This window comes from Oncorhynchus tshawytscha, linkage group LG04, assembly GCF_018296145.1.
Source record: "Oncorhynchus tshawytscha isolate Ot180627B linkage group LG04, Otsh_v2.0, whole genome shotgun sequence".
In the NCBI taxonomy this organism is placed as follows: Eukaryota; Metazoa; Chordata; class Actinopteri; order Salmoniformes; family Salmonidae; genus Oncorhynchus; species Oncorhynchus tshawytscha.
The window spans coordinates 68398382-68542265 of NC_056432.1; the positions used below are offsets into that span (position 1 = coordinate 68398382).

General features: G+C 42.2%; 7 protein-coding genes across 14 annotated transcripts; 4 read left to right on the plus strand and 3 right to left on the minus strand.

Annotated features, from left to right (window-relative positions):
• Window positions 1-3753: 3753 nt before the first annotated feature.
• LOC112249288 (plakophilin-3) lies at window positions 3754-23074 on the plus strand. 3 transcript variants are annotated; one of them, XM_024419096.2, is made up of 14 exons: window positions 3754-3868; window positions 4728-4905; window positions 11988-12076; window positions 12723-13399; window positions 13543-13666; window positions 13869-14073; window positions 18736-18910; window positions 19012-19129; window positions 19519-19683; window positions 19843-20022; window positions 20165-20318; window positions 20475-20670; window positions 20786-20873; window positions 22338-23074. In XM_024419096.2, exons 1-14 carry the CDS (start codon window positions 3863-3865, stop codon window positions 22377-22379), a joined length of 2397 nt encoding a protein of 798 aa, XP_024274864.2. In that variant the 5' UTR covers window positions 3754-3862; the 3' UTR covers window positions 22380-23074. The 3 variants fall into 3 exon arrangements, with proteins under 3 accessions (XP_024274864.2, XP_024274865.2, XP_024274863.2); XM_024419097.2 differs by lacking the exon at window positions 3754-3868 and adding an exon at window positions 4504-4633; XM_024419095.2 differs by lacking the exon at window positions 3754-3868 and having other exon boundaries at window positions 4504-4905.
• Window positions 23075-24205: 1131 nt separating this feature from the next.
• Window positions 24206-35885, minus strand: LOC112249289 (anoctamin-9). The gene is made up of 24 exons (XM_024419098.2): window positions 35572-35885; window positions 34281-34352; window positions 34011-34133; window positions 33656-33798; window positions 33513-33562; window positions 33353-33411; window positions 33099-33178; window positions 31863-31997; window positions 31620-31713; window positions 31462-31522; window positions 31279-31361; window positions 30931-31035; window positions 30634-30798; window positions 30520-30556; window positions 30259-30370; window positions 29752-29809; window positions 29524-29621; window positions 29081-29280; window positions 28715-28867; window positions 28468-28612; window positions 27335-27457; window positions 26978-27071; window positions 26295-26407; window positions 24206-26133 (listed from the first exon to the last, which is right to left on the minus strand). The coding sequence occupies exons 1-24, from the start codon at window positions 35593-35595 to the stop codon at window positions 26100-26102; spliced, it is 2361 nt and encodes a 786-aa protein (XP_024274866.1). The 5' UTR covers window positions 35596-35885; the 3' UTR covers window positions 24206-26099.
• Window positions 35886-36197: 312 nt separating this feature from the next.
• Window positions 36198-39881, minus strand: LOC112249290 (protein TSSC4). 4 transcript variants are annotated; one of them, XM_024419101.2, is made up of 4 exons: window positions 39659-39881; window positions 38122-38246; window positions 37695-37769; window positions 36198-37595 (listed from the first exon to the last, which is right to left on the minus strand). In XM_024419101.2, the coding sequence occupies exon 4, from the start codon at window positions 37519-37521 to the stop codon at window positions 36586-36588; it is 936 nt and encodes a 311-aa protein (XP_024274869.1). In that variant the 5' UTR covers window positions 37522-37595; window positions 37695-37769; window positions 38122-38246; window positions 39659-39881; the 3' UTR covers window positions 36198-36585. The 4 variants fall into 4 exon arrangements, with proteins under 4 accessions (XP_024274869.1, XP_024274867.1, XP_024274870.1 ...); XM_024419099.2 differs by having other exon boundaries at window positions 38105-38246; XM_024419102.2 differs by having other exon boundaries at window positions 38075-38246.
• Window positions 39882-42492: 2611 nt separating this feature from the next.
• LOC112249291 (anoctamin-5) lies at window positions 42493-69165 on the plus strand. Of its 2 annotated transcripts, XM_024419103.2 has the most exons (21): window positions 42493-42789; window positions 49536-49583; window positions 53488-53558; window positions 58729-58836; window positions 59511-59579; window positions 60929-61213; window positions 61346-61465; window positions 61587-61702; window positions 62235-62369; window positions 64312-64417; window positions 64724-64784; window positions 64902-65053; window positions 65161-65235; window positions 65355-65583; window positions 65845-66023; window positions 66162-66259; window positions 66457-66578; window positions 66697-66902; window positions 67081-67283; window positions 67477-67582; window positions 67783-69165. In XM_024419103.2, the coding sequence occupies exons 1-21, from the start codon at window positions 42714-42716 to the stop codon at window positions 68005-68007; spliced, it is 2790 nt and encodes a 929-aa protein (XP_024274871.1). In that variant the 5' UTR covers window positions 42493-42713; the 3' UTR covers window positions 68008-69165. The 2 variants fall into 2 exon arrangements, with proteins under 2 accessions (XP_024274871.1, XP_024274872.1); XM_024419104.2 differs by lacking the exon at window positions 49536-49583 and having other exon boundaries at window positions 42494-42789.
• Window positions 69166-72862: 3697 nt separating this feature from the next.
• Window positions 72863-96276, plus strand: LOC112249293 (vesicular glutamate transporter 2.1). The gene is made up of 12 exons (XM_024419105.2): window positions 72863-73376; window positions 75144-75399; window positions 76002-76120; window positions 77953-78067; window positions 83558-83645; window positions 83773-83859; window positions 84480-84622; window positions 90789-90938; window positions 91121-91253; window positions 91455-91565; window positions 92556-92683; window positions 92813-96276. The coding sequence occupies exons 1-12, from the start codon at window positions 73303-73305 to the stop codon at window positions 93152-93154; spliced, it is 1746 nt and encodes a 581-aa protein (XP_024274873.1). The 5' UTR covers window positions 72863-73302; the 3' UTR covers window positions 93155-96276.
• Window positions 96277-109837: 13561 nt separating this feature from the next.
• LOC112249294 (growth arrest-specific protein 2) lies at window positions 109838-132667 on the plus strand. Of its 2 annotated transcripts, none has more exons than XM_024419108.2 (8): window positions 109838-110083; window positions 115913-116141; window positions 117099-117208; window positions 119060-119201; window positions 123643-123706; window positions 123833-124337; window positions 124604-124711; window positions 129001-132667. In XM_024419108.2, exons 2-8 carry the CDS (start codon window positions 115931-115933, stop codon window positions 129211-129213), a joined length of 1353 nt encoding a protein of 450 aa, XP_024274876.1. In that variant the 5' UTR covers window positions 109838-110083; window positions 115913-115930; the 3' UTR covers window positions 129214-132667. The 2 variants fall into 2 exon arrangements, with proteins under 2 accessions (XP_024274876.1, XP_024274874.1); XM_024419106.2 differs by having other exon boundaries at window positions 109840-110181.
• Window positions 132668-132993: 326 nt separating this feature from the next.
• LOC112249295 (transmembrane protein 178B) lies at window positions 132994-140041 on the minus strand. Its single transcript, XM_024419109.2, has 4 exons — window positions 139350-140041; window positions 135499-135612; window positions 134811-134948; window positions 132994-134314 (listed from the first exon to the last, which is right to left on the minus strand). Exons 1-4 carry the CDS (start codon window positions 139750-139752, stop codon window positions 134067-134069), a joined length of 903 nt encoding a protein of 300 aa, XP_024274877.2. The 5' UTR covers window positions 139753-140041; the 3' UTR covers window positions 132994-134066.
• Window positions 140042-143884: the final 3843 nt, after the last annotated feature.

Consider the following 143884-nt stretch of genomic DNA (forward strand, 5'->3'; position numbering starts at 1 on the left):
TTTATCTGCATGAGCCCTTACTGGGACTCCCAAAAATCCCCCAATGTCAGAAAGATAGAAACCCAGTGAAAGTTATTGAACAGTCCACCATGCCTTAGACAATGAAACCACAGGATTTGATTTCAATGAAACTACAGGCTTTTGACCCCTTTCTAAGGGTTCAAAAGCCTTCGCTTCTTATTTTTCAAAACCTGATTCAGTTGCTATTTGAAATGAAAAATAATGATTTTGCGGTTGTTCAACCTGTCTTGAAGCTATTTACTCAGATCGGCTAGATTACTGTTTGTCTTTGATGAGCTATGATATCCAAGAGCTTAGCTGAGTTGTTATTGTCTTATTTCACAACATCCTGTGGTTTCATTGTCTAAGGCATGGTGGACTGTTCAATAACTTTCCCTGGGTTTCTATCTTTCTGATATGTGAGTTATTTCTCAGCCTTGTCCTCCCAGACCCCAACCTGGTCTCTCTGGATTGGTCATGTTGTGATTTAGGGAACACAGCTATAGGACAATAACATACCGTGCCTACAAAGTATTCACACGCCTTGATTTTTTTCACATTTTGTTGTGCTACAAGGTGGGATTCAAAATTAATTTGTTTTCATTTTTTGTCAACGATCTACACAAAATATTTAATAATGTCAAAGTGGAAGAAAAATGTGTTAAAAATATTTTAAAAATAAAACACAAATATATCTTGATCACATAAGTATTCAACCCCCTGAGTCAATACAGTATAGAATCAGAGTAAATATATTTTTTCCTCGCCCATCTACACAATACCCCATAATTACAAAGTGAAAATATGTTTTTAGACATGTTTGCAAATCTATTGAAAATTAAATACAGAAATATTTAATTGAAATAATTATTCACACTCCTGAGTCAATACTTTGTAGAAGCAGCTTTGACAGCCATGAGTCTCTAAGGTAAGTCTCTAAGAGCTTTGCATACCTTGTGACAATAATGCTTGTACAAACTCGGACCCAGGCATAGAGAAATACAGCAGGCAGAGGTAAGGGTAAATCCAGAACATTTACTAAGGTCCTCACAGAGAAAACAAAGCAATAGCACACGAGCACACTAATCAAAACATGAGACCTATCTGAAGATCGCTGCCCATAGAGGAACCTAAATAGCTAGGCAACAGGTGAACCGAGAGGGCAATCAACCACAAGTAAAACCAATAATAACAATCAGGGTAACCTGGACACTAGAAACAATGTAAGGGTGCCCTCCAGCAGTAACCTAAGGGATCACACTCAAAACACCTGGAATGGTGACAGGCCGGTGGAAGAACACTGGAGAGTTTTGTGTGGGTACCCAGGGAAGGTGCTGACTCCAAGTGTCGGGGTTGGTGGACACACAGCACCGTAAGGCGGTCTCCAGATCCTGGTTCACCCGCTCCGTTTGACCATTGGACTGAGGGTGATATTCCCGGCAAACTGGGGGCTCTGGTCGGAGACGATGTCCAGAGGAAGTCCGTGAAGGCGGAGAAGATGCTGAATGACTTAATGAGCAGTCTCAGTTGCTGACGAGGAATCTTGTTCCGGGAGCAGGTCGGACAAGCTGCCACGGAGGTCCGAGTGTCAGCCTCCGCCGAGGACCACCAAAACCTCATCTTCAAAAATTCTAGCATTCGCTGCCCTCCCGGAGGAGAGGGAAGACGCGACAAGTGAGCCCACTTAAGTACCTTGAACCGTGCCCCAATAGGGACAAAAAGTCTGTTAGGTGGACAGCCATCTGGAACTGTCTCCCTACCATGCGCCTCCCTCACTACAGTCTCTATACCCCAGGACACCTGCGCGAGGATGAGCGACCTGGGGATGATGGATCCTATGCTGCCGATCCTCACTGGATCTGGGAAACTGGTGAGAAAGGGTGTCCTGCTTCACGTTCTTAGACCCCGGACGATAAGATAATGTGAATCTGAACCGAGTGAGGAAGAGAGCCCAACGAGCCTGCTGGGGACTGAGGCGTTTGGTTTTTAGTTGAGCGCTGAGACAGAACCGCACCCACGCCAACGTCAGAGGCGTCCACCTCTACCATAAAGGGAAGAGAAGGATCCGCATGAACAAGAATGAAACCATCGTTTCAGGTCCTGGAACGCCTTCTGAGCAGCAGAGGTCCAGCATACATGCCCAGCCGAGCCCTTGGTGAGCGCTGTCAATGGCGCAGCCACAGAACTAAAGTATCTCACAAATCTCCCTTAGAAATGAGCAAAACCCCCAAAAACACTGGACTTGCTTGACAGTGCTTTGCCGTGACCAGTTAACCATCGCTTCTACCTTTTGGGAGTCCATCCTTACACTGCCTTGAGACACAATGTACCCCAGGAAGGATATCTGGATAAGGGCTGATTTCAAGGTTTTACTGCTAACCTACAAAGCATTACATGGGCTTGCTCCTACCTATCTCTCTGATTTGGTCCTGGCGTACATACCTACACGTACGCTACAGTCACAAGACACAGGCCTCCTAATTGTCCCTAGAATTTCTAAGCGAACAGCTGGAGGCAGGGCTTTCTCCTATAGAGCTCCATTTTTATGGAACGGTCTGCCTACGCATGTCAGAGACGCAAACTTGGTCTCAACCTTTAAGTCTTTACTGAAGACTCATCTCTTCAGTGGGTCATATGATTGAGTGTAGTCTGGCCCAGGAGTGTGAAGGTGAACGGAAAGGCACTGGAGCAACAAACCGCCCTTATTGTCTCTGCCTGGTCGGTTGCCCTCTCTCCACTGGGATTCTCTGCCTCTAACCCTATTACAGGGGTTTACTGGTGCTCTTCCATGCCGTCCCTAGGAGGGGTGCGTCACTTGAGTGGGTTGAGTCACTGACGTGATCTTCCTGTCTGGGTTGGCGCCCCCCATTGGGTTTGTGGCGTGGCAGAGATCTTCGTGGGCTATACTCTGCCTTGTCTCAGGATGGTAAGTTGCACCAGACGTGCTACCTGTCTCCAGACCTGCTGTTTACAACTCTCTAGAGACAGCATGAGTGGTAGAGGTACTCTGAATGATTGGCTATGAAAAGCCAACTGACATTTACTCCTGAGGTGCTGACCTGTTCCACTCTCTACAACCACTGTTATTATTTGACCCTGTTGGTTTGAACATCTTGGCCATGTTCTGTTATAATCTCCACCCGGCACAGCCAGAAGAGGACTGGCCACCCCTCATAGCCTGGTTCCTCTAGGTTTCTTCCTAGGTTCTGGCCTTCTAGGCAGTTTTTCCTAGCCACTGTGCTTCTACACCTGCATTGCTTGCTGTTTGGGGTTTTAGGCTGGGTTTCTGTACAGCACTTTGAGATATCAGCTGATGTAAGAAGGGCTTTATAAATACATCTGATTGATTGATTGACTACATAATCAATGACAGCAGCCTGTTCATGAGAGAAAGTTAATGACATACAGTGCAGGCTATGCTAAGGTCAACACTTTTAACCCTCTGGTCCAACCCAACCACACATTCATACAAAATCTTCACCAAACAGAACCAGTACACTGACATGAAACCCATTGATATCACTATAACAATTTTGGGCCCTGACAGTTTGTGATTCATTTAGACACATTTGGTTAAAATATGTTCTCACATCTTCACTTCTAACCCAGCCTCTCCTCTTTGACTCATCTTTCTCTCTGTCTTCATCCCAAACCCATACTCCCATCTTCATCTAAAATCGGGCCAGGACGTGGAGTATAAGGGAAGGGTTAAATAGGGGTGAGCCCTCAGAGCTCAGCACTCAGTCTAAAACCACCACCTCCCTAAAAGAGAACAGACAGACTAGAGCTAACTGTAGGTAGAAGGAATACGGAAAGACAGAAAATATTTTAAACACTCTGGCAAAGGCTCCTTAAACCTATTATGATGGTGAGTCCCTTAATCTGACTATGTTGTGATTTTGGATTATCTGATGGGATAATGATACATGTAAGCCTTGTGAGTGTCTTATTGTATCTTGCACCACGGCTACATTAGGTACCTAAAACTGGGCATGGGTCAAAGATGGTAAGGTATGCAATGTTGGTTCAGAAGGAGATGACATGGTCTCAAATGTCCTGTCGTTTCATAGCTAATTCATAGGCTAATTATTAACTTCAATTCAATTCACATCAATTCAGTAGCGAGGGAAAAACAAGACCAGAATATTGTGGGCATATACCAGTCATTAAAAATAATCATGCCAGTAGACCGCTTATAGCCTACAAGTTTGAGGTGGGTTTTTTGAAGTGTTTTATGCTTTGGCCACAAATACGAGTATATATGAGGATAGAATAAGTCAACATATGAGTTAACAGAATGTGAACTTTTACCATTTCGATTCTCACTGGAACAGTTCCTTTAATTTATATCCAAAAATGTATGTTGAAACTAAAGATTCCAGCTTTAATTGAAACATTCTCCTAGTATATTATGCTACAGCTGCTGCAGTAGCCTATGTGTTGCCAATGTAAGACTGCGTGACATCAAATAACTCCTCCTAGCGTTTGGCTGGAGGAGGCAAGCATACATTCAGAAAGAAGTGTGGCAGGGTGGTCTGCGTGCCTTTGGGAATTATTGAGTGCATGAGCCTGCCACTTTATACATAGGAGTTGGGCGTCATTTACACATAATAACTAGGGACTCTATTTGAAGGTCCTCTGTCAATTTTAAATGATTGTTTCAATTTGTGGTTATCGCAATGAGTGCGACCGTTGCTTCAGAGAGCTGTTTTCTGTCCGCCCTACAGCCCATCACCGCGGTCACCACTTATGCAGTCCCGTCCGATGTGCAGCTGGGACCGAGGGGTTCCATAATGGACGAGGTGGAAAGGGCTAAGAGGGTTCAACAACAAGTCAATTTGCGCCTCGCCGAAAAGAAGTATTCTACCCTCACACGGCTGAACGTCTCGAACTGCATTTCCCCAGGTGGGCAACTTATTTTACGTTTTAGCCTGTGTCCCATTTTAGAAATGTGAGGCATTTGTTTTTCAATTTAAAAGCACACGAATTACCAGCGGTGTGTAGACCAGACACTAATTTTAAAAAATTGGAATTCTTTAAGGGTTTATAGTGTGGTGTAACTAGTCATATTAAGGTATAGCGGCATGAAAATGCAGGCCTGCAGGTATTTCATAACATGCAGGGGTGTTACGAATCCCTTTTGGCCCGACAGTCTAGGGGGTGGTAATGAGACCCGTAACATAAGTCATGCAAATTATTATTGTGACAAAGTAAAAGTGTGAACGAAATAACGACAACAGAAATCTACCGTCAAACTCCAGGTTTATTTATAAACACACGGTAATGGGGGGAGGCAGGAAAAGGGGCTGAGCTGGACCCAAGGAAAGAAAATAATAAATATACAAAAACACCCCTAAGCTAGACTAGCCTACTTTAACAACAGCTAACTAACCAAAAATACAGTGGGTGGTCCGCCCAGTTCTAACTAGTGTATTTAACAAAGTTCACCTAAGGGTAGTGTATGCCCATGGGCGACTTGTCTTGGTTTCCCCCTTTTCCCACCAGCAACAAACAAACACCATAACCAAAAACAATACTCACAGGTGATGACAAAGTGCTATGGAGGTGCTCAAACAAAAGAGAGGTTAAGACACAAAGCGAGAGTGAAACACAGAGACCTACAGACATGGCATTTACAGAGAGATTGAGCTCTAGAGCAAACAAATGATGGGGTTTTTAAACCATGGGGAAGGAACTGTGATTGGGTAGGAAACAGGAGGAGGTGTGTCTTCTGATTGATGATTGATTGTTGACTGATTGGGGAGTGATGATTTTCGCCTGTGAGGGGAGATGGAGAGAAAAGAAACACACACACAGGATACACACACACACACAGGATAACTGTATCCATAACAAGGGGCAAGGTAACACATCGGAGTGATCTGACCAATGGTCCTCACATCTGCAGTCATGGTGTCAACAGATGCTATGGCAAACCAGTAAAGCATTCAATCTGTCTTGCCAGATGCCAAACAGTAATTCTGTATATAAAAAGTTACTTATACACAGAAGATGTGATATTCTGAAAAAGCATACATGTTTTATTTATTTAACCTTTATTTAACCAGGTAGGCAAGTTGAGAACAAGTTCTCATTTACAATTGCGGCCTGGCCAAGATAAAGCAAAGCAGTTCGACAGGTACAACAACACAGAGTTACACATGGAGTAAAACAAACATAGTCAATAATACAGTAGAAAAATAAGTCTATATACAATGTGAGCAAATGAGGTGAGATAAGGGAGGTAAAGGCAAAAAAGTCCATGGTGGCAAAGTAAATAAAATATAGCAAGTAAAAAATAAACACTGGAGTGGTACATTTGCAGTGGAAGAATGTGCAAAGTAGAGATAGAAATAATAGGGGTGCGAAGGAGCTAAATAAATACAGTAGGGGGAGAGGTAGTTGTTTGGGCTGAATTATAGATGGGCTATGTACAGGTGCAGTAATATGTGAGCTGCTCTGACAGCTGGTGCTTAAAGCTAGTGAGGGGGCTGTGTTTCCAGTTTCAGAGATTTTTGCAGTTCGTTCCAGTCATTGGCAGCAGAGAACTGGAAGGAGAGGCGGCCAAAGTAAGAATTGGTTTTGGGGGTGATCAGAGAGATATACCTGCTGGAGCGCGTGCTACAGGTGGGTGCTGCTATGGTGACCAGCGAGGTGAGATAAGGGGGGACTTTAAATCAAATCAAATTTGATTTGTCACATACACATGGTTAGCAGATGTTAATGCGAGTGTAGCGAAATGCTTGTGCTTCTAGTTCCGACAATGCAGTAATAACCAACAAGTAATCTAACTAACAATTCCAAAACTACTGTCTTATACACAGTGTAAGGGGATAAAGAATATGTACATAAGGATATATGAATGAGTGATGGTACAGAGCAGCATAGGCAAGATACAGTAGATGGTATCGAGTACAGTATATACATATGAGATGAGTATGTAAACAAAGTGGCATAGTTAAAGTGGCTAGTGATACATGTATTACATAAGGATACAGTCGATGATATAGAGTACAGTATATACGTATGCATATGAGATGAATAATGTAGGGTAAGTAACATTATATAAGGTAGCATTGTTTAAAGTGGCTAGTGATATATTTACATCATTTCCCATCAATTCCCATTATTAAAGTGGCTGGAGTTGAGTCAGTGTCAGTGTGTTGGCAGCAGCCACTCAATGTTAGTGGTGGCTGTTTAACAGTCTGATGGCCTTGAGATAGAAGCTGTTTTTCAGTCTCTCGGTCCCAGCTTTGATGCACCTGTACTGACCTCGCCTTCTGGATGATAGCGGGGTGAACAGGCAGTGTCTCGGGTGGTTGATGTCCTTGATGATCTTTATGGCCTTCCTGTAACATCGGGTGGTGTAGGTGTCCTGGAGGGCAGGTAGTTTGCCCCCGGTGATGCGTTGTGCAGACCTCACTACCCTCTGGAGAGCCTTACGGTTGAGGGCGGAGCAGTTGCCGTACCAGGCGGTGATACAGCCCGCCAGGATGCTCTCGATTGTGCATCTGTAGAAGTTTGTGAGTGCTTTTGGTGACAAGCCGAATTTCTTCAGCCTCCTGAGGTTGAAGAGGAGCTGCTTTGCCTTCTTCACGATGCTGTCTGTGTGAGTGGACCAATTCAGTTTGTCTGTGATGTATATGCCGAGGAACTTAAAACTTGCTACCCTCTCCACTACTGTTCCATCGATGTGGATAGGGGGGTGTTCCCTCTGCTGTTTCCTGAAGTCCACAATCATCTCCTTAGTTTTGTTGACGTTGAGTGTGAGGTTATTTTCCTGACACCACACTTTACCTAGCAGGGTCTTGTAAGATGACCTGGAGCCAGTGGGTTTGGCGACGAGAATTAAGCGAGGGCCAGCTAACGAGAGCGTACAGGTCACAGTGGTGGGTATTATATGGGGCTTTGGTGACAAAACGGATGGCACTGTGATAGACTGCATCCAATTTATTGAATAGGGTATTGGAGGCTGTTTTGTAGATGACGTCGCCGAAGTCGAGGATCGGTAGGATGGTCAGTTTTACAAGGGTATGTTTGGCAGCATGAGTGAAGGAGGCTTTTTTGCGAAATAGGAAGCCAATTCTAGATTTAACTTGGGATTGGAGATGTTTGATGTGAGTCTGGAAGGAGAGTTTACAGTCTAACCAGACACCTAGGAATTTGTAGTTGTCCACATATTCTAAGTCAGAACCATCCAGAGTAGTGATGTTGGACGGGCGGACAGGTGCAGGCAGCGATCGGTTGAAGAGCATGCATTTAGTTTTACTTGTATTTAAGAGCAATTGGAGGCCACGGAAGGAGAGTTGTATGTCATTGAAGCTTGTCTGGAGGGTTGTTAACACAGAGTCCAAAGAAGGGCCAGAAGTATACAGAATGGTGTCATCTGTGTAGAGATGGATCAGAGACTCACCAGCAGCAAGAGCGACATCATTGATATATACAAAGAAGATAGTCGGTCCAAGAAATGAACCCTGTGTGCGACCGTTGCTTAGACCCCCATAGAAACTGCCAGAGGCCCGGACAACAGGCCCTCCGATTTGACACACTGAACTCTATCAGAGAAATAGTTGGTGAACCAGGCGAGGCAATCATTTGAGAAACCAAGGCTATCGAGTCTGCCGATGAGGATGTGGTGATTGACAGAGTCGAAAGCCTTGGCCAGGTCAATGAATACGCCTGCACGGTATTGTTTCTTATCGATGGCGGTTAAGATATCGTTTAGGACCTTGAGAGTGGCTGAGGTGCACCCATGACCAGCTCTGAAACCAGATTGCATAGCGGAGAAGGTATGGTGGGATTCGAAATGGTCGGTAATCTGTTTGTTGACTTGGCTTTCGAAGACCTTAGAAAGGCAGGGTAGGATAGATATAGGTCTGTAGCAGTTTGGGTCAAGAGTGTCCCCCCCTTTGAAGAGGGGGATGACCACAGCTGCTTTCCAATCTTTGGGAATCTCAGACGACACGAAAGAGAGGTTGAACAGGCTAGTAATAGGGGTTACAACAAATTCGGCAGATAATTTTAGAAAGAAAGGGTCCAGATCGTCTAGCCCGGCTGATTTGTAGGGGTCCAGATTTTGCAGCTCTTTCAGAACATCAGCTGACTGGATTTGGGAGAAGGAGAAATGGGGAAGACGTGGGCGAGTTGCTGTGGGGGGTGCAGTGCTGTTGACCGGGGTAGGGGTAGCGAGGTGGAAAGCATGGCCAGCTGTAGAAAAATGCTTATTGAAATTCTCAATTATAGTGGATTTATCGGTGGTGACAGTGTTTCCTATCCTCAGTGCAGTGGGCAGCTGGGAGGAGGTGTTCTTATTCTCCATGGACTTTACAGTGTCCCAGATCTTTTGAGTTTGTGTTGCAGGAAGCAAATTTCTGCTTGAAAAAGCTAGCCTTGGCTTTTCTAACTGCCTGTGTGTATTGGTTTCTAGCTTCCCTGAAAAGTTGCATATCACAGGGGCTATTCGATGCTAATGCAGAACGCCATAGGATGTTTTTGTGTTGGTTAAGGGCAGTCAGGTCTGGAGAGAACCAGGGGCTATATCTGTTCCTGGTTCTAAATTTCTTGAAAGGGGCATGCTTATTTAAGATGGTGAGGAAGGCATTTAAAAAAAATAACCAGGCAACCTCTACTGACGGGATGAAGTCAATGTCCTTCCAGGATACCCCAGCCAGGTCGATAAGAAAAGCCTGCTCGCTGAAGTGTTTCAGGGAGCGTTTGACAGTGATGAGTGGAGGTTGTTTGACCGCTGACCCATTACAGATGCAGGCAATGAGGCAGTGATTGCTGAGATCTTGGTTGAAAAAAGTAGAGGTGTATTTAGAGGGCAAGTTGGTTAGGATGATATCTATGAGGGTGCCCGTGTTTACGGCTTTGGGGTGGTACCAGGTAGGTTCATTGGTCATTTATGTGAGATGGAGGGCATCAAGCTTAGATTGTAGGATGGCTGGGGTGTTAAGCATGTTCCAGTTTAGGTCGCCTAGCAGCACGAGCTCTGAAGATAGATGGGGGGCAATCAGTTCACATATGGTGTCCAGAGCACAGCTGGGGGCGGAGAGTGGTCTATAGCAGGTGGCAACAGTGAGAGACTTGTTTTTAGAGAGGTGGATTTTTAAAAGTAGAAGTTCAAATTGTTTGGGTACAGACCTGGATAGTAGGACAGAACTCTGTAGGACAGAACTCTGCAGGCTATCTCTGCAGTAGATTGCAACACCGCCCCCTTTGGTTGTTCTATCTTGTCTGAAAATATTGTAGTTTGGAATGGAGATTTCAGAATTTTTGGTGGTCTTCCTAAGCCAGGATTCAGACACGGCTAGAACATCTGGGTTTGCAGAGTGTGCTAAAGCAGTAAATAAAACATTTAGTCACAGCCAGGAAATATCACTGCATGTGGCAATGAGCCATATTATGTGAGTGATACATTCCTTTTCATGGGTTTGTCATTCACATCTTACAAGGCTATGGCACCCGAGGCTTGATGCCTATACAGTATGAACAAGTAACAGTCACATGGCTCATAAGGCTCACAGAGGATCAACTCAGCTAATTATTGAAGAAAAGGGTAGTATTTAGTCTCTGAGCTTTTAATCCTTGTGCTGACTGATTTAACACTTTTAAAGATTATTTCATGCCCAATACTAATAGAAGGAATATTTAGCTGGATTCCTCAAAATGGTTACACAGTTGGAGAATGTTTATTTTTTTTAACATTAGAATGATATCCTCAGGTAGCTAGTTTAGTGGGCAATGTTTTGAGCATGTCAATTTCAGATAGTTGACACTTTATGACATTGTTTTTTTTACAGGATTAGGGAGGGAAATGATGCACAATACAGCATAATATGATAAAGTATAATGGTAGTTTTGAACTGCTAGTCATGGTGGATATTGATAACATAATGCTCTGATTAAAAAAAGTGGGACCCTCTGATGGTTGGACACGAATGTTCCATACATTCAGCTCTTCAGAATGGGTTATCAGTAGCACCAAGCTGCTCAGCTCATGTTCTATTTTGGACAGGGTTGAGTGGGTCGGGTTGGATATTGTGGTCAGATGGCGTCTCAAAAAGAACTACGTGAAACCAACACATAAATCAGTCAGCTGCCTGTGTTTTGCAATGAGAAGGCAAACAACTTGGGTTGGGAAAACTATACTGTTAATTATAGTGCTGTTATAAACTAATTAAGAACGTTTTTTGGATTGAAAACATACAGTGATAGTAGGCCTATTCCACTCAGCAGTAAAGTACATTCCCAACAATTGATCATATTCGTGTGTGTGTGTGTGTATGTGTGTGTAAGTAAAACTCATAATGGAGGGGATATTGGGAATATAATGCATAGTTTATTTGACAAAAGCTTATGTTATGGCAACTCCTATTCAAACTCAACAGGGGGCTATAGATAATACTGTAGATAGATAATACGGTCTCAAATGACTTACAACATCATATTATCACACTGTTGCCATGGTTATACAGTCAAAACATACAGTGCTTGTATACACAGTAAGAAAATTAGATTTTTATGTCCTGTTAGGCACTCTCTCTCACAAAACAAAGAGTCTCCCAAAGGTATACTACCCTGCTTGCTTAGTCCAACATGATCTTGATTCTTCCCTCAATGTTTCTATATCTCAGTACAGTGCAGCTCCAGTTTTAGGCTAATCCCCTCTCAAACATGAGGTATTGTGCAATATCTCCCTGGGTGTGTGTTTACATTTCTACATGTTTGCTGCTTGTCTTGGTGTACAACTGAGGCTGATATTGTTGTTGTTTTTCATGCACAAACATAGTAACCATGAGTCCAAATAGCAAAGAAAGTGTCAAGAAGCTAATCAGTCATCATTGGTCACACTTTGTGGTAACAAGAACAAGACACGTTATAACTTCATTAAAATGTAATTAGACTAATTACAAAGTGGTAATCTCAGGAGAATGTGGTGGTTGCATTCTCTGTCTAAGACAAAGTCTTTCTCTATCCACATGTAGACCATGGTGGCACAATGAGATATAACACGTACAACCCCGGATTCAGCTCTAAGTCAATGGTGTATAACACAGGGAGCTGGACCATGAAGGTGAGTACGGTAGGACTTCATATTTTCTAATGTTCAGTTGTGTTTATTTTTGCCTTCATGATAAACCCTAATCCAACAGCCCCAAAGTCCTACTTTTCTAGCTGATTGCCATGCCACCTTTGTCCCTTCTAAACCAGGAGAGATGTGTTAAAAAATAAACTCCACAGTCCTACCATAGTGACACACTTCACAGCTGCACCCTCACAGCACATACATGCAGTATTTCACAGGATCCTACCATAACTATGTTTAGATGAGACACAGGAACAAACATCTCTGTACAGGATTCTACTGCCCAAAGAGTCTAAAAACATCTTAACCATGACCTCATTTTTAAACTAGACAGTTAGGCCAATGATTCAAAAACATCTTAACCATGACCTAATTTTTAAACTAGACAGTTTGGCCAATGTTTTAAAAACATCTTAACCATGACCTAATTTTTAAACTAGACAGTTTGGCCAATGTTTTAAAAACATCTTACCCATTACCTCATTTTTAAACTAGACAGTTTGGCCAATGTTTTAAAAACATCTTAACCATGACCTAATTTTTAAACTAGACAGTTTGGCCAATGTTTGCTTTTTCTGGATTTTTATAGTGTAGATAGTTAAGTGTAACAGTGTTCTCTCTGTATGTCCTCGAGATGCCCCCGGTATCCCAGCAGTACTTGGGAGGTGGGTACTCGTCTCGCTCAGCGGTGGAGTTAGGACCCAGATATAGAATCAGCCAGCCTCCAGTCAACATTGGCTACCTCCACCATGACGACATCCAGCTGGGTGGCTACCAGACCAGCCGGACGAGGACCGCCAGGTCCAGATCAGTTTGTCAGGCTGACCAAGAGGCGGTGGTCCAAGGTGTAGGAGGCCTGTTCACCCTGCCCCACCAGCAGCCCAACCCAGTGGCCAGCTGGGTGGCCCGGGATGGCATGGAAATAGAGTTCCACTCCTATCATGGTGGAGGTATACCTGCACCAGCAACGATGAGGCGCACCCTCAGTGGAACCCTGGCGGGAGATGGTAGCGGTGGGTGGAGAGAGGCGGAGCTAGTTTACCAGCCCTCCTACAGAGGCCCCGCCCACCGTACCATTAGTCGCATCAACAACAGACAACAGCAGCAGCAACAATTGAGCTCAGCGTCTGGGCTGCAACAGTGGCAGCAGGTGTCTGGCGGGGGCAGTGGCAGTGTGTACGGAGGCTGGGGGCAGTACCAGAACTCCCTGCCCCGACTGGCCTCCTTTCACAGCATGAAGAGTGTGGAGAAAGGCATGGATGTGCCTGATGGAGGCAGCGATTCAGCTAACAGCAATCAGAAACTCAGAGGGTGAGAGATGCATGGACTGTTCAAATCTCTTGAAATATCAGACGGACCAACTTAGCCCTAGGGACATTCTGTTCTTCTTACATAACTGTGATAGGTTTCTGATTAACCTCACTCTCCTTTTCCTCCCTGGTGTTTGTGGACAGAATGCACAGTTTAGACATGCCCACCGCGGTCAACTATCTCTTCATGTCCAACACAGCCATGCAGATGCTGGGAGCAGCCTACATCCAGCACCAATGTTACCATAGCAGTGATGCCAAGAACCAGGTAACAGATCCTTCTCAATAATAATAGCCATTTACAGTAACATACTTCATTGCCCAAAATTGAATTTACAGCCCTACTGTTTAAACTAAATTGAGATCTCCATGCTCTTATCAAAAATCCATTGTAATATATAATTGATTGTCTTGTTATTGCTTAGTAAGTCACCCTGATAGTCATATAGACTGGCCCACCCTGTTTACAGGTGCGTCTGCTGAAGGGTGTCCCAGCCCTGGTGCAGCTCTTCAGCAGTGACAGCCAGGAGGTCCAGTGCTACGCTACAGGCGCTACACGCAACCTCATCTATGAGAACATGGACAACAAGGCGGCCCTCATTGAGGCCGAGGGAATAACCAAGCTCATCAGTGTCCTAAACGAACCAGATGAGGAGCTTCGCAAGAACATCACTGGTAATATCATCTATATTCTTTAACAATCAGTTTGGATCTCAAACTAAGTTACCATTTTAAAGTTCAAGGAAATACTGTGTCAGTATGAGAGCAAGAAAAGCAAAACAGTCAAAGTGACATGTCCCCAATCAGAGATTCAAATAAACACTTTCTTTCAATTAGAGTCCAGCATAAAGTTAATAAAGTTTAAATCCCAAATAGAATATATTTTTAGTAGTGATGGACACCGATATGGAAAATCTATATCAATATCATCTGCCTTTTTCTAACCAATATCAATATCCTATCAGTTTTATGAATAACATTGCTACTGTGTGAATGTTTTATTTTCTGTTTACTTCTACAGCTTTGAGAAGTCCAGACAAATAACATTTTGGGGGAAAAAAGCCAACCCGGCTTCTTCATTTATTGAATCAGATGGCTCATTGATCACAAAGCTCACTGATATTGCAAACTACTTTAATGACTTTTTCATTGGCAAGATAAGCAAACTTAGGGATGACATGCCAGCAACAAACGCTGACACTACATATCCAAGTATATCGGACCAAATTATGAAAGACAGGAATTGTACTTTTGAATTCCGTAAAGTCAGTGTGGAAGAGGTGAAAAAATGATTGTTGTCTATCAACAATGACAAGCCACTGGGGTCTGACAATCTAGATGGAAAATTACTGAGGATAATAGCAGACAATATTGCCACTCCTATTTGCCACATCTTCAATTTAAGCCTACTAGAGAGCATGTGCCCTCAGGCCTGGAGGGAAGCTAAAGTATTTCCGCTACCCAAGAATAGTAAAGCCCCCTTTACTGGCTCAAATAGCCAGATACAATGACCAGATACAATGCAATTTCACAGTAAATAAATTGACTACAGAATTTCAGCATGCTTATAGGGAAGGACACTCAACAAGCATAGCACTTACACAAATGACTGATGATTGGCTGAGAGAAATTGATGATAAAATGACTGTGGGGGCTGTCTTGTTAGACTTCAATGCAGCTTTTGACATTATTGATTATAGTCTGCTGCTGGAAAAACATATGTGTTATGGCTTTACACCCCCTGCTATAATATGGATAAAGAGTTACTTGTCTAACAGAACACAGAGGGTGTTCTTTAATGGATGCCACTCAAATATAATCCAGTTAGAATCAGGAATTCCCCAAGGTAGCTGTTTAGGCCCCTTGCTTTTTTCAATTTTTAATAACGACATGCCACTGACTTTGAGTAAAGCCAGAGTGTCTATGTATGCGGATGACTCAACTTTATACACGTTAGCTACGACAGCAACTGAAATGACTGCAACACTCAACAAAGAGCTGCAGTTAGTTTCAGAGTGGGTGGCAAGGAATAAGTTAGCCCTAAATATTTCTAAAACTAAAAGCATTGTATTTGGAACAAAACACTCACTAAACCCTAAACCTCAACTAAATCTTGTGTAAATTGAGCACGTTGAGATGACTAAAACTGCTTGGAGTAACAACACTATTAACAAGGCAGGTCCTACAGGCCCTAGTTTTGTCGCACCTTGACTACTGTTCAGTCGTATGGTCAGGTGCCACGAAAAAGGACTTAGGAAAATTGCAATTGGCTCAGAAAAGGGCAGCACGGCTGGTCCTTGGACGTACACAGAGAGCTAATATTAACAATATGCATGTCAATTTCTCCTGGCTGAAAGTGGAGGAGAGATTGACTTCTTCACTACTTTTATTTATGAGAGGTATTGACAAGTTGAATGACCCGAGCTGTCTGTCTAAACTACTGGCACATAGCTCGGACACCCATGCATACCCCACAAGACATGCCACAGGAGGTCTCTTCACAGTCTCCAAGTCCAGAACAGACTATGGGAGGCACACAGTACTACATAGAGCCATGACTACATGGAACTCTATTCCACATCAAATACCTGACGCAAGCAGTAAAATTAGATTTAAAAATCAGATTAAAAAAACACCTTATGGAACAGCGGGGCCTGTGAAGCAACACAAATATTGGCGCACACACACACATACACAATACATACACATGGATTTAGTACTGAAGATATGTGGTGGAGTAGGGGCCTGAGGACACACAGTGTGTTGTGAAATCTGTGAATGTATTGTAATGTTTTTAAAATTGTATAAACTGCCTTAATTTAGCTCGACATCAGGAAGAGTAGCTGCTGCTTTGGCAGCAATAAATACAAATACAAACTGCTTGCTGTGTGAATATTAAACGGGTTTAACCTACCCAACCACTTTGGATACAATGAAAAGCCAGTTGATGCCCCATCAGCAGGAAGTTAAGTTGAGAGAGTTTTGTGCTTGCAGAAATAGTAATGTATGTTTGTTTTTGGCTGCCCAGGGAACAGACTACTCTCAGGAATGGTGCTTGTTTAATAAAGTTAGATCAAGGCTGAATCAATTTCTGCAACATCACATAATTATAGTATTCTACATAACTGAATATAATGGCATAGTATAACGTTACTGTAAAAAAAAAACATTCATATGAGATTTTAGGATGATTGTGCAAATGGTTGCATTTTTCTCTCATGTGGCTATAAGGGCACAAGACGTGACCCAGATGCAGACACAGGAGGCAGATGGTTAGAGTCCAAGATGTTTATTAACAATCCAAAAGGGGTAGCCAAGGTCAGGCAGGCGAGAATGGAGTCCAGAAAAAACAGGCAAAGGCAGGAAACATAGGGATAAATACACCAGGGAAAATAAGCGACACCTGGAGGGGGTAGAGACAATCACAAGGACAGGTGAAACAGATCAGGGCGTGACAGTGACCAAAACTCAGCAATGCGCACCACTAGGCAAAATATGTGCTTTGATGATAACTAAACACAGGTAAGCTACAGTTTGTTAACACCATCTGCTAAAGTTTTTGCTAACTGTATATAATTGAAACCAACAGTGTAGATTACTTCACTGTTTAAAGAAGATATACATGCATATCCCCATGAATTGGATTGAGATCAAATGGTTGGCATGCAGACGCTGCATGGCATTTCACATGTAAACTTCACCTGTAAAATAATCATAATTCAAGACTGACAGTGAGAAATGTGAAGGGAGGGTGACCACAAAAACTGGTGAGTAAAGTAGAGGTAAAGAAACACACAAGCAGAACGTGATTGGGATCTTCCGCTCTGGCGAAAAGGGAAAAACACCAAAAGAAAGATGCCTAGGGTCCCTGCTCATCTATGTGAACATGCCTTAGGCATGCTGCAAGGAGGCATGAGGACTGCAGATGTGTCCAGGGCAATAAATTGCAATGTCCGTACTGTGAGATGCCTAAGACAGTGCTACAGGGAGTCAGGACGGACAGCTGATCGTCCTCACAGTGGCAGACCACATGTACCGATCCTGTGCAGGTGTCGTTACATCTAAACATCACACCTGCGGGACAGGTACAGGATGGCAACAACTGCCCGAGTTACACCAGGAACGCACAATCCCCCCATCAGTGCTCAGACTGTCCGCAATAGGCTGAGAGAGGCTGGACTGAGGGCTTGTAGGGCAGGTCCTCACCAGGTCCTCACCGTCGCTGGACCAGACAGGACTGGAAAAAGTGCTTTTCACTGACGAGTCACGGTTTTGTCTCACCAGGGGTGATGGTTGTCCCATTGAGACCTGTTGGATCGGAGGGTGAGGGCTAGGGGCCATTCCCCCCAGAAATGTCCGGGAACTTGCAGGTACCTTGATGGAAGAGTGGGGTAACATCTCACAGCAAGAACTTGCAAATCTGGTGCAGTCCATAAGCAGGAGATGCACTGCAGTACTTAATGCAGCTGGCGATTGTTAGTCACATGTCTGTGGAACTTGTTCAGTTCATGTCTCAGTTGTTGAATCTTGTTATGTTGATACAAATATTTACACATGTTAAGTTTGCTGAAAATAAAAGCAGTTGATAGTGAGAAGACGTTTCTTTTTTTTGCTGAGTTTAGAAATAATATTTCCCATTACAGATCCGTAGAAGGTCCAAAAGGCTTCTAACAGCTTCTGCCCCCAAGCCATTAGACTCCTGAACAGCTAATCAAATGGCTACCCGGACTATTAGCATTGCCCCCCTTCATTTTTACACTGATGCTCTCTGTTTATTATCCATGCATAGTCACTTTACCTCTATCTACATGTACATATTACCTCAATTACCTCGACTAACCACTACCCCCGCAGATTGACTCTGGACCGGTACCCCCTGTATATAGCCTTGCTACTGTTACTTTTTTGTTGCTCCTTAATTATTTGTTATTTTCTCAATTTGTCTTATTTTTTATTTCAATTATTAATTTTTTATTTCAAGTTTATTTTAGTAAATACTGTCCTAACACTTTTATTTTCTTAAAACTGCATTGTTGGTTAAGAGCTTCTAAGTAAGCATTTCACTGTTGTATTTGGCACATGTGACAAAATAACAATACATTTGATATTGATACATCAGATATTATTGGCCACATAGAAAATAGGCTCCCAAGGGTTTACTTTGGCATCAAATGACATGAATCCCACTGTGTTAATAGTGATTATTTAGACCTATTGAAGTTAAATCATTTGGATGTCAGGTAATCAGCACACACTCTATCCTGGTCATAGAGGCCGTTTTAGTGTATGCGACGGAGTGGTTCAATAGACCCTCTCTCTCCTCTGTCTGTCCTGCAGGTATTCTGTGGAACATGTCCTCTAAGGAGAGTCTGAAGGAGAAGTTGGCCAGAGAGACATTGAGTGAGCTCACAGAGAGGGTGCTGGTGCCCCTGTGCAGTGGTGGAGATTCAGAGCTGATCCGTCAGAGTCCATCTGAGGCAGACATCTTCTACAACATCTCAGGCTGCCTGAGGTAGCTATACATATCTGCCTACATGTTGTATGCATACACACTGTACACAGACTGATACATGTACTGTATACAACTTCTCTGTAATCTCTTCCTCTGTTCAGGAACCTGAGCTCAGTGAATGAGAGGACGAGGCAGCAGATGAGAGACATGCGAGGGCTGGTGGACTCGCTGGTGGCCTACATCCAGAACTCCCTTCAGGATGAGAAATCAGAGGACAAAGTACACCTCAACTGCTCTACCTATGTCACATTGTTTGTTTCAAAACTTGATTATTTTTCTGGGCATGTTCTTTCAGGTCAAACCCTTTTCCCTGATTTAATATCTCATTTGATTTGATCTTAAATACGATAGGCTTCAGCAACTCATTGGTTCAGCTGGGGTAGAGTGAGCGCCAATCAAAGTATCTGTACAGTTCATCATTAGTGGTACTGTTTGTGCTATCTACCAGACAGCCAGACTGATCATGCTGTGGCCTATCTGCTATGCCTTATGTAACGCAGGCTGCTCTGAGAGACACAATGGCCACCAGTGTTTCTATCTCACCCTCTCGCTCTCTTTCTCTCGCTCCCTCCTTCTCTCCCCCCCTCCTTCTTTGTATGTGCCTGCAGGGTGTAGAGAATGCAGTGTGTGTCCTGAGGAACCTGTCTTATCAGCTGTACAGTGAGATACCTCCCTCAACCCTACTGCGACTGGAGGGGCCTACGTGGGCCAGAGCCACTACTGGGACTGAGTCCATTGGCTGTTTCACCCCACAGAGCAAGAAGGCAAAAGAGGTAGGTGTCATTTACACAAGGCAAACCCAAAGGAAATATCAAGTTACGGCTAAACATCAAGACACTGAAACATGTACAGTATGTCGTCATGCAATCCTGATGGATATGGAACCATGATATATTTTTTCTGTAATGAATCTCTCCCCCTGATCTCTATAGCGACGGAACCAGGAACTGTCCACCTCAGAGGTGGCTAAGCAGCCGAAGGGGGCGGAGTGGCTGTGGCACCCCCAGGTGGTGGGGCTGTATAACCGCGTGCTTCAGCACTATGAGGCCAACACGGCAACACGAGAGGCTGCAGCAGGGGCCCTGCAGAACATCACAGCCAGAGAGACCAGGGTAGGTCCCACTCCTCTCCCCCACTGGCTGACCTAGCCATCACTTTCACCATGACAGGCTACTTATGCTTCATTCAGATTTACAGTTCAATGAAAATGTACTCAACACTAGCGTTGAATTCCTCTTCCTCCTTGTGTATCAGTGGGCGTCAGTGCTGAGTTGGGTGGCTTTAGAGCAGGAGCGGATGCTGCCTGTGGTCCTGGACCTCCTGCAGACACAAAGTGACCAGGAGATGTGTTCCCTCACTGGCCTCCTGTGGAACCTGTCCCGACACAGCAGAAACAAGAACGACATGGGTGAGACACAACCCCCAGTACCCACATTGTTCCTTTCTACCTCTGTCTCTCCTGCCCACAACCTTGTATCCATCCATTCCATTCATATTAATCACAGTAATTCCCCTTATAAGGAGACTTTAAAGAATGGCTACATCTCACCCTTCTGACCTCCAGCTACGAAGGTAGTGAACGTTCTGGTGACCAAGCTCCCCAGTGATGGCCACCAGAAGGAACCTTCAGGTGAAGTGGTGGTCAACATATGTGGGATCCTCAACAACCTGGTTGCAGGCAGCTCACTAGCAGCGAGAGACATCACCTTCTTTGATGGACTCCCCAAACTTGTTGCAATCAAGTCTTCCCACAATAGCAGGTTAGTGAATCTTGTCTCTCAGTGATCTTGGTTTTTGTTATTCATTGTGTCTGCTTTTTATTTCCAATTTCCTGTCTGGCTCATGTTGTTTGACTATGTTTTTCTCCTACTATAGCTCAGGGAAGCTGAAGGCTGCCAAGGCTGCTTCCACGGTACTCCTCAACATGTTCCAGTACAACAAGCTGCATAAAGATTATAAACAGGTGAGGCTAACACCATTTAACATAGACATTGTGCTAGATGGGATTGGAGAGCAGGAACGGGGTGGGGGGCTCTTTGGCCTCTTCCATTGTGCATGGCCCTCTGGTTCTTTATTTTCTTTGTGGCCTCTAATGGTTAGTCTAACTTTTTTTATTCTTCTTTTTTTTTTGTTCTCAGCATTCTCCCCTCCCCTGGATCCACTGATATCCCCCATAGTTCTTTGGCACATATTTTCACTAAAGTTAATTATTACATTTTAATGGAAGTTAATTTTTCTTGTGGCCCTTAGGAATCCTCATTCTGTGCAGGTACTACAGTTATCAGTTCAAGTTTATACAATCTAGTTATCTGTTATCAGTTATATATTTAGACTAGCTTTTATATCATGGTTTTCTTTGCTTGAGTTGTTTTGGGGTTTATTGAACAGGACCAGTAAAACACCTTGGCTTGGTGGTTGGCAGCTGGACAGTCCTCTCATTTGTGCTATAGTGCTACTTGAGTTTGTAGTGCAGTGTCTAATCCCTTGTTTCCTTGGATGGTCAGTTAAATGGTATGTTTGGAATCTGGCAGTGGAATGCTGGGAGCAGCCATTGATTGTCTCTTGCAAGATAATGGCTGTCTGATATTTTGCACAGAGAAAAAAACAATCTTCAGTTGACACTTGTAAACACTGTTTGGGACGATACCAGAATCGTGAAAAATTGTCATAGACTGTTCTCTCTACCTCATAGCAGGTGGTACAAGAGCGTCTGTGACCAAAAGGCTCCTGAACATCTTCTACCCCCAAACCATAAGATTGCTGAACAGTTAATATACTGGCTACCTGGATTATTTACATTGACACCTTATTATTTATTTATTCACTTTTACCCCTACCTACATCAGTGGAAGCTGCTGAGGGGAGGATGGCTCATTATAATGGTTGAAATGGATCCAATGGAATGATATCAACCATATGGAAACCACGTTTGATGTGTTTGACACCATTCCATTGACTCCATTCCAGCCATTATTAATAGCAGTCCTCCCCTCAGCAGCCTCCACTGGCCTTTTCGTTCTTTTTAACTCTGCATTGTTGGGGAAGGGCTCGTAAGTAAGCATTTCACTGTAAAGTCTACACCTGTTGTATTCGGCGCATGGGACAAATACCATTGGATTAGATTTATTTGATACTATTTAGTATCGTGGCAAGGAAACAAGTGGATTTAACTTCTTTAGCCCTAATGTTGGAAACAAACATCAGGATGTTGTCATGCAGTCACATGTATTGATTTTCCCAGCTATAGCACAACACTATTTCACAGAAAGCAGGTTTTTAAAGGAGCAAAGTGTTTGATCTGCTTTGTGTTTTCATTTTTGCCATGGAACAAAAATATTGTGATACTGGTATCGTCCTGGGCCTACTATTTACCCTTTCTAAAAACAGACTGCTCTATCTAAGTGGCCTTCTCCCTTGTGTTTTACAGAAAGGGTTCACGAAGTGTGACTTCACCGACACGGCCATTTAGAACAGAAGGCTTGGCCCGTTGACTGGATTCATATTCTGGACCTGTTGGTAGAGCCAGCAGGAGGACCCCCACAATGAACCTGACACCTCTGGTCTCAAATGATGCATTGATGGAACCTGAATTATTCTGAATGTATTTACCGGCCGCCATGGACTGAGGAGAAGCAGCTTTTCTTTACTCAATATTTTTTTTTAATTATCACATTTTATTGGTCTTTCAAAATGGACTGCTTTACCAGCTTAATATTTGTATTGTCATGAGAGTGTGTTGGATGACTGAGGAATCTTCACTTCAGGACGGTGTGTGTGCGTGTGCGTGGTGCATGCCTGTGTGCATGCATATGTGTGAATGTTTGCTTAGTGGACTCATCCCGTAAAAGGCATTGGATGCCTCTTTTCATCTCTGGTACCATATGGGCTCAACCTGCATTCCTACAGACATACTGTGAATACAACCCTCTAGATGTTATTAGTTCTACAGTACATGGATGCTTCACTGAAAGACAAGATACAGGATGGGTGACCTCCAAACTCCCATTTGACCTAATAATCACCAGAGCATTTTAAAGAGCCCCTGCTTTTAATCACCCCAGTCTCCACTTCATGGTGAAACAATGTTTACCGGCTCCATCCAAGGAGCCTCTTCTGTGTTTATTTCCACCCCAAATAACTAACAATAAACAGCATCTGACATGACCAGGCAGTTGTTCCCAGTGTATCCTTTGCAAATTAAAATAAAATTATCATTATCTTACCCTTCTTTCACAGATCTGTGCTAAATTGTTTCATAATGGTTAGTAATCGTAAACGTTCCCTGCCTCTTAAATTCCCTCACCCTTGTCATTTATGACTAAGAAATAATTTGTAATAATGACACCTAAATAAAGTGCTGATTATGAAAGCAGACTTTACAGTACTACCCAGTATGACCTCTGACACATTGATGTATGTCTGAGTGAAGCATAGACGAGTTGGAGGTGTCTGATACAGGGAGTTAACCCAACTCTGAGACCACTGCACACACAGGTCATTACTTCTCTGCATTATTCATCTACGTTGGCTAGCTCACACTGTGTTATGTTACAGTATGTGAGGTGAATTGCTTCTCATAAGTAATAGTTTAATTGAATTGATTTGGCATGATACATGATTGCATTGAAAAGATACAATCAAACTCAAGGGAACTTCTGTTTTCTTTTTTACTGGTAAGTTGAATTATATGCACATAGTATGGAGTTTCCTCTGAAGCGTTTGTACTGCCTTCTCTTGTGGGAGGAATTGTTCTCATTGGCGGCAGGCCAAACAGGGCGTGTTTAGGTTTACAGATACCGTTCCTCAGTCTGGCCGCACACTATGAGGTATGAGCTGTGGTGAGAGGGTAAGGTTCTACAGGAAGTCATGGGAAATGGTGGTGGAGTAAAAGGACCAGATGAAGAGCAAAGACACAGGCTAACAGCCCTCTTTATAGAGTGGAGAAAGCCTTGGAATGCAGACAGTAGGATCTGGCTTGGTTTTATCTCCTCTGAGATCAACAGAGTCAGGTTAGAGAACTTCTGTGAAAAACAAAAGTTAAGAATGGAGAAAGGAAGATTGATGAACTGTTCTACCGTGAGTTAGTCTGATTTGTCCACACAAACATGCTGTTTTTAAAGTAAGAACAACAGTCTATTTTATATGCTTAGTGTGACCTTAGTATTTCTGCAACCTCACTGAATGCATTCCAGATATGAAGTGAACCCACTAAGAGGATTTATGTTATTGGAACACTGAGAATATGTTTTGGTTTAACTCTAATAGGAACTCTCAATGAAATGACAGGCCAGGGGACATGGATAGAATAGTTTTATCTACAGTAAGATGACATGTAGTTAGAGACTGCTTTTAGCAAACCATGTAGATGAGCCCTTTCATTTCCCTTCACTTTGCCAAATCTATTTTCACAAGGTAGTTTAGTGCTGTATATACCTTTGGGCTGTAGAAGAGAAGACCACTCTGCCCTCTTGTGGTATACAGACACTATGTTCATAGAAACCTTCTATTGGACCACTTTCTCTATAATTATCTCTTCTGTTTTATTTACCTGACCTAATGTGAAAATTGTTTTTTGGGTGTTGATCAGGCTCAACTTGTTAGGGAATTACACAGGGTGTGGTCCACCAAATGGTAGTTAATTGTGTCTACTTAGCTTACCCCCCCCAAAATCCTCAAGTACACATTCAGCTGAGGCTTTAATCTTTGTCCTGTCAGTCCATCAAAAGTGAGAAGCAAATGAACAAAATTATAGTGCACTTTCACTCAGGTGACTGAGACTGATGAGCAAAACCCTGTCACATACTGTATGTACAATATACAGTAAAAAAAAAAAGAATACAGCAACTCAAAATGTACACCATTCCAACAACAATACAATGTCAATTTTTGGCTCAAATCATTTCTGAATTATACTTTACAAAAACTCTTGCTCATACAGAACATAAAGCAACGCTGAATTTAAATTTCAAATAAAGAAATGCAGTGGATTAAAAGGAAAGTCAAGAGATGCATAATTATATAACAAAGAAATGACATTCACACTTTGTGATTCTATGTGTTGAGAGCACATATGTTACTAAAAGCATGTAAACATCAGTACAGTATTTGCAAAACAGGATGTTTTGTGTACCCAAAATAAAACTACCGCAGTTCTTTGTAAAACGTGATTGGCCAGAGTACGGTATTCAATACATTTCAACTCAGGTTTTCCATTTGTATGTCATGTACAGTTTGTGAAACAAAATTAACCCCAACTCTGTTACTGTATACGCATCCCTGCTAGGTTAACCTAATGGAGCAGGCATAAAATAAATCTACATACTGAAGGTTGAAAAGTTGAAAGGTTTGTATGCTATCCCTGCAGTGAAAATATGTGTTTATTTTAATTTTAATTAAGTCATCTTTATGCAACATTTTTGTGTACGGACCCATCACACCTTTTCATTTATCTGATTTCACACGTTTTACACACCAACCGAACTTCTGGAAGACTGCGATGGTCCCCTTTTGATTAGAAAAAATAAATGCCTGAAACTAGATCCCCTACATACTGGTCTTGACGAGAAGAAAAAAAACGTTATCTTCTGCACTGTTCAGCCAATCCGGTAAATGTGGAGGAGGAGTTAAGATGGAGTGTCGCCTTGTTAACGTCCAAAAGCGGAAGTCGCGTCACAGGCTCTCTTTCCATATCCCCTGAAAACCGGAACATCTGGTTGTTGGGGACTTGGCTGAGGCTACTACTGGGTCATCAGTCATTTAAGAAAATACAATGCTATATGGACCTCTTCTTATGAACCTCAGTTGTGGTTTGGCGTCTGGTATCTGAGGTTAGTCTGTCAGTATATTGGTTCATTTATATTGGGGTACCCGTACTTATATGTGAAATAGAGTTTGGAGCAGTCTAATCCTCGTAGAAACTTGTCACCCCGATCGGCTATTAAGATACGTTTGCATGCACCATGGGTAGCCATTAATCACACCGGTATAAACAGTGTTGACCATGTGGGGGAAAACTCAGAGGTGTTGGGAGAGGAGGCTGTCCTACCTCTCATAACCAGGCGCTAGCTATGCTGTAAGATGCTGATCTCAGGACAGTGCAGAGAGCATAATTTTTTATGTGTCTTTTTTCAAATCTTCAAAGTCATGTGTCATGCTGGTCATGTCTCAGGATGTCCCTCTGTTGCAGGCATCACACATCTGTGGACTGGCTGCACTTCATATCCCTGTCAACACAGACAACATTCCTTTTAATCAGATCATAGAAATCACTATGGGGATAATACGTTCCATGCAGAAGAAGTAGGCAACACCAAAGGTAACACTTTATAATACATGTTCATACAAGGAATATTGTGGTAGTCTATAACCATATGTTTTAACTCACTGCAGTTCCTCTTTGAGTCTACTGAATTTGTCCTTCAGTCTGTCGTTCTTCACCAGCATGGGGGAGTCAGGCACAAACCAGGCAGCAATGAATTTAAAGATGACCACTACATGCTACAGATAGAGGTGAAAGGCAGAGAGGCTTGTTCAATCATATCCATGATATTTGGCATTGCTCAATGGCCATTTGGAGTTGCAAGGATAAGGTTGACAAAACCCTAAACTCACCTTTTTAGCTTGACAATTAACAAGTGATTTTATTGTTTTAGACATCCTTTGTGTTTGCTTTTACATCTTTAGTTTTATTGTAAAGTGTCACAATTTTAAATGCCCTTTAAATAACATCTGATTTGATCATGGGTGCAGAGCTTAATTTTTGTTTTTTATTTTTTTTATTTTACCTTTATTTTACTAGGCAAGTCAGTTAAGAACAAATTCTTATTTTCAATGACGGCCTAGGAACAGTGGGTTAACTGCCTGTTCAGGGGCAGAAGGACAGATTTGTACCTTGTCAGCTCGGGGATTCGAACTTGCAACCTTTCGGTTACTAGTCCAACGCTCTAACCACTAGGCTACCCTGCCGCCCCGGAATTCAGTGATTCCTGATGTGCCAAAACTATACTGAAAATAATCTAAGTAGTTTGACGCAAATACACATATTCATGGATGCAAAGAAAGACATACCTCAAATAGGACGACGAAGGCAAAGCGTACAGCCATGATGAGCCAGAACTGGGAGGTGAGGCTGTAGTCAACATCATTTCTGTAGTCTTTATAGCTGGGATAACACACCAGTTTCACCATCAACAATCTCTCTCAACAATTACTGTTATCACTGGACTGGGTTTCTTTCTGTTTGTGACTGCATAGACTCTAGCTACATGTATGCATGCCTGAGGAGAATTGTTTGCTTTGGTTTCTGATTATTCAAACACTCAGTTAATATAAACAGTGAAATTAAGAGATGGGCAGTAAGGTTGAGACAGGCTTTGGTAAATAGTAGCTTCCGTAGTGATCTAGTTGTACCTTACAGATGCCCACCTGCATTGTGTAACATTGAAGCCGCTCTCTGTGATCAGTTGACTGGGGAAAAAATCATTCCGCACGCTCAGGTCTGTTATATGAGCAGTGGATAGGGTGTCGTTGATGTAGCCCTTCATACAGCTATAAGGGGGGGGGGAAAGGGATTATGGTCATATAAAAACAAACCTGCAGTACCCTTCTCCAACTCATGAGGTTTTATGCAGCTAACTGTTAAGAGAACCCCCAAAATAATGCCCAGCACAAAACATACATTTAAAAACATAACTTAGTTTGCTTATACAAAATCATAATTCCATATCCAATTGTCTGGGAATTTGGAAACAGTCACATGGTAACATGGCGAGTCAGTATTATTACAACTTTAGGATGTCCTTGACATCTGCCACCAGTGTTTACCCACAGTGCTTTGTTTCATATGCAAATATACCCATTTGTCCACAGCATGGCAGCATGGTTACTTACGCCAATAAAGACTAAACTAGGGAACTGTTGAACTCTGCCTTACAAAGCCTTTGGACCAGTTTCAATAAAGAATGTATTATTTAATTTATCTCCCCAAGATAATTCGTGATATCAATTTTCGTGATATCCAAATCTTGTTCCATCCCTGCAACTCCCATATGAACTCGGGAGAGGCGAAGGTCAGGAGCCATGCATCCTCTGAAAGACGACCCTGCCAAGCCGCTCTGCTTCTTGACACACTACTCGCATAACCCGGAAGCCAGCCACACCAATGTGTCGGAGGAAACACTGTACAACTGGCAACCGTGTCATCGTCCATGCGCATGGCCCGCCACAGAAGTCGCTAGAGCGCGATGGGACAAGGACATCCTGGCCGGCCAAACCCTTCCGTAACCCGGTCTCCCGGTCGTGGCTGGCTGCAACACAGCCCGGGATCGAACCAGGGTCTGTAGTGGCCCCGCAATCACTGCAATGCAGTGCAATGCAGTGCCTTAGACCGCTGCGCCACTCAGGAGGCTCGAATGTAGTCTTATCAGATGACATTATCTACATTATTACTATGGCATTCATTGCTTTAAGAGTCCAGACGATGCTCTGTGAAAGGTCTAAACTACTGTAGGTGCAACCCATGCACCAGTCACTGCACAAGGTGCTACAGTAGAACTTACTGTACATCAGCTTCTCCGTTGGCACAGGGTCCGTAGTGGTAGCGATAGACCAGCCGAGGGATGAAGTCTGAGGACACCCCAATGACTAGCCCATTGGCAATGACAGCCAGAACACCAATAGCTTCCAGAACTTTGGTCCATATACCTGAGGAATCATATTAAGGGATGAGCATACAAGCCCCAACAAAAACATGGCAAGGAGTTTACCAGAGACGCACAAGCTTTTACATATACTGTTTTAACTCACCAATGTCATTGGTTTTCTTGGGGACTAATCTGCGTTCCAAGCTGACCATCTTGATGGCATCCAGACGGATCTCAAAGATATTGTTGATGAGGGCCAGTAGAGGGGCCAGAGGGAAGGCCGCCACAAAGATGGTGGTGAAACTGAACTGAACAACTGCATGAGGAGAAGAGTGTAATAACACAACAGAGATTTAACATTCAAGACGGGAATGGGAAGTCAATAAAAACAACTGGGCAGAATCATTGAACATAAAAGAGACCATGAATCACAGTGTAAGAGAGAGAGATAGACAATCGTATGGGTGAAATAAATAAAAACGTTGGACTTGGAGAGACAATGAGACATTCATGGAAGGTAGTGACGTACCCATTTCCAGAAACTCATTGAAGAGACTGAAAGAGTTGACGTCATTCAGATCGTAGTTGCGGAGCCAATCACGCAGCTTGCAGATATCACATGGGTCATGGCCCATCTTCTCCTCTTCGCGACATGCATTTTTGTAGCAGTGGCCACACTTCCTCTCCAGCCTCTTAGTTGTAGTCCTTCTGAAGTAACTCTTGAACCAGCTGCACAACAACATAGGACAACCCAAAGTGAGAAAGTATGATGCTCCACTTTGGATGTCTAATTCGGTTAGTTAGAATTCATTCAATTCATTAACTACAATTCATATTTACATGGGGTTTTATCATCTGACTGACAGTCAAACGTTTATTTGCATTACCAAAAGCTTATTCAACACATCAAAGGGCTTATTCAACCTATCTATGTTAAGCAGTTAGATAACCAAAGCTATATACTGTACTTACGGCACAGTAAACTCAAAGATGTTATTCAGTGTCTGTTTGAGCAACATGATGACGGCCATTTGAATGAAGAGGTCAGTGAGGCAGCCACTGGGATGACACTGGCAAGGACAGGAAAAGGCAGATATGGTAACAGTCTGGTAACAGTCTAAAGACAATCCAAACCGTTCAACCATGTCATAATCCCATGTGAAGTAATACGTTTTTTTTTTAAAGTGATGAGCTACCCACCTCCTCCAATCTCCATTTACCAGAAATACGAACATAGCTGCCTGGGCGACCATTTATCCTATGCACAAGAACAGTGTGTTTAGATTCATTAAATGTAAACATTTCAAATACTTACACCTTTATGGTTCAGGATTCAAACATTTCAAGGATCACAGATACAGAAAGCAGCTTCTCCATACAGCTAGGCTGCCCGTGACAGCTGACACAGAGCAGTACCTTACCAACAGTTTTTCCCTTGGTTTTAACTAGGCAAGTCAGTTAAGAACAAATTATTATTTACAATGACGGCCTACCCCGGGTAAAACCCTAACCCGGACGATGCTGGCCGCCGCCCTATGGGACTCCCAATCATGGCCAGTTGTGATACAGCCTGGAATCGAACCAGGTTCTGTAGTGGCGCCTCTAGCACTGAGATGCAGTGCCTTAGACCGCTGCACCACTCGGGAGCCCCATGTACTGTCAGCCCGATCAAATATTAACACAACACACACATGTTGCACTCAGTACCTGCCCAGGAAAAATGCCACATATATGAGTGAGGAGAAGAGGGTGAAGAACTGGAAGGTAAACATCTTAACAGTGAAGCTCCTCTCAGTGGCCGCAAATGACTGTGTCTTCTCTGCAGGCAAGAGCAGAAACATTAATTTAATTCATTGACTCACTTAGGTAAGTACAATTCCATCTGATGGAATTACAGAGATGAACATGTACATGTTTGATTGTAAATTAAATTGTTCAATGCAAACATATGTGCCTCTTCAGACTCACCTATCTCACACAGCTTGAAGGCCACCGCCTTGTTGACCTTTCCGGGTAAGAGTGGAGAGGAGTTAGGGATTGTGCAGGTCTGCATGACTTAGAGGGGTTACTGGTTAAACTTACTCTGGTCATAACTTGCATGGTGAAGTAGTGTAGTACAGCACCCAACATTACTGCTACAGTGTTGGCATGGTCCCTTACAAACTCCCATGTTCCCTCTGACAGCTGCACGGCAGCAACCACACGGAACACCACCAGAGCCTGGGTTAGCCCGATGATCAGAACCAACTGGTAAAAGAACACACACACACAGTGAGGGGACAACTTTGACTGAACCGGAGCTAAACACTGGTATAGCCCAGGATGAAAACTGCTACGTCTGTGATGCAATATAGCACTGAGTGACTGACTGGGACTGACCATGAGAGTGACCAGCACCAGAACTAGAGTGCTGCGCAGATAAGAATGGCGAAACTCTTTGGGATGGAAGTCTGGATCATTCACTACTCCCAGGATGAGCTCCTCCTGCAGGCCAAATGGAACAATATTCAGGATTATACCACAGCATGAGTCTGAGGTCATATCAATCACAAAATGGGTCCCTACCATAAGATGACAGTAATCAACGGGACATTATTTTTGTTATTTGAAAGACTATATGATTGGGTAATATCAATGAGTAACATACAACCTAAACCATGCTAAAACCATCCTATAGTATACAGTAAATCCAGACATATAATTACTTAGGCCTAAGTGAAGCCATACCTCTTCCTCACACCAGTCAAAGACTTTCCATTTGGACACAAACGTTGCTTTGTGTCTCTTCCACAGCTCGAGAAAAATGGTAGCTGGAAAAATAAAAAGGACAAGTCATGACAGTCAAGATTTATCTGAATTAAAAATGTATTGGATGGAAAGAATCAGTTTTATCCTGTGTGAGAGACTTACCCCAGACTGCCATGAACATAGCAAAGGCCACCGTCCCCTCATTGTCAAACAGATGACTCACCTGCACACAAGACACATTTTGAACATACAAACTTTATTAACTATTTTTTTTAAATAGTAACATTTGCAATGCAGTATGGTAGAATGACATGAGTTACCTTGGCATAGGTACAGGTGTCACGCAGCTGCCATACTTGACACCACTTGTCACACCTCGGGCACATTACGGTGTCAGACTCACAGACCTCCTTTCTGTAATATGAAGACACACAATGCACCTTCAGAAACACATGAGAGTTTTAAAGAGGAGCAACTCCATGTAACCTATTTTTTCTTCCAACTAAAACGTCAGCACCAATCAGCTTAATAAAGAGTTTGGCTCAGTGGGTCTGTCAACTCACATGAGGGGGCTGGTGTTGAAGAAAGCCAGTGCATACAGGAACACAATCACACCCAGAATGGCTGCAGGGACCAGCAGGATGGTGTACCAGCCCAACCACAGGTAATACAGAGCCACCTTCTCTCCAAAGTAACTCCTGACAGACATAGATACATTTCAGTTTGCATGTTCAAATTCAATCCAGGAAAAGGACATTCCTAATCAGTTAACACCCCTTACTAGGTTTCCAGGGGGATTAAAATAATATTGAATTAATTAATTAGTTTCACAGTTTAGTTTAGTGTCATCTTGATAATTTCTCTTTCACACCACTGAGGTAAAAGACATGTTGTATTACTATTTGCATGCTATATATTTAAGCAATAAGGCATGAGGGAGTGTGGTACATGGCCAATATACCACAGCTAAGGGTTGTTCTTAGTTGGTTCAAACTAAGCTTGATGATGAGTTGGTTATTTGAATCAGCTGTGTGGTGTTAGGGGAAAAACCAAAACATGCACCCAGGGGCGGCCCCAGGACCGAGTTTGGGAAATCCTGCTTTAGGTAAGCACATCACATTTAGCTGCATCGGCAAACCCAAAAAGTTCTGTGTGGATATAACCACTAGCTAACATACTTCCTGGAAACAGAGTTAATTGCTTTGAAAGTGAGAGAGATAGACCTTTTCTTATTTGGGCAAAAGTCTGTTCTCCACCCTCTCTCCCCAGTCCTCCTACCTCGTTGACCCTGAAACCGATAAATGGTCAAGGAGAGTGACAATGTTTTGTAGGAAACGAAAGATGGTCCTCCCTTCCTCGATAGCCTCCTTTTGGCATGGAAGCAGAAGTGAATCCTACATGATTCCTTCGAGGAAGAGTTTTAATCTTCCACACCCACTTTGAAATCAGCTATTGTTTTCTTGAAGGAGAAAAGCATGCAAACATTTAAAAACAATATTCTATTGATCATTTATCTACATTTGTTTTTAATCACTGTATACATTTACTTGGGGATTCCACCCTGCAAACGTCATTTACGTCCATGTGCTATTGCACAAGGAGTCTTATTCCATACAAGCACAATTTTGTTCACATTCCCCCTTCTCGACGCCTCTCCTTGATCACCTATGACCTTTTTCAAAAGGAGGCCAGAGAGGACGGAGGTGAGAGGATGCAGGAGTTGAGCAAATCCAATTGAGGAAAGGCCACTGTGAAACCAAAAGACACAGAAACACAGCAGGATATATAGAAGGTCTTACCTGACATCATCGACAGGCTGGGTCGTACAGAGAGCAGACCATCGTGCCCACTTTTGTTTCAACACCTTTTGCTTGTTCCTCTATAAAAACAGAAAGCGGCTCATACTGTAGATGTATTTCACATCAATGAATTTCATATGGGCTACTTACGATCATACAAGGCATAAACAGCTACAATGCCCCTCAAAATTGAACAAGTAATCAGGTATACTAATCAGATATATTCATTATTATTAAGGAGAAGTTTTTTTAACCTCATGCAGGCAGAACGTGGCCTCAAAGACACCCTTCTTCTGGAGCTCTTCGAGGTTCTCTGTTGTGTTGAAATGAAAAAGAGAGTTAGGAGTGACGAACAATTGAAGTCAGGGACAAATATGTTGCTAAAGAGATCAATGGAGGGAGCACTTCACATACCCCCTGTGTTGATATGGGTGTGGTGTAGGATGTAATGCACTACTCTGATCCTGAAAAAAAACAAGAAAAAGGTAAGAGAACATGTTGGAAGTTAATGTGTTTTGCGTATGGAATGGCAAGAGTGAGAGTTCAATGCATCTCACCTGGTTGAGTGAGGGATGATGACACACTTGCGGTCGCCGCTCCAGTTGCAAGCATCAGACACCTTTAGTAGGTACCTGTACTTGTCAAAGATCTCCTTTGGGGCCCGGACACCATAAAACACCTTGTCATCATGAACGATTTTCTGACACAAAAACAGGCAAAGTACAAGATGAGCATTGAACCAGGTGAAATTGGATCATTTTGGGAGGATTGGCCATACAGTATAACTTCCACACATTCTCTACAGTTGTACACATCCCAATAAAATATTGTACACATCCCAATAAAAGGAACCTTGCATCAACAACGCTCCATATATAATTTAAACGTGATTCAATCAAGTAACAAACTCACTGTCACTTTCATGTTTTTCTTCCTCAGGTGGTCAATAAAAGCCACCTGCTTCAGAAACTTTGGGTGATCTTGGTCCTCAACTTTGTCAGCAACTAGAACATAATCATATGTCCTCTGCTGGTGCTGTGGGAAACACACACAAGCTTTTCTGTATTCTAGGGACTGTGTCATACAAACAGGTTGAATAATTATCACCTGTATGACTATGTGTGTCTCGAAGTTATGAATGCGGTGAAATTAATAGATGGTGTGTGTTGTGTTGTCGCTTACCAGAGTTGGGAGTAATGCCTCCATGGTATTGTCAAAGCCATCCGTGTTTCTCTCCTGCAGCTCATTACCATCCTAAAACACAGGGTAACAAAGAGGAACAATGTGACATCTCTCTTGTGATACAAAGGCTGGCCCTTCTCCCCACCTCACTGCAGTGGTCTGCCAGGCATGTGCCAGTCAGCATGGACCACAAGGAACCTCTCAGCTAACATAATGGTCAATGATGTGCCTTCATTCACTACAGCTTAATTGTCATTGTGGCTTCACTATCCTGTCGAAAAAAGGGACACTAGGCAAATTCCTTTTTACAGTTGGTCCATGAGATGTCAATAACACACATCTCTAATCAGAGGGGTAAAACAAATAAAGGCAACTGGGCCATCCCTCTTGCCATCTCTGTTGTTATGCAGGTTTCTCTCTAAAGCCTGTCAGTCTTTCACTTTCAGTCTTCCAGACTTGAGGCAAAGATGAACAGAGCAAAGTACTGTGAGATCCTTGATGAAAACTGTCTCCAGAGTGCTCAGGACCTCAGACTGGGGCGAAGGTTCACCTTCCAACATGACAACGACCCTATGCACACAGTCAAGACAACACAGGAGTGGTTTGGGGAAAGTTTCTATGTCCTTGAGTGGCCCTGCCAGAGCCCGGACTTGAACCCGATCTAACATCTCTGGAGAGACCTGAAAATAGCTGTGCAGCAACGCACCCCATCCAACCTGTAGGAGCTTGAGAGGATCTACAGAGAAGAATGGGAGAAACTACCCAAATACAGGTGTGCCAAGCTTGTAGCGTCATACCCAACAAGACTCGATGCCGTAACATAATGTGGAAAAACGTCAAGGGGTCTGAATACTTTGACGGCACTGTACACGGTCATACTACAAGGCAGGAAAGTTACAGGAAACCTCAGCTACAATGAGCCACAGTCAATGTGTTCGCAGTCCAAATAAAACATCTGTAAAATGAGGGTGTATGTGACGTTTGACCCACATCTAGTCCATAGATAAGGCACTGTATACCACTTTTGTTACAGTAACATAACACAACTCAGCATACTCACACACAAACGTATTGATTTCTGCACAGGCTATAGCAAGATGGCAATAGATTTTAACCTGCTATGAGGTCACCTCTAAAAAGCAGTTTCATTGCCATAATCCATGAGTGAGTATAACATTTTTAAAATACATTATTCAGTCCAACTGATTTTATAATTATTCAAAATACTGTACATGAAAACATGTTTCCTAAGTGGTTTGCAGGTGAGTTGTTAATAAATAATTTTCCTCACCTGCTCTGGATTCTTGAAGTACATGTTGCAATACGCTCGTAATCCAAATTGAGCGAAAAATGATCACATACTCTGTCGTTGGAGCGCCGTTTCCTTCATTACTCACGAAACGTTTACCCTTACTTCAGACATGGAGCTCTAATTATACTAAAAGTACAATATTAAAAACTTCTGTACTGAGCTAAAGATAAGTTGACTTCACTTCCGCGTTTCTGAGTCAATTGCTTTCAGGTAGGTAGCGTCACTGCTTCTCAAAAGGTGAGGCGCTGATATTGAGCGCTTCTCTTGGAATAGCAATGCGGCCATCCGGTCATAGTAGGACAGTCGCAGTCGTTTAAAAGGTTTACAGTTAGTGACAAAAACGGAGTCTCTTTGTATCTCTCTACCTTTGAAAGTGCATGCAAATGATTGTGCTTTGGTTATCTGTGAAACCAACGAATGCATTTAATTATTTGACGTTGATATGAATGTAGCAATGCATATTAACTCAAACACATTCTTCAAATAGTATAATATAATGATAACACGTCGGATAACTTCTAGATTAATCACAAATTAAACACTATTGGCTTCACATCAACCATGGAAAATACGGGAACAAATATTCATAAGTGACAAAGAAACGATTTAGTTGTGGGAAGACTTTACTGCGCCAAAAATCAATAATAGTTATAGCAATAGGAAAACTAATGCCACTTACAAGGGTCTACTACAAATACAATTGTTTACATTACACTTCCACCAGTATACTTGACAGCTAAATTCAATATTCTTTGGACTTCAAAACAGCCACTTACATTAGCATTACTGACAAGTACTTTTCATGTCTGAAGTTAATATTCAAAATACACATTTTACATTGATTCTGATAAAGTCAAGAGGCAGAAACCATTCCCTTGATTCAGAAAAAAACTCCACTGGTTGAGGTTCTACAGGGAAGCACTAAAATACTGTCCATATTTAGGGTCCTCCATTATTTCCAGAGGACTTCAATTGATTGATGCATGTGTACTCTCAGTCCTCCTCTTTCTCTGACACCTTGCGGAAGTTCTTCCTTTTGACGTTCCTACTAATGACGAAGCCAATAGGCGGCTGATCCTTCCTATCAATCAGCACGCCCTCTGCGTCCCCCACCGGTGTCCACTTCCTCTTCCGCTCACTCTCTTTTGGGCGTTGGGGGGCGATTGCTTGGCCTATACCCTCCTCTTCTTCATCATCTAAGTGACAGAGACCCATCCCTGCCTTAGTTCGATCAGGCTTGTTAACTTCTGCAGATTCATCTTTCTGTGGCCGGCTAGGTCTGGAAAACACGATCTTATGCTCTGAGCTACTACTCTGGCCTTGGTTGAAAGTAGGTGTAAAAGGCTCTTCAGGATCATCTTCCATCGTGTTCTCCTTCTCCTTCTGCTGCAGGCTTTGTATGTACTGCTGAGCCACCATGCTATTCTTGCTGTCACTGGTCTCTGGCACATCCTCCAGGTCGTAGCGAGTCCAGCGCTCAGGATTCACCAGGTAATCTGGCACTCCTCTCTTCTGAGGAGGCTTGCTGACCAATTCCCCCACCTTCTCCCCATACTTCTTTCCACTCGGCAGCAGTGGGGGTGGAGGGGGACGTGCAAAGACCCCATCAATGACATTGTCCTGGCCCAGATGGGACGAGGACAGCTTAGCGGCACTCTCCAGGCAATCAAAGATGCTTCGGCTGCGGTTGGAGAAGCTTGAGCTGCCACCTGTTAGACTGAATGCAGGTTTCTTGGGACCGGGACCAGGGCAAGAGTTCTGGTGCTCTTCATCATCAGATGAGGACAAGTCTTCCACCTCTGGGTCTATGGACTCATTACACTCTTCAGGGTCGGAGTCACTCAGAGAGAGGTTATCTGTCAGCTTGATTGCGTCACTGTTGGACAGCTTGTTACGGCCACCGTCTCCGTGGTCCTCTTGCTCACACATTGCTCTCAAGTGCCTGGGTCTGATGCCACAGGAAAAAAAAAAAACTACTTTCAAACAGTCAAGGGGTCAAGAGCCTGGAAGAGTATGAGAGGGTTGTTTTGAGTGGTAATTGAAACATATATGGTAATATAGCATGCATTATAATATTTTCACTTTGTCAAGAAATGACTGACCTTAGCCTAGTAGAGCTGCAACACCGACCACTTTCTGTATCCGTGAGGTTCAAGGGTGGCGGGAGTCCTTCCACCCTTAACAGACACACAGAAAGATATACATTAAAAACAGCCATACGGATCTAGTCATTTAAAGCTTAGGCCTATACTGTAAATAATAAGTACATTGCCAGGTAAAAACAATGAAACTATCATTTCAGAGCAATTGCACAACATCAACACAAGATGTCAAGTGTGACATCAGGTGTGGTGAGTCAACTGCAGATGAGTAGGCCTATAAGTCCTCTGCAGCGTTGTGTGAACATTAAGTACTGTAAGTGGGTGCATCTGTACCGAGGGCTTTCAAATAATTTAATGTTTGACATCCTACGTAATGTTACCGTTTGTGTTAGTGTGAGGACGTATCTTACTGGAGTTGCAGACTCACAGGTTGCGGGAGCTGGTTGGGATGCTGCTCAGCTCAGATAAGACAACAAATGTGTGGGGATTGATGACAGCTCCAACTTTTGCCATGGTGTGACCAATACCAGACTAAAATGGTGTAGCGACAAGCTGTAAAAAAATATATATATATATTTTTTTAAATACACGCAGATCAGTCTTTTACCCACTCACTGCATATATGTCAATTGTGATTACATTGCATACATACAACCAGACTCATATACTTAGATGGATCTGCATACAACACAGTAGCTCTGGTCCATCACGCAACGACAATGAGTTGCCTTGTATACCACCCATAGAGATATTGTAGTTAGAGGACACAACATTGTATCTGTCCCATTATGATGTCTGCTAGAGCATGGGCAAAGCAACTGAAGCCATCTCAATTTTGAAGTAGTCAATTTTCTCCTTCTACTATGGGATTTGTAAACAAACTGAAAGGGTGCATACTGCCACCTGAAGTGTTGTTTGAACAGGTATAAAGCTAAGGTTGGCAATTTACTACCACCTGCAGTTATGGGATGTTTGCTCATGAGTATAATTAATTGGGGCGGCAGGGTAGCCTAGTGGTTAGAGCGTTGGACTAGTAACCGGAAGGTTGCAAGTTCAAACTCCTGAGCTGACAAGGTACAAATCTGTCGTTCTGCCCCTGAACAAGGCAGTTAACCCACTGTTCCTAGGCTGTCATTGTAAATTTGTTCTTAACTGACTTGCCTGGTTAAATAAAGGTACATTTAAAAAATTGTCTGCTCCCTTCATCAACCTGGATGGAATTATGTGATCCTTCCTTAACCTATAGGATGTCCCACCTTGTTGACTGACTACTTAAGCATGTTTAAAGTCCTCAATGGCTCTGCCCATCCTAAAACGGGCCTGATTCCTACATCTAGCTCAATGATACTGCCAGAGAAGCTCTGGTCCACGATTGTGCAAGCAGCTAGTAGTGCAGATCAGGATCTTTTGACGATAATGAAAGTACTCCTAAACGTCTTTTGGGAGAAAGTACACCCTGTACATACAGAGAAAAGTAATCCCGCAAATTACAAATATGTTTAATTTGATGAGTTACGATGAAAGGATATGGAAAACGACAAAGGGGCATCTCGTCGTTGTGCGATGGACAAGAGCTAAAACAGCGACCACGCCCCCTAACATTAGTAGCTACTTCGTGCGTATCTCAGGCCTCCTAGCTAGCTTTTGTTTGTCATGGTATTTGACGGGAAGACAGCATAACAACATGGAGGGTTGAGTAATTCACCACGAAGTAAACCAATTATGGAAATCGACATTGGATATCTATTAGCTAACGTCAAATAGTAGCCTCGTTGGCTAGCTAACTTTAGCTGTAGCTGACTTTGAATAAAGGGAGGGTGGAACATAAGACAACCACACACAAGCATTCTATATCTTACAATACTTCATCGATACGTTGGAATGTGTTCAGTAAACTACCTAGCTACTACATAAAGCATTCAAAGCTGATTTGTGTTGCTAGCTAGCTGCATCTCCCGCTTTACCTTCTTCACGCTGGCGCTGCAACTTCGGTTTGTATGCTGCAATGTACGCTGGGTAGGGTAGTTTTCCCCCGCTCCTGCCTTTAGTGGGCAAATAACCCAATCGTCATACCTTACCGCCACCTACAGTAGTCTAATGGATTGTAAATGTAATGCCAGTGTAGGCCTACATCAGAGTTTCTAAACATACATCTAATTCGCTGAGATTTAACGGTGGTTGGCATCCAATTTCTGTTGCATTACTGCCACCAAGACTGGGGTATAAATTCGCACTGAGCTAAAGGCTAGAGCTGCCGCTTTAAAGGAGCGGGACTATAACCCAAAATCCCGATATGCCCTCCGAAGAACAATCAAACAGGCAAAGCGTCATACAGGACTAACATTGAATCGTACGACATCGACTCTGGCGCTCATCAGATGTGGCATGGCTTGCAAACCATTACAGACAACAAAAGGAAGCACAGCCGAGAACTGCCCAGTGACACGAGTCTACCAGAGGAGCTAAACTACTTCTATGTTGCTTCGAGGCAAATAACACTGAAACATGCATGAGAGCACCAGCTGTCCCGGAAGACTGTGTGATCACGCTCTCCGCAGCCGATGTGAGTAAGACCTTTAAACAGGTCAACATTCACAAGCCCGCAGGGCCAGACAGATTAGCAGGATGTGTACTGTGAGCATGCGCTGACCAACTGGCAAGTGTCTTCACTGACATGTTCAACCTCTCCCTGTCCGAGTCTGTAATACCAACATGTTTTAAGCAGATCACCACACTAAGGTTTCCTGCCTAAAAGGAACACCTATGTTAGAATGCTATTCATTGACTACAACTCAGCGTTCAACACCACTGCCCTCAAAGCTCATCAATTAGCTAAGGACCCTTGGACTTAACACCTCCCTCTGCAACTGGATCCTGGACTTCCTGATGGGCCGCCCCCAGGTGATAAGGGTAGGTAACAATACATCCGCCACGCTGATCCTCAACACAGGGGCCCCTCAGGGGTGCATGCTCAGTCCCCTCCTGTACTACCTGTTCACTCATGACTGCACGGCCAGGCACAACTCCAACACCATCATTAAGTTTGCCGATGACACAACAGTGGTAGGCCTGATCACTGACAACGACGAGACAGCCTATAGGGAGGAGGTCAGAGACCTGGCCATGTGGTACCAGGACAACAACCTCTCCCTCAACGTGATCAAGACAAAGGAGATGATTGTGGACTACAGGAAAAAGAGGACAGAGCACGCCCCCATTCTCGTCGACAGGGCTGTAGTGGAGCAGGTTGTGAGCTTCAATTTCCTTGGTGTCCAAATCACCAACAAACTAACATAGTCCAAGCACACCAAGACAGTCATGAAGAGGGCACGACAAACCTATTCCCCCCAAGGAGACTGAAAAGATTTGGCATTGGTCCTCAGATCCTCAAAAGGTTCTACAGCTGCACCATTTAGAACTTTCTGACTGGTTGCATCACTGCCTGGTATGGCAACTGCTCGGCCTCCGACCGCAAGGCACTACAGAGAATAGTGCGTACGGCCCAGTACATCACTGAGGCCAAGCTTCCTGCCATCCAGGACCTCTATACCAGGCAATGTCAGAGGAAGACCCTAAAAATTATCAAAGACTCCAGCCACCCTAGTCATAGACTGTCTTCTCTGCTACCGCACGGCAAGCAGTAGAGCGCCAAGTCTAGATCCAAGAGGCTTCTAAACAGCTTCTACCCCCAAGCCATAAGACTCCTGAACGTCTAATCAAATGGCCACCCAGACTATTTACATTGTTGTTATCATCTATGCATAGTCACTTTAATAACTCTACCTACATGTACATATTACCTTAACTAACCGGTGCCCCCGCACATTGACTCTGTACCGGTACCCCCCTGTATATAGTCTCAATATTGTTATTTTACTGCTGCTCTTTACTTACTTGTTACTCTTATTTCTTATTCTTATTCATATTTTTTTAAACTGCATTGTTGGTTAGGGGCTCGTAAGTACGCATTTCACTGTAAGGCTGTTGTATTCGGCGCATGTGACTAATACAATTTGATTTGATTTGAAATCATTATACATTATACTGATCCACAAAATGGAAAAAATGGCGAAAGTAAAAACATTTAAATGACCCTGCCATCTAACCCTACACTCATTAAGACTATCGGTATGAACGCTAAACCAACCTTTCTGAAGCATACATCACTCATTGACCTATCCCTCTGTACTGTCACAGATCTACTAGGCCTACTCACAGGGATTCTCTCAGGATCCCTCACTGCCTCAGCATAAGACACCTTCTGTACGACTTACTCTGACTCTGGCCAACTCAACCTGTCACTCTTGCATGCACTCTTTCGATCCCTAGCAAACATGGGCACCCCACAGTTGACACACACAACCTTTTCCACCAAAACTTCCAGTGTTTCCCCTACTAATACCCAATCGTTTTTTTTTCTCAACAAAAAATAAATTTGAATAAATTTGAAATATACTATATCATTTAGGCCTAATTCTAAGAGAAAATAAATATATGTATATGTATATATATATATATGTATGTATATGTATGCAGTTTGCTTGGTGGACTGTGTTTCTTCACATAGCCCAAATTGAAATAATTTAGTAGGATAGTCAGTTAGGCTCATATGATTAGGCTGTACAAAATATTGATTCATTTGGTGAGAATTGAAGGGTTTTCAAAACCGTACAAAATTACCAAACATCCAGTTTGAGGCCATTCACATGGTAAAATGCATGATGCACTAATTCCCAAGAATAATGATTTGCCGACAGAATGTGCGTGGTTTTGCCACTCCCCTTTAATATGTATCGTGGATAGAGAAACAGTATGAGTGCAATCATAATATGATAGGATATGTCAAGACAATGTTGGGATATTATTTCAGCCAATGAATGCCAGAATCGTTGATTTTTGGTGTGAAACCCAAGCCTCAAACTCAAATACAGTCGGTCGAGGATCGAGTCGTGGGGTGGCATCCTCTCTCTCCGTCCTCACTTCCCAGAAAAAGCAACTCCTTTCTCATAGTCGGTGGAGATGAGAAGAATAACGGGAAAGGCAAGGGATGACATTTTGATCGAAATGAAGAGCGCAATGGACTCCCAGATTGGAGGTAAAAAGCACATTCAGAGATTAGCCTACTTTGGTAATATACACGGTAAATGTAGACTATACCATAATCGTTGTTTTCATTGGCTATTAAGAAGTTTACTATAGCGCTTTCAGAAAATGCTCAAGGAAACCCATCCAACCAAAGGCTACTTCAATCAGTTTTGTGACTAGAAATTCCACTGTCTATCATTTGTGTTCGGAATAATGTTTGGCTAATGGCTATTACTTCTGTCTGTGCCATATGTCACTGTACGTTAGTGGGCTACCTGGATGAGAGGCACATACAATGGTTTGCCTAAAGATTCGCAAATGTTATGGAATGTACATGTTATTTATAACAGAATATGTTTCGGGAAACAGTTTCATGTGTTTCACAGTTGTACAACTAAATGGTAAATGTTTGAAAAATAGTTCTGAAATAACTGAAAATGCATGCAATGACGTCATTCACATGCTGACAGGTCTACTGGGAGAGAGAAGGACAAACTTGAAGTTTGAGAAACTAACAAATTAAAGTAACTGTCCAGTGTTTCCAGATGTATATAAAATAGGATCAATAATTAATTACAATATGAGTGAAGTCGTTCTCATTCCAAAAAATTGCAATTAAGTATGTTATGTTTTCTGCGTTGGAATGGTGTGGGCATATATGGGCCCAAAAAAATATTTAGCTAGTAGACTGCTGATTGGCCATCTAGAGGATGACATCATCCTCTATAAGGAAATCGCAATCATTTTTTTTAAACAACTGTTTGAGATAAAAGTTTGAAGCGGGGTTTAAAAAAAAAAAAATCTCTAATTTATGCTTTGGCGGCATGAGTCAGCCACATTACTTGGGTATGAGTTATCAGAATATTAACTTTTGAAAGAGATTTTTACTGGACAGGTACTTAAAGCTCATTCCAGAAGTCTGTAAAATGGCATGTATTTGGCTATTTCTTTGTTGATTTACACATCAGCATTAAAAGTGATTAGTATTGAGTCCAAATAAGTTAAATATTATTCATAATGATGTAATTATAATAATTTCCAAGCAGGTTTGTGATAAAATAATTATTGCAGATTGATGTCTTCTTCAATGCAAGGTTGATCTGTTGTGCTAATGTATAGGCCTAGTAAAGCTGATGCAAGCGGCACTCTGCTTATCTATATCCCTCTATTGAGAACTTATTAGTCACTCCACACTGCACAAGGAATGCCGCTTGAAATTGGCCATTGTTGTGGCCATGCCCGCCCTTTTAAACACCATTAACTGCCCCATAACTTCAGTATTGCTCTCAGTATTGCTCCCCTACGTCTCCCCTTAATGTGCTCCTGTGTGAATAAGCTGTGTCATATGTTCATGTTTTCCATGAAATTTCATGGCGAAAAGGAAACAAGTTATAGGTAGACATCTGCAATGATGTGCTAAGACAGACATTTCCACTCCATTGCATGTGGTTGTCCTTAACTGTCTAATCATGGATTTGTAAAATCCAACACAAATTGGATTGCTAATTGTTTTCAGTTATTTCCTAGTTTCAGGATGTGTCAAAGGGCTTCAGTAGGCCTCTAATCCATATCTATAACCTTTGCTTTGTGTGGTGCCACACTGTCCCAAGGTAATACTCCCATAATTACACGCTGGAGAACAGATAGTTGTTAACATTGAGTGCATGAACACTTAAACACAATTATCTGCTGATAGTCTCTCTACCTTGAGTGCCAATTTATACTGGGAATACACCATGATGCTATGGACTGACTGAGCAGTCACTCACTGAAGAGATCTGTAGGGAGGAGTTGGACTGTAACAGTACTACTGTTTTTCCAATTGTGCTTAGTGACAAATAGGCCGTAAAGGTCAGAATATATGCAGAATATATTACTAGATCACATTTGTTAAAACAAAAATGTCACAATTTGTCAGAATGTGGCAGTGTGCCTATACAGAGTTGCCCACAGAGATGACTTTTTCTCCAAATACAGCCATCCACTGCATAATGTGTTAAGCTGTCATGGTAGCAAGGGTCCCTCTGAAATGTTGCTGGTTGAGAAGTAGCTCAGAAAATGTAGAGCTGCTGTGGGTAATAAACAGATTTGAACAATTACAAATGTTCCTTTTGTTAAAAATACTTTGTAGGCTGCAATGTATTATGTATGGCTTCACAGAAAATAGTATTTGACCATTAATAATGTCGACAGTAAAATGGTTTCAATAATGCCGCAGTAATTATGGTTTTGAGATATTGTTACACCCGTCTCTCTGCTGGGAAATGAAGTGAGTTGGTGCAAGTTCACTGATGGATGGAAACAGTCCGGCTTTCCTCCAACCTGTCTAACACTGTTTACTCTCAGCATCTCACCCCTGTAGGGCTGCAGGTCGCCTAGTGGTTAAGAGCGTTGGGCCAGTAACTGAAAGGTTGCTGGTTTGAATCCTCAAGTTGATTAGGTGAAAATTCTGTTGACTCTGCTGTCCATTTGACTTATTTTGGTATTACAGAAACAGGGCCAAGTGATGAGGTTCCACTATCTCTGAACAATAGGTATTTCTGTTCTCAATGTGTAGTGAGTTGAATGAGCAGGTTAATTTAAGGACAATCTGTCACTTGCCCTTTTGTGTTAAGGCTCCTTGTTGGTAAATATCCACAGTATGGCTGACTACCCACACTGGGTCTAGATGGTGTGGACTTCTGTGTTGATAGACTGCCCTTTCACACCAACGGCTTTGTGTTGGCTGTTATCAGGGAAAACCTTCCTGCACAATAACAAAGATCTATTTATATGTGCGTCTGTGTTGTGGATCACCATGTTGACAGTTTTATATAGGGACTGAACGTGAATAGACTTCAGGTTCATCTGCATCTATATAATACAGTTCTATTGCAGAATAATTTATTTTCATAGTTATATTACCCACATGCTCACACTGGCTGCCTTGTTATGGGTCTAAATCAGTTACCTATCCAAAATAGTTTTGTTGAAAGGTTACGATAAGGCACTGTAGTATTATCAAATATTAGTAAACAACATCTCTCACTATCGCAGTAAAACCTCTATTCATTTCATAGCGTGTTTCCAATTCTGCATGCCTAATTCTGCATGCCTAATTCTGCATGCCTAATTGGTCTTGATCAGGGGCAGTCGGGCACAAACTAGGTCTAAATAATCATCTTTGCATTACAGCACTCACCCTTAATCATTGATGATCTAATAAGAAACGTATTAGACAGTTGTGCACCGCTTCCATTTAAGGTGTTTTATATCTGGCTACGGGAGGGCAAGCCAGTGAATTCATCTTGGCTCACAGACGAGTGTGAGCCCCAGTGTTGCCATGGAAACTGGCTGAGTAATTATATTTTCTCTTTGATAGCTGAGCTAGACAGACTGTGAGCAGTATCTGAATATCTGAATATATGCGAGAGTGTTAACTCACTTCTCATATAAATACTTCTCTGATAAAAACACTACACGCCTGGACTTTTCTTATTTCACCTCCAATTGGTTATTATCCCTTCTTTGGTCTTCCACAATTACATTTCAGTGGCCATGAGCAGATTTAATATATACATCTTGAGTAACATTGGTCGATGCACTTGATCACAGTGGGCTTTGTGATTGTGTTGCTTTGTGGGTTTAGGAAGCTCTGTGCCAAAGCATTCCATGTTCTATCTGTGGGTTAACCTGGGCATCACATCTGAACAGGCAACAAGCTACGAAGAACAAAGAACAAAAGTTTGTTTTCATGTACTCTGCCATATCCTCAGTGGCGATTATGCAGTACGCAACAAGGCCAAAGGGTGCAGATGAGAAAAATTAGGGGAATAATTCTGATGGACAAAATCTGTAATATTCTAACATTTCTGCTTTTCCTCCTTATGCAAGAATGCCTCATTCAAACAGTATAGTATTAGAAGAATTACATTTCATGTCTGTTTTAGAGAAGATAAAGTATGAATTCTGCTATCTGCTCTGCCCACGACCCCTCGCTGGGAGGGGCACCGGGGTATTGCTCCACTCTCCTGATCTAACTTTCAGGGTTTTGTCAAGGCAAAGTTCCCTTCTGGGACAAGGCCAGTTGTATCCTGGAGATAAGAAGGGAGATTCTGCTTGTTCCACGTGCAGAAAGTCATCAACAGACGATGTGAGAATAGGGATTCAAAACAGCTTTCCAACTGTGCAAAAACTGGTTGACTCATTGTTTCCACGTCATTTCAATAACAAAATGTAACGTGATGACGCTGAATCAACGTGGAGAACTGATTGGATTGGAAAAAAGTCATCAACAAAAGGGAATTGAATCTTTTTTTCACAGAATTTACAACCTAATTACAATTGCATGGTGTTTTGTTGATTTCACGTTTGAATTCACATTAGTTGACAACTCAACCAAATGTAAATCAAAACTAGAATGGCCTCCCTCTAAACATAGACCCTATGCTGCTCAATTTAAAACATGCTAAATAAAATGTATTTAAAAATCCTCAAGTTAGCATTTGGTTACTTCAGCAAGGTAAACAAAAGCAAAACATGGATTGGTCTTTCTTCCTACAGGGTAAGGAAACCAATGTAATTACAGTGAGGTATCCTGTGTGTTGTCTTTCCCCTGAGAAAATGAACTTGGGGATGATGTCAGTAGTTAGGCTATTGGAGCCATGAGTCATGTATGTTTGAGTCAGTCAAAAGAAGCCAGTCTGATATGTCATGGTGCTATTTTTAGCTGGAGCTACATGGATGATAAGAGTTTAGACATAATAGGTCACATGACCTACAGTATATACAGACATATTGTAATGCTTTAACTTTTAGTCTAGATATCCATCTAATTAAATAGGGTACAGCGTCACTGTGCAGCATCACAATGCCTATTATAAACTGTATTTTTATCTATTATAAACTGTATTTTTTTATCTATTATAAATTGTCTTTCTATCTATTATAAACTGTGAGAATCCCTGGCCTAACATGAGATGAGATTGACGCACTTTTGTAGTTCATCAGAGAACAATTTCTCCTTCATCAATAAGCTTTCTCTGGTAGAGCCACCTGTGATATGATGATGATGCTCAGAGCCCTGGGTCTGGACACCACCCTCTGCAACTGGATCCTGGACTTCCTGATGGGCAGACGACAGGCTGTGGGGATAGGCAACAACACCCCGTCCTCACTTACTCTTAACCCGGGGCCCCCCAGGGGTGTCCTCAGCCCTCTGCTGTACTCCCTGTTCACCAACGGCTGTGTGGCTAAGCACGACACCAACTCCAACATCAAGTTTGCTGACGACACCACGGTCGTAGGCCTGATAACCAACAGCGATGAGTCAGCCTATAGGGACGAGGTAAGTGAACTGGCATTGTGGTGCAAGGACAGCAACCTCTCTGTCAACGTCAGAAAAACAAAGGAGTTCATTCTTGACTTCAGGAAGGGAGGGAACATTCCCCGATCCACATCAACGGGACTGCAGTAGAGAGAGTCACTAGTTTTATGTCCCTCAGCATCCACATTATAGAGGACTTGACATGGACCAACAAAACCACCATTCTTGTCAAGAGGGCGCAACAGTGTCTCTACTTCCTGAGGCAGCTGAAGAAATTTGACATGCCACCCTGGGTCCTCTCCAAATATTACAGTTGCACCATCGAGAGCGTCCTGACCCGGTTGCATTACGGCCTGGTACGGTCGGGAATTTCTCCGGACAGACCGCAAGTCCTTCAGAGGGAGGTGAAGACAGCCCAGCACATCACTGGAACCGTGCTGTCACCCTTCCAGGACATCTACTCAAAACGGTGCCTGAGGAAGGCCTGCAGCATCTTCAAGGACCAAACACGCCCCAGCCATCAGCTCTTCGCTTCATTACCATTGGGAAGACAGAATTGGAGCATGAGGTATGATACCTACAGTCTCAGAGACAGTTTCTATCTAAAAAGCCATCAGACTTCTGAACACTTAAACTGGACTGACCACCTGCACTGACTTTCCTCACCTTAGCACACATGCACTCACACACACACACACACACACACACACACACACACACACACACACATATAAATGCATGCTACACACACATCACAACTGCTGTTGATAAATTGTGCCTTCTTGTATTATACTTATGCAAAACATTTTATTCTACTTAGCCATTTACTTTATGTTCATATTTTTACATTTCCTTATTGTTGTTGCATTGTCGAGAAGGAACCTGTAAACATTTTGTTGGACATGGTATGCGATGTGTATCCTGTACAAACAACTAATAAAACTTGAAACATAAATAACAGTGGAACCCCAGTAGCTCAGGCCTCGTATTACCATTTAAATCACTAACCAAATTGGCTTGGTCTGATGAAATACATCATTTACCAGGCTGTCTAAAGGTTTATCTGGCTGAAACAATAAACAATCAGGAAGACTCTGTGACAGTCACTGGAAAGTAGACAGGTGCAGCCGGTGGGAGCAGGTGACGCAGGTGCTGTTAGGTCCTCACCAGCATCAAGGTGACAACTTCTTTATACCACAAATAAACATTGAATAATGTATTCCTGTCCTCACACTGCCACTTACTGTGATTGAGCCAAACAGAGAATATATCAAACATATTTAACACATGGTCTTTTTGTTTGAGGCTAGTGTGTCTGTGTCTGGTGGGTGCTACTCTAGATATTCTAATTCAGAATTTGTGTATCTATGATATCATAAAAGCATCTATCAATGTCCAGCAGCACTTTGTTAAGCAGACTAACCCCTTTGTCCTGTGTCTCTCCTCTGAAGAAGATGGCCCTGCTGTGCTGACAGCATTCAGGATGAAACTATTAACAGGTACTGGCAGACGAAAGGCTTAATGTGACACCTGTCTGTCCATCCATCCTTTCATCCTCTCCTAACCTCACCTCATAGTCAGTGGCTGTGTCTGTGTGTACTGCTGTCGGTTAGGCCAACACTCCTAGCAGATGCTGAAAGAACACCTGCTGACATCTTTATGCATTTATCCAGCACCTAAGAAATAATATGAACTGGGTGGTTTAAGCCTTGAAGGATGATTGGCTGAAAGCTGTGGTATATCAGACTGTATATGACCTCTCGGGGGGGGTTGTATATGGCCAATATACCACAGCTAGGGGCTGTATCCAGGCACTCTGCGTTGCTTCATGCATAAGAACAGCCCACACCACCTCGGACCTTATTGCTTAAATGGATGCGCAAGACAATGTGAGATATTCATCACTCCAGACTACCCACTGAAGGTACTTGTAGGTCAGCTACAGTAGGATGAGATGTTCTCTAGGACTTCGGTGGGGTTATCAATGTCGGTTTAATTTAGCGTGTGCTGGAGAATACAGACGTGTTTACAGTAAGTTGGTGTTCTGCAGACAGTGGGTGTTATTTTGATGTACATCTTCACTAGTGGATCTTCTACTATCTGAATGTGGGTCTAGTTCTAGGAGGTGGTACACTACGTGACCAAAAGTATGTGGACACGTGCTCATCAAACATCGCACTCCAAAATCATGGGTATTAATATGGAGTCGGTCCCCACCTTTGGTGCTATAACAGCCTCCACTCTGCTGGGACGGCTTTCCATTAGATGTTGGATCATTGCTGGGGGACTTTCTTCCATTCAGCCACAAGAGGATTATTGAGGTCGGGGACTGATGTTGGACGATTAGGTCTGGCTCGCAATCGGCTTTCCAATGCATCCCAAAGGTGTTCGATGGGGTTGAGGTCAGAGCTCTGTGCAGGCCAGAGAAGTTCTTCCACACCGATCTCGACAAACCATTTCTGTATGGACCTCGCTTTGTGCACGGGGGCATTGTCATGCTGAAACAGGCAAGGGCCTTCCTCAAATGGCTGCCACAAAGTTGGAAGCACAGAATCGTCTAGAATGTCATTGTATGATGTAGCATTTAAGATTTCCCTTCACTGGAACTAAGGGGCCTATCCTGGACCATGAAAACCAGCCCCAAACCATTATTCCTCATCCACCAAACTGTACAGTTGGCACTATGCATTGATGCAGGTAGCGTTCTCCTAGCATCCGCAAAATTCGTCCGTCGGACTGCCAGATGGTGAAGCATGATTCATCCCTCCAGAGAACGTGTTTTCAATGGTGGCAAGCTTTAAATCACTCCATCCAACGCTTGGCATTGCGCATGGTGGTCTTAGACTTGTGTGCGGCTGCTCGGCCTTGGAAACCCATTTTATGAAGCTCCCGACAAACAGTTCTTGTGCTGACATTGCTTCCAGAGGCAGTTTGGAACTCGGGAGTGAGTGTTGCCACCGAGGACAGACCATTTTTACGCGCTTCAGCACTCGACGGTCCCGTTCTATGAGCTTGTGTGGCCTACCACTTCGCGGCTGAGCCGTTGTTGCTCCTAGACGTTTTCACTTCACAGCACTTACAGTTGACCGGGGCAGCTTTAGCAGAGCAGAAATTTTAAAAGGTGGCCTCCTATGACAGTGCCACTTTGAAAGTCACTGAGCTCTTCAGTAAGGCCATTCTACTGCCAATGTTTGTCTATGGAGATTGTATGGCTGTGTGCTCGATTTTACACACTTATACAACGGGTGTGGCTGAAATAATAGCCGAATCCACTAATTTGAAGGGGTGTTCACATACTTTTAAATATATGGGATATATACAAACAATAGTGTATTTATGTGTTTAACCATACTGTATTTGAGGATATGTGTCTCCCATTGTATTCATTTTTGAAAACATTGAAAAATGTGTGTTGCTTGGGTGCTGAGGTGTATGTGAACGTATGTATACTATGCGTATACTATACTGTGTGTTTCTGCATGTGTGTGGATGTGCTGCTATCTATAAATGTCTAATAAAAGTGGCCTTGTCCCTGTTTGGTAACACACTCCCTCTCTCTCTGTGTTTACTCAGCTCTGGACTGATAATAACTGTTAGCAGTACAATCATCACAGCTTGGCACATCCCTCTGCTAGTTTGTCCTTCATAGGGGTTAGGGATGCTTGTGCTCAGACTCATCTGGCTGGCAGTCTCAACATCATTCCTACCTCATGAGTTGTCTCTTTAATTTACCTCTCAGCTGTACAGAGCGGCTCCCTCGAGCCTCTCATTGGCTTGCAAGGCACTCAGTCAAACCTCTGGTTCTTTAAAAATATCCTACTCATCCAATGAAAGAAAGGCTTAGGGCAGAAGGAATCCTTCCTGTGGTAAGCTAGATTGTGTTACGTCTGAGGGAACTACAGGGCCTCTGACTGGGCTGCTGCCCCCTCCCCCATCCCTCCGTGTACGTAGAGGCCTAACCTCCCCACAGGAAGTGCTTGTTTCCCAGCATTCAGAAATAACCAGGCGGCAGGCAGCGCTGCAACATGAGCACATTCCCTCCTAGCGCTTTCTGCCAGGCTGGGGGAGTGCTCTGCTCTGCTGCTGGAATGCTGTGTGTCTCTGTCTGTGTCTCCAGATGGAAAGTGTGCTTTTGTGAAAGTTGGTCTTTTATAGGTATATGTGTTTAGTTCTTTCCCCTGGTTTTATCTCTGAGAGCTCTTGTGTCTTCATGTCTATTTCACCATGCTGTTGCCCTGAGGGCAGTCCATGTCAACACAGTGTTGTGTTGGGCTGTTCTGACATCTGACCACAACACAGTTCCACTGACAGACTAATGCTGTTTTCTTCACATCAGCAATCCCTGCTCTCAATATAGAACTATTGTGTAATAGGAGGGAGACCGACTCGATCATCTGCAAAATCATTGGCAAATCTGTAGAAAAGGAATGTCGGTGGAAACAGAGGGATGGGTCATGGGATGTCATGGGCTTTAAGTAGTGTATCTGATGACATTACACAATCATTTGAGGTAAATAACACAGCTTTATTTTTCTAGGATTCATTTAGCCAATTGACTGTATGTAGTGAAGGTATCATACATGACCACAGGGAACAAGTTTGACATTTCCATATCAAGTGTATGTTGTATCTCATATGAACTATTAGGCTAGTTGGTGTGATGAGGCTGGAATAATTACGTAAAATATATAAACAAATAACCCATTGCTTTCGCTCAAGTAAATGAGTGGTTACACATTTCTGTACACATATCACTATGTCATTTGTACATTGTAAATAGTTTTCTGTTAAAGGGGCAATCCTTAGACCTATACCTCAGTGCAACATCATTTTTTAAATTTACATTTGTTTGAGTTGTCAATTAACGTGAATTCACCATGACATTGGATTTAGGTTCAAAGTTGGGTGAAATAGAGATGAAATTCCCTGATGTTGATGACTTTTTACAAATCCAATCAGTTTTCCACGATGATTCAATGTCATCACATTTGATATTTTTATTGAAATGATGTGGAAACAACATTGATTCAACCAGTTTTTCCCCAGTGGGCTAGATGCAAGGACTGACCTTCCAAGATACCAAAATTATAGTTTTAAACGTGTTTTGAGGCTATACTGTGTTTGTTTACATTTACAATATTTACCAACATTTGATTACTAGTTTATATTTTTTATATATATATATATATATATATATATACTAGTTTATATTTTGTGTTCTGACGGGGTGTGACAGTTAAACTAAGCTCATGAGGCATGTATAAGTTATATTATTCAAGAATCAATGGACTCATATGCAGTATATCATTATACTATATATCCTAAGTCCAAAAATGTATGTAGCAACTGCAGATTGCCCTTTATGGGAACTAATCTCTGCTCGTGTTTCTTTTCTCTACACAGAGGAATGTAATGGCCACAGTCTTAATAACTTTGTAGAGGATGGAGGTACACAGCTACCTGGACACACAGAGGTGAGTCCCATGACCCCATGTTGACCTGCCTGGACACTCTCCTCTCCCTCTGCATTAACTATCCCTGCCCTAGATGACTTCCCGAGCTCTCTGTGCTGTAAGGTAGCAGTGTTCTGACATGCAACGGGCAAATGAATTGAACGCTGCAACAAACAAAAAACACATCAAATTATTTACATGATAAAGGTTAACAAAATGTTGAAGGTATACTGGATTAGTAGATACATTTTTCTGCACTTATGTGCGTATTCGGCTGTAAGAAATGTATGATTATGTGTTTTTGTTTTTAGTCTTCCTCCACATGCTTGATTGATCCTCATCCGTGATCAATATTCTTGATCAATAGTGAGTGTGTATTGAAAATAGGTTGTTTTGCATGCCTTTGTGCACCTTGCCTAAGTTGGAAACAACTGACCTCTTTCTACTACAGTTCTCCTTGTTCAGTCGCAAGACCTCAGTGTCTCTCAGAGAGCTCCTCACTTTATCAGATCAGCTCTCCCCAGGCAATAAGCACAAACTAAAATACTGCCTACAGAGAGAATATTACTGTGTCTGTTATGTGTCTGTGTCCGTGTTCTCTATCCAGCATTAATCTGTTGTTCAAGAACGAGGGAATTTGAACACTTTCTCTCTCACTCATATTCAAGCGTGCTTTGACACATGAAGGGGAAGGCCATACATTTCACATTGTTCTAATATGCTTTTCACAACCTAACTCTGTTGATGATCTTTGGAGTTATATGCTGTATCCACACCCTGTTTCCTTCCTCCCTGTTTGTGGGTGTTGGGGCTGATAAACAAAAAGGGGAGGGGCTCTGTTTCTCTTCCCGTCCTCCAGATGCCAGGATACCTCTGTATTATAGGGACCCGCCTCTGTTTCTCTTCCCGTCCTCCAGAGTCAGGATACCTCTGTATTATAGGGACCCGCCTCTGTTTCTCTTCCCTTCCTCCAGAGCCAGGATACCTCTGTATTATAGGGACCCGCCTCTGTTTCTCTTCCCGTCCTCCAGAGTCAGGATACCTCTGTATTATAGGGACCCGCCTCTGTTTCTCTTCCCGTCCTCCAGAGTCAGGATACCTCTGTATTATAGGGACCCGCCTCTGTTTTCTCTTCCCGTCCTCCAGAGTCAGGATACCTCTGTATTATAGGGACCCGCCTCTGTTTCTCTTCCCTTCCTCCAGAGCCAGGATACCTCTGTATTATAGGGACCCGCCTCTGTTTCTCTTCCCGTCCTCCAGAGTCAGGATACCTCTGTATTATAGGGACCCGCCTCTGTTTCTCTTCCCGTCCTCCAGAGTCAGGATACCTCTGTATTATAGGGACCCGCCTCTGTTTCTCTTCCCGTCCTCCAGAGTCAGGATACCTCTGTATTATAGGGACCCGCCTCTGTTTCTCTCCGTCCTCCAGAGCCAGGATACCTCTGTATTATAGGGACCCGCCTCTGTTTCTCTTCCCGTCCTCCAGAGCCAGGATACCTCTGTATTATAGGGACCCGCCTCTGTTTCTCTTCCCGTCCTCCAGAGCCAGGATACCTCTGTATTATAGGGACCCGCCTCTGTTTCTCTTCCCTTCCTCCAGAGCCAGGATACCTCTGTATTATAGAGACCCGCCTCTGTTTCTCTTCCCGTCCTCCAGATGCCAGGATACCTCTGTATTATAGGGACCCGCCTCTGTTTCTCTTCCCGTCCTCCAGATGCCAGGATACCTCTGTATTATAGGGACCCGCCTCTGTTTCTCTTCCCTTCCTCCAGAGCCAGGATACCTCTGTATTATAGAGACCCGCCTCTGTTTCTCTTCCCTTCCTCCAGAGCCAGGATACCTCTGTATTATAGAGACCCGCCTCTGTTTCTCTTCCCGTCCTCCAGAGTCAGGATACCTCTGTATTATAGGGACCCGCCTCTGTTTCTCTTCCCTTCCTCCAGAGCCAGGATACCTCTGTATTATAGAGACCCGCCTCTGTTTCTCTTCCCTTCCTCCAGAGTCAGGATACCTCTGTATTATAGGGACCCGCCTCTGTTTCTCTTCCCGTCCTCCAGAGTCAGGATACCTCTGTATTATAGAGACCCGCCTCTGTTTCTCTTCCCTTCCTCCAGAGCCAGGATACCTCTGTATTATAGAGACCCGCCTCTGTTTTCTTCTTCCTCCTTCCTCCAGAGTCAGGATACCTCTGTATTATAGGGACCCGCCTCTGTTTCTCTTCCCTTCCTCCAGAGCCAGGATACCTCTGTATTATAGAGACCCGCCTCTGTTTCTCTTCCCTTCCTCCAGAGCCAGGATACCTCTGTATTATAGAGACCCGCCTCTGTTTCTCTTCCCGTCCTCCAGAGTCAGGATACCTCTGTATTATAGGGACCCGCCTCTGTTTCTCTTCCCGTCCTCCAGTGTCAGGATACCTCTGTATTATAGAGACCCGCCTCTGTTTCTCTTCCCTTCCTCCAGAGCCAGGATACCTCTGTATTATAGGGACCCGCCTCTGTTTCTCTTCCCTTCCTCCAGAGCCAGGATACCTCTGTATTATAGGGACCCGCCTCTGTTTCTCTTCCCTTCCTCCAGAGCCAGGATACCTCTGTATTATAGGGACCCGCCTCTGTTTCTCTTCCCTTCCTCCAGAGCCAGGATACCTCTGTATTATAGAGACCCGCCTCTGTTTCTCTTCCCGTCCTCCAGAGTCAGGATACCTCTGTATTATAGAGACCCGCCTCTGTTTCTCTTCCCTTCCTCCAGAGCCAGGATACCTCTGTATTATAGAGACCCGCCTCTGTTTCTCTTCCCTTCCTCCAGAGCCAGGATACCTCTGTATTATAGGGACCCGCCTCTGTTTCTCTTCCCGTCCTCCAGAGTCAGGATACCTCTGTATTATAGGGACCCGCCTCTGTTTCTCTTCCCGTCCTCCAGAGTCAGGATACCTCTGTATTATAGGGACCCGCCTCTGTTTCTCTTCCCGTCCTCCAGAGTCAGGATACCTCTGTATTATAGGGACCCGCCTCTGTTTCTCTTCCCGTCCTCCAGAGCCAGGATACCTCTGTATTATAGGGACCCGCCTCTGTTTCTCTTCCCTTCCTCCAGAGCCAGGATACCTCTGTATTATAGAGACCCGCCTCTGTTTCTCTTCCCTTCCTCCAGAGTCAGGATACCTCTGTATTATAGGGACCCGCCTCTGTTTCTCTTCCCGTCCTCCAGAGTCAGGATACCTCTGTATTATAGGGACCCGCCTCTGTTTCTCTTCCCTTCCTCCAGAGCCAGGATACCTCTGTATTATAGAGACCCGCCTCTGTTTCTCTTCCCTTCCTCCAGAGCCAGGATACCTCTGTATTATAGAGACCCGCCTCTGTTTCTCTTCCCGTCCTCCAGAGTCAGGATACCTCTGTATTATAGGGACCCGCCTCTGTTTCTCTTCCCGTCCTCCAGTGTCAGGATACCTCTGTATTATAGAGACCCGCCTCTGTTTCTCTTCCCTTCCTCCAGAGCCAGGATACCTCTGTATTATAGGGACCCGCCTCTGTTTCTCTTCCCTTCCTCCAGAGCCAGGATACCTCTGTATTATAGGGACCCGCCTCTGTTTCTCTTCCCTTCCTCCAGAGCCAGGATACCTCTGTATTATAGAGACCCGCCTCTGTTTCTCTTCCCGTCCTCCAGAGTCAGGATACCTCTGTATTATAGAGACCCGCCTCTGTTTCTCTTCCCTTCCTCCAGAGCCAGGATACCTCTGTATTATAGAGACCCGCCTCTGTTTCTCTTCCCTTCCTCCAGAGCCAGGATACCTCTGTATTATAGGGACCCGCCTCTGTTTCTCTTCCCGTCCTCCAGAGTCAGGATACCTCTGTATTATAGGGACCCGCCTCTGTTTCTCTTCCCGTCCTCCAGAGTCAGGATACCTCTGTATTATAGGGACCCGCCTCTGTTTCTCTTCCCGTCCTCCAGAGTCAGGATACCTCTGTATTATAGGGACCCGCCTCTGTTTCTCTTCCCGTCCTCCAGAGCCAGGATACCTCTGTATTATAGGGACCCGCCTCTGTTTCTCTTCCCTTCCTCCAGAGCCAGGATACCTCTGTATTATAGGGACCCGCCTCTGTTTCTCTTCCCGTCCTCCAGAGCCAGGATACCTCTGTATTATAGGGACCCGCCTCTGTTTCTCTTCCCTTCCTCCAGAGTCAGGATACCTCTGTATTATAGAGACCCGCCTCTGTTTCTCTTCCCGTCCTCCAGAGCCAGGATACCTCTGTATTATAGGGACCCGCCTCTGTTTTGTCGCACACTAAGCTAATTGGACTGAAGCACTTTTCCTCCTAGTCACACGGTGAAACAGACCCCACACAGGCAATCCTTCTTCACAATTGAGGTTCAAAAGATGATGTAAGACCTGGAATTGGTGAACATAATCTTAGCCGATTGGACCAAGAAAAGCCATTTTCCTCCACTCCAGGTCCAAGGCTGTGTCGATAAGGTTTTTTTCCCTCTGTCGTCCTGACTGCAGAGCATAGCACTGTAAATACTTCGCTGTACCCCTCAGGTAAAACCGGGAGTAAGCAAACCTATTTGAGAAACAGCCTTTAACCCACTGCATGTACAATCTCCTGAATTTCACAAACATTTTACTTTTTGACAAGGGTGCTTTCTCCTGCACATGCTTAATATGCTTATAAATAAACTGACGTGTGGAGTGTTGAACTGAGAAACTGGACCCTGGCCAACTGGAGTGTGGAGCATTGTGATTGAAGAGTATTGTCTGTGCCAGGTTTGGGGCTTGGATCAAGAAGTGGCTGTATACTGGTCTGGGATGATCTGAGAATATCAAGATTAGGTTTAACGTTATTATAAAAACCAAAAGGTTAATTTCAGGCCCTAGTACAGTATGTGCCACTTTGCTTGCCATAGTTGAGGGCTACGTTTAGCATAATGATAGGCATGCCTTCACTGGAAAATGTCCAGGATCCACTGCATCCTAACTCCTATTCAAGTTACATAAGACAAACCACACAAAAGAAAGTCCACACTCATTACAAAATAAATGTGTCCTAAATGATATACTAAACTACAACCATGTACTTTTAATGTGCTTTTAACATGCATCGTCACATTCAGTAAACAGATGTTCTCTGTTCATAGGAGGAGGAGAGAAATAGTTTGTGTGGGTTAGTGTTCTGACACTCTTCTCTGTCTGCCCTCCAGACGGACAGACTACAGCAGAACAAAGACACCGTGTTCTTCAGGGACGGGGTTCGCAGGATTGACTTTATACTGTCATACCTAGATGACAAGGATGGAGAGAAGAAGCAGGTGGGCAGCATAACGCACCATCATCAACACCGTGACAGAGAGCATTGTGTGGTAACAGAGAGACACATGGCAGTTTATCAACACGGACATGACAGCACAGAGCATTAACCTTGGAGTGGTCAGGTTTGCTTTGAGCCTGACTGGCTTCAGTAAGAACACAGCTATTTTAGTTTTCCGTTGCAAAACGTTTTGTCACAGTAAAGACAGAGTCTGGGGTCAACTGGCCACGTGACCATGACTCATAATCAGCCTGAATCAGGGCGGTAAAGAGGAGAAGGTGGCTAAAAGGAAGTGGCTGACAAGTTCCCAGTGGTTGAAACTTTGTTGTTGGGGTAATTGCATCACCTCTTTCTTGACCGAGAAGCAAAGATTTCATGCCACAGACAGACCATAGACAGACCAAATGTCATTATTACCAGGCCCTCTAGCTTCTGATTTTTGGACTTTGAGAATGCTGTGACTGGTGCCAGGCAGTCTTTCAACAGAACTTCTACAAGAACAAAAATGGATCCTCCCAAGGAAAGATTATGAGAATGAATGGGGAAGTTAGAATACCAGGAAGGATAAAGTGATAGCAGAGATGATAGAGGGGGAGATACAAGGATAAATGCTTTTCTGCCCTGATCCTTGCTATTGCGTAAAGTGCATGTGTGTTTGTCTCTGTATTTGTACAGGAGAGGAGGAGGGAGTTTGAGGCCAACCTTAAGAAGGCTGGACTGGAGCTTGAGACTGAGGACAAATCGGTGAGTTACCCATCCGTGGCACGCTGTCGTCCTCTAGTGGTCATCATGCTGCAGCACATCACATTACTGCAATGTGGGGAATATCTCAGCAGAGCTTTCTTAAAGGGGAATTTCACTCCACAGTCTTCTTTCCTCAGTGGTAGAAGGGTTTTTCACATATACTGAGTGTACAAAACTTTAGGAACACCTGCTCTTTCCACAACAGACTGACCAGATGAATCCAGGTGAAAGCTTACCTTATATGATTCCTTCAACCAGTGTAGATGGAGGCGACAGGTTAAAGAAGGATATTTAAGCCTTGAGACAATTGAGACATGGATTGTGTATGTGTGCCATTCAGAGGGTGAACAGGCAAGATAAAAGATGTAAGTGCCTTTGAACAGGGTACGGTAGAACATGCCAGGCGCACAGGTTGGTGTGTGTCAAGAACTACAACGCATCTGGGGTTTTCACGCTCAACACTTTCAAATCAAATGTTATTTGTCACATACACATGGTTAGCAGATGTTAATGCGAGTGTAGCGAAATGCTTGTGCTTCTAGTTCCGACAATGCAGTAATAACCAACGAGTAATCTACCTAACAATTCCAAAACTACTACATTATACACACAAGTGTAAAGGGATAAAGAATATTCACATGAAGATATATGAATGAGTGATGGTACAGAACGGCATAGGCAAGATGCAGTAGATGGTATCGAGTACAGTATATGAGATGATGAGATGAGTCATGTAGGGTATGTAAACAAAGTGGCATAGTTTAAATTGGCTAGTGATACATGTATTACATAAAGATGCAGTAGATGATATAGAGTACAGTATATACATATACATATGAGATGAGTAATGTAGGGTATGTAAACATTATATTAAGTAGCATTGTTTAAAGTGGCTAGTGATATATTTTTACATCAATGTCCATTATTAAAGTGGCTGGAGTTGAGTCAGTATGTTGGCAGCAGCCACTCAATGTTAGTGGTGGCTGTTTAACAGTCTGATGGTTTCCTGTGTGTATCAAGAATGTTCCACCACCCGAAGGACATCCAGCCAACTTGACACAACTGTGGGAAGCATTTGCGTCACCTTGCTGTCCATGCCCCGATGAATTGAGGCTGTTCTGAAATTAACTCAATATTAGGAAGCTGTTCCTAATATTTTGTACAGTGTGTGTTTGTTTCTATGTTTTCTTTACAAACTTCTAGGTGAAAATGTGTACTATATTCAAATGGATTATTTTTTAAATATCATAAATGTACTCAATATTTTAAATGATTCCTCTGTTTTGTGCTTAAATTGTATGGTCAGTCAAATTGCCTCGCTCTGTCCTCTCTCAACTCCTTCCTCTTAGGACTCGGATGATCTGAAAACATACTTCCTGAAGATCCACGCCCCGTGGGAGGTGTTGGCCACCTACGCTGACGTGCTGAAGATCAAGGTTCCCTTTAAGGAAAGCGACATCCCCCACGGACAGGACGTTCCACTGGAGTGGCTCTCCCGACCGTTCCGCCTGCCAGGGAAGGTGATGCGCCCACAGCCTGACTACTTCACCTCTCCATTTGATAAGGACAAGATAGACTTCTTCCTCATCAAAAACCAAGACACCTTCTTCCCCCCCTCCACACGCAACAGAATAGTGAGTACAGTATCTTAACACAGAATCCAGAGAGACGCGCGCGCGCGCACACACACACACACACACACACACACACACACACACACACACACACACACATACACACAGAGATCTGATGTCCCTTCCTGTCAGGTGTACTACATCCTGTCTCGCTGTCCGTACCATAAAGAAGACCGCAAGGAGACAGACAAGAAAGGTATCAAGCGGTTGCTGAACAACGGGACCTACACCTCAGCCTTCCCACTTCATGATGTAAGAATCATGTGACGCCCCACCTACATCACATCAACATACTCACAGTAGATTTCATGTGAAGATGTCAGATTTATTTCTAAACTAGAGCTGATTATTCTCCTGTCCTCTATGCTGTCAGTGTCGATACTGGGAGAGGAACACAAATGAGCAGTGTGAGAGCGAACGCTACCACCTCTATAAGAATTGGGCTAGATTCCTCTGTTTCTACAAGGAGCAGCCCCTCAACCTCATCAGGTAAGATAAAATCGGCTGGACATCGGTTACATTTCCCCCATGCATGGACACAAAGATCTACATCTATAACAGGGGGAGGGGAGGGAGGGAGGGAAGTGGGCGAACTCAGTCCGGCTCTAAACTTACACTTGAAAGTTGTAATAGTAGAATGCACAAGGTGCAATTTCGAAATTGGGTCATCAGTTCCTCTTGTCATGTCAGTCATTGTATATCTTAGAGAGATATTTGTAACTTGTCAGAAATGTCAGCTAATGTTTTTTTACTTAGGTTTTTTAGACCATAGATATTGTTGTAACAATTTGTCACTCAAATGTCACATGAATACACATTAGACATGACAAAATGTATAGAATTGCATGAAAATGTGCTTTAAACCTGCAACCTTCTCTCCACCAACAAGAGCAGTGTGAACAGTTTGTGTCATCAACAGCTTGTGCACATGGGGGGGGGGTGATCTATAACACCATGCAAATACTAAGTGTCCCTACTCCCTAATGCCAAATAAGTTGAATTATGTCTGTGTTGTTAACAGGAAGTATTATGGGGAGAAGATTGGGATCTACTTTGCCTGGCTGGGCTTCTACACAGAGATGTTGTTCTTTGCTGCGGTCATGGGCGTCATATGTTTTACCTATGGTGTGCTAAGCTACGATGACAATTTAACAAGGTTAGTACCACCAGGGGGCAGAAAGGTGCCTTATTTGAAAAATAGGTAAACAATTAATTGTCTGCATTTAAACAGGCAGCCCAATTCTAATATTTCGCCCAATTATTGGCAGATGATCAATCAAATGTATTTATAAAGCCCTTTTTACATCAGCCGATGTCACAAAGTGATGTACAGAAACCCAGTCTAAAGCCCCAAACAGCAAGCAATGCAAATGTAGAAGCACGGTAGCTAGGAAAAACTCCCTAGAAAGGCCAGAACCTAGGAAGAAACCTAGAGAGGAACCAGGTTCTGAGTGGTGGCCAGTCCTCTTCTGGCTGTGCTGGGTGGAGATTATAACAGAACATGGCCAAGATGTTCAAAAGTTCATAGAGGGAGCATACTTAAAGTCACACAGGACACCGGATAAGACAGAAGAAATACTCCAGATATAACAGACCGACCCTAGCCCCCCGACACATTAACCTTCGCAGCATAAATACTGGAGGCTAAGACAGGAGGGGTCGGGAGACACTGTGGCCCTGTCCGACGATACCCCCGGACAGGGCCAACAGGCAGGATATAACCCCACCCACTTTGCCAAAGCACAGCCCCCACACCACTAGAGGGATATCTTCAACCACCAACCTATTACCCTGAGACAAGGCCGAGTTTAGCCCATGAAGATCAACCGGAGGGGGGCGTCAACCCGGACAGGAAGATCACGTCAGGGACTCAACCCACTCGACGCACCCCTCCTAGGGACAGCATGGAAGACCACCAGTAAGCCAGTGACTCAGCCCCAGTAATAGGGTTAGAGGCAGAGAATCCCAGTGGAAAGAGGGGAACCGACCAGGCAGAGACAACAAGGGTGGTTCGTCGCTCCAGTGCCTTTCCGTTCACCTTCACACTCCTGGGCCAGACTACACTCAATCATAGGACCTACTGAAGAGATGAGTCTTCAATAAAGACTTAAAGGTCGAGACCGAATCTGCGTCTCTCACATGGGTAGGCAGACCATTCAATGAAAATGGAGCTCTATAGGAGAAAGCCCTGCCTCCAGCTATTTGCTTAGAAATTCTAGGGACAGTAAGGAGGCCTGCATCTTGTGACAATAGCGTATGTTCGGCAGGACCAAATCGGAAAGGTAGGTAGGAGCAAGCCCATGTAATGCTTTGTAGGTTAGCAGTAACACCTTGAAATTCAGCCCTAGCCTTAACAGGAAGCCAGTGTAGAGAGGCTAGCACTGGAGTAATATGATCGAGTCTAGTCAAGATTCTCGCAGCCGTGTTTAGCACTAACTGAAGTTTATTTAGTGCTTTATCCGGGTAGCCGGAAAGTAGAGCATTGCAGTAGTCTAATCTAGAAGTGACAAAAGCATGGATACATTTTTCTGCATCATTTTAGGATAGAAAGTTTCTGATTTTTGCAATGTTATGAAGATGAAAAAGCTGTCCTCAAAATATTCTTGATATGTTCGTCAAAAGAGAGATCAGGGTCCAGAGTAACACCGAGGTTCTTCACAGTTTTGTTTGAGACGACTGTACAACCATCAAGATTAATTGTCAGATTCAACAGAAGATCTCTTTGTTTCTTGGGACCTAGAACAAGCATCTCTGTTTTGTCTGAGTTTAAAAAGTACAAATGGTTTTAAAAAAGTAACAACAAATAAGATCTGATCTCAATGTTCAAAATACAAATTATTGGGCTGCCTGTTTAAACATAGCCTTTGAATCATGCCCAAGTGGGCTCTCATACACACACACACACCTAATGGTGTGTATTCAGTATATTAATAATAATTGTGTAAAAAAAAAAAAAAAAAAAAACATCTTTGTTGTTGCACATTCAACAGTACACTAAATCACGCAACTCCGTCAGTCTATACAAGACATGTAAAGTCATATCAAATGTATTCATGTTCTTTCCCACTTTCTATTCTTCCTATTTATCTCTCCCACAGTAAGGAGATCTGTGACCCCAGCATTGGAGGGAGTATTGTGATGTGTCCGCTGTGTGATAAGAAGTGTAGTTACTGGAAGCTCAACTCCACGTGCCTCTCATCCTGGGTAAAGGAACATACACATTTGATTCTGTCATTCAGTCACAATGTAATCTTTCCTCAAATGGCTAATCATAATCTCTTGATGATTGGCCATTACATCTAATTATTGATGGCTCTTCACACTTTAAAAAATAATGGCTGTGTAAATATTCTGCATGCTTAGCTTATTGTTTAAACCAGCCTGTCAATCAAAGCCAGTGAAATCTTCCATGCTGAGTGTGCAGTATGTCATCTTGCTGTGGCCAAAGCACAGCATGTCATTTCCTCTGGGTGGTTAGGAGCTCATCCTGTCCCATGTTCCCTCTTCCAGCAATCCCATCTGTTTGATAATGAGGGGACAGTGTTCTTTGCCATGTTTATGGGGATCTGGGGTAAGTGTCTGTCTACTCTGTTGTTACTGTATTACCCTGTTGGAGAATTACAGTACATCCCCTGTGAGGGAGACAGACTGTTACTGTTAGAGTGTAATGACCCTGTTGGTTCTGCAGTGACTCTGTTCCTGGAGTTCTGGAAGCGGCGCCAGGCCCAGTTGGAGTATGAGTGGGACCTGGTGGATTTCGAGGAGGAGCAGCAGCAGCTCCAGATCCGCCCGGAGTTTGAGACCAAGTGCACTGACCAGAGACTCAACCGGATCACCCAGGTACGGGCTGCCAGCTGGTTATTACACACTACTTGTAATACTGTGCAAATTCTAAAGTATTCAATGTAAACTACTGACTGGGCTTTCCATTATTTGTTATTGTGCAGGAAATGGAGCCATACCTACCCCTCCCCAAAAAGTGTGGTCGCTTTTGCCTCTCCGGGGTTACTGTTCTGTTCTGGGTAAGCCAACATACTACACCAACTCTGTGTGTCTGCAAGAATTTGTTCGCCAGTGTACAGTATACTGTATGTGCGCTGTATGTGTGCACTGTAGCATGTGGATTTTGTATTCTCCACAGATGCTTCTGATTGTGGCCTGTATCACTGGGGTGATAGTCTACAGGCTGGCTGTGTATGCAGCCTTCGCCAGCATCATGAAGGACAGCCCCACTAAGAAGATCCATCTGGTGGGCTCTCTCATCACCCCGCAGCTCGCTACCTCTGTCACCGCCTCCTTTATCAACTTTGTCATCATTATGATCCTTAACTTCTTCTATGAGCGAGTGGCCATCTGGATCACAGATATGGGTGAGGAGGAGTAGCTCGCTTATCATGACGATTTTCTCAGGAGGAGCAGGAAATGCAGGGGGATGGAACACTGATGGCATATCAAGTTAAAGTGATGTTTTCCCCAGATCACATTAACTATACATTTCCTACTCATTTATTTTTTTAAACATTTTTTCTCCTATAAAGATTCACTCATACCTCAGCAGTACTTTGCACCCATTAGTTTAGGTAGCTGGTGTGCCTTGAATGGCTTTGACCTCTAACTACTTGCTCCAACAGAAATTCCCAAGACACATCTGGAGTATGAAAACAAGTTGACGATGAAGATGTTCCTCTTCCAGTTTGTCAACTACTATTCTTCATGTTTCTACGTGGCCTTCTTCAAGGGCAAGTTTGTGGGTTACCCAGGCAACTACACGTACATGTTTGGCAAATACAGCAGGCTGAGGAATGAAGAGGTGAGCTTTGTCACACACCATCTACAGTATATGAACATATTCTACTATATGAAACTCGCACCTTTTGAAGAATAAACTACAGTATTTATGTTTTGATCTCAAACCTAACTGTTAAACACCCACTGCAATTTGTCCCAGTGTGACCCAGGAGGCTGTCTGATTGAGCTGACCACCCAGCTGGTGATTGTCATGACAGGGAAGCAGGTGTGTGGGAACATCCAGGAGGCCCTACTGCCGTGAGTTTCACTGACCTCTGACCTACTTCTGATAGACTGCGAAATGTACCTCGATGACCTTTCAGTTGCATATTTACTCCACCATGGGGTGTGAACCAGCTTGAACTTGTTAAAGATGTCTGACATTCAGTATGTAATTTGTACACGTGCCCTCCTCAGAGTTCAGTATTCTCTTGATCTATATTATATCCTGTCAGGCTGCTGAGGAACTGGTGGTGCAGCAGGAAGGCCCGGAAAGACCAGTACAGCCGCTGGGAGCAGGACCACGACCTGCAGAACTTCAGCCAGCTGGGCCTGTTCTATGAGTACCTGGAGATGGGTAAGAAGGCCCTTAACCCACTTCACTCTCTTCCCACATAGACAGGAGACGATGTAGGGCTGTTCATCAACATTCTCTCTCTCTCTCTTTCTTTCCCTCTCTCTCTCTCTCTCTGCAGTAATCCAGTTTGGCTTCATCACTCTGTTTGTGGCCTCTTTCCCCCTGGCTCCCCTGCTGGCCCTCTGTAACAACATCCTGGAGGTCAGAGTGGACTCCTGGAAGTTCACCACCCAGTTCCGCCGGCCTGTGGCAGCCAAGGCCCACAACATCGGAGCATGGCAGGAGATCCTCAATGTGGTGGCCATCTTGTCCGTTGTCACCAATGTGAGTAGGATTAAATGTTATTAAGCTGTAGCCACGTTGTTGTTATCAAGTGTTCAAATCTATGTCTTTATTGTTGAACAGCCCCATTTTATAATTCATATATACTGTATAATCAAAATACAGTAATTCAATAGTTCAATGTGTCTCGGATCCCCTCTCATACTCTCTCATCTCCCAGGCATTCATCATGGCCTTTACTTCAGACATGATCCCCCGCCTGGTCTACCTGTATGCCTACCACCCTGGCTCTGAAGCCACCATGAGTGGCTACATCAACAACAGCCTGTCAGTGTATGACATCTCCCAGATCCCTCTCCTCAGTACGCCCGAGGAGGGGGCGATTCCTGCCTGGTTCAACAGCTCCTTCATCACCACCTGCAGGTGGGAAGCGACTGCAATGCCAGGCCACTCACTTGCATATTTAAATACCCTTTGTCTTGACTTCACTTGACGTCTTGACTATGAAGCTGTGATTGTATTAATCCAGATGTTTACAGAGGACAGGTCAATGCTTGGGGTTTAGCACGATTGTATGTAGTTGTTGTCTTGACATTGGCCCTATATATTGTCTCAGGTACCGTGACTACCGCTACCCTCCAGGCCACCAGAGGCAGTACTCCCACACTATGCAATTCTGGCACATCCTGGCAGCCAAACTGGCCTTCATCATTATCATGGAGGTAAGACATCCAAAATATGTGTATGGAACACAGCACATCTCTCCACTCTAAACCAGCAGGTGCTCTAACCATTATATACAGTATGCAGCAGAGCCCAATCGTTGCTATCACTGTCTTTCAACATGTTATCATCTGTACTTCATAAGGTGAGTGTGTGATAATGGCATGCTCTGTAAAGAAATGTCTTCCTTTCCCATCAGCACGTGGTGTTTGTGGTGAAGTTCTTTGTGGCCTGGCTGATCCCAGATGTGCCATCCGAGGTGAAGGCTCGGATCAAACGGGAACGTTACCTCATCCAGGAATACCTGCACAACTACGAGGTTGAGAAGCTCAAGATCCAGCTGAGTCAGAGTTTTATCATTGAACCCAAACCTGAGGTCTACACTGCCACCGACAAGCATGACGTGTTATCAGAGTGCCTGTAGGCCCCAAATCAATAAACTCACACCCACCTGGTTAACCTAACTGGGAGGGTGTTGCTGTGAAGTCTCCTCCACTGAAGGCAAACAGAAGTACAGTAAAGGGCTTCTGGCAATGGGGCAATCCTATCAACTGTTTCTCTTTGTTTTGTTGTTTGTTCATTTTCTAATGATTTCATTAGATTTCAATCTTTTCGCCTATATTAGGACTTTCATTGGAGGCAGGGACGGATTCATTTGATCGATGGCCACATCTCGTCCTCTTTTCTCAGCCTCCAATGCTGTTGCAATGCAAGCTCCTATTGTTCAGCTTGCTTCATATCTTCTGTGCAATGATGTTTCTTGCAACTGATTCAGTCATTCAGTGCCAGTGTTGATCGTGATGGGATATTATGGAATCCTACAAAAGTATGTGCCAACTTGTTAAATGCTATTGGGATTCATGATATTGTACCAGACAGTGTACAGCTTCTTGAAAAAAATGTAATCTAATGCTCACCTTATCTACAATGTCATAATATGTTACTTACAAATGTCCAGCAAAGACTGCCAAAGATATCCCATGGCTTTTATCAGCAGCTATCTAATAAATTACCTTTAACGAAATTTGCATGTTTGATAGAGTGTAACATATAAAAATCTAATTTATTTGCCTTCAAATGTTGGCATGTTATCTGCTTCAATTTTGCTGTAGCTGGGCTACATTGAATGTGATATGTTTTCTTTGCGTTACTGACATGAATGAGATTTTTTCATGGGAGTCAATGCAAAAACTGTAAATTAAAGGCCCAATGCAGCCATTTGTATATCAATATCAAATCATTTCTGGGTAACAATTAAGTACCTTACCGTAAAAATTGGCTAAAACAGCTAAACTATTTTTTCAAGCAAGAGTTTTGCTAGGACTGTCTGGGAGTGGTCTGAGTGGGGAGGGGAAAACTCAAAACTAGCTGTTATTGGCAGAGAGGTTTGGAACTTTATTTGTATCTGGTCTATCAACCAATTTACTACATGGTGATGTCACCATGGAAAGCTGAAACTCCCATCCATGCAAACTTGATGATTAGGAGGTACTGTGTATATTGTATGTTCAACCAGCAAATAACTGATCACTTTTTTTTCATCAGCTGTTGTACAATTGCGATATAAAACACAGGAAAAACAGCCTTTTGACTGCAGTGGCACTTTTAAAAATGGCTTCTCTCAGCTGGGTAATGCTAGATAGATGGTCCAAGAGGGCAATACACCCATACGTCTACTGTACATACACTACCATTCAAAAGTTTGGGGTCACTTAGAAATGTCATTGTTTTTTAAAGAAAATCATATTTTTTTGTCCATTAATATAACATCAAATTGATCAGAAATACAGTGTAGGCATTGTTAATGTTGTAAAAGACTACTGTAGCTGGAAACGGCAGATTTTTTATGGAATATCTATATAGGTGTACAGAGGCCCATTCTCAGCAACCATCACTCCTGTGTTCCAATGACACGTTGTGTTAGCTAATCCAAGTGTATCATTTTAAAAGGCTAATTGATCATCAGAAAACCCTTTTGCAATTATATTAACACAGCTGAAAAATGTTGACCTGATTAAAGAAGCAATAAAACTGGCCTTCTTTAGACTAGTTGAGTATCTGGAGCATCAGCACTTGTGGGTTTGATTACAAGCTCAAAATGGCCAGAAACAAAGCACTTTCTTCTGAAACTTGTCAGTCTATTCTTGTTCTGAGAGATGAAGGCTATTCCATGTGAGAAATTGCCAAGAAACTGAAGATCTCGTACATCGCTGTGTACTACTCTCTTCACAAAACAGCGCAAACTAGCTCTAACCAGAAAAGAAAGAGGAGTGGGAGGCCCTGGTGCACAACTGAGCAAGAAGACAAGTACTTTAGAGTGTCTAATTTGAGAAACAGATGCCTCACAAGTCCTTAACTGGCAGCTTCATTAAATAGTACCCGCAAAACACCAGCCTCAACGTCAACAAACAATGAAGAGGCGACTCCGGGAAGCTGGATTAGCTAACACAACGTGCCATTGGAACACAGGAGTGATGGTTGCTGATAATTGGCCTCTGTACGCCTATGTAGATATTCTATTAAAAATCAGCTGTTTCCAGCTACAATAGTCATTTGCAACATTAACAATGTCTGCACTGTATTTCTGATCATTTTGATGTTATTTTAATGGACAAAAAATGTTTTTTCTTTCAAAAACAAGGACATTCCTACGTGACCCCAAACTTTTGAACTGTAGTGTATGTTTGGTCTGATACAGCCCTTTCCAGTGGATATAATCTACACTCCATTTGAAATGTTTTGAGTGGCATATTAAGTCATACCAGACAAAATATTAGCCCTGTTTTTGGGGTTGCATTCCTCTTTCTTGTTTAGATTTATGGTGAGATATGCAACTGTATATATGATTTATTCTAGTGTGGGAGGCAAATGTGATTTTGCCTGTGTTAATCACACAGTCTGCTCTTTATTTTGACACTTTTCAAACTCATTGTAAGCAGGAAAATCACCTTTCTCAGCCCTGTTAGTCATTACTTACTTAAGTTAAGTTGATCATTGCTGTCTGCTTTTTCTGTCATACTCTGTGTCTGTACTCCGTTGCACAATGGATGGCCTTCTCTTTTTAATTTTGTTTTAGCACAGAGCACTTATATGGGACTGATTTCATTTAGCCAATGAGTCTTTCAGACGGAAAACTCCACTACATTATTACTGTTTAATGTCAATCATTCCAACATGCCTAGATGGTCTCATATTAAAAAGAAAGTTGACTTTAGATTACATGTTTCAAAGCAATTTTTATGAAATTCAACTTCAAAAGGGACTGTAGCTTATTGAATCGATTTCAAGTTACTGCAATGTGATTTGTGCAAATAGAGGTGTTAGCTATAGAGTATATAGACTCAGAGTATGCATCACAATCTCTTGTGTCCCATAGACATTCAATGTAAGGAAACATGCATATTTTAACAACATGAGTGAACTGTCCCCTTTACAGCAATAAATTCACAATATTTTATCACAGCCAGTATACACATGAAAAATGTTGGGATATGTACAGTAGTTGCAACATTAATTTCAGTAAACAACCCAATTATTACTTAGATTGTTGTACAGATTACATTTGTAAAGTATAGTTTACTCAATGTAAGATTAGGTATTTCTGTCGTTTATTGATCAGATTATATTCTGTAGGCTTTTTCTAGGTTCATCTGTTTTGTAAATAGCCTTTCATGGTGATGGTGGAAACTATGCCATTGGATGATTTGACTTGGTATAACTTCTACTTCAAAGTCACGTGCTACATCACTATCTCAGGCTTGTCAATATTCCAGTGCTTGACTAACACCACTCTCAGCCATACAGACACAATCCCTTGGGAGACTCTTGACTCCTCATGTCCTTCTTGCATGCAGGGTGGAAGCCACAGTACATGACCAGTAGATCAATGCCTTAAATGTCTATGTTTACTTTTTGGGATGTTCTTCAAAAACAATAACTTTCTATTGTTCTTTTCCTATGATGTTTCACAAATCATATGTTTTAAAATCAGTCTGTGTTGTCTGAATATGTTATCTTGCTTGTTTTGCATGAAAGGCTATTGACCTTATCAACAACATTTTGATAATGTAATTCCTTTAAATAAAATATTTCAGGATTTTAAATGTGTGCACTCTACAATTTACTGTTTAACTAAGAAATCTCAAATTCACATTTATTTCCAGTTGTTCAAAAATATTGTCAAACAAACATGTATAGAATAGGATAATACAGGCATGACAATAGTAGCCTATTCATATGAGAAATACTTCAAATATTTGACAAATAACAGTCAATATCATGTTTTTTTTAAATAAAGTTGATCGTCACGATTTCACACCCAGCCAGTACTGCATGTAAAACGTAGTGTACTTCGAGGATGTCTCATTGGCCTAATGCAAAAACCTGATAGGAATTATACTAAGTGCCCGGCAGATGGCGTCAGTGCCTCAATCCATTTATATTGTATTAGCATTAGGTACGTGCCAGTTTATTTCAGAATCCCCATGTGTCTCTCATAGGTGTCTGGCTCTCACATTTTAATATTTCACAATGACCCAACTTCAGAAAGAATTGTGGGGGAACCGCAAGTCTTTCGAAATAGTCAAAAACGTGGATTAATGATTTATTATTTGCAACATTGCTTCAATGAATATGCATGGAGTAGCCTCCATATTATACCATTCTACCCTTTGATGTTATAGTTACAGTGGTGTGTGTGTGTGCGCGCGCGTGTGTGTGTGTGTGTGTGTGTGTGTGTGTGTGTGTGTGTGTGTGTGTGTGTGTGTGTGTGTGTGTGTGTGTGTGTGAGCAAGCGAGAGAGAGGTGGGTGAAAGTGTATGTGTGGGGGATGCCTAAATTATTGATGGATTCCTGTTTTCACCGGAGCTCATAAGAAGGGAATCCAGCCCTCATCTGGTTTCCATAGCACCGCCCTCGGGAGGCTAAGACAGTATTGTATGTAGGCTACACGTAGACTTCATGCCTGATATAAAAACAAACATTGGGAAAGGTTGTAAAACTGGAAATGACTTGCGTTTGTATGTCATAGCCCTCGCACTTTGTAAGGTTATGATTTCCAAATGCAATCAAACCATCCTTTCTTATTCCAGCCTGAACCACTCCCTAAATCAGTCGATTACAGTATAACAACAATAGCTTTCAGGACAGTAGGCTATATTGAATATCGCTCTGGTGATCAGTTATGGGGACGCGGCGTGCACCACGCGCAGATAGTGTGCACGAGGCTGTCGCTGACCTTGGTGCTGAACAGCCAGAGGTTCTCGCGACGTCAGAAAAGCTGGCTGTCTCCACATGAGACGCGCAAGCCCAGCTCTGTGGTTTATAGAAGCAACTCCACACACCGCCAGTTCCCGCTTTTGCTGATTGTTTTATTTGTTTGTTTAAAATGATATGGTTATCACCGTAAACGCTTCTAACGTTTTTCTCTTTCGTTCGCTTTAGGAATTATCTGTAGATTTTCATAACGATGGCATTGCGTGCACTTGTACGTGAGGCGAACGATGAGTATGTAATGGTGAATGGGGAATCAGAGCTCATCTGATTTCTCTCATATGTAGGCGTTTTACAGCGATCGACGCGTGATAGGCTACAGATCTTGTCTGCTTTTCTTATCAAATAATCATATACATCGCTTGCTTCACCGGTTTGTTCGGTCACATTGTACCGTAACATGAAGCTTAAACAATAGACATTTTTGAGAAAAACATTAAATTTGGATATGGAGTCCGTCAAGATGAGAGCCAAAGAGGGGATAAAGGAATTTGGGGCGAAGACCCTGGGGCAAATGTACAAGTAGGTGTTGAAATTCTGTTTTATATGCAGGCTAGCCCATGTTTAAACATAGGGCTGGTTATGATTTCTGTATTTTCAAGTGATAGGCCTACAATATGGTGGTGTCATATGGTGGTGTAATGGTAGTAGACTACTGTACGTTCCTAGCCTATGCCCGAGAAGTGTGTTACTTTTATCTCAAACAGCTTGCAGTCATGGTCACGCCTCTAAAAGACGTAGTGGGAAAATTATGCAATTCTGTATAACCTCGTGAAAGCACAGGAAGGACCTTGGTGTATGTGGAAAAAGTCACTAATTACATTCACACATTGAACAGATAGCTAGGAAAAGCATTTGCCCTGAACTAGCCTAGTATGTGTGCGATTAGATCATTTTAAAAATCCACTGAGCGGTATCTTCGTTTGCAACTGCGTCCCTGTTATATTTTAAATATTTGACTGAAAACCTCCTGTAGTTGTGGGAGGGTATCTATTTCATTATTTACGGGATGGGTATCGATGTATTACTAGTCTAAACGTCGAACTGATTTGTCTTGCTAAGTGACAAGGGCTTTCATTCAGACATATATTCTGATGCTTGTAGTTGCAGCATACTGTCAATAAATGTATTGTTGAAGCTCTAAATGAATATATTTCGTTTTGGTTAGAATATTTTTTCGATTCATTGGTGCTTCCTTCGATAGGCCTATTTTGATTCCAAATCCCACTTTAAACTTAGGCTGTATGAAATAACAGTTACATGTTATTGCGTAAAAAATATGTATTTTTCGTTGGGCATAACGAAATGATCATCTTACTGTAGTTCATGTAAATTACACATTATGTGCAGTAGTTTTGATATTCCAAATGTATATTCTAAACAGGAGTGCTTAATTAGATATCTTCATTGTTACAGTGCCGTTGTGAATAAGAAAGAGTTCTTATAATTTTTTCCTCATGTCGATTTCACTTTTTTTTTTAGGTATAGGCCTAATACTGTAACTGTAGGCTAAGCTTTATTTGGGTTTATTTTGGGCAAACAAATTAATTGTGCATATGGTCATAAATGCATTTGAAACCGCAGCGTGAATGTTTGCCTGGAGAGATGAGCAACTGCCCAATCCGTGAATGCAAATGAGGGTGAAGGTGAGCGGTTGCTGCAATGCGGTGGACTCATCTTCATTCGCTTCTTGCTCCAATGTACGATGCTTTTTTGTCATTCGATAAAATTGAACCTGGTGCCGCTAACATACAGCGCTATTTTCTATTAATAGTTGTTCAATTACCTTGCTAAAGTAGACTTTTCGTTTAATGAAAAAAACAAAAACATTTTCTGGTTCATGTTAGTTATCATGTTCTGAATCATGTTGGTTATCATTCATCAAATAGCGCCCCCAGTCGTTGGGGCGAATACACTATCCTCATAAAACAACGGATTGAATAGGCATATATATGTAATGTAGACCTAGATAACCTAATAAAATTATGTTTCAGTACGCTACCCAAAGACGATGGTTTTAAAATATAAATCAGTCGTCTTCCTTATTTTCAAAAACTTCTACATTTTAAAGACTATTTTTGGACATGATGCAAGCCATATTTTGAAGGCTGCAGGCTATAAAATATAGGCATGTAGGTCTATCATTTAACTTAATTGTAGGCCTGAATTGTTGCTACACTAAAATACCTTTATTTTTCATAACATTCAAATATCAAACGTAGGCGGATCTATTAATTTGATGCTGATTAACCGAGGAAATTGGATGACTTTTTATCTGGCTGTTTGAAGGGTGATGGAGAAGCGACAGGGAACTGGTGAAGTTATCGAACTAACAGAGGACGGCAGGCCCTCTGAGGCCCAGGAGAAGAAAGCACCCCTGTGCGACTGCACGTGTTTTGGGCTGCCCCGCCGATATATCATCGCCATCATGAGCGGTCTAGGCTTCTGTATATCCTTCGGCATCCGATGTAATCTGGGCGTGGCCATCGTGGGAATGGTCAACAACAGCACTATTCACAAAGATGGGAAGATCATCATCACAGAGGTGTGTATGGTGCACACTTTACTGACGTCAACATCGTGTCACCGCCTTCCTGCTCCATAATTTGCCGTCCCTAAAAATAGTCCAGATGTTGGAGGTCTCCTAATCTTCTCACACTTGACCTGACCTTATATTGAAAATAAAAAATAGGCAAAGGCAGATACAGGATATTTCCCTTATTGTATTGGTTTTATAGCGAGATTATCTCATTATTTTTCAGTGCAGCCATAATAGGTATGCCACAACCATAAACTATGGTATCCCATAATAACACAGCATTTAGCCTGTGTATCCTACACATCGGAATTGTGTACCGTATATGATAGTAGTGATTATTGCTCACATTTCTGCTACTCACTATATCCTTATTTACTGTTATGATATGAGAGCCTTATGATTTGGTTATTAAGGTTATTATACGGTATTATACGTTTTGTGAATTATTGTATTGAATTATAATGAAATTATACATGTGAAGAGGATTTATTATGATGTTTATTATTTTGTTTTATTGTCTTTTTTTATTGTCTATTATTGTCTATTATTTATGTTTATTATTTTGTTTTATTGTCTTTTTTTATTGTCTTTTTTATTTCACTGGAAAGAAAGCGAAGTTCAACTGGGACCCAGAGACAGTCGGTATGATCCATGGTTCGTTTTTCTGGGGCTATATAGTGACGCAGATCCCGGGAGGGTACATATGCTCGAGACTGGCAGCTAACAGGTAGGCAGGCCTACATTATTACTATTTGTATTTTTTTACAAAAGTTCTCATTCCCTCTCACAGTCTGAAATGTGATTTATTCGTTATTATTCAATTGGTTACTAAATCCATCACTATGAAATGAACGACCCTCAAGAAAAAAATGAAAATATGTCTGATTTATTTTAGTCATGAAGAGATGTACCCGAGCAACTGTGATGATGACGTGGATGTTGGCTACTGAAGCCTGGATATACTATCGGTTTTCAACGTATTATTATCACACCTTTTCCCGTCAGAATACATTTTGTGATAAGCAATTTTCTAACAGAATAAACATTTTAATGGTCTGAAAATGTTGCAGACACAATGGCATACAAGGGTTTGCTTGGACGTTTCAAATCTTTACGACAATTCGGCCTTTATTGTAAATGAGAGGGAGGATTTGTAGGCCTGTATTGTGACCCAAGTTTAACAGACAGTAGGCATAGTAACCAGTGTGACACTGTGACTGCAATGGAGAAGGCCATTAATGGGGAATTAATTTGGGAGGGAGCGACTCAGCCGCTGACGCTGGCAGTACTATTGAGATTTGACGGTGTCGCTCCGGTCCACAGGGCTTTCTGCCACCTGTTAATGAGGTCTACGGGGGGAGCCGTGTCTAATGTGCTGCATTCTGGGGGCATGGCGACAAGCCCGGTCCTCGTCGCCGAAGGCTTACTCACGCTCATATGCACTGTGCACACTAAACATGGCTTATAAATAAGGTTAAGGCCTAGCCTGCATGAGGCCTGAGCAGCATTAAATATAGGAGATGACAATAGGAAATCTTGGTTTAATTACTTTATATTTAGTGGGTCTTTGGACCTCAGTTCATCATAGTAGTGCCCATAATAATTTGGTGATGGCAATTTATACCCTGAATATACATGAAGAAAAACTATCAATTTGGTTGAGTATATACAATATTACTATTTGTTGAGCGGGCTATTTAAATATATACGATGTGTGACATGTGTATAATCTAGTTTAATGTATAACATGTTTATTGTCTATATGCTTTCTTGATTGACATTGAGATGTAATCTAATCAACCTGTCTCGTGCCAGAGTGTCGCCTCAATCGGATTAGAGTTGCCCCCCGCGTGCGGGTGGGAGGGGCGGGGTCTCCGGGTGTGTACAAGACGTGACAAAAAAAAATTAAAATACCATGTTTCGTGTTATTCATTAGCGATTGCCTCCACTGGCTCAGCTGCGCTGAAAGCAATGTCGTCTGCTGTCGGCACTCCCTGTCATCACGCTTTCATGTCTTTCTCCAATTGAATTATTGCAATCAAACGTAAATTGAAAAGTTAAAGGTGCACTAGCTAATGCTTGTCATGAAAAAATCCAAGTCTTAAATATTTTAATTATGCAAGAAAATTATATATATATATATATAATTATAATATATAATATATATAATTGAACGTAAGATTGGCCATTTGATTAGAATAAGAACAGCAGGCCGAATATAGGCCATATATAATAACCATTAGAAAATGGGATAGAGAAATTACATTAAATAGCCTATTTGAAAAGCACTAACTCCATTTCGATAGTAAGCCAGTAAATGAGTGTGGAATGTGATATGTTCGATGGGTCCCTGATGAATTTAGCCCCGATGGCCATAAAAAAAATCTGAGATTAATAAATGAAAAATCAAGTCAATGAGAGGCCTAGGCCTTTGAAGAATAAATTGGCCAATACATAAATGCAGCTTAAATAAATCACTAGGCCTACTGGATATATTGTTTATCAAAAGGATAAACGACATACGATATGTGCAAATGTATATATTTCTGTTTCATTTAGGGTTTTCGGTCTAGCCATTTTCCTTACCTCGACGCTCAATATGTTAATCCCCTCCGCGGCACGGACCCATTATGGACTGGTAATCTTTGTGAGGATATTGCAAGGGCTGGTGGAGGTAAGGAGTTATTTAATTCAAAAGTCACATTTCTGGAGAGCTATTTTTTTCTATGCACATTTTAATTGAGATTGCATTGGCCTATCCTGTCAATACCACAGCTTTTGAAAATGGCCAATTTTCCTTTGTGGCATTTCAATTATGATTAGGCTACAGTATACCAGAGGCAATGGAATAGAGGCAGTACAACAGCCAGAATTCACTCTGGAGAAATGTGAGACTGTTGTATTGATCTGCAGCTGGGTATTTGTTGTGGGAGAGTCCTCTCCCCTGTCTGTTCTAAAAATATGTTCTGCGTTTTTTACACAAAAATTAACTGTAGTTGTTCTGGTTTTGTCCCATCTTGATTACTGTCTGGTAATATGGTCACGTGCAGCAAAGAAAGACATAGAAAAGCTGCATCTGACTCAAAACAGAGCAGCACGCCTTTCCCTTAACTACACATCAGTCTTTCCTGGTTGACGGTTGATGAGAGATTAACTGCTTGTCTTGTAGTTTTTATGAAAAATATTACTGTGATGAAAATTCCAGATTGTCTGCATAATCAAATAACATACAGCTCAGACACCCATACATACCCCACAAGACATGCCACCAGGGGTCTCTTCACAGTCCCCAAGTCCAAACGAAATGACGGCAAAGCACAGTATTTTACAGAGCCATGATCGCTTCCATCTCCAATTACTCAAGCAAACAGCAAAATGACACACACACACGCACGCACACACACACACACACACACACGCACATGCACACACACACTATCACACTATCACACTCTAACACACACACTCTAACACACACAATCTACACACACATTATTCTTTAGTTGTATTGTTGGTATATCTTTATACACTTATTTTACATTTGTGTAACTGTTCTTGTCTTTCAGTGTATCAGTGTTTTCCCACTGGGCACAGACGGCAAATTAACATTGATTCCACGTTGGTTCAGTGTAATTCCATTGAAATAATGATGTGGAAACAACGTTGATTCAACCAGTGTGTGCCCAGTGGGTTGTTACTTGACATGTTTTATGTTTTTGTGTGGGCCCCAGGAAGAATAGCTGCTGCTTCGGCAAATGCTAATAGGGAGGCAAATAAACCAATAAACCTGATGAAACATATCTGCTCTACTCTCTGGTAGCAACACCACAGTTAGAAAAATGCTGGTCTAGCCAGAATCATATTCCCAAAGACAATGTGCTGAAACATCAGCAGCTCATGAATCCACTGTCCAGTAGGCATATTGAAACATGAGATGTTGGCAGTGGCTGCCTTGTACAGTAAAACATGATGCCATGTTGATACTGAAGGGCAGGCTACATTCACAGTGTCATAATAAAACACATCCAGCTAAACGAGTCAGATGTGGAAAAAGTACTCAAATGTCATACTTGAGTAAAAGTAAAGATACCTTAATATAAAACGACTCAAGTAAAACTGAAAGTAGATAAGTAAAAGTAAAAGTTGTCAAAAATATAAATAGTAAAGTAAAGTACAGATACCCCAAAACAATGACTTAAAAGTAGTACTTGAAAGTATTTTTACTTATTTACTTTACACCACTGAAACAGATACACAATCCTGGCAGCAGAGACAACCATTGAGAATCATTTTGAACACCATTGGAATTTTAGAATAATACTTTATTGTCCATTATCTTGCAGAGATTGGAAATGTATATTTATTCTCACAGGCCTGACTAACTACTTTCAGTGCAATAATTCTATTAAAATAATTGGCTATAGGCTGCGTTGGCTGTGAGTGATAGACATAGGGTTCAAATTAATGTCTTGTGACAATGAATGGTGTAATTCAATAACAACAGCACATCTACGTGTTTGGCATTGATGGCTGAGGTGAGACTGGGCCAGTAGCTCCCATCTGGGCACACACTGGTTGAATCAACGTTGTTTCCACGTCATTTCAATGAAATTACGTTGAACCAATGTAGAATAGACGTTGAATTGACGTCAGTGCCCAATGGGTCCTTGATTTGAATGAGCCATCATGTGACAAAGGCTAATCTGGTTATGTCTTGTTTTTGTCTCTGTAAGGAAAGGCTTCAGTGTTTTGAGTAAATTCAGTAAATAGCGCAACATGAATTAAGTTGGGTGTGGCATACATTCCACGAGCTTACAGGAGGATCTAAAAGTGATTCATATATAGTGATCTCAGATCAGTCCAGTGGATAGCTAGGATAAATCTCCTCCTAGCATGTCCATGCAGATTGCATTTTCAAATAGCACACTCTGTTCCAATTAGCAGCTAATGAACATTTAATGGCAGCAGCATTGTCAGTGTAATGAGAGGCTCATCAGTTAGCTCAGAGCACTGCGTCTCTTATTAATGTTAATCAAAAAGGCAATGAAGAGAGGTATGTTGGTTTTGGTTTGTGATCATATTTACAACCATGGCAGCTCATATCTAGTAGTATCATATCTTGTGATTGTCAGCTCAGTGCAGGCAAATCTATTATCAGTATGTCTTGTGTTTACAATTTCTCCCATTATTCTGTGAAACCATCTATTTGAATTTTACAGTTTCCTACATTTAGTCTTTAAGATGGTTGTGTGCAATCTCATGTTTTTAATGAGATTTTTTAATATATATTAATCAGTTGGGCCAAAATGGGTGAAGTATTTGAAGGACATGTGAAACATGATTAGAAGACAAGGTTAAGATGACAAATGAATGTTGCATTTTACCAAATGAATCCAATCGCAGGTGGTACTGTAACACGTTACACTATATCTCAGCTAACTCGTTAAGGGCGATAGACTGTAACAAGGCTCAAGATTCAAGGCCTGCCCACTGGGCACACACTGGTTGAAACAACTTTGAATTGGTGGTTATTTCATGTTCATAAATGTTTCATTTTACCCAATGAAACCCACAGGGGTGGTAATTGTAACAAAATGCCTACAAGTTTAAGAGATTACATGTTACCCCAGGATAGGTAGCCTATTGGTTAGAGCTTTGGGCCAGTAACTGATTGGTCGCTGGTTCAAATACCTGAGCTTACAAGGTGTCAATGTGCCCTTGAGTCAGGCACTTAACCCTAATTTGCTCCAGGGACGTCATATTACTGGATGACCCTGTAAAACTGCACCTATCAGGTATATGTGACAAATAAAACATACAGTACCAGTCAAACGTTTGGACACACCTACTCATTCATGGCTTTTTCTTTATTTGTACTATTTTCTACATTGCAGAATAATAGTGAAGACATCAAAATGATGAAATAACACATGTGGAATCATGTAGTAACAAAAAAAGTGTTCAACAAATCAAAATATATTTTAGATTCTTCAAAGTCGCCACTCTTTGCCTTGATGTTGACACTCGGATATAAATGATGAAGGGCGGTAACTATAGAAACAAGATACAGTGCCTTGCGAAAGTATTCGGCCCCCTTGAACTTTGCGACCTTTTGCCACATTTCAGGCTTCGAACATAAAGATATAAAACTGTATTTTTTGTGAAGAATCAACAACAAGTGGGACACAATCATGAAGTGGAACAACATTCATTGGATATTTCAAACTTTTTTAACAAATCAAAAACTGAAAAATTGGGCGTGCAAAATTATTCAGCCCCTTTACTTTCAGTGCAGCAAACTCTCTCCAGAAGTTCAGTGAGGATCTCTGAATGATCCAATGTTGACCTAAATGACTAATGATGATAAATACAATCCACCTGTGTGTAATCAAGTCTCCGTATAAATGCACCTGCACTGTGATAGTCTCAGAGGTCCGTTAAAAGCGCAGAGAGCATCATGAAGAACAAGGAACACACCAGGCAGGTCCGAGATACTGTTGTGAAGAAGTTTAAAGCCGGATTTGGATACAAAAAGATTTCCCAAGCTTTAAACATCCCAAGGAGCACTGTGCAAGCGATAATATTGAAATGGAAGGAGTATCAGACCACTGCAAATCTACCAAGACCTGGCCGTCCCTCTAAACTTTCAGCTCATACAAGGAGAAGACTGATCAGAGATGCAGCTAAGAGGCCCATGATCACTCTGGATGAACTGCAGAGATCTACAGCTGAGGTGGGAGACTCTGTCCATAGGACAACAATCAGTCGTATATTGCACAAATCTGGCCTTTATGGAAGAGTGGCAAGAAGAAAGCCATTTCTTAAAGATATCCATACAAAGTGTTGTTTAAAGTTTGCCACAAGCCACCTGGGAGACACACCAAACATGTGGAAGAAGGTGCTCTGGTCAGATGAAACCAAAATTGAACTTTTTGGCAACAACGCAAAACGTTATGTTTGGCGTAAAAGCAACACAGCTCATGACCCTGAACACACCATCCCTACTGTCAAACATGGTGGTGGCAGCATCATGGTTTGGGCCTGCTTTTCTTCAGCAGGGACAGGGAAGATGGTTAAAATTGATGGGAAGATGGATGGAGCCAAATACAGGACCATTCTGGAAGAAAACCTGATGGAGTCTGCAAAAGACCTGAGACTGGGACGGAGATTTGTCTTCCAACAAGACAATGATCCAAAACATAAAGCAAAATCTACAATGGAATGGTTCAAAAATAAACATATCCAGGTGTTAGAATGGCCAAGTCAAAGTCCAGACCTGAATCCAATTGAGAATCTGTGGAAAGAACAGAAAACTGCTGTTCACAAATGCTCTCCATCCAACCTCACTGAGCTCGAGCTGTTTTGCAAGGAGGAATGGGAAAAAAATTCAGTCTCTCGATGTGCAAAACTTATAGAGACATACCCCAAGCGACTTACAGCTGTAATCACAGCAAAAGGTGGCGCTACAAAGTATTATCTTAAGGGGGCTGAATAATTTTGCATGCCCAATTTTTCAGTTTTTGATTTGTTAAAAAAGTTTGAAATATCCAATAAATGTCGTTCCACTTCATGATTGTGTCCCACTTGTTGTTGATTCTTCACAAAAAAAGTACAGTTTTATATCTTTATGTTTGAAGCCTGAAATGTGGCAAAAGGTCGCAAAGTTCAAGGGGGCCGAATACTTTCGCAAGGCACTGTAGCTTTATTCACGTCAGGGGAATTTAGTAAAAAGTGTCAGCCTATTTGCAACACACCTCCTTGTTGTTATATTTCCATTGTTTTGTGTTTCACCTGCATTCAGTAGTCTATGAATTGCATGATTATGAAGGCATACGTATGAAAGCATGTAGACATATTTACAGTGTATGTAGTTCTGTCTTGTGATGTACATGTATTATGTCATGGTTGATGTTTTGTGTGGACTCCAGGAAGAGTAGCTGCTGCTTTAGCAGTAGCTAATGGGGATCCTAATAAAATGCTGAATACTAAATGTTAAGCAGTATTGCTAGAATCCATTGCTATTGTCCAAAGGAGCAGTATGATCAGAATTTTCTGGCCATCTTATTCATTATAATTTAATGATAATAGTAGCAGTATGATTTACTTTAAACCAGTTACTTAATCTTAGTTGCTCATGGTTCTGTGGTGTGTGTGACCTACCCAGGGAGTGACCTACCCAGCCTGCCATGGGATCTGGAGTAAGTGGGCTCCTCCTCTGGAGAGGAGTCGCCTGGCCACCACCTCATTCTGTGGTAAATACTCTTTTCAAAGTATCTTATCTGTCACACTATGGTAGTGAAGCAAGAGGTACAGTAGTTCCTTTGTCTATTTAGATTTCCTTTTTCTTCTCTTCTGCCTCTCTACCATTTCCTCTTACAGGTTCATATGCTGGTGCTGTCATAGCCATGCCTCTAGCAGGGATCCTGGTGCAGTACTCAGGCTGGTCCTCTGTGTTCTATCTCTATGGTAAGATAGAGTTCCATGGCGATGTTATAGCTTCCAAATATAAAAGCATGAGCTGATGCACACCCATCCCGACGAAGGCACTGCGTGACAAAACGTTGGTTACGTTTACCCACTCAATTGTTGGAAGCATATATAGAGTTTTCAACTGTTATTCTTTTTATATAGCTATCAAATTTGTTTTTTAAATAATTTTTTCACATTCTAACCAACAACCCATTTGAAAATATGTTGCGTATAGTACATCATCTTCAGGACATTTTAAAGCTGGTTGCTGATGCTTTCAGACCTCCAGACCATTGATTTCTTCCCATTGTTTTTGTGGGACTGTTCTCCAATAATTTTCCATCTCACCCTGGACTAGATGAATTTGACCTTTCTGCCTGGGGTTTAGACTATGGGGGATTTCTGAAAGATCAGACTGCCTTTTATGAATTTGATGTTATCGTATAGGCCAATCTAAGCTTTTCACATGTTCACATACAATAATGACACAATTAAAACACATTTACAATAGGGTTTCTGTAGCTTTGCTGCATGGTTCCATAATGACTAGAAGATATACATAATCCACCACCCATATTTTATTTATCCTGTGTAACAATCCCAATATCATTGTGCAGGGTGCTTTGGGATCTTCTGGTATATGTTCTGGATCCTTGTGTCGTATGAAAGTCCTGCTGTGCACCCTACCATCACCCAGGAGGAACGAGTCTACATAGAGGAGAGCATCGGGGAGAGTGCCAAGCTCATGGGCCCTGCTGAGGTGAGGGACAGGGCTTGAGGTTGGTTGAATAAAAGTTGTTTGAAGGGTTTCAAACAACTTTCACTCAACTAACCTCATGCCCTGCTTCTCTGTTTCAGTTAAATAATCCAAATCTGTGTGAAAGTTTGACAAAAGTGTTTTAGTAGGCCATTACGTTTTCTGAGTGATATTAGGCCAGAGTTTTCAAAGTCTTCAAAGTCCACTTCTCCTCAAATCGATTCCTATGATATTAAATTGGGAGATGATGCTATGCCCCACTTTCTATTCAGGCTTGTTTTGATCTCTGCTCCCCTGAGGCCTCATGCGTAAACTGCGAGTACGTCCAAAATATACCACAAAATGTGCATGCGCCAAAAAAATTAGAACAAAAATATAACTTGTGACAATGTGCTAACCGATCTGTAAATTTAGACCATGCGGATGCACATCTCTGCTAGTGGATGGAAAATCTATGTGTTTAATTTTTTGGTCTAACATATAGGAATCTCTTCTTTTCCTGTCTATTTTATTTTCAGAACCATTGCAGAATAAATTCATCACCATTTCTAGCCGTGACGGGTTCATATTCTTACAATGCCTTTCTCTCATTTAAGTGGACCTTGTAACCCAGTAAATAGATAGGCTATATATATTTCAAGTATAAGCAGCACGTTCTATAATATATAGTCAAATTTAACAGGTAAACATTTGATCTTTGACATTGAAGTAGGCCTATGTTGGCTACTGTAAGTACACAACGTAGTCTCGAGGCAATCTCTGACACTCTGACACTCTATTTAGTATGGTATGTTACGTTAAGTTAGCCTCCTGTGATGCGGAAAAAAATGTTTGTGGTCAGAAAATATGGTTATTTATATTTCATTGTATGTGCAGAATTGTCCTCTGTATCTGTCATTAGGATATAAATATTACAAAAGTCAATGGGTACAGTAGATGAATAACATAGATGCGGCATGTGGGTGTCCACTACAGAGCACATTTTTTATAAACTCTTATTTAGCTCTTATTTAATGTGAAAAAAAATATTACAAGTCCTGACAACTCACTTAACTATTCCTGTGAAATCCACATACTAGAAACAATTTGAATATCAAACTCACAAAAGTTATTTTTAATATTACACACACTTCTTTTCAAATTACCATAAAATGTGCACATTTCGGACTGCAGCCATTTTTTTAAAGAACCAGGAAGATAAAGTTGTCAAAGTCACACCCCCACATGTGATATCACTGGAAAGCCCATCATGTCCTCTCAAAAGGACAACAGGACTTAATACAGTGGCTTGTATGGCCTTAGAGATACGGACCAAGAACTGATGTCCACTAAAAAGGACAAAAATGAATTGATGGGTCTCAGGAGTTTAGGTTACATTATGAATGAATAGCAGTCGTGCAATATTCTATGAATTACAGGATGTATAATATCATACATTTTACCCAGTCGTACAATAGCATACCAATTGGATGACGTAACTTATTATATATCTTGGATGACGCATAGTATTGTACGTCTTGATCTGAGACAAGGTTGCTTGTTGCACCATAACAACAAAGGAGAATTATAGAGAGAATTTATGTTGGCGGTTAGGGGAACTAACATCAAAAAGTTAGGAGAACTAAAATGACAAAGTTTACGTGAATTTATGTAGCAGGTTAGGTGGATTGGGTTAAGTTTAGAATAAGGGTTAGCTAAAATACAAGAGTTGTCCCTGATGCGATTTGAACATGCAATTTTTGGATTGTTAGTCTGTCACGGATTAAGGAAACAGCGTGCTTCCAAACTCAGCTAGGCTAACCGAACGAGTGTGCTCACATACTCCTTTAATAGTCCTTCGTTTGAAAAACGAGAAAAAGCAACAATAGTAATATTTGTCCATTTGGAGATACAGTGCCTTGCGAAAGTATTCGGCCCCCTTGAACTTTGCGACCTTTTGCCACATTTCAGGCTTCAAACATAAAGATATAAAACTGTATTTTTTGTGAAGAATCAACAACAAGTGGGACACAATCATGAAGTGGAACGACATTTATTGGATATTTCAAACTTTTTTAACAAATCAAAAACTGAAAAATTGGGCGTGCAAAATTATTCAGCCCCTTTACTTTCAGTGCAGCAAACTCTCTCCAGAAGTTCAGTGAGGATCTCTGAATGATCCAATGTTGACCTAAATGACTAATGATGATAAATACAATCCACCTGTGTGTAATCAAGTCTCCGTATAAATGCACCTGCACTGTGATAGTCTCAGAGGTCCGTTAAAAGCGCAGAGAGCATGATGAGGAACAAGGAACACACCAGGCAGGTCCGAGATACTGTTGTGAAGAAGTTTAAAGCCGGATTTGGATACAAAAAGATTTCCCAAGCTTTAAACATCCCAAGGAGCACTGTGCAAGCGATAATATTGAAATGGAAGGAGTATCAGACCACTGCAAATCTACCAAGACCTGGCCGTCCCTCTAAACTTTCAGCTCATACAAGGAGAAGACTGATCAGAGATGCAGCCAAGAGGCCCATGATCACTCTGGATGAACTGCAGAGATCTACAGCTGAGGTGGGAGACTCTGTCCATAGGACAACAATCAGTCGTATATTGCACAAATCTGGCCTTTATGGAAGAGTGGCAAGAAGAAAGCCATTTCTTAAAGATATCCATAAAAAGTGTTGTTTAAAGTTTGCCACAAGCCACCTGGGAGACACACCAAACATGTGGAAGAAGGTGCTCTGGTCAGATGAAACCAAAATTGAACTTTTTGGCAACAACGCAAAACGTTATGTTTGGCGTAAAAGCAACACAGCTCATGACCCTGAACACACCATCCCTACTGTCAAACATGGTGGTGGCAGCATCATGGTTTGGGCCTGCTTTTCTTCAGCAGGGACAGGGAAGATGGTTAAAATTGATGGGAAGATGGATGGAGCCAAATACAGGACCATTCTGGAAGAAAACCTGATGGAGTCTGCAAAAGACCTGAGACTGGGACGGAGATTTGTCTTCCAACAAGACAATGATCCAAAACATAAAGCAAAATCTACAATGGAATGGTTCAAAAATAAACATATCCAGGTGTTAGAATGGCCAAGTCAAAGTCCAGACCTGAATCCAATCGAGAATCTGTGGAAAGAACAGAAAACTGCTGTTCACAAATGCTCTCCATCCAACCTCACTGAGCTCGAGCTGTTTTGCAAGGAGGAATGGGAAAAAATTCAGTCTCTCGATGTGCAAACTGATAGAGACATACCCCAAGCGACTTACAGCTGTAATCGCAGCAAAAGGTGGCGCTACAAAGTATTAACTTAAGGGGGCTGAATAATTTTGCACGCCCAATTTTTCAGTTTTTGATTTGTTAAAAAAGTTTGAAATATCCAATAAATGTCGTTCCACTTCATGATTGTGTCCCACTTGTTGTTGATTCTTCACAAAAAAGTACAGTTTTATATCTTTATGTTTGAAGCCTGAAATGTGGCAAAAGGTCGCAAAGTTCAAGGGGGCCGAATACTTTCGCAAGGCACTGTATCATAGCCAGTATACGCGTCCTCAAAATAATCAGAATTGATTTAAAATAACTAAAATCTGTCATTTATTTTCATAGCTGTGCAATTTTGCATCTGACAAGGATGTTTGGTGTAGTATTTTTTTGCATGAGGACCAGTCGTCTCTCGATGAATGACAACAGGCACTTCGGCTTCCAACTTTGGCTTGCCTGGAGAAAATGTTTAGTGTGCCTGAATAGCCGAAAAAACCCTTGCCAGTCCACAACAAAGAAAATGTCACAACATGTCATCATAATATACAGTTGAAGTCGGAGGTTTACATACACCTTAGCCAAATACATTTAAACTCAATTTTTCACAATTCCTGACATTTAATCCTAGTAAAACATTCCTTGTCTTAGGTCAATTAGGATCACCACTTTATTTTAAGAATGTGAAAAGTCAGAATAATAGTAGAGAAAATGATTTATTTCAGCATTTATTTATTTCATCACATTCCCAGCGGGTCAGAAGTTTACATACACTCAATTAGTATTTGGTGGCATTGCTTTTAAATTGTTGAACTTGGGTCAAATGTTTCGGGTAGCCTTCCAAAAGCTTCCCAAAATAAGTTGGGTGAATTTTGGCCCATTCCTCCTGACAGAGCTGGTGTAACTGAGTCAGGTTTCTAGGCCTCCTTGCTCACACATGCTTTTTCAGTTCTGCCCACACATTTTCTATAGGATTGAGGTCAGGGCTTTGTGATGGCCACTCCAAGCCATTTTTCCACAACTTTGGAAGGATACTTGGGGTCATTCTCCATTTTGAAGACCCATTTGCGACCAAGCTTAAACTTCCTGCCAGATGTCTTTAGATGTTGCTTCAATATATCCTCGTCATTTTGTTCCTCATGATGCCATCTATTTTGTGAAGTGCACCAGTCCCTCCTGCAGCAAAGCACCCCCATAACATGATGCTGCCACCCCCGTGCTTCACGGTTGGGATGGTGTTCTTCAGCATTCAAGCCTCCCCTTTCTTCCTCCAATCATAACAATGGTCATTATGGCCAAACAGTTCTATTTTTGTTTCATCAGACCAGAGGACATTGCTCCAAAAAGTACGATCTTTGTCCCCATGTGCAGTTGCAAACTGTAGTTTGGCTTTTTTTATGGCAGTTTTGGAGCAGTGGCTTCTTGCTTGCTGAACGGCCTTTCAGGTTATGTCAATATAGCACTCGTTTTACTGTGGATATAGATACTTTTGTACTTGTTTCCTCCAGCATCTTCACAAGGTCCTTTGCTGTTGTTCTGGGATTGATTTGCACTGTTTGCACCAAAATACGTTAATCTCTAGGAGACAGAACGCGTCTCCTTCCTCAGCGGTATGACGGCTGCGTGGTCCTATGGTGTGTATACTTGCGTACTATTGTTTGTACAGATGAATGTGGTACCTTCAGGCGTTTGGAAATTGCTTCCAAGGATGAACCAGACTTGTGGAGGTCTACAATTTTTTTCTGAGGTTTTGGCTGATTTTTTTTATTTTCCAATGATGTCAAGCAAAGAGGCACTGAGTTTGAAGGTGGTCCTTGAAATACATCCACAGGTACACCTCCAATTGACTCAAATGATGTCAAATAGCCTATCAAAAGCTTCCAAAGCCATGACATCATTTTCTGGATTTTTCCAAGCAGTTTAAAGGCACAGTCAACTTAGTGTATGTAAACTTCTGATCCACTGTAATTGTGATACAGTGAATTATAAGTGAAATAATCTGTCTGTAAACAATTGTTGTGAAAATTACTTGTGTCATGCACAAAGTAGATGTCCTAACCGACTTGCCAAAACTATAGTTTGTTAACAAGACATTTGTGGAGTGGTTGAAAAACGAGTTTTAATGACTCCAACCTCAGTGTATGTAAACATCTGACTTCAACTGTATACACAAACTGTTCCAAACTGTTTTGGCCCATCATTCCTCCCTGACCAACCTTCCTACTTTCGCTTATGTCTGAAGTAACTAGACCATTAGTAGGTATGATACAGTACTTCTTGGAGGTGCTCAGAAATACGTGAAGTATATTCCATATGGCTCAGAGGCCAGGCTGATGTACTGTAATAGATGTTTTATTTATTTAGAGTAGACAATGTTTCAGAATTTGCGGGTAGACCATCGTAAATAGGATTGTGGAAAAGTCGATGCAAAACATTGTTGAATGCAAATGTTCTGCTGACAGGTCAACAGCAATTTCCATTGTTTTCTCTTTCAGAAACGGACAGTTCTTTTGCCAGCTACAGCATAAATTACTGCAAAAGATTAAAAGATTCTGCCAACACAGTAAATAGACCAGTAGCTTATGTAAAATATTTGACAGTATGGGTAGCTACAGTATTGCTGTGTGATAGGAGCATAACATCATAGCCTATTTCATCTCAGAGCCTATAGGAAGGCAAGCCATAGAAGCCCAATGATCTAATGATAAACTACATATTGAACAACAATTCATATTTTGCATAGAAGTGTGATGGCTGTAGCATTTAGCCTACTTTTAAATGGTTTAAAATATACAATAAATCTATCAGAATGTGCGGACAGGCACTCTCTATAGGCTGCATGTATGTGTTTCTCTCTTTCTCACCACTACTAGCCTTTCACCGGTAACTCATGTATTTTCCTCCCTTTTGCTCCATTGTAGAAATTTAAGACCCCTTGGAAAAAGTTCTTCACCTCCATGCCTGTCTATGCAATCATCGTGGCCAACTTCTGCAGAAGCTGGACCTTCTACCTACTGCTTATCAGTCAGCCGGCCTACTTTGAGGAGGTGTTTGGGTTTGAGATAAGCAAGGTGAGACCAGTGGAGCGTTCCCAGGATAGGGCACCAGCCTAGCCAAACAGTCTTTCTGGGGTATGGTACTCGAGGCCTAGGTGAGGGAGGGATGTGTGAAAATGTTGTGCTAGGCTCTAACTGACTTTAATACCTTTTAATACCTCTATGTTGATGTTGATTTCAACTGTTCCTGTCCTCAGGTTGGCATGGTGTCTGCCCTGCCCCACTTGGTGATGACGATCATTGTGCCCATTGGAGGGCAGTTGGCTGACTACCTACGCAGCAGGAACATCCTGTCTACCACTACAGTTAGGAAGATCATGAACTGTGGAGGTGAGAGAACCCCTTCGGCACACTATGCACAATTATATCAAATGTGTTTAATAGAATAGTACTGCTTTTACACTATCTGTATGATAGTGATACAATGACTGTAGCAAAGCAATTCTGTTTGGGACTGTAATTAAATTGCAAGTGTGATGGCCCATAGCCCCTGGGTTACTGTAGCATGTGTGTGACTGTCTGTCTCTGCAGGGTTTGGCATGGAGGCTACGCTGCTGCTGGTAGTGGGATTTTCCCACACAAAAGGGGTGGCTATTTCCTTCCTGGTCCTTGCTGTGGGCTTCAGTGGATTTGCCATATCAGGTCAGTGTCTGTTAAACATGTGGTATCAGAGAGTCTGCCAGTATAGATCACAGCTGCCTATACTACTTTACTATTTGTAGACAGGGAACAAATCTACCAACTACACCGTAGATTCTGTCTAGAATGGCCACTATTTATTGCCGGTTGATGTTTATTGTCATGAATCTTGCCATGGAAGCAGCACTGAGTGATTTCCTCTAGATGGGCCGGCTGAAAAATCTAAGTAGGCTACATCGTCAAAATTCAAGAAAAGAAAACGTAACTTTTTGGTCTTAATTTAAGGTTAGGCATTAGGGTTAGCAGTGTGGCTAGGGTTAGGTTTAAGATCAGATTTTATGACTTTGTGGCCTTGCCAGCTAGTGACCACTCTGCAGAGCTGCCTCCAGAACAAGATTAATGATGAAAAACTAACTTGCCTACTTATTGTTCCACAGCCACCGATGTGGTCTAAAAAGGACTTGCAATCAGCAATATCCAGCTACAAAGGGAACAGGGTCGATTTCTCACATTTCTCAAACATCTATTCCAGCTGATGCTTGTGGCTGCAAGGCAGACCTTGGTTTTACTACTACTCATTTTTCTTGGGCTTTCTCCTGGAGTATTTAATAATTCAGCACAAGTCCCAGAGGAGCTGCCATACAGCCTGGCTGTGTGCAGCTACAGAGGACACTCAGTGTGGGGGAGGAGATTCACTGGCTAGCTACTCCCTTTGCAACAAGATGGCTGCACGGTGCTTTGTTTTCATCGCAATTTAATTTCCATTACATTTATATTATGTTTGGGATATTTCAGTAGTTTTGATACATCCACATACTAGTACTCCATTAAGGGGGATGTGATCTTAATGAAAGAAAAAAAGGTCATTACTAATGGTGGTTTTTATTACCTACCTAGAATGAGCTCTAGAGACCATAAGGGCTAGATCTGTCATGTAGAGAGTAACTTCACACTGAAAACCTTGTATTTCATTCTGAACGTTCTTTCCATCAGGATTCAATGTCAATCACTTAGACATTGCTCCACGCTATGCCAGTATCCTTATGGGCATATCCAATGGTGTGGGCACCCTGTCTGGCATGGTATGCCCATTGATCGTAGGTGCCATGACAAAAAACAAGGTAAGACATTCTGTTACCCTTGGAAAGTCCATAAAACATTATGGTTAAACGTAGATTCATTATCAGATAGAACTACAATTCTCTGTGACTTTGTATAAAACACTTTATATTCCATCTGTACACATGAAGACTCGAGAAGAGTGGCAGTGGGTATTCCTCATCGCTGCTCTGGTTCACTACGGGGGAGTCATCTTCTATGGCATCTTTGCCTCTGGAGAGAAGCAGCCGTGGGCCGACCCAGAGCTGACCAGCGATGAGAAGTGTGGCTTCATCGATGAGGATGAGCTGGCAGAGGAGACGGGCGACATCACCCAGAGTTACGGTGCCCTGGGCGGCGGTCCGGCCAAAACATATGGTGCCACTACGCAGAACGGGGGCTGGGCTGACAGCTGGGATAAGAAGGAGGAGTTTGTCCAGGAAGAGGCAGAGGGAGGGCCGTATGGCTACAGGCAGGACCAGGACTACTCCTAGAGACAGCAGACACAATGACCATCAAAGGGTAGACGTATTTTGTAGTGTTTACCAGTTTAGACAGAAACAAGTCAAAAACCAAACAAAAAAGATAACAATCCATTGTTGTATGTTTGCACAAATTCAAATCATTATTTCAAAATATAAAATTAGTTCAAAACAGGATTTTATTGTGCAAATAAAAATATTACTATAGAGATGTAACACATATCAAATTGGCAGATCTATTTGTAAACGTAGTATGCATATAAATTATAGATATATTTATTTGGAGTGCAATTGTGTGTAAGTGTGAACCATTTCCACCTCATCAATCTGAGCTTTTTCATTCTGGAGAAGCCTGTTATGTACGATCAGACAAGATTTAACTGGCTTCCTGGATCATCATGCCTAACTGGTTCTTATTACAACTCCTCATGAGCCAGCCATTGCAGTGTAAAAGAAACATGTCACTGTAAAAAGGGGACTTAACCAGGAATGAGACTGTATGTCTTAGGTTATACAGTATCTCTTCTGAATGCACTGAAAGTAGTGTGTCCTTTTAATGCACAATATCATTTTCTTTTCTTATTATTATTGGTTTGTAAAACTGTGTCTTTAACACAAAAAGGCATAAAAATACAATAATGTTTTGAAGAACGACATAACACTTTCGCCAGCTGATGTAAAAGTCTTAAGATGCATGAAAGAAAAAAATGACGAAGCGTTGCTCACGTGTTTACTGTGCCATTTTGAGAGCTTGGGACTATACGGTTCTATCTGCATTTATTTCTAAATGGAGTTAGTGACATAGCCTTGTTCTGTTCAATGTTCTCTACCTATATACCCCAATTGAAGTTGTTAAGTTCAAAAGAATACAAGATAAAAATAGCTGACACCGTTCAAACCAATGAGGGTTTGGAACTTTGAAGCCAATTATCTCAGAATCATCTTCTTGCAGATAGAACCTTATAGTCCCAAGCTCTCTATTTCATGCCTATCACAATGTTACATCTGTTGTTAAAAGTGTACGTTTGGAGGATACAAACATTCATAACTCAGTTATGTCATTATTATGATCATTATGTCAGTTTTATTGTCTGGTCAATTCAAGTCATTTCAAGGCATTTCAATGAGCTTTGTTGTTGTTTAAAGGTAAATGTTTTGTCTGAGGTGACTAAAGAAAAATAACTATGATGTATAAGAGCACATGGACAATATAACCAAATGCTGCCCGGCACTATCAAGGGCCTGTGCAATGCAGAGAAAGACCAGCCAGCCAATCCAGAAGTAGCCAATCAGTATATCTACTGTACAGACAGTCCGTCAGCAGGAGATATGTTTTGCTAATGAAAAGGAAACATTTTTAGACTGGGACAGTGACCCAGATAGACAATGTTGTTAAAGAAAACTATACCTTACCAGTCCAGGAGGACAATTAGCCAAGTTGGGGATTGAGATTCATATTACATATACTTGTAAAAACATTAGAGCATTACTGAATAAAAAAACATGACAGTATAGCTGTGACTGCCTATGTAATGTATGTCACATTGAATGTTTACCATTCCTTAAAGAGTAGGTAGACAATCAAAAGAGCAGCAAGACATGATTTAGCCAGTGTGTATAGAGTGGGAATGACCCATGTAGAGATACTGGGTTCCAGTCAATGATTTATATATACACTAGATGACTGACAGGGGCCTTGTTTAGAAACCGCCGCGCCTCCATCTTGGCACTCCCCAACATTGTAAATAAATATTTTGGAAGCTATAAAAATGCATTTATTAATGTACACATTTGTTTTTGCCCTGTTTATTCTATTACAGAAACATTAACGCATACTGTTAAATGATATTATGTGAGCTAAACATTCCAAAAAATACATGTAAAATGTTTGCCTTAAAAGTATAAGTTACTATCCCCATTACAAAAAAAATAAATAAATTCATGTAATTTTGGCCAAACATTTAATTGTAATACTATAGAATTCCATTATTCCAATGGAGGATTGCTCCTACTGGGAAGTGCCAATATGGCTGACCGGTGGCTTCAAAGCCTCTCATTGGCCAGTAGATAGCATCAGCAATCCAGGGTTTATATACATCATTGGTTTCAGTAGCGTGTCAGGGACCTAAACCTGCTTTTCACTGTCTGTCTGTGGAGACCTAAAGTCAGCACTTCACAATGTATTTATGGAAATGTATTTATGCATGGAACAAAGCCGTAGTCTGAATGTTCTTACTTTTCATTTCTTTCACAAAATGTATTTTGTCTCTCAAACTGTTACTAATGTGTCAATTTCTTTGCACAATTTACCAAAGGTAACGTGTCAAGCTGGGTTTGAACAGGAGAGCTATATACTAAAGGAATTGCTGGACATTGCAGTGAAGGCCTCTGTAGGCCTCTCCAGGTGGCGCTAACCATACTCAGTGTACAAAGCAATAAATCCATGGTAACAGTTGTTGTCAACCATTGAAAAATGTAAAACACTAGCATATGTAACTAGAGCGTTACTTTTACGTTTCAAGTCATGTTTTTTGTGATATCAAATATAGAAAAGAACAAACACAAGTACTTGTAAAAATAAAACCTATGTAGTTAGAGTCCTCCACACAGCTCTTTGACATGCTGATAAAGCAGGGAGTTTGTGAGGGGACTGCTCACCAGAAGAGAATGATACCCTGGGCCATTCCTGTGACATGGATGATGTCCTTCTCCATATATCTATGGTTCCACTCCTGTTGGTGTCTGCGCATCTGTTGTTCTGTACAGTTTCCAGTGGTCGTTTTGGAGGGTGTGCTATTGTTCAGTTTTTTCTCTCTCTCTAAACCCTGTTGGTTTGATTGATGTGTGTTCTGCCAGTGGCTGGACCCCTATTGCCCCCTTAACCATCTGTCTCTAACCACCTAAACCCCTTTCATTGTTGCAATATTCTATGAAGTGAAGATTGTCTGTAAAGGTGATCTAACATTTACAGAAATGGCAGATGTATAACATGATGTAACGGTACCTTCTTCCTGTTTTGTGCCTCTGAGTGAAGTTACAGTGTGATTCTATGGCTTATTTTGCTGTGTCAATGGAGAAATTTGTTGATGTCAAAATGAAATGCTCTATATATCCATTTTATAAAAAAACAAATGAACAAAACATAACTTGTGTCTGTATTTGTGTGAACACATCCACAATCGTACAGCTCAATCAGTGAAGTCTGTATAGGCAGAAGAAGAAGCCTGGCTTTAAGTCCAATTGCTGTATTTATGATTCCAAGGGGAAACGTGTCTAATGTGTCTGACTATTAACATTGGTATAATGGTTCTTCAGAGTTACAAGCTTGGACAAGAGCACCTTCTCTCCCAGAAAATGTGCTTTGTGGTATACCTTGCATGATGTCTGCGCGCGACCAGAGTCCGTCTTGCTCTAAGCTTACAGGACATGGTGACCCCTCTCTACCAAAGGACCCTTCCTCCCTCTCTATTCTCCTTCTTTGACTTGTAGTGAAATCAATGGACCAGTCCCTCGTGCTCAGCCGAACCTATTGACTGTTCTAACCTCTTAATGGAGATGGGAGGGAGGAGCAGCACTTATAGGGCTATTTGGAAGAACTGCTCGATTCAGAGAGACCCTTGGGACTGAAGCCCCTCATGGAGGGAGACCCACAACACTCTTTATGAAACAGGCCCGGGAAATATTTCCTCATGTTTGCAACATTCAGCACTAAACTGGTACACCGAGTTTATATATATATTTTTTACAGATTGTTAAATCGATAGATTGAGTGATTGTTAAAAGGTTGCTGTGAAGACCAGCATGATTGCTAAGAATGGTTGCTTAGAAGGCACAGATGAATTGTTGAGGGCTTCTCCTCTTGCATTCACTGCTAATTGATACCAACTGTCAGTAAAAAGATGACCTTCAATTCAAATAAGTATTGGCAGAAACTGAAAGGTTACAGTCTCTGTTAGACTTCCCCGTGTCTCAGCATGTGTCTGTGCATTAACAGAGAATCCTGTCACCCTGTCATGCCAATTGAATTAGCTACCTTCCATTCGCCAACTAATTTCCAACTGAAGAGATGGCTAACTCCCAATTCAACTTTATTAACTGTGATTAATTCATTACATGTCCCTTCCCTTAAACACTACAAAGGTAAAACTATGTGTTAGCATTCTGTTTTTTCCTGGCTTTGTTTACATTTAGTAGATAAACTAATTCCAAATAGAATAGGCCTGGGCCTCCCGAATGGAGCAGCGGTCTAAGGCCCTGCACTACAGACCCAAGTTCAATCCCGGGTTCGATCCCATAGAGTGGCGCTCAATTGGCCCAGCGTTGTCCAGGTTAGGGGAGGGTTTGGCCAGGGTGCTTTACTTGGCTGATCACGCTCTTGTGGCTCCTTGTGGCAGGCCAGATGCCCGCAGGCTGACCTCGGTCGTCAGTTGAACAGTGTTCCGTCTGACTGACACATTGGTGTAGCTGGCTTCCGGGTTAAACAGGCAGGTGTTAAGAAGCACGGCTTGGCAGGTCATGTTTCGGAAGACGCATGACTCAACTTTCACCTCCCGAGCCCATTGGGGAGTTGCAGTGATGAGACAAGCTCAAAATTGTGGAGAAAAAGGGGGTAATTTTTACATTTTTATAATAAACAAAAGAAATTGCCCTATAGTTCGGTAGCTGTCAATACGTAGTTCTGTCACATTTTCAAGCTGCCACCAAACTGCCACCTTTAAATCAAATATATCTTCAGCTGCTACTCAATAGCATTTAACACCCGATGAAAGGTACCAGTACACAAGGACAGGACTAGAGAGCCCTGGAGAAAACCAAACTGCCACCTTTAAATCAAATATATCTTCAGCTGCTGCTCAACAGCATTTAACACCCGATGAAAGGTACCAGTACAGAGGGACAGGACTAGAGAGTTTTTTCTACACTAGTGACGTCGTATTTCCTTGTTTCTCTGCTAAACAGCAGGATGTTTGCAGAAGTCATGGGGGCGGAGCTCCTTTGCTGATTGATGGCACCTGGATCAGCAGAGGATAAACAATCAAGGGGGAGGGAGCGTGTAGACACAGACACCCTGCAATTACACCATGAGCCATGTCCTGGCTCAGCCCATTGCTTTCATTAATTTGACAGGCTCGATAAATGTGTCACCAGCCCCTTAAATTATATTTTCTCCCAGCCAACCAGCCAGAACGGTCACGGTTCTCATCTCATAGCAAACAGGGGAACTGACCCATAACCCTCTGTGTGACCATCAACCCATCTATTATAACTACACTGTCTATCCCTATTCTGTCCTATATGAGTATTAAGGCAAGAGAGCAAAATGTAAGTGTCTATGTAAGTGTGTGTGTGTGTGTGTGTGTACGTGGGTGTGTGTATTTACATGTATGCATTATGCAAGTGTGTGTGTGGTGTTAGTGCATATCAGAAGGTGTAGTTACATAACAGAGTGTATGTCCATATGCTCAGTGGTTTAAAGATGACTGCTCATCTGTGGGTGGGGGGCAGGTGATATAGCGACCCCGGGGGACCATGAGGGGAGGCTATGTGATGCCAAAATCACTCTTTGATGACTGGGGCAGCACTGGGGCCCATGAGACTCTCTGGGCTTTATAAATAACACCCTGTTCTCCACATACAGCCTCCATGATACACGGAGGAGCTACTGAAATCATTGTCCGAGGACACAACACCCCCAGAGACGATAATGTGAAGCACACCTATCGTGCATTTCAGCATCTCTGTGCATAAAACACTGAACGAATGAATGAACTGTCGGTTGTAAAGCGCAATGAAGAGTACAACCTACATAGCCCAACCCCCTCTCCAATAGACCACTGCTACAGATTTAATCTATAATTTGGAGGTTTCATTACATTGGTGCAATAACACACGAAGCTAGCGAATGCTTTTTTATTGAATGAACTCTGTCGTTTGGATTACAGACTGGAACAATAGAATGTAGAATCTTAGTAGTGTAATGTCCCGGTTTCCTCTAGCATCCCTCGACGAGAAATATGATTCCACTCTCATATCGCATGTCCTCTCCCCAGCCATCTTCAGTCATGAAAAGCCACGGGACTTTTTCACAGTGTTACATGAATGATTATAGTAAGACAGGATGCGTATTTGGCAGGGGAGAGGCATGGATTGGCTGGGTGAGAGCCCGCCTCTGGCTCTGGCAACGTGATAGAGAGTGGAGGGGATTGGCACATGTTGCTGAATTGCATCACCCCAGCTGGTAGGTGTTGCCCCCCCCCCGTCTGTGTGAGATATGAGATGCGCGTCACAGGTATGAAACCGAGGGAAAGTCTCTGGGGCGTGGCACGATAATGGTTAGAGGGCTGAAGACAAATGCACTCCTCTTCACCTGGCTTCCTCTCAGATCAAACTGTACAAGACCTGCCTACACAAGCACAAACACAAGCATACAAACAAACACATGCACACACACACACACACACAGACAAATGGACAGGTGCTCTCCTCTCTCTGCTCAAAGAACTGACCTCTGTACTTAGTTTTCCATTAGTAATATTGTTGCACACAATACTGTCTCTCGTACTGTTTTCAGAATGTCAGTGAATGCAGTCTTCAAAGGATATGCCAGTGTTTGTAGTGCAGCCCAGCATCTAGAGTAGCATCAAAGGAGATGTTTACAGGATAGAATAGAACATAGAAGGGAAATGTTTATCAAGAGGAAAGGTAAAAGTGAGAATGAATATGAATATTTCGCACTATATTCTCATAAGAGGATTCAAGGACATCGGTTCGGCGTTAGAAGCATTCATTTTGAGACACAGCGGGTTTGGGAATATGGATTTTGGGATGTTTTTCAGTGTGAGAGATGATCCTGACTTATAAATGAAATCACATAAAAATGCACCACAAAATAAAAAGGAGAGGATGCAACAGACGATTAGAAAATGAAAAGGGTTTTCTACGATAACATCTGAAAAGCATTCAAAATCTATAAAAGGCAAATGCTTCCTACATCCTTTCATTATTCATGCCAAGGAAATGACCATGTGGTAGCATGTTACAGAAGACGGGATGGAAGACAAAAACCTGCATGTACAACCAATGCATGTCAGAAAAGCACCAAAGTCTCTGTGTGATGGAGATAGCATAATGATCTGTTTCAGCACTGGACAGCTCCACTGCCACCAACCTGACAAAAAATGCCAACTGAGGAATGGAAGGGAAAAAACAGATGTGTGTAGGGGATAGAGAATGACAAGGAAAGTAGACGGAGTAGAAAGTGTGAGACACGGGAAGGGGGGTTTCAATTGATGGAGCTTAGGCACGTGTGTGTATGGGGGGGGTCTACTGCCAAGAGTTTCTCATTCAGCCCTGCATGCCTCTCAGCCTCTCAGTAGCTCTTCACCAGATGGGAGGTAGGGAGGGGTGGAGGGTCGTGAGGGTAGGGGGGGCTCTCCTGAACCCCAAGCATTAGGCCTCCCTTTGTCCTCTTGGCTGTCACCGATGGCAGCACAGTGGGGTAACACAGGCAGGCACATTGCAAATCTCATTAAAAAGTGAGAGGAGTGGCTGAAGGAGGCTTTAGGAGGCTTTCTAATAACAATACATGGGGAAAGCTTGCATATTGGATTCAATCACAAACATCTGCCCCCACTGTAACTCACTCTATCCACAAAAGGTCTTCAATAACCTCAGCTACTTAAGGACATTTGTTATGAAATAAAGAAAGCATCACAATGTTACAGACATTTTACAAACTGCCGTATTTTACCATGACAAACACAAAACAAGACTGTCTGTGACTTGTGTTACACATCACCAGCATTGTAAGTCAACCAGTTGTACAGGGCAGCATAGAATGATCTTCTCTTCCTTTCAAACAAATGTTTTTACTTCTCAACCAACCAACACAACCACCCACACTCACAAACACTGCCCTCCTCCCTGTCCCTGGTCCCCTCCGCCTACCCTAGTCCCTTCCTCCACTTCCCCCCTCTATGCTTTATTGATTTCATGTTGTCACCACACCTCTCTATCGGATTTCATTAGTCACAGTGAGGTGACACATCAGGTGGAGGGATCTCAGAGAAGGAAGAGGAGTGACAGTATCACAGTCTCCCATCTTGTTCAGTGTTAAGATAGAGCACAATGTCGTACTTAGGGACTGAATGGTTATATTATACTGTATGATATTGTATCCACAAACTTGAATGAGTGATGATTTCCAATGTTGTGTGTATGTCTCTGTAAGTGCAGTTGGTCCTCTTTTGAACACTGCTTTCGTCACGTCACTGACCCTGTAATTGACCGTTTAACACAGTGAATGGGGGATTCAACAACCCTGTCATTTCACTCATTGTAAGATTACACACATACCAATTGGCCTATCATCCAAACCCTATCAATGTTACAGCCACTCGGATAACCAGATGGATGGCTAGCTCTTTCCTCCTGGCAGATACACTATGTGCTGCCAAAGGATTTGAATTGTCTTCTGTCTTTTCAGCTTCATGATTCCATCTTTCTTGCATTTCTAATGTGAGCGTTTCGGTGCTTTCCAATTTTCACTGGGCGATTCAGTGAGTTTTCTGATCTATGTTCATTCATTGCTTCTGGATTTATATCCGATTTTGTTTGTCTCTCTTCCTCTGTCCTCGGTTTTCAACTCTCTTTCATCTCTCGCTCACTTTCCTTTTTCTGTATCCTGCTTTAATGAGCATGGTGTTCACTGCTGGGGCGTACTGTCCCTTTAAGAGCGGGAGGTGTGAGCGCAGACACCTTGTGATGAGTGAGAGGGAACAAACCATAGAAAATGAACGCATACAAGGGGAGGCACACGAGAGACAGTGCCTTGACATTTACGGAAGAAAGAAATAAGTGCAGTCTGATTCTCTCATAGATAAAGACAGAAAACCCCACAATATAGCGTCTTGACACCAAGGCAGAACTATAGAAATCAGCACAGAGTTTGCTAGATAAAGAAGGTGCCAGAGCATAATGTATTGAGTGGGGGACAGAATCAGAAAAGGGTCAAGATGAATGTCAAAATGAGTCATATTGATATAATATGATAACGTATGACCACTGTTGCTGTATTTCTCTGATTATGTCCATTCCCTGTTCATCTGCCCCCCCCTCTTTCTGTTTGTCACTGCATGGTGACTCAGACACTGCAGAACTGCTAGGTCTTACATGATATGAAATTAGTCACACTGCAACCGGACATTATCTAGCTCTCTTTCTCACACACACCCATACACACACACACACACACACACACACACACACACACACACACACACACACACACACACACACACACACACACACACACACACACACACACACACACACACACACACACACACACACACACACACACACACACACACACACACACACACACACACACACACACACACACACACACACACACACACACACACACACACACACACACACACACACCAAGCATTTAGCCTCAGTACTCACAACCAACCTTCCCCTGCAGCTGGCCCGCAAACAGCCTGGCACGGACAGTGAGCTGGTGTACTTATCATAGAAACTCCATTACCAGACTGTGCTCCTCCAATGTACCTAGACACCTGAATAAATACATAAACTGATTTTAATGATGCTCTCTTCACACTGCCTTGACCACACATCACACAGGATGAATGCCCAGACTGGCTGAGGCTGTCAATCCACACGCCTCCCCTCAGAGACATCCTGCTCTCTCTCTGTCTCTTTCTCCATTTCTCTCTCTCAAATTGAAAGTCAGCACTGCATGGTTGGTATGTCAGCTGTGAAAAACCGCACAGTCTTTTAAAAGTATTTTCTTTGGTTTAGAATGGCTTCAGCAAGTCAGTCAAGCACAGGCCTTCTATTGAAAATAAAGTGCCCGCTGCCAACAGACAGAATGTGACCATGAAAGGAAAACTGTTCTGCATATATAGGCCTGAGAAGAATGCTTGACACTCATTGTCATTTAGCTTTCAGTGACATTATGATCACTCTGGGACGGTTGATGTTGCTTTAACAGCTTGGTGCACAAGCTCTTCAAAGTGCCCTCGCAAATTGATTACTTAATGCCACTCCCCTCCTTCAAATAAACATGCATGCTGTTCTCACAGACCTAATGCTTAAGTGTCTTGTTACTGTTGCAGATAAAATCATGTCCCCTGAACGGATATTGGCAGACATGTCTGTGCTGTTTAGAGAGAAAATGATGGTGGGAGGGGAGATCTAGGGAGGAGAGACAGGAAGGAGGCAGGAGTGGGGAGCAAGGAGGGGGAAGAAGGAGGGATGGGAGAGGGAGAAAGAGCAGGAAGTAAGGAGGAGGGAGGAGGGAGGAGGTGTGGTTAGGAAAAGCCTGTTTAGTCCATCTGACTGCTCCCTGAGTAGCGATGCAGCGCCCACATGAAAGTGGGTTGTGTCATATGTGGCTGGCTGTGGCACGACGCCACGTCACACGACTCCTGAAATCTAGCCAACGAGTAGGCCGTCTGGGAGCCAGGAACACAGGGGACCACAGACAACAGACGGAGAGATGGTAGGAGGAGAGGGAAAGAAAGAGGAAGAGAGTGAGAGAGTGACCGAGTGACCGAGTGAGTGAGTTAGAGAGAGAGACAGAGACAGAGAAACATAGTAAATGATATGACACAGTGCAAATAATTGAAATTAGTAGTGAGAAATGCATTGGAAGAGAAGGCTGTGGCACAGCATACATGCAGTATATGTGTTCCCCTCCCCATTGACTAAGGACAGAAAACAAAGCACATAATAAGGGCGGACAAAAGGGGACTGGGAAGATGCAGAGCAGTCAGTGTTAGTTTGATGTAAAAACCAAGTGAATATGTGCCGGTGTCTGTAACGGACCACAACAATACAGGTATTTCTCTACCTTGTGAGGGAGTCTAGTTTTAAACTCAAAACCTGGCTCTGTGAGACTCAGTGAGGGTCTGTGTCCCTGTGTGTTGGGATGCTCATCACAAACCCTGACTCTGTGAGACTCAGTTTGGGTCTGTGTCCCTGTGTGTTGGGATGCTCATCAGAACTCCTGACTCAGAGAGGGTCTGTGTCCCTGTGTGTTGGGATGCTCATCAGAACTCCTGACTCAGAGAGGGTCTGTGTCCCTGTGTGTTGGGATGCTCATCAGAACTCCTGACTCAGAGAGGGTCTGTGTCCCTGTGTGTTGGGATGCTCATCAGAACTCCTGACTCAGTGTACCTGTGTGTGTCTGTATTAGCTATGGAAGTGCACATCCAGCACATGACTAGGTGTGTATGTGTGCATGTAGAATATTTGTGTGTCCTTGTCTAGTTCTCTTTTTCTATACACCTTTTGTCCATCTTTTCAAAGCTGAGATAGGTTGTCATGGAGACCGGGGCACTTGTGGAAAAGGAAACAGGCAGAAGGGAGAAATCTAGTTGTCATCAGATACTCTGAGATTGTGTGGTCGAGGAGAGAGAGAAAATGAGAGTGAGAGCGAGAGAGTGAGAGCAGGAAGACTGCAACAGCGACAGAGAGTGGTGAAACCACAGGCACAGCTGAAATCCTGCTATCCTTTCTCTGCTCAGGCCAAGTGGCGTAAATGTAGATAAGAGGACAAGTTAAAACCATATGCACATGCACACAAACACCAGTCCTGAGGAGGCTTGGCTGGGACCTTCCCCTGGAGCCTGTGGTTGTGTCTGCTCGTCATGAACAGGTAGCCTCCAACAGGCTTCCATCATCGGTCATAACTCAGGGACCACGTGTCTAATCCTTCACCTGACGACAGGGGTTAAGAGACTGAGGAGTGATAATACAGCCATCACAAGCACTCCATCACATGATAATTACATTTCAGTGGCACTCCATTGCTTCCACGCTCTAAGGATAATCTTGTTAAAACCGAGTGGTTGGCATCCCAGTGACAGAGAGAACAGGCAGCCTCTCTCCTACAAAAGCTCATGGAGCAGCCAATGTCTGTCTGAATGAATGAATGAATGAATTTCTGCACAATGTGGAGGAGTAAAGCTTTTGTTGAGTAACCTTGGTGCTGGAGAGCAACAGTCATGCAGCGGTTGGTCCACTCATCTTTTTATCCTTGTATATTTGTGCTGAAAGTCTGGTTAATTTCTGATTAAGAATATACTGAAAAAGGAAAAGCTGAAATGTAACTTGAATTAGATGTGTTGGTTGTATTATAATGTAATCGAATCTAATATACCATTATGATGAAGTCATTAAAATGGCATGCGGGGTGAGGCTGGAACTTGAACGCCACAATGGATAAATGCATTGGAAAGAAATTGCTTAAAATGATTCACCAATATACTTCAATACATCCCCTTTTGTCAGGAAAGGATAATCCAAGCAGAACTGTTTGTATCCTACACAGCATATCATATCATGCTGTCCCTCTAGACATTTCTCCTCCCTTTTTCTTGGCTAGTATGCTGAGCTGTCTACTGAGTAAGTAACTATATCTCCCCCTGGCGGCAGGTTTAAACACTGCAGGATCATGAACATACTATTTACTGTATCTAAAATATCTTACAGATGCTATCGAGAAGAACATATTGTTATATTTCTGCAGAGCTTAATGACTCAATCACCAAAATAATGCCACTGGATAGTTTAGTTTGTCAAATTCCGATCCCTATTGAAATATTTGTCATTTCCAGTCCAAGGCTACCGCCGTCTCATTTTCCATGTAAGATCAGCATTATACTGTGACAAAGCAGACAGCCAGTGTAATTACTTTACAACTGTACCCTGCAGCTACTGACCTGCCGCCCTGGCAGCCCAGGCTCCAGTAATATCAGGTTCATTTGTCTGGCAGGACTGACACATTATCCGTTAGACATTTTTATGAACGTCTCACACCCATTCCTTTGCTGTCTTCTAGTTTGATTGAATTTTCCAGCTCTGGTTAATTAAGAAGAGGACAGCAAGCTGATTAAAAATGAATAAGTTCCTTTGAGAGTCAGAGTGAAAAATAATAAAGTACTTCTTCATTTTTCTCTACAATGGCAGATAGAAAATACTTTCTGACTGGCATTTAATATGGCAATGTTTTTCCACTGATTGTGTTCAGTATTTAGTGTGTGAAACATTACTAACAAGTTCAAGAGTCCAGTCATCATACACAGGGTGATCTGGAACTACATGCTCAAACAAAAATGTATGATTATTAAAACATATTAAACATTGCACATTTAACTTCTATGGTAACAATGTTATTACTTGAGCGCAGAATGTACCCCTGAAAAGGAGATCTGTCCATTCTAATTTGACAGAGTGATGAAACGTTGGTCTATACTTAATACGTGTGAACCCATCTGATGGTGCACGGGCTCTCTTGACCCTGGGGACCAATTTGAGTGGTGCACAGCATAAGGGTTTACTGGATTTCCATCACCCCCCTACACCATATTTGGGGAGACACTAATGGTTCTGGTTGTCTTGGCAACATGTGATGCCATCTGTCAGGGTCCTGCTCACTGATCCATGTAGTGTATCTGAAACATTGTTTTTAAGACCGTCTCTGTTCACCCTCAGCCATTGTAAAAACAGAGAACCATGAGCTTGTGTTTTGAACAGGGTAGTTTCACTTCCAATAAATAATCATATAACAACACATCTGAAGCACAAATTCTGTAGTAAACATATTACAGAAGAAAATTGAATTTACTTTGAAGGATTTTTCACATCGGACATTTTGTCAAAACACATTTTGGAATCCACAATGAACACATGCTGTTTAAAAAAAGTGTGTTATAGTACATATTTTCTACTGTATAATACAGTGGCAGTACAATGAAAGAACAACAGCAGCCTTCCTGTTGAAGTCTAGTTCCAGACGTTCTACTGTTAATGAACTCTGTTGGTGCTTCTGAGTCATTGTTAAATGGGTTTAACATGCCTTTAACACACTGGCAGCACGGCCAACACACACACACAAACACACACACACACACACACACACACACACACACACACACACACACACACACACACACACACACACACACACACACACACACACACACACACACACACACACACACACACACACACACACACACACACACACACACACAGATTGATTCCTCAGTTCACATGAGACGAGTCCCAACTTCAATCTGTCCATCATGAGGTCAGCTTCTTCAAATCTCCCTCAAAGCAATCATTCAGACAAACATTTGTTTATGTAAATATGTTTGCTCTCTCTGTCTCTCTCTCTCCCTCTCTCTCTCTCTCCCCCCTCTCTCTCTCTCTCTCTCTCTCTCTCTCTCTCTCTCTCTCTCTCTCTCTCTCTCTCTCTCTCTCTCTCTCTCTCTCATTAACAAGCACACACATGCAGGAGTCTGATGGGCTGAATGTTAAGCAGTGCAAATTAGGGAATGGGCTAGTGGCAACTGGGAAGGACTGTGTCTGAGGGGGTTCATGGGCACAAGAGATCTGTCCCCTGGGAAGGAGTGGTGGATCAACCACACCTGTGACCCTATCCTCCTCCTCACAGGGGTTGGCATGTCAGAGCCTAAGCCACACTAGATGGATAGCTGCCCTTAAGCTGCATCCCCCCACCCCTCCCTCTCTTTGACAAAATGTGCAATTACTTCTGCCCCAGCCCCCCCCCTTTGCTTCAGCACCAATAAACAAGATATTAATGAGCCTGTAACAGGGGCGGGAGAGAGGATGTAATATAGTTGGTTTACCAGCTGATGTCGTCAGGAAACAGGGAGGTGGGAATAGTGGGAGAAAGGTTTGTACTGGGCTAGCATACAGTTGGTACACTCCATAATTGTCATTGGCTACAGACAGACCTGCAATATAAATCAAGAACTAAACTGTCAAGACTGTTTGTTTTATTTTGATGTGTAAACTGAGTTGAGAATTATGGATATACACAATATACACAATATATAGAAAAGTATGTGGACACCACTTCAAATTAGTGGTTTCGGCTATTTCAGCCACACCTGTTGCTGACAGGTGTATAAAATTGAGCACATAGCCATGCAATCTCCATAGACAATCATTAACAGTAGAATGGCCATACTGAAGAGCTCAATGACTTTCAAGGTGGCACCGTCATAGGATGCCAACTTTCCAACAAGTCAGTTCATCAAATTTCTGCCCTGCTAGAGCTGCCCCGGTCAACTGTAAGTGGAAATGTCTAAGAGCAACAACAGCTCAGCCGAGAAGTGGTAGGCCACACAAGCTCTCAGAACGGGACTGCCGAGTGTTGAAGTGCGTAGCGTTGTCCTCGGTTGCCACACTCAATACCGAGTTCCAAACTGCCTCTGGAAGCAACGTCAGTACAAGAACTGTTCGTCGGGAGCTTCATGAAATGGTTTTCCATGGCCGAGCAGCTGTATATAAGCCTAAGATCACCATGCACAATGCTTGCCATCATTGGATCCTGGAGCAGTGGAAACCTGCTCTCTGGAGAGATGAATCACGCTTCACCATCTGGCAATCTGATGGACGAATCTGGGTTTGGCGGATGCCAGGAGAATGCTACTTGCCCAAATGCATAGTGCCAACTATGAAGTTTGGCGGAGGAGGAATAATGGTCTGGGGCTGTTTTTTATGCTTTGGGCTAGGCCTCTTAGTTCCAGTGAAGGGAAATCTTAACTCTACAGCATACAATGACATTCTAGACGATTCTGTGCTTCCAACATTGTGGCAACAGTTTGGGGAAGGCCCCTTCCTGTTTCAGCATGACAATGTCACCGTGCACAAAGGGAGGTCCATACAGAAATGGTTTGTCAGAAATTGCAGTCGGTGTGAAAGAACTTGACTGGACTGCACAGAGCCCTGACCTCAGCCCCATCGAACACCTTTGGGATGAATTGGAACTCCGACTGCGAGCCAGGCCTAATCGCCCAACATCAGTGCCCGATCTCACTAATGCTCTTGTGGATGAATGATAGCAAGTCATCGCAGCAATGTTCCAACATCTAGTGGAAAGCCTTCCCAGAAGAGAATAGGCTGTTATAGCAGGCTGTTATAGCAGCAAAATGGGGAGCAACTCCATATTAATGCCCATGACTTTGGCATGAGATGTTCGACAAGCAGACGTCCACATACTTTTGGTCATGTAGTGTATGATCTCATCCCACTTGATGGTTAACAATGATAAACAGTGCCCTCTACCGATGCCACCTGAGTGCATTTCTCCCTGCTCTGCTGAAGAGTTGTTGGCTCCTCTCATACAGGAGTAATATATTTCGTTTAATTATTAGTAAATATTTGTTAATATGAATTGTTTTATTTATTTATCAGGGGTGCTGCAGCACCCTCAGCACCCTGACTACCCGCTGCTATGTCCCTGAATCCTATGAGGCCATTTACAAAAAATGTAAAAAGCACCATTCATCTGTAAAACACATAGGTAACACTGGATAGGGACTAAATGCCTTGGTTTCTTTTTTACAAAACATATATTTTTTAATCAATTTCCACTGTCCAAAATTTGTTGAATTACCTCTTCACTTAGGTAGCTGAGCTGCCACCCATATTGACATGTCAAGTTACTGCCTGCACATAGTAGTCTTAAAGACCACCCACACAAGTAAACCCTGCACGTTTTAATGGCAGATGGAGATGATTAAAGTCTCCTCGGGAAACTTGCTGGTGGAGGACTGACAAAACAGTGGTGCTGAGTGCTCAAAGCAAGAATGTCCAGTACTCACCATGAGACAGGGTAACATTAGCGATGACTAATGTAAGAGTTCTACATTATTTATAGTGGAATCCAGATACAAAATGATAGGAACTTGCGCTGTGACTAATACAAGTCTGCCTTTCCTCTTGTCACAACGTCGTTGACAGTGGTAACACCTACAGCTTGTAAGATGACACCAGCAGCTTTCACAAGGCACACAGGGGTGTTTCATTGAGAAGTGGAGGTAGCCTACATTCTTATCGTACATTTTCCATTTAGCGGACCTGAGAAGATAACCTGTAAGTGATGTTTGGTGCTGCTGTGCCGACACACACAGTCTCTTTGTTGATTTTTACTGGGGGAATTTTTTGAACAGTTTTACTTACTCATTGACTCTGTAAGTATTTCCTTTATAAAGTATTATTCCTATGCAGAAAGTTGATTAAGATATTCTGAATATTTAATAATGAAGGTCATTGATGAGGATGGTGATGGCTGTACATGATTAATAAATAGCCTGTGTTTTTGTTTAGTTTGACCACTATCTCCACTAATTGTACTTTCTACTAATCACCACTAGGCCTACTAGAAAAAACAGTTATTGACTTTGTGACTTGGTATCTAAAAAGGGAAGCTATTGATAAAATGTATGGATTTTACAAAATGCATTAGTTTATCATTGAAATATCAGTGAAATAATGACGATTACATGCTGTATGTGATACATCCTAAGTAATAGATGGTAACCCGACAGCTGCATTGCCAAACCTTAATATTCATTTTGAACCTGAATATATAAAAAAATATTTATAATATATTTTCATATATAAAAAATATAATACATTTTTTGAACTTAATAAGTATGGATGTGCCTAAAATTGTACTCAATGAACAGCTTGTGCTGTGGTCACTGTTTATTTGATAAATGTCTCCTTAGAACCATCCATGCTAAAATTCATTTTTTTCTGTTTGATTTAGTGGCCTAGTAAAAAAAAAGAATGTCCAGTGGAATTCTAGAGTAAAGCCCTGTTGTTCAAGGTGTATAAACAGCAATGGGCAATTGACCTTACAATCCTATATGCCGGTCTGGGGTTTATTTAGTCTGGAATCAGTTGAGACAGAGCCATGTACCAGGCCTGGAGCCCAGCAAGATGTAGCCTACCTACCCTCCAACCAACCCTTTGAATATCTGTGTTCAGTAGGGTCGGTATTATAGTAGGTTCAGTATTACCCCAGTTAAGCTGTTTTGATCTGAGACTCGATAATTGGGGACACCAGATCTCTGTTCAAATGCTGTTTCAGAATGATGTAGCTTCCAGCAATGCTGTTGGACATCAAATTGAAATTGCTCATCTTTTTCTTCTCTAAATTGTTCATTCGAACTTTTTGGAAAACTGATATTTAGATCAGGGGAAGTCTCTGAAAGCATCTATAGATATGTGTTCATAGTTGCCACAAAAAGCCTGGTGGCTGTTTGGTGATCAATTAGTTCCACTTGACAGTAGTAAAGGGGCTCTAAGTACTTACCACAGCACAGTGACAAACACTGCTGTTGGCAATTGATTTGTGTCAGGACAAGCTGTTTTCAGTTTGAGGTCTTTTCTGCTCAAACTCTTGAAGCTTGAAAGGAGGTACTATAATTTCAAGATGAAAACATTCTCTCAGCCTGTTGAAAGGTCACTTGTTTACCGGTGCCAGATGTGAGACAGCATCAGAGCCATCAGACCCATCCCCATGACAGAGCCCAGGTTAGGGCCAGCTCGGGCAAAGGGAACAAGACCATTAATCAGTCTTGTCAATTTCAATTTGAATGGCCCACTTTTGCATTACAGGAACATACTACACACATTCTTAAATTTGATATTACCAGAAGAATTCTAAACTTTTTTCCCCCTAATAGGTAGTTTGCTGCCCTGTGAGGTTGTTCCCTCCCATTAAGACACAGTCAATGAATAAGCAGCACAGTAACATGCTCCAAAATGTCACTGAAGGAAATCTTGTAGGGCTAGATAAATGAGGTACTGGAGACCTACATAATATCAATGCAGGTATGGGCTTGTTTGCATCTGTGTATACTTGTGTACTGTATGGTTGCATGTTTTGGTGTCTGTGTACGTGTGCAGGTGTGTGTGGGTGTACATGTATTTTCGGAATTGAGTATAAAGACCCCTTGTGTCTAAAAAGGTAGGTCAGGGACCTTTGCACTCTTTCCGCAGCCCTGGATTGTCCTGTAGTAGAGGTGTGAATGTGGCACCTGTGTGTTCTGTTAGAGCGTGAGGCTCCCAGCCCCGGGCCGGTCAGCCTGAAAAACAGCCACATACATGGCAGACAGGCCTCCATCTACTCACCTACATTTGAATTTACAAAGCCACCCTACTAAAGTCACTATGACAAACAAAGAGGGACCGTGAGTCTACAAGATCATCAATCTGATCTGTCCATGGTTGAGGGCTTTGTTGGTACATTGACCTACTACTATTGCTATAGGTTGTGTGCTTGCTGCGCCATCTAGCCATTCCTCCCCCTTCCTACCTGCCTGGATTCCACACAGCTCCCAGGTCTCCTAGGTGGCTCCCTTAAACTGGGGCTTGTGTTGCGCAAACTATGTAGGCCTTCCTGCCCACCTGAAAAAATACTACAGCCTACTATGGTATAAATACTGTAGTATTGACTGTAGTGTTTTAGCAGACTTTACTGTAGTATTTGTTGTAGTGTATGCTGTGGTATTTACAGTTAACTATAGTACAGTACATTCAGAAGGTATTCAGACCCCTTGACTTTTTCCACATTTTGTTACATTACAGCCTAAAATTGATTAAATAGTTTCCCCCCATCATTAATCTACACACAATACTGAATAATGACAAACCAAAAATTGTTTTTTAGAAATGTTTGCAAATAATACCCTTTACTAAGTACTTTGTTGAAGCACCTTTGGCAGCGATTACAGCCTCGAGTCTTGTTGGGTATGATGCTACAAGCTTGGCACACCTGTATTTAGGGAGTTTCTCCCATTCTTCACTGCAGATCCTCTCAAGCTCTATCAGGTTGGATGGGGAGCCACGCTGCACAGCTATTTTCAGGTCTCTACAGAGATATTTGATCGGGTTCAAGTCCGGGCTCTGGCTGGGCTACTCAAGGACATTCAGAGACTTGTCCCGAAGCCATCCCTGCATTGTCTTGGCTGTTAGCGGTCGTTGTCCTGTTGGACAGTGAACCTTATCCCCAGTCTGAGGTCATGAGCGCTCTGGAGCAGGATTTCATCTAGGATCTCTCTGTACTTTGCTCCATTTATCTTTCCCTCGATCCTGACTAGTCTTCAAGTCCCTGCAACTGAAAAACATCCCCACAGCATTATGCCGCCACCACCATGCTTCACCGTAGGGATGGTGCCAGGTTTTCTCCAGATGTGATGCTTGGAATTCAGCCCAAAGAGTCTTGGTTTCATCAGACCAGAGAAACTTTTTTCCCATGGTCTGAATGTCCTTTAGGTTCCTTTTGGCAAACTCCAAGCGGGCTGTCATGTGCCTTTTACTGAGGAGTGGCTTCTGTCTGACCCCTCTACCAATAAAAGACTGATTGTTGGAGTGCTGCAGAGATGGTTGTCATTCTGGAAGGTTCTCCCATCTCCACAGAGGAACTCTGGAGCTCTTTCAGAGTGACCATCGAGTTCTTAGTCACCTCCCTGACCAATGCCCTTCTCCCCCGATTGCTCAGTTTGGATTGGCGGCCAGCTCTAGAAAGAGTCTTGGTGGTTCCAAACTTCTTCCATTTAAGAAGGATGGAGGCCACAGTGTTCCTTCGGACTTTCAATGCTGCAGACATTTTTTGGTACCCTTCCCCAGATCTGTGCGTCAACACAATCCTGCCTCGGAGCTCTACGGACAATTCCTTCGAACTCATGGCTTGGTTTTTGCTCTGACATGCACTGTCAACTTTGAAACCTTATGTAGACAGTTGTATGCCTTTACAAAAAAAATGTCCAATCAATTTAATTTACTACAGGTTGACTCCAATCAAGTTGAAGGGTGATCAATTGAAACAGGGTGCACCTGAGCTCAATTTCGAGTCTCATTGCAAAGGGTCTGAATACTTACATATATAAGGTATTTCTGTTGTTTTTTATGTATAAAAAACTGTTTTGCTTTGTCATTATGGAGTATTGTGTGTAGATTGATGTGGGTGAAAAATGATTTAATCAATTTTAAAATAAGGCTGTAACTTAACAAAATGTGGAAAAAGTCAAGGGGTCTGAATAATTTCCGAAGGCACTGCATAAATACTGCAGTAAAAGAGAACTGTAATATGTACTATAGTAATTACTGTAGTGTTTTTGCGGACTGTAGTATGGTATACTGTAGTATTTACTGTAGTGTTTTTGCGGACTGTAGTATACTGTAGTATTTACTGTGATGTTTTTGAGGACATTACCGTAGGATTTACTATAGTGTGTTTGTTTTATTATCTTTGACATCGAAGTGGAAGCTTTCTCCTTTTAGGAAACCTACTAGAGAAATACTGAATGGATAGTTCAGCACTTCTGCTCTTTTCTATAACTTGTAGGGAATACAGTATATGGTCTATACTTTTCATGTATGTTTCTCAATTATGGTTGGCACAAATTGTGCTATAGGGAGGGGAATGGGCAGGGTATATGCAAATTAAATACTGTAATATTTACTATAGTATTCTATAGTATACTACAAAATGCTGTAGTAAGTACTACACATGATCGAGGGATACTACAGTGTGTAGTATATTATTCTACAGTATACTACAGTTAATTATAGAATTCTATAGTAAACTAGTATTTTTTCATGTGGGTAGGACATTACCTTAAAAATATACTGTTTGTACATGTGTATCCTATCAACAAATGCTATTTTCAGTAGTTAGTGATGGATTCTGTGGGGGTTACATCCCTGTCAGCAGTCAGTATGTTTAACATTCCAATAGTCTGTGACTTTAAACAGAACTCACATTTTCTTGGCAATTGAAATGAACGGCACATCTGACGTTAAGATGTACATACCATAGAATCTAGGCATCTTATGGTAACACTCCACTCTAGAGTTTGTTGAAGTTGACCAGTATATTTTCTTCTGTCTTTCACTGCAACCCCGGTGCATGTGTTGTTTTCTTACCCCTGCAGATTAACTGTGGGGATTACGGGAAGCCAAAGCATGTCTCTGCATGGGGTTGGCCTTTATGATGAATACTTGTCTGGAAAGAGGAGAAATGAGGCATAGAATAGTGCCAGGGGATTGGCTCTTGGCTTTAGATGTTTGTCTATTAAATCCTTCCCTGATATCAGTTACACTAACAGTTATAACAAAAGGTTGGTGCATGTGTGTTCATGTTTGTGTGAAGATTTGTGTGTATGTGGGCTCTGTGTGTGATCTATTGTGTCAGTACATGTATTTTGTATGTTTGTGTGGGTTAGTATGTTGCTGTATGTGTATCATCCATGCTTTTGGTTTCCACACTGAAGACCATTACGAGTTTTACCTGTGCCAAAACCTTCTCCTGCCCGGACCTCCACCAACTCCAAACCTTTCCGCTCATGTGGGAGTCTGGTGGACAGTCCTCCTACTGTGCTCTGTTGATAACTCTCATAGGCCGCCCCGACCTGGCCCACGCTTGGCTCCTGTCTCAGCTGTATGCCCCTGTCCTGGCCCCTGCTCTGGGAGGAAGGTGTGGAGTGCCCCTGTCCTGGCCCCTGCTCTGGGAGGATGGTGTGGAGTGCTCCTAGGCCTGGTTAGGGTCAATGAGAGTGTTCCACACCATTAGATTTACTGTCAACTGAACTAGAGGCTAGAGTTTGTTTGACTTGGGTTGAACTCTTGCTGTAGTAGGCTATTAAAACTTTATACAGAATGGCTGTCCTGATGTATACAACTAGAAATGGGCAGAAAATACTGAAACACCAGAGGCTGACAGACAGGTTGACGCCCCTCTGACAAAGAGCTGATTTACAGATAGAAATGCCACACCACAAATAAGCTCTCCAACTCCCTCCTTTGATGTGACATATTCAAATGTTGCAAATCTAGAAAAGTGACAATACAAAATATTTTTAATATGAATTAAATACAACATTAACAGCTTATGTTCCTCCTGTCCTGCAGGCAAAAGAGGAGGGAACCATGAACAGTCCGGTAGAAACAGAGGACGACCAATACAGTCCAATACATCTCACTGGGCTCGGAATATGTTGCCCCCTCAGTCCCAAACAGCACCACGATGGGCCTGGTCTAGAGAACCCACAGCAGTACACTAAATGGCTCCCCAGCCGCCACGAGGCCAGCCTGCTGCCCATGAGAGAGGACCTGGCTCTCTGGCTCAACACATTTCTAGGTAGGGTGACCTTCACCTGATTTTTATGTTGTTACAAAGTACTTGCAACAAACCTGTAACCATCTTGGGGTTTGGGGCTTTTAAAACACTTTTAACAAGGAATGTGTCTAAACTATGACTAAGATAATGTGATGCATTGGTTTCGCTAGATTCCTGTGCAACATAGGCCTATTTTTGTAGTTTCTGAACATCAATACAAATGTCACCCAATGACATACAGGTTATGCGAGGACATGAAATTGGATCATACTTTTTATATTGGATAAGGGGGACCTTGCTATTGGTTGGTGTTCTGAACCTGAAAGGCACACATGAACCTAAATCCTTGAAATACCCCTGCATGTCTGGTCACTGAAAGGAACCCTGTTAAGATTCCAAGGGAACAATATTGTTGGAAGGAAGTCAGGAAGGGCCTGAACATGTCACAGCCTGTGTGTCTGGGTCGGAGAGACGACTAGATAATATCCATCACTCACACATAGGGATCGACTTGCACCAATGCAAGCCACGCATAAGTATTTTCTCGGTCGACCACCAGGAAGTTTGCATGAGAATGATGTCGTTAATAATAAGGTCCCATTAATAAGGCAAATGCTTCAGTTTAATATGGCATAATAAAAATGCATTACTCCAGATCAACACCCTTATCATTATTCACAAATAATGCCAGAGCAGTATAGTACATCTGTGTCATCACAGTGAGTAGTAACCTCAGGACAAAAACACCTGTGTAATGACACATAACGCCCTACATGATAAGTATGTAGTCACTATATGGTCACTTTATAGTCACTTATCATGTACAGATCATTTTTTTGAAACAGGGTATAAGTAAATAAAACATTATTATTAGATGTAAAGCACACAGTGATATAAGACAACTATTTGATGTGAAATGGGCTCCCCTTTCTGTGGCCTGTTTAGCATGGTGTTGGTGACTGACGTTTCTCACCACAGACTCTGGGGTCACAGCTGACAGCCTGATGGACAGGCTGGATAATGGGGTTCTGCTGTGCCAGCTGGCCGAGGAGCTACAGGAGAGGATGATCCAATGCAGCAATGGCAAGGTAACATACAAACATACATGACCATAGACAGCATACATTACATGATCCCAATTAAGAATATCGATCTTTCATCAACTTACTTATGCCATACAGATGTCTATATTTCAGTGGCTCAGTCTTTTTAAAACATTTATTTCACCGTTATTTAACCAGGTAGGCTAGTTGAGAACAAGTTCTCATTTGCAACTGTGACCTGGCCAAGATAAAGCAAAGCAGTTCGACACATACAACAACACAGAGTTACACATGGAATAAACAAACATACAAACAATAATACAGTAGGAAAATCTACATACAGCATGTGCAAATGAGGTAGGATAAGAGAGGTAAGGCAATAAATAGGCCATGGTGGCAAAGCAATTGCAATATAGCAAATAAACGCTGGAATGGTAGTCTAAGACGCTCTGCAATTGAGCCGTCTCTGGTGTACGTTTGGTGTATTTTTGTGTTATGATGAAACCTAGCCATCACTTGAAAGGAGACAATAAAGGACATTTCACTGAGAGTCTCTGGTTTTGAAGTCACCATCTGTGGTTCTCCTCACCCCTTCTCTGCTGCTGCTGATACTGACTGAGAACTGCATAATGCAACGCTTCATTGTCATTCTTGAATTGTGTTTACTAGTAACTCTTTCCTAAATTTATACAAAAATAACTCAATATTGTTTATAATCTTACACAGAATCTTCCCAAAATTATGTCAAAATTATGTTTTACTGTTTTTAGTTTTTAAAATACTGTTCAACAGCTGATAAAACAATCAATGTAAAAAAGTGAAACATTTGATCAGTGTATTTCCTGATAGTTGCTGGTTGAAAATACAATCTACACAGGACCTTGTAATCAGCAGGTTGTGCATGGGTGACATCACCAGGCGGTTAATTAGTTAAAGGCCCAATGCAGTCAAAAACGTGATTTTCCTGTGTTTATACATATATATTTCCACACAATGAGATGGGAATAATACTGTGAAATTGTGAAAATTATGATAATGCCATTTTAGTGTAAGAGCTGTTTTAAAAGACCGCCTGAAATTTCAGGCTGTTTTGGTGGGATGTTTTGGCCTGCCTGGTATCATCACCAGGCGGTAAATTAGTTAATAGAGCAATAACAAAGAGAGTTCCAAAACGTCTCTGGCATTAACAGTTAGTTTTCAGTTTGCCCCTCCCCATTCAGACCACTCCCAGCCAGTCCTAGCAAAATTCTTGCTTGAGAAATGTTTTTTTTTTTTGCTAAAAAGCTATTTCTGTTTCTTTTGGAAACTGTTTATGGAAACTATTACAGTAAGGAACATAATTGTTATCCAGAAATGATTTGATATTTATCTAAAAATGGCTGCATTGGGCCTTTAAGAAAATAATTGATGCTAAGAGGATAATGTAGTGGGATTGACCCCAAATTAGCTGTTATTAATAATTATAATGCACTAATTATACCATGTTATACACTGAGTATAAAAAAAACATTAAGAACAGCTGCTCTTTCCATGACTCAGAATCCAGGTAAAAGCTATGATCCCTTATTAATGTCACTTGTTAAATCCACTTCAATCAGTGTAGATGAAGGTGAGGAGACAGGATAAAGAAGGATTTTTAAACCTTGAAACAACTGAGACATGGATTGTGTGTATGTGCCATTCAGAGAGTGAATGGGAAAGACAAAAAATGTAAGTGCCTTTGATCGGGGTTGTAGAGTTCATGTCCTGACAAATTGACGCTGTTCTGGGTGCAAGAGAGGGGGGGGTCCAACTCAAAAGTAGGAAGGTGTCCTTAATGTTTGGTATACTCCGTGTATTGAGCTGAATTAGAGTATTGACATTGACTTGGTGATTGTCCCTGTGTATTTTCCCCAGCCCTTCGTCCGCAGGGGGATTAATTGGCGAGCTGATGCTACTTCTGGCTCTTTCTTTGCCCGGGACAACGCTGCCAACTTCCTCTACTGGTGTCGGAAGATTGGTGTGGATGAGACTTACCTGTTTGAGTCTGAAGGTTTGGGTGAGTGCCTACTTGTTTGTTCATTTCCGTCTGGCACTGACAGGACACAAATCTGTCCTTAAACAGCCAATATCCATCAAGTTGTCTAAGAGAGAATCTGTACATCTTTGTCAGAGTCAACCAGATTAACTCATGAACACTGAAATGGTGTGGCTAATTGGCAACAGACCCTACAGTTAGATCATTAACACACTTCTGCCGATTCTATTCTGTTGTAAATCTGTGCTCAGGATGTGCAACGTCCAGAGACTTAGCAGATATAATCTTATTGAGAAACAGACCTCATACACTTCACAAGATGTCTGGTTTTAAAACGTTCCCGACCCCCATCCCTAAACGTTCCCGACCCCCATCCCGACCCCCATCCCTAAACGTTCCCGACCCCGACCCCCATCCCTAAACGTTCTCGACCCCCATCCCTAAACGTTCCCGACCCCCATCCCATCTCTACTCTCATCCATATATATACAGTTCACGTTTACGTACACCTTAGCCACATACATTTATACTCAGTTTTCACCATTTCTGAAATTTTATCTACACTTCTGCCCACAAATTTTGTATAGGATGAGGTCAGAGCATTGTGATGGCCACTCCAATACCTTGACTTTCTTGTCCTTAAGCCATTTTGCCACAACTTTGGAATTATGCTTGGGGTCATTTGCGACCAAGCTTTAACATTCTGACTGATGTCTTGAGATGTTGCTTCAATATATCCACATAATTTTCCTCCCTCATGATGCCATCTATTTTGTGAAGTGCACCAGTCCCTCCTGCAGCAAAGCACCCCCACTACATGATGCTGCCACCCCCGTGCTTCACGGTTGGGATGGTGTTCTTTGGGCTTGCAAGCATCCCCCTTTTTCCTCCAAACATAATGATGGTCATTATGGCCAAACAGTTCTATTTTGTTTCATCAGACCAGAGGACATTTCTCCAAAAAGTGCGATCTTTGACCCCATGTGCAGTTGCAAACCGTAGTCTGGCTTTTTTATGGTGGTTTTGGAGCAGTGGCTTCTTCCTTCCTGAGCGGCCTTTCAGTTTATGTCGATATGGGACTCGTTTTACTGTGGATATAGATACTTTTGTACTTATTTCCTCCAGCATCTTCACAAGGTCCTTTTCGGTTGTTCTGGGATTGATTTGCACCTTTCGCACCAAAGTACGTTCATCTCTAGGCGTCCCCTTCCTGAGCGGTATGACGGCTGTGTGGTCTCATGGTGTTTATGCTTGCGTACTATTGTTTGTACAGATGAACGTAGTACCTTCAGGTGTTTGGAAATTGCTCCCAAGGATCAACCAGACTTGTGGAGGTCTACAATTATTTTTCTGAGGTCTTGGCTGCTTTCTTTTGATTTCCCCATGATGTCAAGCAAAGAGGCACTGAGTTTGAAGGCAGGCCTTTAAATACATCCACAGGTACACCTCTAATTGACTCCAATGATGTCAAATAGCCTATCAGAAGCTTCTGAAGCCATGACATCTTTTTCAGAAATTTTCCAAGCTCTTTTAAGGCACAGTCAACTTAGTGTATGTAAAATTCTGACCCACTGGAATTGTGATACAGTGAATTATAAGTGAAATAATCTGTCTGTAAACAATTGTTGGAAACATTAGTTGTGTCAAGCACAAAGTAGATGTCCTAACCGACTTGCCAAAACTATAGTTTGTTAACAAGACATTTGTGGAGTGGTTGAAAAACTAGTTTTAATGACTCCAACCTCAGTGTATGCAAACTTCTGACTTCAACTGTATATATACTCTATCATACCCTCTCATCAGACCATGGGAGGCCTCTGGCAGTAGTCTCTGGTTCCTTTCTTGTGCCTGTTCTGGATTAGTAGCCTGTCCCCTGTAGAAAACTGTGCTGTTTCCCGTTCAGTCCTCTTCTCTGTTCTGTAGAAGCATGGCCCCACTGGGAAAACACTCCAGTGTCACCTGTCTTTGTCCCCCACTGACTCTCTAGCTTTTATCTGTGACTGTCACTATGAGAACGCCAGCCATGCTTCCTCACTAGCTGTAGAGGATTTAGCGATTGGATGAGATGGTTTAAAGAGAATGAAAGAGACAGATGTTTAGGTGGAGCTGGAAAGCAGGTCAGATCACAGTGCTACCTGACTCTGTACCTTGAAAATAGGGATGATATATTTTCTTCTGTGACTTGGATTGTCTTGTCTTAGGATCATGTATCACTCATTCACCTCTGTTTCTGTTCGATGCCTTCAGTACTGCGGAACATGGGAGACTAGTTATAGCATGTTGACCACATTTAGTGATATTAATTGTGTGCGCGGTATACCTATTCCACCTGGGCATGTTCCTGCATGGGCAGGCATGACACTGAGAGAGTTCATGTGTAGGTTTAACTACCATACGCGTCAGTTTGCCCCCTAGTCTAAAGTGAACTGGCTTGTTCACCAACTAAACTGGCTTGTTGGTGAATTTTCTCTCAGAATGATAGGACAGGTACATGATGACTACTGTATTTTTCAATTTTTATGTTTGACACAGGAACTTTAAAGTCATTCATATGGTACATCTTCATACATACATAAATGCTTAAATTGTTGTACTTCAACGTACAACTACATGTAAGTGTATACTGTGTATGTGTGGCATTATGTCTGCTCTACTCTACTCCTGCTGTCTCTCCTCCCTCTTCCCTGCTGCATCTCTGATCTCTGGTGTAGTGATGGATTTACAGAATAGAGCAATGACAAGGAACTTCATTGCCAATTTCAAAGATCAAAGGTTACCTATGGACACAGTCAGGAGGTGTGTCCAATGTGTTTCACATTTGAACTATAATACCATAACTTTTCCCAATTGTTTGTGTTTTGGTGGTGCTTAATTTTCATGTTAGGCTACTGAGAGAAGTTAAGTTCACTACACAGTATATCCACGATTCCTTTCCCTCCAAAACAAAACCACACCTTCTGTCCCTGTGAAATAAAATGACATGTTTAGATCAAGATATGTTTGGATAAGTATTTTAATCACTTTGGAGAGCCTAACTTTGAAGACTACTGATGATTACAGGCATTGAGCGTGTTGTGTTTAAATCAAATCAAATCAAATCAAATCAAATTTTATTTGTCACATACACACATGGTTAGCAGATGTTAATGCGAGTGTAGCGAAATGCTTGTGCTTCTAGTTCCGACAATGCAGTAATAACAAGCAAGTAATCTAACTAACAATTCCAAAAAAATATTAAAAAAATATTAAAAAAAATAAATAAAAAAATAAAAACTACTGTCTTATACACAGTGTAAGGGGATGAAGAATATGTACATAAGGATATATGAATGAGTGATGGTACAGAGCAGCATAGGCAAGATACAGTAGATGATATCGAGTACAGTATATACATATGAGATAAGTATGTAAACCAAGTGGCATAGTTAAAGTGGCTAGTGATACATGTATTACATAAGGATGCAGTCGATGATATAGAGTACAGTATCAACGTATGCATATGAGATGAACAATGTAGGGTAAGTAACATTATATAAGGTAGCATAGTTTAAAGTGGCTAGTGATATATTTACATAATTTCCCATCAATTCCCATGATTAAAGTGGCTGGAGTAGAGTCAGTGTCATTGACAGTGTGTTGGCAGTAGCCACTCAATGTTAGTGGTGGCTGTTTAACAGTCTGATGGCCTTGAGATAGAAGCTGTTTTTCAGTCTCTCGGTCCCAGCTTTGATGCACCTGTACTGACCTCGCCTTCTGGATGACAGCGGGGTGAACAGGCAGTGGCTCGGGTGGTTGATGTCCTTGATGATCTTTATGGCCTTCCTGTAGCATCGGGTGGTGTAGGTGTCCTGGAGGGCAGGTAGTTTGCCCCCGGTGATGCGTTGTGCAGACCTCACTACCCTCTGGAGAGCCTTACGGTTGAGGGCGGTGCAGTTGCCATACCAGGCGGTGATAGCCTGCATGCCCACGTTTTCTTTACCCACGTGTCTGGTGCCTACAGGGATTTAAGTTCAGCTTAAAGGATAGCTGGGCTGGAGAAAGGCATAACCCCTCCTGAGTCCTCACTGACATTCACCCGTATTCAAAATGCTGCTTTTGTTTTCATTTTCCTCATAGAGAATGTCCTGTTTTATCTTTGCAAGCATCTCTTTTTGCAGCTGAATGATACTCATTGTTAATGGGTAGCTTGTGTGTGTGGTTCTTGAAATGTAAACACATTGGTTTGATCTCTATTCAATTTTGTCTGTGTGAATCCTCATATTCAAATAGCTTGGTGCAGGATGAAGGTTGTTTTTGTGTGTCCTGACATTCTGACAGTCTGTGTGGTTTGTCATGGACATTCATGTTTACATTTACACATTTAGCTGCTGTTCATGTCATCAGGCTTTATACATAAAGATAAAACATTAATATGACAGTATTTGTTTAGCCATGACATAAGTTGTGTGTGCTTTAAGGGCAGTGCTCCACAAACAGCCTCGGGAGGTGTGTCTCTGTCTTATGGAGCTGGGAAGGATTGCAGCCAGGTGAGTTGTCATGACTCTGTGTACATCATTCACTCAGAGACTTGCACAACTGCGCTTTTCCCTGTTCACGGAATCTTTCTTTACCAACCGTCTAACAGTTGTGGTGTCTCACTGACTCGCTCTCAGGTATGGTGTGGAGCCCCCAGGGTTGGTGAAGCTGGAGAGAGAGATAGAGAGGGAGGAGGGAGGGTCTCTCACCCCATCGTCACCTCTGGCCTTCCCCTCACCCATAACTCTTCCCTTAATCTTACCGTTGATCCATGCTCCTACACCCCCTGCTTCTGTAACCCCACCTCCCAGTCCAAGCCCACCCCCTTCCCCAGCCCCAATAGACCCTACACCTGCAACTTCCATCTCATCCTCGTCAACCACCACTAGCACAACTTCCACTCAAACCTCATCTGTTATCACTGTCACAACCTCCACTCAGACCCCTCCCACAACACCAACCACAGATCCTATCTCAGCCCTGAGCCTTACAGAGACCCCTGTCTCCCCATCTCCACATCCTCCACCACTGTCACCTCCATCCCAACCCTCACCCTCCCCCTCACCTAAGTCCAAGGCGCGTCGTCCAAGCAAATCATCTGCTAAGAAGACTCCAAGCACATGCGACTTGTTGGATGACATTGTAAGTACCTCCTCTCAAATAGGCCTAAAGTAACCATGAATTACCCATCAATATAATGAGAAGTACAGAAGCTAATCAGTGTCATCTTGCCCCACTGACTGTATCGTAGGAAAGATCTTAAGTATTGACCTAGTCTAGCATACCAGACTTCCTCTCCAATTGTTAAGCAAACATTCTTAGCGGTGATAATGCTGGTAGGTATAACCTACGGGTAGGAGGAGGTTGTGTCTTTGCTTGCTTTATCTGAGAGATGTTTTGTGTTTCAGGTGAGAAACATTATCGAGGACTCGCCATGCAGCTGCCCCACTAAGTTCCCTGTGGAGAAGCATCCTAAAGGATGCTACCGTGTCGGGGAGAAGATCCTCTACGTACGAGTATGTCAAAACCCCTTCCTTCACCCTAATTGTAAGGGGTTAATAAACCTGAGGCAGTTGCATGAAACCATGGAAGTAGATTATATTTATATTGTTCTATACAACATCCACAAGAGGAAATATAAGGCATTTAATTTGTTGGTATTGACTTAATACCAACATATTACATTCTTTGCATTTTCTTATGTGGTTGTTTTTTAATCAAGTGATATTTAAGAATGTTGATTGACATATATTCAGAATATTGAGCAATGAGGGCGTGTTTGCTGCAATAAGTGGGAATCTGTAGAGAAGGACTTGTTCCAGGCAAAGCCCCATGGGACACAGGGTTGCTTGGCAACAGTAGACTGAGTTCTAATGGGGAAAAAGTATTATTAAAACATGCCCAGGTTTGTAATACTTGATTTGTCCTAATATGTATTGAATGTCTTACAAATAAATTATTGTATATTATTTTGTTTAACAAAAAGTGAAATCTTAGCTATAATGTAAAATTAACATTTATACTTGATTGAGTAAAATGTGCATTTTGCCTTTAGTTACTCCATATCTAATATATTCTGAAATGGACTATTCAATTCCATAGTTAATTTATCAACAATTGGATGGGGTCGCACTCTATGGGTTCAACAAACCAGAAATGCATCAATTGCTTCCTCAGTGGAAGCTTTCCCTATATGGCCTTGACTGACACTGTAGCATCGACTGTCTGCAGTCCACACTGAGCTGACAGACCAAACCATATGTTGTTTCTTATCTTTTGGGGACAATTGGTCACCAACAGAAGACCGTTTTAATGCTCAGTTAATGTTATTGAAATCCATTGGCTTAGAATGTGTTACTCAATAACAGTATGTGATTTAGCTGTCTTTGTCAATAAGCTGACACGCTGTTACAATTGCATCCCTATTTTTCTTCCCTGAGCAACAGACACCTTATTTTTACTGCCCATTTAGATATAATGGCTGCCTTAGACTCACTGAACACCTGTTTCTCAGTAATAGTCAAATGTCTAACATGGGAAAACATGCCCTTACGCCACATCAAAGAAAATGGAGGTCATAAAAATGGATAGCCAAGGGATGTTGTTGGTTTATGGCCAAGTTCAGTGAGGCTGTATGTTTAGGACGAAGATTTACAAAATGGAGAAATATGCGTACCCTGACGGTTTCATGGTCACGGTATTGTATCTTTCCTTTCTTTCAGCCTTCAGTGTTTCTCGGCAACCAAGGTCATATGACTGGGGTTTGGTTGCATGTGAACCGCTTGTCTGTTGAAGCTCTGTAATTTTCCCGATATTCCAGATGTCCTCCCCTAAACACACTTTGGCTTATTTTAGTCTTCTGTGGTTTCCTGAGAATAACTGCTAATTACAGATTAATTACAGCAGCATGGACTTGTGCCAGGCTACGTTACCTTTTTCACTTTAGATTGTCTGTGTGCCCAACATCTCCATCTTAACTGTTATTACTGTACAGCAGAGGTATTCAACCGTGGGTCTGCAGCCCATGTACCTCAGGGGGTCCGCAAAGTATATTTTTTAATATAGTATATTTTATTTTATTTTATTATTTCAACGTTTTTAAGAATATTGCTAGCAACAACAGAATGAATACATTGAGAATAACAGAAAATATTATTATTGTCATCCACACCAGAAAATAGGATATATTTTCTTTCTAATGTTGCCTAAGGTATGACGGGGGTCCTTGGGTTGTCGGTTGCCTAGGAGGAGGTTCCTGGGTAAGAAAAGGTTGAAGACCCCTGTTGTACAGCACTACCTGCAGGATACACAGTCCTTTCTCTCAATCACTAAAAAACACACTTATCTTCTCTGTATGAATAGAGCACTACAGTCCACTCCCCTGTAAAGATGTTACCTGTGAATGTGTGAAGTGAAGCCCATTAACCAGGCCCTGATAACCCCTGTATGTCTGTCTGGCTGTCTGTCTGTCTGTATGAGTCCTGTGATGTTTGCTTGCCTTTTTAAAGAGCAGAATCTATTGATTACTAAAACCAAGTCATTAGTGGTGTGATTTAATCAGACAGCTCATTGAAGCCTGGCCTGGTATGACACCACCTCTCTCCACTGGAGATTTTTCAATCATGCTAGCCCTGGAGGGCTCCATGCAGCATTCTCAGCTGTTGAAGAAAGGAAGGCTTTTCTTCTCCAAGCCCAATTAAGCACCAGGCTTTATAGCAGGGATGGTAACTGTGTCTGGCACTGAAGAGAATGGAGACATTAAAACCTCTCGCAATATCATCTCACTTCCATTACTTCCTATTTCCATCAGAACACATAGGAGCTTTGTTTGGTTTGCTTTATATTTTAGCAGTGGTCTGATAGCTATAAAAAGAAGACATATCTCCATTTGAGCAATCATTAAAGTTCTATGGGATCACCTAAAAGGAAAAAGCAGTTTAATTTAAGAATAAGTAGGAGATGGTGGTTAGGTTATATTAAAGGCCCTGCCCTTTTTTCATGTGACAAGATCCTCCCATAGAGTGAGATATATGTGAATTTCTACAATACAATTACTCCATCTCTCATGTAATGACCAGTGCAATCACAATACATTTTCCTCAGAAGGGAATGGTTAAAGCATGGCCCCTAGTGGATGATGGGTGAAGGCCTCTTCCTCCATTAGCATTCTCATGAATCTTTCAACAACAAACGGGAGGAGAGAGAATCAATAGAGCTGCCAGGGAAGGAAGACACAGGGGAATCCAGCAGTCAGCTTATGGGCTGGAGTAACAGCACACGTGTGGGGGGGGGCAGGGGCTGTTAGAATGAATCTGATTATATAGAAGAAGATGTCTGCCGCAGGGGGTGGTGTGCACAATTCCTGAGAAAGTCTACTTGCATAATTCTACTATGGGAATATTGAGTTTTGAGAGCCATAACAGTCATAACGTATTTTGACTAGTATTCTGAGTTGACTAGTGTTCTGTTACATACGCAATTAAATAAATACAGTAACCCAAATATATTTTCCTCATAGAGCTCTTGAAATGTATTGCTGTAGGCTATAAGACAAATCCTTATAGCCTACAGTATTTTAGCCCACATTTGTAGGGATAGCTCTAACCTAAGGTTGATCAGTGGGAAAAACATTTAGGTGTTTCCCTCCACTGCTCCTGCTCCCCCTCCCTCCTTCTTACCCTTGTGTTCGTGTGTTATGTCAAACTTGACCCCGCTGTCAGCGATAACATTTTAATCTGCCGGTGGACAGCTGAGGCAGATCACGTCTCAGGGGCTTCTTTGGTTGGTAAATGAGACTACCAGGCATTGTCTGTGTGCACATGGTTGCTTGTGTATGTGCGTGTGTGTATTCACTTACACCCCTCCACTGTCCATCTCCCCATTAGTATGCATAGTGGAGGACAGGAGGTGTATAGCAGGGGTGTAAATCTGCTTGTATTATCACATTCTTAATGGTTCCATAATGAAGGGGTTATGGGCGATAAGGAAGGAGGGGGTGGGCCGGTGTTGACAGAAGGACGGCTGGCCAGGCAAGGCCTCTTGGGAATCTAGACGTCTGTGTGGAGCTACAGCTTTGTAAAGAGACAGCGATCTCTATTTTGCTGCTTTCATTTTCTTACAATCCGACTGTATTATTTGAGAGCTGTTGCCATGGTAGCATCAGGTTTGTACCAGACCAGAGGGTGATGTGTAGAGGAAGGTGTCTATGCAGTATGTTGTCAGAGGGCTTGATTTAAAGAGTGCTGATATCTCAGAGTGTTTGCCTGCTATCACAGGTGTTCTAAGTGTAACTATGTACATGGTGACTTCACAACAACGTACTATTTATGAATGCTGTGTCCTCTGTGTGCGTGCCCGTGCGTGTCTGTGGATTAGTCCACTGCATGTGCTCAGCTGGCGTCATGAGGCAGTGTTTCATTTGGCTTAATGAGATTTTGACAAATCTGTCTCTTTCTATGGATCAGAGATCATTTGACTTTCATGAGGGCTGTTACACAAGCAGAAGGAACTGGTCAATATTTGATTAGAAGGGTATCTTCTCTTCTCTTCTTCTCGGGGGTCATTCAAAGAGCAGTTTCAGTCTGGGGAGTGGATCATAACATTTTCCAAGGTTACTATGCCTTGGCCTACTTGAAATCAGACATAGGTGAAGGGCGATTCAAAACCAAGCTAGGTACTGAGCAACAAACAAATACATTTGTTGTGATATGGTTGAATTGGTTAAGTTTCTCAAATGGAATAGCAGTCATGGGTTTTATTGTACCTGCTGTTTCTGACTATCCCCTCCATATTGTTCTTCCTGTAGATGCTGAATGAGTTTCATGTGATGGTGCGCATTGGGGGAGGCTGGGAGACCTTGGAATGTTACCTGCTGAAGCATGACCCATGCCGGAGTCCACCGGTCACCCCGGTCAGGACCTGTTGGACCAAAGGCAAGTCCCCCAACATGAAGGACCTCTTACCACTGTCACCAGACAGTTACATGGTGGTGGGGGCACACTCCCGTGCCAAGAAATAAAACATGAATCTGTTCAACCATAACAGATAACTGACACCACAACCTAGCAATGAAGCTTCCTGGTTATGCTGAGCATATGATGTTTTTTTTCTGGGGATTTATTTGAATGAAAGCTATTGCCTAGTGACCAGAGTGTGTGTGTGTGTGTGTGTGTGTGTGTGTGTGTGTGTGTGTGTGTGTGTGTGTGTGTGTGTGTGTGTGTGTGTGTGTGTGTGTGTGTGTGTGTGTGTGTGTGTGTGTGTGTGTGTGTGTGTGTGTGTGTGTGTGTGTGTAGATTTATCTTTGGTGAAATTGGGTTTAGTGGCTCACATATATGTAGAAAGGTATATTTTATCATCTAAAGGAATTCAACAAAATACCTGGTATGGTGTTATTTTGGGGCAGCCTAGTGGTTAGAGTGTTCGGACAGTAACCGAAAAGTTGCTAGATCGAATCCCTGAGCTGACAAGCTAAAAATCTGTCGTTCTGCCTGAACAAGGCAGTTATTAATAACCCACTGTTCCTAGGCCGTCATTGTAAATAAGAATTTGTTCTTAACTGACTTGCCTAGTTTAATAAAAAAAATAAAAAAATGTAAGATTAGTTTGAAAAAGTGATCTTACCTGTAAAAATCGATCCTGTAGTCTTTAAAAGAGTTGATTCAGAATGGCTAGTATAGCTGAGAGGTAATGGCATTTAGAATTGTATTTTACTACATTGGATGAGGGCTCATCTGAAGACTGTCCAGTCATTTCTCTATAAGAATTGGTTTATTGTATTATAAAAAAAAAAAATTTAGAACCTTGAGAGAAGACAATATATCAGTTATGAAATGTTTATTTTTCATTATTTTATGTATATTTTGGAATGTACTCTGATTGAATATCTTGTAATGACATCACATGGGCATGAAAAAGGGCAAAAATGTGAACTATCAATTTATCTGTAGTCAGATGTTCGATGGTTAGCTATTACCTTGCAGCCTTGACTCTTTCTCAGTTGCTGGAATTAACACGACTGAGGACACAGACAGAAAATACACAACTCTCCTCTAGGTGGCACTGTGTCATAAGCAATAGATAGTACAAGTAACACTTAGCCCAGGGTTTCTTAGCCTCTATGGCTGAATTTAGACATGCAACACAATTATAATATTTTTTTTGACCAATCAAATCAGCCTTAAGATGATCTAATTTGAAAAGACCTGTGATTGGTCAAAAGACCTATTGGTGGAAAAGAAGATCAGAATTGGGCTGCCTGTCTAAATGCAGCCTAATATTATTACAGGGAATTCATCCACTGAGGTCCACTTAAAGTAAGTCTAGCATTTGGACTAAATCAGTGTCAGCTCACTAACTGACAGATGTCGGCAACATCCATGTGATTGTTTTTAAAACCTCATCAATGCTGTATTAAGTTTGGAGAATGAATATGTGCTACATACTGATGAAAGACAAACTGAGATGATGGTTGTTTTTTTTAATTGTCAAATCATGGCATTCGTGTAATTCCTCTTAAATAATGTGCCACATGTCACACCAAAACTTTACTGCAGTGGTTGCAAGAACCATAATAGCCTATTTGATTATACTCTCTATGAGTGTGAAATAGTGTACATGTAAGCCCAGATGGGCAGTACACAGGAAGAGGTTTACCTAAGCTCAGTGTTTTTCTGTTGTGGCATAAGATGACATAGACATCTAAAATACATGAAATATACAGACACAGTTGACTTATTAATTACATTTTATTTCAGTAAAATAAATTAGGTTAAAAAATGGACACAAGTTTGAATACATTAAAAGAAATGAACCATAATGATCTCATGCGAGACTATAATGTCTTTTAATCGTCTTTCTCCATCCTCGTGGATTGAACCAGTATAAATGACGTGTAGAAAATCATAGCAGTGCTACTTAAAGAGGTGCCACTTGAAATTGTGGCATTTGTACACAGTGTCCCACATTGCTCACACTGAACACTTTCCAGTTCCTCATGAAACACTAGAAGTCCCACTAAGAGAACTACTTTGCTGTCACTTTTGCATACAAGTTGTATATTGTGCTTACCCCTTCTCTCATTCTTTTTTACGTGGCCATTTGACCACTTTTTCAGAAATCTTGCTCTGCTACCCAGATTTTTCTCTATCAACCGGATTAGCAACAAAACCTTTATCATTATTCAAAGAACACAATTGCAATAAATGTATTGTTTATTGTAGCAATTATCCATGCATTCAATACCATTGGCCAATTTAGAGATCTAAGGGACAAAACCTGTATGTGTGTGTTGATATAAACTGGAGGAGAAGACTGTGGATGAGCTCAGAATGGCAGCAGAACACCACCAATATCCACAACTCTTTTACAAGTCTGAGGTGGTGCTACATGTAGTAACAATGTTGGGATGTTTCACTTTGTAGTCACTTTGAGGCAATGTTTTTTATCTACAGTCAAACACTAATTCACTGGAAAGGTTATAGAGCTCATCACCTCACCACATAACACTGCTGGAAAAGTGTCACAATGAGTGTGCTTTTTTTTAATGTAGGTAACAAAATGGTGTTCCTTGAGTACTCTGTACTCACAAAATACATAAATTCCATCTTACCTGTAATTCCATCTTAATTCATGTGTAGTGCTAGCCTCCGAAGCCTGTTTGAACCCAGACCTGCCACAAACAACATGGCCTGAGTTTCATCCCAGACCCTTTATGTAATACACAAGTGTGCTTGTATCATTATTACACCTCTCAAGTCCTGCAAGAACTGGGTACTTACAGAGTACATTAATCAAATGTTACCCAAATGAGGGCCTTTTGACCTCTCCTGATCTCTATGAATTGCAAAGGGGACTCAGAAAACTGCCTGTTGCCTGGGGAAAAAGTGGCACTGAAATTAGAAATCGTGAGCTCCCTCAATTCATTCAGCAGGAAAGTGGTCGACTCAATAGGGATCCTTAATACTGAAGTGATGCAGTTGATGCTTTAACAGGACATCATGTCTTCTGCTTACAAGCTGCCACATTATTGGTCTTGTCTCCAAGAGACCTGAGCTGATTCCTAGTTTCCCCCTACTGAGGAAGCATACAGAGAACAGCTATGTGCAAGAGCAGACACCCCTGCATCAAACGTGAGGAGAGAAGGATTGGTAGACAGGAAAAAAACAACATACCAGTGGTGTTACTGATGTAAACATGACATTGAGTATGACTTTTCACAGCCCTACTGCTCTCTCAATGTAAATCTCAACATTACCCATTTTCACTTACAGAAGAATATTAACAGAAATGTTGTGTTTAATAAGACGTGGATTCAATGATAAACTTAAACAGAAGCTTTGGGAATCTATGCTGTGCAAATACCTGCATTTTGCAGCAATTCACACAAAACAAATCACTCAATGCATTGATACTTGCTACAATGTGTTGTGCTATGTGAAGGTTTTTGTGACAGAATACATTAAATGCAAGTTCAACACTGGTGTCTGCCATTCAATTCCTGCCAAATCCAAGACGGCAGGTATTGTCACTTATAACTGTAAATTACCGTCTGTCATTGTTTCTAAGTTTGAATGTGTTACCAGAAGGTTACATTTTTATTCATTGAACCCCGTCCTTCAACATACAATATTTACTGATCCTTAAAGGTCCAATGCAGATGTTTTTATTTCAATATCAAATCATTTCTGGGTAATAATCAAGAACCTTACTGTGATTGTTTTCATTTAAAACATCTTCTTAGCAAAGAGCAATTTCTCAAGCAAGAATTTTGCTAGGATTGTCTGGGAATGGTCTGAGTGGGGAGGGGAAACTGATCAAACAGCTCTTACACTAACATGGCATTATCAGCATTTCACAGTATTATTCCAACCTCATAGTGTGGAAATATATATAAAACACAGACAAATCACATGTTTGACTGCACTGGACCTTTAACTGCCTCTGCTACTCTCAAACAGTATTTAATGTGCCTTGCAATCACTCTTATTCTTCTAATCATGAAGCATACAATTTATCCCAGCAAACAACACCACTGAAGACCCAAATTGCCATTGTTACCTCGAAACAAACAGAAACATTTTTTCTTATTCAAGAGTTACTTTATACAAACAATGACCTGAATCTACGTAGAGATGCATTTGTACATACTGAATCGTAGAAGCGTTGAAAGATTTGCTCTTCAAAATTGTATCTTGCTGTTCCACCCCTGCCATTTCCAGTTTGTGCTCTTGGTCCTCTGCTGCAAGAAGCAGGTTTTAGGCTTAAACTGTAAAGTCCTTCCTAGGGATAATGCTTGACATCAGTCAGCTGAATCAAAACAATAGACAGTTTATGCCAGCATCATTTTTTGTTGCGAACAATAACAAACACAGTACAGACCACCCGACTAAAAGAGGAATGATGACAGGATGCTCTGCCACATGTTCTTGTTTGTTGGTTTGTTCCATTTAGAGATGCTTGTTGTTTCTTTCTAAGCTCTTGGACTGTGTTCTGTGTTGTGTGTGTTAAAAGAGAGCACCATTTTAAGACAATTCCTCTTGGGAAAAACAAACAGACAAACAGTCGCCTTTAGGCTTCCATAGAGTTAGTAGTCAAACGTTTAACAACAAAAAGGTCTTGCCATGTCCCAAAGTATTCTGGGGGCCATTGCTCTGTGTGTCTTAGATGTACAGTAAATAGTACAGTTTGGTGTGGTTTGTCTTTGCTCTGTTCTCCCATGTACAATTTCTCTGGTACACTCATGATTCAGACGAATGACAGGTGGTATGGACAGGGAAGGGGGATGAGGTGAGATGGTGGTTGGACAAAAATGTTGGACGAAGTTGGATGGGTGTTGCTTATTTGTGCGCTCCGTGGGCCAGTCACACAGTCCCATCACACGGTTCCATTCTCCTGCCTGGGCTTGTGGACGGTTGTACGGGAGGGGGTGCTTAGGGATGGGGCCAGGGTGCACAGGAAACCAGCCAGCAGAGTGAGGCCTAAGCCCCCCCAGGCACAGAACATGGACCAGCCGTAGCCATGGCTAATATCCTCTGGGAGGCCATACATGTAGCGTGGGTAACGCGACAGCTCAAAGTTGATGCCCGCCACACATGTACACAGGGAGATGATACAGCACGTTCCTGAGGAAGGACAAGGAGACAAACGGAAATGTATGGGATTCACAGCAACTTCAATGAACTATATACAGTATTATGTCATTCCTATGTTGGTAGGCCTAGTGGGTCAGCCAGACAATAAATGGTAACATCTTCACATTCCATGTCATGGGTTTCTTGTACATCTTATTATATAAACCTATATGTATCTCTCTCTCACACACAAGCGCATATACCCACAACTACTGTAGTCTACACAATGCATCAAACAAAGACATCTCCAATTACTCAAGCAAACAGCAAAATGACACACACACGCACGCGCACGCACGTGCACGCGCACACACGCGCGCACACACACACACACACACACACACACACACACACACACGCACACACACGCACACACACGCACACACACACACACACACACACACACACACACGCACACGCACACACACACACACACACACACACACACACACACACACCCCAAACAGAGAGAGGAGCCAGCTCTTACCTCCCATGAGAAAGAGTAGTCCAGCTACATACTGCATTAGGTCATGCTGCTGACAGCAGCCCAACACTCCGATAATCCAGCCAAACAGGATGATAGACACGGCCATGCCCACAAAGCCAGCCGTCATCCTGCGTAGATCTGCACCAACAGACACACACCTCCGTCATTTTAGTGGACAAAGAACAGTGGAGATCAGAGCAGGAGGCCCAGTGGGATCTATAGCATGCACATCACAGAAATGCAATGTCTGCACAATCATATTCACGGCATATGATACACTGAAATATTCCTGACACAAATAGAGCCATACACCCTTACAAATCCCTGTCACTTCCTTCATGGAAACATGTAATCTTCCTTATCTTTTTGAAGGATATCAGAACTAGAGAGGGCGACAGGGAGGGGTGAACAGCGATAACAAGAAGATGAAATTGCTCTCAATGGCCGCCACTTTAAATGTATTTGATCCTGAGATAACAGTTAGAGAGAAAGAGAACTAGAGAGATAGACAGAGAGAGAGAAAATGATTGAACCCAGGGAGAGTCCAGACATACTGTACAGCCAGTAAGACAGCCATTAGGCAGGCAGGCAGGCAGGCAGGCAGGCAGGCAGGCAGGCAGGCAGGCAGGCAGGCAGACAGGCAGACAGACAGACAGACAGACAGACAGACAGACAGACTCAGACTTACGGAGTGCATGCCACTCATCCTGACGGATGGTCTTGGTGATGTTGATGGGTAAATTGCGCGGAAGGATGGAGGAAGAGTAGTGATACTTGACTGGGATGCACCGCTGAATCAATCCTGAAGAAAAGAGTTTATGATTATGATAGAAACACAGTCTTGATAAGACCTTGATAAAACAGGCTGCTTTGCAGACAATAAACTCAACCACACTGAATATAGTGACTCAGCTAAACATGTAGACACTATAGTAGTTCTAAAAGAGGAAAATCGTTTTGAGTCCTTTGTGTCACTGTGAATGATGTCATCATGCAATATCCTCAGTGTGCCTCAACGTGAGAGACAGCTAGCTGTGATTTCAGAGCAGAAACAGCATCCGGCATCATTCATGTAGATCAGCCTCTAATTATCTCTCAGTGCGAGGTGGGTATCCAGACCAATTATAACAACAGGAAGAGACGAGTCTTGCATTACTGTTTCATCATATCACTGCGATGAGATAGACCACCTATGTATGCTCAAATTACATATGATTATTGCAAAGATATTCACACATTCCTGGATGTTGTGTACTGTAATTATTGTGGTTGATTTACTAACAGTTACTTGTTAGATCAGGGAGAAGGGAGATTTATGCTGGAATATGTTTATGACGTGGTTTTGTAAGTGTGGAAGAAGACCCCTGTCATGAAGCCTAGTCAGTCACCATGAATGGAAAAGGCTATATGGTTCTGACATAAACAAGAGAAAGAATCAAAAAAGAAAAGATGAACTAGTGTGAATGTTCAAAAAAGGGTTTTACAAGGATTTCATATTGAGTTCACTCAGTTCAGAGTACAGAAATACATAATTCATTGTTCTCATGTTCGTTGGGGAAGCACAATACATCCAGATGAACGGTGAGACATTTATGTCCCATGACTACTTCTGAAAATCTAACATTGTGTGAGTCTCAAGACCAAGAACAATGGATGGAGACCAATTTACTAAGCACTTGCTCAGTAGCAGATCTGACTACCTACTCGCTAATATTATTTGATACATTTTTGGTCAAAGGCAGCAAAAACAAGTAATCAAATGTGAGAACCTAATGTTGAGGCAGGGATATCACCAACACATTGTTATTGGCCTACCAAATGTGATAGAGTTGTCAAAAGTCACCGTGTGAAGCTCCACTCTTAGAACACCTGAACTTCAGCTGCAAACATTCAACTACGTGGAAGTAAAGGAAGTAAAAAGTACTGTATGCAGGCTAAAACATGGAGCCAACAGTTCACAGCCTCATATGGAACTATAGCAGCCTGAGAGAGGAAATAGACATTTCTGCATTGGGGTCCATGTCCCAGTTACTGAGGAGAATCTATAGTATTGGCCAGATTAATCACTTTCAATGTGCTCTGGTCTCATAGTGTGGTGGTAGCCAGATCTGTCATTTGTTTTCATGCCATAGATGTAGCATTGAATCACAAACACATCTGGCTAGTGGCTACCCCCTGGTCCCACCAGGTTACTTATATCAGTATTACTGTGATGGTGGTATACAGACCTACTAACTTCACTATAGAGACACTTTGAGGTTTGAGTTGTGAGGTGTCTGCAGATGCAGACCAACTCATCATTCTGATAAACAAGGGAGCAGCTAGAGAGAATATCATGTTGTCCAGTGGGCCTATGTGTCTCAATACAATTCAACCTGAGGATGTAGTGGATTTTGTTGTCGATTTATGATATGCTACAGATTACTTTATTCTATCAAAGAAAGCAGCTCACTTTCCCACAATTCTGACAACAGTAACTGTTTACCTCAGCATGAGGGTCGTTCCACCAATTCGGTGCCTTTTGAGAAGTGTAACTTTATGATATGTTTTTTTGCTTTCACCTAATTTTAACATTCTGTTATAAAGACCACATGTTCAACTGAAAAAAATGTTAATCTCAAGTTAAATTAAAAAATGACTATAGTAAGTGCCAAATAAAGTAACAGGGTTGACCTTAACAGGGTTGAAGTCAGCCGTAAATCCACTTATGACATGGGGAATGGAAGATTGTTGTGTGAAACAGAATGACAATTAAATGCAAGCTTCACCCCCCAAAAAGACATTGTAAAAACATTTCTAGGGTTACGTGTTATGCTCGACCCGCTCAGTTTCCCACCACAAAACAGGCAAAAAGAAAAACAGCATGTAAACTGTATTTCCTCTCCCATGTTTATTGAAAACAAATACATTTGCACAATGAGCACTTACTTGTTGTCTCTCAAATACTTCGTTACAGTTGTTGGTTAGCTAGCTAGCAAATTTGAGCCATATTAGCATAGACATGGCATCAGTCAAAACAAGACATGGTATCAAGAACAAGATACAACTAGTTGAAACGAGCCACATACGATTCCCCACATTGCAGTTTGTCATTGTTCTTAGTTGGCCATCCAGAATAACAACACATATTTTTCTGCCCCATTGAATCGCGAGCATCGTTTTCATGACGTTGTCAGCTAACCCATCTATTAGGTGTTCAGTGTTTCTTTAGAAAAATGAATAGTTTCCCCATATAAAAAAAGAGCTCAGTTCACGTAACAGGGTTGACCTTAAAATGAGGGACGGACGTAAATGAATCACTAATCACATTAAATAAATAAATAATAATCTTCAGAAAATACTTTTTCAAAGCAACAAAATAATTAGGGCTTTACAATGATGCTGAAAACATGGATACGTTTTGGGGTTAAGTGGGTTCAAATCTTCCTAGAAGTCACTGAGGGTGCATAGAGTGACATGTCAAAATGCTGAATATTATTGGCACCACAGTCTTTATTCTTGTTACAAATGTAAATATTTATTGAATTCTCCATTTCATTTAATATAACAGGCTTTTAAAATTCAACATTGGTGCACAATTTCTACTAAAAATATCAAAGGGATGCAAAAGGAACATAATTTTCTTGGAACAACCCATGAACATGTCCTCTAGGCCTACTCTGGACAGTTCGAATCTGATTGAATACATAAGGAAAAAATCCTGGTAAACAAACACGCTACAATGTGTGGGGAATTCTCCAAAATATTCAGTGTCCTGAATTTCCTTAAACGAAGGTACTGTGTTTTTGCTAAAATTGATGCTGTTGTTCTCTCATTATTCGTCAGAATCTCAGAGTAGTCAGGTATGAACGCCTCATGGCATTGCACAGAAAGCTCTGCTGTTATGTATCGGACGAGGCCGTTCTGCGAGAGTTCCATGCACTGTGATTTTCTCTCCTGCAGCTCAACATTCCCACGAACCAGGATGTTTATCAATAATTCAGTCGTTGGTCTTCTCTCGATCTCCCCCGTGGCAGTCGACGCATCACCCATAACACATTATCTACTATTTTAACGTAACAGATGCCAAATGCACTCATCAAAATTGAGCAGTCCAAATAGCACCTGAGACAAAAACCGTTTCGCTTTTACAAGGGAAGACCCCCCTTCCTCCGCCATAGCGTGCTGCTGCTAGGCGAACGGGCTGGGCGCAAAGCCTGAAAAGAAATTCAGCACCATGGACAGCGTTGTACACACAAAGCGTTAAAAAAATAGGCAGGTTTCACGTCTTCGGCGTCACGTATACAACTGGCATTCCCATTTAGATTATTTACTGATTATTTATTTGCTACTGAAGTTTACAATGATGAACAAAAGCCCCTCTTGTAAAATATTATTATGGCAACGGCCCTACAGTGACAGTTACGAGCAACAGTTAATCCCAGTGTATCAATAAAATCATGTCAAGCTTGGATCTGAGCATCATGCTTACACTCAGTGAGCTGCATCAGTACCACATCACACCAGGGCCTGGTAGGCTATTAGCTGTAGCATCCTTACCTTTATATATGAGATCCTCTGTCTCCAGGTCAAATCCATCTCGATGACACTTTCTCCAGAGCCCAGAGATGGTTGAATTGAACTGGCGACTGCAGTGGGACTCCATAGCTGATGCTGCAGCCAGAAAGTGCCGTTTTTCCCTAATAAGAGGCTGAGCTCCGGCACTTGGACTGTTATCTTTCCTTTCAATGCCCTTTGGGGGCATCTGGAGGGGGAGATTGCTATTTGAGATATATATATACCCCGGGTCGTTTCTCTTGTTGGCGTAGTTTTTACACCTTTCTCGGTGTCTCCGCGCATCTGTCTCATACCAATAGTCGGTGCAGATTGCCATGGCTAGCAACCCCAACGCACAGAACGCTAAGAACAGCCCACTGCTGGTTAAAATTTTCATGGCGGCCATCTTCCCCACTCGATGGAGAGCCCAGACAGTCGCGAGAAGAATCCTCGGCTGCCGTGATGGTACCCCGTGTCAAAAATCACGACGGCGCTCACAGCCTCATGGAGCTCTTGACAGCAAACATGATGGACGCCCGGTTCTCTTGGGCTAGATGCTGTCTATTGTTGTCCTGCGTCCCGGCAGATGTGATGATTTTTCCACCATCTGTTTTGGTACTGGAAAGAGGAGAGGTGGATGGATGGCGACCAATGCTGCGAGGAGTGGGTAGTGATGCAATGCACTCTCTCTCCTCTCGGGTTTCAGTAGGATGGGAAGAAACTAAGCACTGGCAATAGATCTCCAGCGGGTTGTTCAATAATAATAAGAATCATAATAATACAAGGGGTAAATATGTATGATTGATTACATTTTGAATACATTGTGTTAATATACGAATTATATCATATGTATTATTAGTAGTATTATTGTTATTATTTGGGACATTGTGATCTGCTACAACTGTAAGGACCTGACACAGTTGTTTTACTATCATATTAAGTATATATTGGGCCATGTTTTATGTATCATGAAGAAACATGCACATGGACCACATGCTGGATCAAAACCTATTTGTAACCCAACTTATTTCATTACAAGCCTTTTCTGTCCACAGTTGACAAACACACTGAGACAGGTGCGGGCTGAAATTCAATTGAACCCACCAGAGCAATGATTTTGTTTACAGACTACCACAATCCAGGTTTGATTGAATTGAGCCCACAGCCTTTCAATATAGTGAATGTTTCAATGTATAAAACAACATGTAGACACACTGACTAAGGGTTTCCCAAGACCTACATTTTTGCTCTCCAACCCTGTTCCTGGAGAGCTGTAGGTTTCCACTCCAACCCTAATCTAGCACACCTGATTCTAAGAATTAGCTGCTTGATAAACTAAACCAGGTTAGTCACAACTGGGATTGGAGTAAAAACCAACAGCAGGGTAGCTCTCCAGGAACAAGGTTGGAGACCCCTGGGCTACATGATAACAACATCAATGTTTAAGATGAATCAAACTGTATCCCTCCTTCACTCAGGCTCAGCTGGTCCAAAAACATTGCTCATGTACATCAAAGAAACGTTTTACACAACTTTGGAGAGACATTCAATCAGTACTTCAGCACTGTTATGCTATATCCACTTAGGGATAGGTTTTATCATTTACAATACAACGCAATAAGGTTATACAAATATTAATAAAATGTTATTACTTGAATAATTACATTGTTAATAATAGAGTAATTACATTGTTTTTACACAAGTATAAGAGCAATTTAGTGTAAAGTGTCACCAATTAAGTTTTGGGGACATATTCCTATTCAAAATTGTACATATGGGTCTCAATTGTTCATCTAAGGTAAAGGGAGGTAACGAGAGCAATGGAAATTGGCACTTTGTTCAATAGTGCCAATAGTGCAACAATAGATGTCCTTGAAAGACTTTACATGCATTGCTCATGCATTCATTTTCTCTGGGTATACTATGTGCAATACGTGATCCCTTTAAATACAACAAGATATCTAACATTTACATTGAACAAATGATACATAAGCCTTGTTCAAAGTGTGCCAGACTTGAGTTTGGAGGTCTGCTGATCTTGAACTGGACTTGTCTTTCCTAAGACCTAGAGGGATCAAGATCTATCTATCTCCTGTTAGATATGTTGTGCAATGTTTCGATAGATGATCAGAGAGGCAATTTATGTTCGAGGTCAACGGTGTTAAGTTCATGGATTTTCTCGCTTTGCAGTATAGGTTGTCATTCAAGTCTTGTTTATACCTGGCACTAACATGCGTCCTTTGTCCTGGTCTTGTCCGCATTCTACACATGGAATTAAAATGTCTCTCATATCTGTCCACTGTGTCCGCATTGTGACTAGATGTCTTGGTCCCTCCCCAAATGTAACTTATTTGACAGACTTTCTTTCAAAATAGTGTTTGTTTATTTTAAGACACAAATACATGCCATAAGTAAATGGTGCCACATGTCAATGATTTTAGAAGGTCTGATACTGATGATTTAAAAATGGTTTCACTGTCCAGATCCATCTACATTTGTAAGATATCCAGATACTATGGGAGAATCTCAATTGCTTCCTCTCTACTCGCCTCCTCCTCAAAACCCATTGGAGGATGTCAGAGGGGAGGGACCTCTGGCTTTCTCATCCAATGGGTTTTAAGAAGGCAAGGCGAAGGCATGTGAGGAGTATTCAATTGAGATTCTCCCAATGTTTGCCTGACTATCTCCAGAGGTGGTCAGGAAGATCTGATCACAACCAGATCACAGTGCGTCTTGTAATCGTCTACACCTGTCTGAAGATGTGGGCACAATCGGAATGTGGACAAGATCAGGATAAATGGTGCATGTTAGAACCAGGTATGAACAGAGCTTCAGTGTCTTAACTCACAGGAAGGCTCCCACAGACAGGCTTCTCACAGGACTAAGGAAGGTAATCTGCAGGGGAGTCGTTATGGCAACGGGCTCTTATCAAGAGTGAACAAACAATCAATACCCCCCTCCTCTGGCTCCCATTACATTAAGCCCGGACTCTTTGCTGCAGAACATGTGCTTACAGAAAATGTCTATGTTTAGTGTGGAATTTCATTTTGATTACATAACATATTGATGCATAATCTCCATAATCGCCAAAGCTTTCACTTACCATAACTTGTGAGCATGCAAATACCAATTGTGAATACAGTGCCATTAGAAAGTACTCACACCCTTTGACTTTTTCCACATTTTGTTGTGTTACAGACTGAATTAAACACTTATTAAATTGAGGTTTTGTGTCACTGATGTACATACAATACCCCATAATGTGAAAGTGGAATAAAACATTTAAAAAAAACATATTTACAAATGATTTAAAAATGAAAAGCTGAAATGTCTTGGGTCAATAACTATTCAACCATTTTATGGCAAGCCTAAATAAGTTCAGGAGTAAACATGTGCTTAACAAGTCAAATAAAACTGCATGGACTCTGTACAATAATAGGGTGGGGGGGGTGCAGACATTACATATCCCTTTGAGCATGATGTAGTTATTAACACTTAGAATGGTGTATCATTACATCCAGTCACTACAAAGATACAGGCACCCTTCCCAACTCAGTTGCCGAAGAGGAAGGAAACCATTCAGGGATTTCACCATGGGGCTAATGGTGATTTTCAAAAAGTTGAATGACTGTGACAGTAGATAATGGAGGATGGATCAACAACATTGTACTTTAGTTACTCCACAATATGGACATAAATGACAGTGAAAAGGAAGCCTATACAGAATAAACAATATTCCAAAACATGCATCCTGTTTGCAAAAAGGCACTAAAGTAATACTGAAAAATAACGTGGCAAAGAAATAAACTTTTTGTCCTGAATACAAAGCATTATGCTTGGGGCAAATCCAACACAACACAGTGTACCATTTCATATTCTCAAGCATGTTGGTGATTGCATCATGTTGTATGCTTGTCAACGGCAAGGAATAGGGAGTTTTTAGGGTAAAAAGAAATGGAATATGGTTAAGCACAGACAAAATCCTAGAGGAAAACTTGGTTCTGTCAGCTTTCCAACAAACACTGGAAGACAAATTCACCTTTCAGCAGGACTACCTTAAACAAGGACAAATATAAACTAACCAAAAAAGAAATGTCCCTTTTTTAGGACCCCGTCTTTCAAAGATAATTAGTAAAAATCCAATTAACTTCACAGATCTTCATTGTAAAGGGTTTAAACACTGTTTTCCATGCTTGTTCAATGAAGCATAAATAATTAATGAACATGCACCTGTGGAAGGGTCATTAAGACACTAACAGCTTACAGAGGGTAGGCAATTAAGGTCACAGTTATGAAAACATAGGACACTAAGAAGACCCTTCTACTGACTCTGAAAAACAAAAGAAACATGCCCAGGGTCCCTGCTCGTCTGCGTGAATGTGCCTTAGGCATGCTGCAAGGAGGCATGAGGACTGCAGCTGTGGCCAGGGCAATAAATTGCAATGTCCGTACTGCGAGACGCCTACGACAGCGCTACAGGGAGACAGGATGGACAGCTGATCATCCTCACAATGGTAGACCACATGTAACAAGACCTG

What these genes read in the sequence shown, in the direction of transcription:
- LOC112249288 (XM_024419095.2), top strand. Translation starts at nt 4,680, where the DNA reads ATGAGTGCGACCGTTGCTTCAGAGAGCTGTTTTCTGTCCGCCCTACAG. An exon ending in CTCGAACTGCATTTCCCCAG is followed by an intron (nt 4,906 to 11,987) that starts GTGGGCAACTTA and finishes ATCCACATGTAG; the next exon opens with ACCATGGTGGCACAATGAGA. An exon ending in CAGGGAGCTGGACCATGAAG is followed by an intron (nt 12,077 to 12,722) that starts GTGAGTACGGTA and finishes TATGTCCTCGAG; the next exon opens with ATGCCCCCGGTATCCCAGCA.
- LOC112249289 (XM_024419098.2), bottom strand. Translation starts at nt 35,595, where the DNA reads ATGTACTTCAAGAATCCAGAGCAG. An exon ending in CAGCCTGTCGATGATGTCAG is followed by an intron (nt 31,998 to 33,098) that starts GTAAGACCTTCT and finishes TATGTCTGTCAG; the next exon opens with GAGTTACTTTGGAGAGAAGG. An exon ending in CCATGCAAGTTATGACCAGA is followed by an intron (nt 30,557 to 30,633) that starts GTAAGTTTAACC and finishes TTACCCGGAAAG; the next exon opens with GTCAACAAGGCGGTGGCCTT.
- LOC112249290 (XM_024419101.2), bottom strand. Translation starts at nt 37,521, where the DNA reads ATGTGTGAGCAAGAGGACCACGGAGACGGTGGCCGTAACAAGCTGTCC.
- LOC112249291 (XM_024419103.2), top strand. Translation starts at nt 42,714, where the DNA reads ATGAGAAGAATAACGGGAAAGGCAAGGGATGACATTTTGATCGAAATG. An exon ending in CCTCCACACGCAACAGAATA is followed by an intron (nt 61,214 to 61,345) that starts GTGAGTACAGTA and finishes CCTTCCTGTCAG; the next exon opens with GTGTACTACATCCTGTCTCG. An exon ending in GGGTTACTGTTCTGTTCTGG is followed by an intron (nt 65,236 to 65,354) that starts GTAAGCCAACAT and finishes TATTCTCCACAG; the next exon opens with ATGCTTCTGATTGTGGCCTG.
- LOC112249293 (XM_024419105.2), top strand. Translation starts at nt 73,303, where the DNA reads ATGGAGTCCGTCAAGATGAGAGCCAAAGAGGGGATAAAGGAATTTGGG. An exon ending in TCGAGACTGGCAGCTAACAG is followed by an intron (nt 76,121 to 77,952) that starts GTAGGCAGGCCT and finishes TGTTTCATTTAG; the next exon opens with GGTTTTCGGTCTAGCCATTT. An exon ending in CTCTGTGTTCTATCTCTATG is followed by an intron (nt 83,860 to 84,479) that starts GTAAGATAGAGT and finishes ATCATTGTGCAG; the next exon opens with GGTGCTTTGGGATCTTCTGG.
- LOC112249294 (XM_024419108.2), top strand. Translation starts at nt 115,931, where the DNA reads ATGAACAGTCCGGTAGAAACAGAGGACGACCAATACAGTCCAATACAT. An exon ending in GTTTGAGTCTGAAGGTTTGG is followed by an intron (nt 119,202 to 123,642) that starts GTGAGTGCCTAC and finishes CTTTAAGGGCAG; the next exon opens with TGCTCCACAAACAGCCTCGG. An exon ending in AGAAGATCCTCTACGTACGA is followed by an intron (nt 124,712 to 129,000) that starts GTATGTCAAAAC and finishes TTCTTCCTGTAG; the next exon opens with ATGCTGAATGAGTTTCATGT.
- LOC112249295 (XM_024419109.2), bottom strand. Translation starts at nt 139,752, where the DNA reads ATGGCCGCCATGAAAATTTTAACCAGCAGTGGGCTGTTCTTAGCGTTC. An exon ending in AGAGGATCTCATATATAAAG is followed by an intron (nt 135,613 to 139,349) that starts GTAAGGATGCTA and finishes TCTTTTCTTCAG; the next exon opens with GATTGATTCAGCGGTGCATC. An exon ending in GGATGAGTGGCATGCACTCC is followed by an intron (nt 134,949 to 135,498) that starts GTAAGTCTGAGT and finishes CTGTTGGTGCAG; the next exon opens with ATCTACGCAGGATGACGGCT.